The 141,559-nt window shown below is 41.4% G+C and overlaps 5 protein-coding genes across 6 annotated transcripts; 3 read left to right on the top strand and 2 right to left on the bottom strand.

Moving 5' to 3' along the window:
- The first annotated feature begins 10,729 nt into the window (after window positions 1–10,729).
- On the top strand, window positions 10,730–20,944 carry LOC103052429 (claudin-6). The gene is made up of 2 exons (XM_007424004.2): window positions 10,730–10,836; window positions 19,692–20,944. The coding sequence occupies exon 2, from the start codon at window positions 19,710–19,712 to the stop codon at window positions 20,352–20,354; it is 645 nt and encodes a 214-aa protein (XP_007424066.1). The 5' UTR covers window positions 10,730–10,836; window positions 19,692–19,709; the 3' UTR covers window positions 20,355–20,944.
- A 10,754-nt stretch (window positions 20,945–31,698) lies between these two features.
- On the bottom strand, window positions 31,699–33,238 carry LOC103052188 (claudin-9-like). The gene has a single exon (XM_007424003.3). The coding sequence runs from the start codon at window positions 32,879–32,881 to the stop codon at window positions 32,225–32,227; it is 657 nt and encodes a 218-aa protein (XP_007424065.1). The 5' UTR covers window positions 32,882–33,238; the 3' UTR covers window positions 31,699–32,224.
- Window positions 33,239–72,681: 39,443 nt separating this feature from the next.
- GREP1 (glycine rich extracellular protein 1) lies at window positions 72,682–101,531 on the top strand. Of its 2 annotated transcripts, XM_088142787.1 has the most exons (18): window positions 72,682–72,781; window positions 79,032–79,088; window positions 79,576–79,629; window positions 80,537–80,581; window positions 81,741–81,797; window positions 82,357–82,386; window positions 84,330–84,374; window positions 84,822–84,854; window positions 87,760–87,825; window positions 88,429–88,476; window positions 90,120–90,212; window positions 90,704–90,784; window positions 91,300–91,371; window positions 92,197–92,250; window positions 93,838–93,900; window positions 95,024–95,107; window positions 97,852–97,905; window positions 99,296–101,531. In XM_088142787.1, exons 1-18 carry the CDS (start codon window positions 72,715–72,717, stop codon window positions 99,319–99,321), a joined length of 1,029 nt encoding a protein of 342 aa, XP_087998913.1. In that variant the 5' UTR covers window positions 72,682–72,714; the 3' UTR covers window positions 99,322–101,531. The 2 variants fall into 2 exon arrangements, with proteins under 2 accessions (XP_087998913.1, XP_087998914.1); XM_088142788.1 differs by lacking the exon at window positions 92,197–92,250.
- Window positions 101,532–102,817: 1,286 nt separating this feature from the next.
- On the top strand, window positions 102,818–116,822 carry PKMYT1 (protein kinase, membrane associated tyrosine/threonine 1). Its single transcript, XM_007424001.4, has 8 exons — window positions 102,818–103,008; window positions 110,612–110,982; window positions 111,531–112,021; window positions 112,199–112,305; window positions 112,503–112,675; window positions 113,179–113,438; window positions 114,796–114,894; window positions 115,354–116,822. The coding sequence occupies exons 2-8, from the start codon at window positions 110,614–110,616 to the stop codon at window positions 115,598–115,600; spliced, it is 1,746 nt and encodes a 581-aa protein (XP_007424063.1). The 5' UTR covers window positions 102,818–103,008; window positions 110,612–110,613; the 3' UTR covers window positions 115,601–116,822.
- Window positions 116,823–118,479: 1,657 nt separating this feature from the next.
- On the bottom strand, window positions 118,480–138,678 carry PAQR4 (progestin and adipoQ receptor family member 4). Its single transcript, XM_007424000.4, has 3 exons — window positions 138,252–138,678; window positions 122,325–122,543; window positions 118,480–121,780 (listed from the first exon to the last, which is right to left on the bottom strand). Exons 1-3 carry the CDS (start codon window positions 138,415–138,417, stop codon window positions 121,347–121,349), a joined length of 819 nt encoding a protein of 272 aa, XP_007424062.1. The 5' UTR covers window positions 138,418–138,678; the 3' UTR covers window positions 118,480–121,346.
- Between the last annotated feature and the right edge of the window lie 2,881 nt (window positions 138,679–141,559).

Raw genomic sequence — 141,559 nt, 5'->3', positions numbered from 1 at the left:
AGCTGCCAAGTTTAAGTGATAGAAAGGGATCTTAGAAGATATATAATCCAATGAATGAAACTACAGTATGCCTTACACAGTGTTGTCCAAACTTGGCCACTTTAAGATGAGTGGACCAACTCCCAGAATTCCCCAGCCAGCCATGCTGGCTGGGGAATTCTGGGAGTTGAAGTCCACTCATCTTAAAGTGGCCAAGTTTGGACAACACTGGCCTAACAGATAGTCCTCCAACCTCTACCTCAATATGTCCAGGAAAGAAACACCCACCAGTTCTTGAGTTTGTCTGATCCTCTTTCAAAACTATTGATATAGTAAGGAAGTTTCCTGTAATAATTTTCTCCAAATTCTCTTTCCTGCAGTTTCAGTCCATCTTGGAACACAAGAGGATAAGTGGATTTGTCCCTTGTGGGGTGTGATTTTGGCTTAATGTGTTATACCAAACCAGCCACTGTAGTTTGTAATATTAATTGATGGCTTAATACATTGTGCAGATTCCAATCAACTGTGCCTTAATAAATCATGGTTATATAAACCTGGCTTAAACAATGTGTGAACTGAGCCAAGTATCCTGTTCTACCTTCGCTCAGATTGCCCCTTAATATGTTCCTTTACAACACTAAAGGAACAAGCAGTCAAGAAATACACTGCAGACTAGCACTTGGTAGAGTAGCCATGAAGACCTTGGAAAAGATATTCAGATACTGTGATGTGTCTATACCTACAAAGACCAGAATAGTGCAAACAATAGTATTCCCTGTGACACCTTATGGAAGTGAAAGTGAAGAAGCAGAATAGAAAAAGTATTGATGCTTTTGAACTTTGGTGTTGGAGAAGACTCCTGAGAATACTATGGACAAGCCAGTGAACTAAACAAATGAATAATCAAACAAATCCACCATAGTTCTCACTCAAGGCACAAATGACCAGGCTCAAATTATCCTACTCGATCAAGCTCTCTGGAGAAGGCTCTAATCCTGGGAAAGGTGGAAGGAAAGGGAAGAAGAGGACAACCAGCAGCAAGGTGGATGGACTCAGTTACAGTGGTGAGGGTGCACCTTTGAAAGACCTGAAGGATCAGATTAGGGACAGATCATCATGGAGAAAATCTATCTATGTGGTCACTAAGAGTCGACACTGACTAGATGACACATAATCAATCATGATTACTTCTCTGGACTACCATACAAATACCAGGTAATTCCACTATTACTCACAAAACAGAGTTTGCACATTTTATACCATCCTAGCTGGCCTCTTCTACAAATCCTAAGTTTTTCAACGTAATTCTTAGAATACAGTGTCAAGAGCAGGGCATCATACTCCTGGGCTGCATCTTCCATGGAGACTAAAGGGGAATGATGGCTGGTGTGGGTCTTCTGGGCTGTGTGGCCGTGGTCTTGAAACAAGACCACAGCCACACAGCCCGGAAGACCCACACCAGCCATCGTATGCCGGCCATGAAAGCCTTCGACAATACATTAAAGGGGAATGATTACTTCTTATGATACTATTACACTAATTAATCTTCAGCAGATGATAGCCACTACCAAACTTAAATGATTTCAAAAAATGCTAAGCAGAATTAGACTTGGCTAGTATTTGGATGGGAAACTACCAAGAAATCCCAGAACTGTAGACTAGAACAGGAAGTTGAAAAAAATATCCTGGGAGATAGCATTGGCAAACCACTTTCATATCATGCCAAGAAAACATCAATGTAGTCCCTCAACTCAAGGGAGACTTTATGTGACCAGCAAAAAAACACACACGCACCAGTGAATTTTGTTTATTTATTTATTTTTAATTTTTGATTACAAAAAGAAAAAAAATACATAAAAGTGGTTTAACAAAAAAGTGAAAAAATACAACAAAGAGATAAAAAAGTATTAATATATCATTATAACAATAAACAATTTCAATTCTATATATACTTATCTAATACAAATATTATTCAAGTACATATATATTTGTAATAGATTTATATGACTATCATGTTTTTTATAACCTACTGTATTTTGTATAAATGAGTCCCATATTTCATTATACTTGTCCATACAAATTCTACGTCTATAGGCAATCCGCTCATAAGTGGCAAGCGCAATCAGGTCTTCAAGCCATTGAGTAAATGGGGCCATACATTTATCTTTCCAGTGTTGCAATATCAGTCTTTTGGCCAAAGTAAGGGCACAAAAAATCCATTTACATCGTCCAGATGTCAAATTCCATGTACTAGGTATATAGTTCGAAATAATATTATCCTCTGAAAAACTTAGCTTTTGTCACACAATCCTATTTATATAGTCTACTACTTTCTCCCAAAACTTAGTAAGTATAGGACATTGTAAGAACATGTTTTAAAGAGGCATTGTCCTTATTACATCTCCAACAAAATACTGTTTTGGACAATCCTTATCTATACAGATATAGTAGAGTCCAATAAATTCTAAATGTGGTAGGTTAATTTTATTTTTAAAAGCCTCTATATCTTCATTCGTTACATCTTCTGGTTTACTATATAGTTCTGAATAAAATTTTTAAAATTGACAATTAATATCCATTGAAGTTTTATACATTTCATCTCTTTCACTTCTAATGATGGGAATCATTGCCCTATCTTTTTTTTTTTTTATTTAAATTATTAGCCAAGATCTTACCGGGTCTTTCACTGTTCTCCCAGTATCTCTGTCATAAACTTGTTAGCATAAATTCTGCCTGCTCTGATATTATAGTAGTGAATTCATATTTCTTCTTCTGTATTTCTCTGTACAAAACTGTAGATGGGCATCTAACCATCTATGCCCATAAATGTTTCAATTCATCTTTCAAATTATTTTCCCTTTTATTTTTAATCTTATTGTTGTGTGATGCATAAGCAATAATTCTACCTCAAATGTATGCTTTATATGCTTCCCATTCAAAAATTCAGGCACTTGATGTTTCTGAATTCAAATCAAAATATTGTAAGGTCTCTACCCACATTTGTTGTACAAATTCTTTATCATTCAATAGGAAACATTAACATACCAGTTTCTCAATACCTTGAACTGTTTCTGAAACACACATTTCAAGGTGGTTGCTTTATGATCAAATACATAACAAACATCAGTGTTACATTCTTGACTTTGATGATATAAAGTTGATGATATTAAGAAATAATCAAGCCTAAAAAAATTCTGATGCACTTTTGAATAAAATGTATATTCTCTTTTAGTTGGATACATCAAATGCCAGGGGTCTACTTAATTCAATTCTTCCATATAAGACTTAATTGTTTTCCTCACTAATGATTGTTTTTTCCATGCCAGTGTATTTCTATCAAACTCAGCCAGTTTTCAGAGTATCAAACTTCTAGTAACTGACTCAACCAACAGCAAGATTCTCACAGAGTCTTCTTTAACCAGATTTATTGAAAGGGAATGGGATAAGATTATAAAATTTTCAACAACTGAATTACTTTCACTTTAAGACTCAATTTATCGTTCTGTTAGTTAGAGCAGACATGTTTTCAGTTTCTTAGAAACTGCTTTTTTGTGAATTGGGGAGGTTGGGGGGGATAGGGAGGCTCACTGCTCTCTTCACACATATAACTCAGGAATTTGCAAACAGTTGTACTTTCTCAGTTGTCTCCACATCATTGTCAAGCTGGGAAAAGACCATTACTAAACACAGATTGACAGCTAGTTGAATCCTCTTCTAGGAATCGGTATTCCATTCCCAATCCTTCCTATTTCTCAGGTTTCCTACCTCCAACAGTCAGGCTGCTAGGGCAATATTAGTCTTTAGAAATCATTAGATTGAAAAACGTGGGCTTCCACCAGGCTCCCTCCTAACAGGCTCTTGGAGGCAGACCCTCTTGATCACTACCTCCCTTCTCTGGAATAGCATTGTTCTGGAGAGTCAACTTGTCCCGCTATTATGGGATTCAGAAAAGCAATTACAACCAGGTTATTTGAGCAGGCCTTTGAAGGGGAGATAAATTGAAATTTCTCCTCTCTATAAGTATTGATTATATTTGCTAAAGTCTCCTCAGCAAAGGTGTCTGAATCAGCCTTTCACACCATGCAGAATATTCTTGTATATTCATTCAGCTATGTCCATCCACATACAAAACGCAACTGTTTCAGTGAAGAAAGGTCTTGTTCCCAAGTGGTTGTTAGAAGAAAAAAAAGTACAGATCAATGATTTATTTAGCATTAATTATCAAATATCCTGAGGGTATGAATACACTGCAGTATGTGTTTCATACTGATGGGAGACAAGCAAAGTATGTTGGCTTGTAAAGTAGTCTCTGGATTAGAGATGCTAGCTTGCATAGAGTAGTGTGACCATGCATGAGCTGGGCTTTGATTAGATTTCTGGCATACTAGTCAAATGTTCCCAAATTTAGCAGTCCTTACTATTAACAGTAAATAATACATGTAGCATGGGTACAACTAAGCCTGATCATCAACTCTACTTCTTTTCTATCATACAGTACTAAAAACCATTATGAGAAACCCTTGAGTGACCAAAGCCATGATGGGCAGCTGAAGACAGTGTCTAGAGGCCCATCTGGAGACTGCAATGTGGAATACAAGATGAGGAAATATTAAAAGGCATGAATTAACATGTGAAATGAAAGAAAGGAAAATGGAACATACTCTGTGTGTCTGTGAAACCAGGAAGAAGAGGAAGGATGTAATTGGACTATATGAAGACGGTCTGCTTTTGTGGAAAAAAGTTGATGAGCTCAGACATGACTCATATTTCATTATGAATGAAAGAGCTAAAATAGTCATCTAGGTTGTTTTCAGTATTTATGAAAGTAGGTATTAATTGGTTGGTGATGGTTTCATGTTGTACTCTAGGGAATGGTGTTAACAGAATAATCAGGGATGAATTTGGGGAAGAAAATGTGCAACGTGAATGCTGGGGAGAAACCCTTCTGTTAGGTGACATGAATGGATGGGTGAGAAAGAGATGAAAGAGTACAGAAAATGCAACTGAGCCATCCAGAAAATGAACAAGAATGGTGATTGTTTGGAGGGTGACTATTTAGAAAAAGGTCTGTTTCAAATCCTTGATTTAAGCATGCGTCTAATAATGAGCATATGTGATAAATGAATCAAAAAGCATAATTAGATTGTCTGTGATGAGAGGTTCTGGATGAAAGACATGGCCATTTTTTTTTTTTGGTAGTATCCAGTGCAGATCTACAGAAAAAATAAACATGGAAATAAAGTGGGGATATACACAAAGTGAGAGCCAGTTTGGTGTAGTGGTTAAGGCACCAGACTAGAAACCAGGAGACTGTGAGCTCTAGTTCTGCGTTAGACACAAAGCCAGCTGGGTGACCTTGAGCCAGTCCCTCTGTCTCAGTCCTAGGCAGTGGCAAAGCACTTCTGAAATCTTGCTAAGAAAACTGCAAGGACTTGTCTGACTTGAAGGCACAAAAAACACTGACTTGAAGGCACCAGGAAAAATGCACAAAGTTGAAAACATGTTTTGTTTTGGACCTGAAATGAGCACATTGCTTTCTGGAAATTCTGACAAACCATTCCAGATAGGCTGCACTTTGGCAGAAAGGAGACATAACTCCCTCCCTCTGGTGCCCATCAAATGGCTTGATTCCTTTGTGATTTATGCGCCTATACGTTGGAGGATCATACAAATGCATTTAATTTTTAGGGATTATGGTATCACCCCTGGCTTGAGAAGCCCTGCCCCATGCAGTGGTTGCACATTTATTTATTTATATCAAATGTATATAGTCACCCATCTCAATATATAACTCTTATTTAATACATGTGCAAACATTGGTACCTGACAGTTAGAAGAATGCCATTATTGTTACCTTAAGCAGAGGGAAAGATAGTAAGAAGTGTTTAGGTTGTTAAGTTGCCCGGAAAGATACGTGACAGAATGTTGATTGGAAGGACATGAGAGGTGACAGTGAGGACATTTAGAAACTGCAGTATGAATTTATACCAAGCAGAGCTCGTAGAACAGACTTTTGGTCTTCAGCAGGTTGTGGAAAAATGTATGGAAGTGAAAAAGAAAATGTGTGTTTCTTGATTCATAGAAGGTATACAATACAAGTAGTCCTCGTTTAATGACCACAGTTGGGATTAGCAACTCGGTCGTTATGCAAAGCAGTCACTAAGTGAAACTGCAGTTGTGTTTACAACCTTACTTCAGCGTTCCTTTGCTTTACAGACCTGTAAAGGTCATAAATGCAAGGATCAGTCACAAAGTTACTTTTTCATCACTGCTGTAACTGCAGACAGTGACTAAATGAGGCAGTTGCTAAATGAGGACTACCTGTAAAGTGTACAGTATAGCCTCAAATTATGGAATGTTTTGTGCCATTATGGAGTTGAAGGTTGGTTTCCAAATGAGGTAAGAACAGTACATGTTGGAGCTAAAGCATGTGTGAGAATAAACTGATACTCAGGAAATGGTTCAAAATTGAGCAGGAACTAAGGCAAGTGTGTGCAATGTACCCTTGTTTACTTGTTTTCTTTATGGACAAATGAATGAGGACAAATCACAATACAGGTGTCCATGGGGAAGTCAAAATCTTCAAGCATCACCTTCTAAGCCCTGCCCCTTTTATATGTGCATGAATGATACATGTAGAAAAGGAGTGGGGCTTGGATTGTGACACCACACCCACAACCTTGCAGATTTTGACCCTCACCTGCAGATGCCACTTAATCACAAAACAAGGATATGAATGACTCAGGATGAAGGGGAAGACTGGGGGGAGAAAGTGGTTGGATGGAGTTTAAAGAACAAAGGCAGTGTACAAAGCAGCATATGGATGTGATGGAAGCAAAGATGGTTTGCAAGAATAGAAAGGCATGAGAAAGGCATGCTGGCTGGGGGATCCTGGGAGTTGAAGTCCACCCATCTTCAAGTTGCCAAGGTTGAGAAACATTGCTCTAGGCCCAGAAAATTGGCTGGGTTCGAGTGAACTTTTTCCCCCCCTTAGTTTCTCACAGAACCCATCAAGGTTTTGCAGCACCATTTTCAGTTCCTTGAAAACCAGTCTGAAAAATCCTGGGGTAGAAAGTCATTGTGGAGAAAGGAACTTGATCAGCATTTCATGACCACGGGGCCTGGTCAGTCTTCCTGGGATCCCCTCCGGAGGGATCATTAGGGCTTTGTGTGTGATGCAAACTCAGGAATTGCTATGGCAATTAATACAGCCACATTCCATGATGTTTTCTTCACAAACAGAAGTTTGATGTTCTAAAAAGTTGCCATAAAACAGAAAATAATCCCTGGGAAACTCAGGGAAAATATAAAAGCTAAGGTTAGCTATACCAGTCCATGAGAAAAACAAAGTGCATAGTTAAGGCAATAAACAGTTTAGGACTAACTAAACATTACAAAACAGCATAACCCTTGTGTCATCTTTCATCACTCTTGATGGTGAACTATGGAAAAATTGCAAGTTATTTCACTATTTTGAGGCATTTGGGTTAGTTCTAACTGACACATCGGTCAAACACAGGTGCTAGAGAAATCTCTCTTTGTTGATTTTCCCTAGGCTGCTGTTGTTAAACCACAGACATCCCACCCCTCATTTCTGCGGTCTCTGAACAGCTTCCACTTTTCTGTTCCGCTTCTTCTCCTTCTCCTTCTCCTTCTCCTTCTCCTTCTCCTTCTCCTTCTCCTTCTCCTTTTTCTGCTTCTCCCTTTTCGCATCCCAGGAATGAAAGCGCCGGATCTCCTAGCTGTATCCATTTGAAACATTCATTGTCATGCCCAGAAAGGGGACAGTTTTACACCCACCAGGGGGTTATTCAACCCCTGCACACACACCCACACACACTTACTTTCTTTTCTTTAGATATCTAATCCCAAGAAACTGACACACAGGCTTGCACCCTGATCAAAGCCACAATGCTACATTTATCTAACATAAGCTTACCATAAATAAATAAATTCATAAATAAATGATGCAGTGTTGAATCAACTTGACGCTCAGGCGGGATTTGCATGTTCATTCCCTGCTAAAGCCAAACAAACCACTTTGTGGTTTAGCCGGATGAGGAAATGCAGTCACAATTTGCACCCCTAAAGTCTTTAGCCTCATCTCAAATGAAGGATAACTGGTGTCACTCCCTAGTAAAGGAAAGGAGCTTCATACACACACACACTCAAAAGCATTTTGGTCAGCAGGTTTCCACGTGTGCTTTAACCTGTATATAACTCTTAGATCTGTTGTTTGTTCCTCCCAAAAAGGATTTGGACTCCCAGCCCCCAATCTTCTTATTCACTTCCTTGTTGTCCCAGAAACTCAGGAATGTAGATCTTCAGTGGTCTCCAAGTTAACTCTTCATTGTGTTCCTAAGCACACTTGGAGACTGAAGTCCCTTTACAGTCCAAAAGAGCAAACTGCTGGGGACACACCTTGAGGACTGCTCTCTTATTTTCAGAATTTGCTGCCTCAAACTGGGATGCCTACCTGCTCTGATGCCTTTTAAAGGGAAGGGGGGGGGATGGAGGGCGGCGGCTTCCAGCTATTTAAGGAAAACCTCCATGTTTGGAGGTGTATCTCTAAGCACCAGTCTTCTGGGAAGAACTGAGCCTTCTGGAAGTGCTTGATTGGCCACTGGGGCAAACAGAATGCTGGGTCAGACGGATTTTTGTCTGATTTGGCACAGGTTATTTTTATGTTCAAAAGAGAAGTAGGGAGGGAGCCTTTTTTTCTCCCAGGGAATGCATTCCTTTGTGCAAACCCATGGGGAATTACATGCCAATGGGAGGGAGGAGTTACTGACACACACCATTCACTTATACCTCCATACACCAACACACATACGCTCAAGATCTGCACAAGGTATTTTGCTGCCTGAAGCAAAAGAGAAAACACCCCCCACCCAATTCATGTACAAAGGCTGATACCAACAGTCAAATCTTACTTCAACATGACAAGCGGGCAACCCAGGAGAAATCAGCAGGCTACCTTAGGGGACATTTAGGGGGCACAGAGCAGGCTATATCAACCATGTGCCCCAGCCTCTTATTCCTGATCCCTGGACCCATTATCTGTCAGTAAAGACATTGCCCCACTTTGTCTAATGGTAAGTCTGGAATCGATGACTCTTATACACGCATTCTTACAACACAGGCTTAATCTGAAGCACAAATCTCCAGAGTTGATCCCCCAAACCTGTTATAAATATCTCTGTTCAACCCTGACATGTCTGAATAGCAGTGCGTCTGAGCACACGAAGAGGACAGGAAGCACTAGAACTGTTGAATTCCAAATCTTTTCTGTGCCATCAATTAACCTCAGACATGGCAACAGCAGTAATATAATGCCATTTGTGGGAATGGGGGTGTTGGTGCCTTCAAGTCAGTTTTTTTGACTCCTGATAACTGCCTGGACAAGTCCCTGCAGTTTTCTTGGCAAGGTTTTTCAGAAGTGATTTGCCATTGCCTCCTTCCTAGGACTGAGAATGAGTGACTGGCCCAAGGTCACCCAACTGGCTTTGTACCTAAGGCAGGACTAGAACTCACACTCCTATAGTACTTTTTTCTAAATGTTCTACCTGCATTATCAAGCAATTTTTTTTCACAACAATCCTGTAAGACAGGCCAATACTGCATTCATACTGCAGACTGAGGAAACTGAGGCTGAAACAGTGGCTTGCTTCTCTGCATATTCTGACTCTTTTGGGAGCCCAAATTTGAAACCTTCCCTCTGTTGGATGAGGGAGCAGGGGTTTTTCTCTCATCAGGTGAAGGCAGTTTACCAAAACTCAATCCAAGGTCCTCTGATTGAAGGTCTCTTTGGAGCTGGGAAAGATAGAACACTTTGCAAATAAATCAATGAAATAACAGGACAAAGACCTGAGTCCCTTTTACGGACCGAGTAGGAGAAGAACCATGTTAGTCTATAGTGGCAAAAAAAAAAAAAAAATCAGGAGGTGCCTGTAGCACCTTTTCCAGCTAACAAATTCCATTAAAAGAATCAAGTTCTTGTGAGCTGCAGCTCATGAAAACCTATGCCTTTTAATGAAATTTGCTAGTCAGAAAAGGTGCTACCAGACTCCTGATTTTATGGACAGAAAGACCCCTTCTGATTTTAGGGACAGAAAAACCCCTTCTGATTATACAGACAGAAGGACAGATTCCTCCTGATTTTATGGACCTAGAGTAATAAAAAGCTTATCATAATGAAGGCACAGCTCTTCCCTAAGACCTGAATAACAGCCAAAAACAAAAGCAGGAGTCAGCTCCAAGGAAGAGGAGCACCCCCAGCCATTTTTAAATGAGGGACATCAGACGTCCTATGGTTCCAGGGTGGCCATATTCACATAGTGCTTCCAGCTATGACTTACTTAACTTCGGCTTATAAATAAAGCACACTCGCTGAGTTCCTGAGAACGAAACCCAGGCTGTTCAGATTCAGCGTGAAACCAGTTCCTAGAGCTGTCCCTGCTGAATATTCACTTGTTCCTTCTAATCTCTTCCAGCAAGGTTTTGGCAAGCCCCACTTAAGCCCGAGATTCGTCCTTCGACCCCAGTCAAGGTGCGGGACCGCGATACTAGTCAAAGCGTGTTGGATCTGGTTTCTCTCCAAATAGCCGGTCTCCCCTCGGCCTCCTCCCCCCCCCCTCGCTTTGGGGTCTCGTTTCCCCTCCCGCTTCCTGTCGCAGGTCGCCAGTTTCACCTGTCGGTGACGTCACCGCGGGATGATAGGGGTGTGGTCTGGGGAGGGATGAGGGGGACGAGAGGGGTATATAGCCGGCCCCATATGGAAAGGTGCGTGCATTTATCCCGCCCAGCGTCCTATCCGGCTGTGGAAGCGAATTTGAGAGTTTATGTCCAACTGAACAGGTAAGAGTCCGAACTTGATGAGCATGACGGAATACTTGGCTTTTATGGTATAAAAATAAACATTCTGCGTGTGTGTGTGTTTAAACGCTCGCATATGTATATTACAACGCCCGGGATCATCTAGCTTTATGAAAGCTGAGTTTTGTCAGTCTTGAAAACTTGTGGATCCGGGTGCGGGGAGTGAGGAAGCGGCGCCAGGACGCTTCTGTTGTGTCCCCAAACTTAGGGGGCTTTAGAGCAGACGAGGGAGATTCGAACCCGGCTCCCGCTTTCCGTCCCCGCTCGGGAGAGCCTCGTGCTGCTGGCGGTGCGTTTGGAAAAAGCGGCTGCTTGGAGAGCTAGGGCGCTCGAGAAGAGCGCGCCGGTGCCTACTTGACCTGGCTTGGTTTTTACCGATTCCAAATTAATTTGCGGGCGGAGGGGGGGGGTTAACCCTAAGCTCTAATCAGCTGTATTGAATATAGTGATCGGCGTATGCAGGGGCGTTTATTTTATTTATTTATTTATTTTATTTCATTTCATTTATCTATTGGATTTTTATGGCCGCCCATCTCAAATTCATGACTCTGGGCGGCTATCGATAGTAAAGATCATAAACGCACATACAGCGTATGACCTAAAAAAGACACCGCCCCCGAGAGTCGGGTACTGAAACTCCAGCGCTGTTCCTCCTGTAGAAAAAACGGGTTTAATGCCAACCTGTCGGTTTCGGACAATAGATCTCGATTATTATTATTTTTTTCCGTCCTTGGGAGTTTTTCTTCTTCTGTTTTCTTTTAAGTCGTAACAAACGTCAGGTGCAAAATACCTTTTTCTTAGGAACTGGGTGGCGGGGAACTGCGTAAGGCTACGGGTCACCGCGCTCTCCTCTTTCGCCCGTGGAAAAGGGCCGCTCTTTCCCTGCCTGATCCGAGCGAGGGTTGGGTGGCGCCCTGAAGGTTTGATGGCGCGCGCTAGTTTTGCAGAAAACCCCCTTCACCCTGGAGATGGGGGGAGGGGGCGAGTTTCGGTTGAAGGGCGAGGAAAAAGCCCTCGGGGCGTCCCCGCCCTCTTGTCGTCGCCCCCAACTCGGCCCCGCCCGAGACATACGTGAATCACAGGGGGAAACCTTTGTTCTCTGGAGCGTAGCCATACGGTGACCGCGTGTCCCTTCGCCTGAAAAGTTGGGTAGATGAACTGGTGGGATTGGGGTGACGGTTGGCGAATATCCTCTTTGTAGATAATGACTTTCTTCCCACCCTATAAAATGATGCCTAAAGCTAAGGATGAAATCTTGAGTACTTCTTCAGCTGCCTGCACCAGACAGGCACAGGCATGCACTCACAATAAATAACTTATTCCTAGTCTGTGGGGATAAACAAAGGCCAGGGTCAATCGCTACTGGCTGTATTTGCACAATCTACAGGAAGCAATGTCGGGTAGTTTCAAAAAAATGGGTTTGAGTAAACTGAATTCTGGCTAAGTGCATCTTGCAAGGGCGCTCACTGTGCCTGTTTGTTTGAGGTGGACGGCAGACGTGGTTTGAGAAAGCAAATCTCTTTCAGAGTTAAGTTGAGGAGGAACAGAAAATAAAGTTCCAGGCAACAAATGCTTTGGTTCTCCTGAAATATTTCACACTCGTAAGGGAGGAATCCAGAGTTCTGTTTTGCAGTTTCTGTGTTGCCTGGAAATGGTGGAGGCTGGGATTAAAAAGGCGCCGAGGCATAAATTCTTACACTGAGCATTATACAGAATTCTTGCAACAGGTGAATTCCTATATACTTGTAGCATCAAGCAAAGAAATTATCCATCATGCCTCTGAACCCTAAACTAGATGGGAAACTTAGGGGCACGATGCTTGGCCCAGTGCCTCTGTATAGCGGTAAAGTTCTCCCCATCAGAAATATCATGGTCCCATAACTGAGCTAGACTTTCTTCTTGAACAAAGAAGGACCGTGACCATCTCTCTTTGTTACAAGCAATGGCTATGAAGATGATAATTGCTGGCTGTTCTGACCAGGACTAGTTAAGACCAAGAGAGATGGCTTAATCTGTTGAATGAGGTTTAATGCTGCCAGGGGAGTGAATGGCATCCCACTCTATCTACCCAATCTAAGAGCAAATATAAAATTGACCTCATACAAGAATAAGCAGAGAGATGTGATATGGAACTGATCCTGCCATCGTGATATAAAATGGTACAATCTTGTAGCCTTAACTGGATTTGTGCATTGACTATTAAGTTGTCTTCCTGAACTTAAGAGTCAATATGAGACAGTGTTTAAGAGACTGGACTTGGTCCATGGTTCAAGTCTACATTTAAACATTGAGTACTAGGTATAGCTGACTTTGGCTTACCAATTTACCACACAAAGGTGGTGTTGCAGAGAGGAAAATAAAGCAAGTCCCCTCACATACACCTCATTGAGCTCCCAAAGACAAGGCAGGGTCTAAATATAATACAATGGCAAAAGCAGTGGCTGTGTTTACACGACACACTGAGGCAGAAGCTAGCCAACCAGTTTGTAGCATAGCATGTTGTGCAAACTGACACCCACGTGATTAGTTTATGGTATTAGTTTATTATGGTTTATGTATCACATGAATCCAGAAATTAGATTAATTGCATAAATCAGTTAACTGTGGGTAAGCAGGTTGTGCGAACACAGCCAGTAAGGCCACAATAAAGGAAGCTGTCATCTTCTGTGTAGACAGTACTCAGTCTCTTTTCAGATTAAAAAAAAGGGCCCATTTTGAGCTCTATAACTTGATGTTTGCCTGCCTTTACACTTTTCTCTCACCTTTCCTCTTGGAAAGAATTTCTGAAAGATCAGGAGTCTCATGAAAGCTTATGCCTTTTAACAAAATGTGTTAGTCAGAAAAGGTGCTTCCAGATTCCTACTTTTTTGCTACCATGGTCTAACACATCTACTTTCCGCTTTTCTGGGATTAGATTTAAGGGGTTCAGTTTGCCAAGAAGCAACTTTGTAGAAGTTATTTCTTGAGAACAACTGCAAGTGGTCTAGGGGTGGAGGGATGGAGACTGTGATAATATAGTTCCATGGCTAAACCTGTGGTAGGTAACTATACACGTGCAAAATGCTTGTGAGTGATGATGATGATGATTTACAGTCACCCACTCTATTAGACCTTGGGTGGCTTACAAAATTCAGAAACAATAAAAATAAACACACATAAACACGCAGCCCAGACTAAAACAGCCAAAAAGATAAACTATATAGATATGACAGGGGCCCCACAAATACATCAATACACAAATACATAATCACTAGAAAGAACCACTTTAGTGTTTAAGTAGCCTCAATAGATAGCAGCCCTGATCTTGGAAGTTAAGCAGGGGCAGCTTTGATTAGGACTTGGATGGGGCTGTTGGGTAAACTAGGAAGACAAGAAAACCTCCTGAAAGAAAACAGAGGCAACCCCCTTTTGTATAGTTGCCAAGAAGTTGATCTTGACCCAAGGGAAATCTTGATGATACTTTAATATATAAGAAACTCCTCTCAGGCTTAGATTATTTTGCAGATTTAAAAAACTGCTTGCATACATAGTGGTCTAAAAACACTTTGGATAATGGTGTAGTCAGACCAAAGCAGACGCAGAGGTTGGGAGCAAGACTCCCCACCACTACCACTTCCGATGGGTTGCAAGACACTGTCTGGTAGATAACCACAGTGTTATTGGTCTGTGTCACTAAGGACTGAAGGGTTCAGTGGGAGTGAGAGCCTTCTATGAGGCAAACCAGTTGTGTTCTTACCCTTTCCCTCTCCACAAAAGCCCTGTGAACATGCACCAGTGACTTTCATCAATAAAATAGCTTAATTGCAAGCCTTTGGCAAGGGCTTTGAAGGAGGTGAAAGATGGCAGTGGAAACTGTTTACCTCACAGAGTCCCTCTGCTTCCATTCCCAATCTCAGCATTGAAGAGAAAGATTTAAAACCTGGGGCATGCAAAAAAAATTAGGCCTTCTGCCCATTGATTTGGGGCAGCCTGATCTTGGGGTGTTGCTTGTCATGTCCTGACTATGGGTTGCAAAATCTCGGAACAAGGAAAACAATTAGGAAAACACCCAAACTAGAAAAAAAAGGTGATTTTGCTTGAATAAGACATTGCAAATAGCCTGCCATAGGGGGATGAGACAGATGGAATTGGCAATGTAGACGTTTGTTGGTTTTAACATTCCAGGGTTCAAGGATGTCATATTCTTAGGCTTTCTTTAAATATGTGCCGTTTGCCCTCACACCGCAGTTTTTTTGAGTGGTCAGTTTTGTAAGAAAACAACGATAATAATAGGTGGACCTTTTAAGATAGCGTTATTGTTGTTTTCCAGCCTTTTTTTTTTTTTTTTCTGTTCTCTCTATCTCAGCTGATACAAATTTTGCTGTCAAGTGAAACAGAAGAACTGGCTTTTGTAGTTGGTCTTCATTTTATATTTGGAAAGTGTTTCAAGCCCAAGGTTTACTTGCTTGGATGGTGATGTACACCAGTCCCATCCTGATTTTTCTGCAGTTTTATTCTGATTCTAAGTGAAGATGGTGATAATTTTAAGCATATGAAGAGCGTACTGAGCCAGATACAGCTCAATATGGCAGTTTTAAAGTAAAATAAAAATCTCGAATGCTCGGCTTACAGGACTCCTAGTTTTGTGTACTTGGGACATATTTTTCTAGGGGTGCCATTTGCATAGGTTACCAGGATAAAGTTTCTTGTTATCTACCCCAATCCCAAAAAGTTCATCCAAAACATGGCTTTCAACCAATGTTATTTGTCTCTATGTATTGTTTTTATAAAATCTTGGGTTGGTGTTCTTGCACAGTAGCACAGGGATGGGCTGTTGACCTGCAGGATCTGTTTTCTTTTCCCTCAAGATCCCTGAGCTATAACCGCCTGATACTGACGTCAAAAAATAGTTCAGAGCAGCCAATATGGAAAAGCAGAACAAAAGAGTTCTGAGAACCTCAGAACACTTAATCAGGTTTCCCTTCACTTAGCATCATCCTGAAGTCTCAGCAACAAGGATCATCAGACTGCTGATCTTAAGTGTCACATCAAACACATCTTGAGGATGCCTGGCTAGAGGAACTCTTCCCTAAAAATTCATTTTTTGTATGAGAAAGGGAATTTGCAGGCAAACCTAGTTCTGTCTTTCTCTTGCCCTGCTGTGTGGTTTTTGTTTCAGCAGCCTGCTGTAGCACACTTTGCCTGGAATTGATGAGGTTGGGTTTACACATTGGGCTAATCCTTGGTTTGTTTAACATTGGTTTTTGAATAAACCACAGTTGGCTACATTCACAGAACCTGTTTAGCCAATGGCTGAGTTCGCTAATCCAGTACGCTAATCCCAAACCAAGTAAATTATATGAGTCCATTGTGTGAAAGAAGCTTTAGGGTTAAGGGGGTGGGTTGGAAGTCAAGGACCAAACTCAGGTTAAGCCGGGTTGACCATTTTCAAGAAAGGGAAAGGAGAAAGCCTCTGGCTAGGTATGTACCTCTTGCCTAATGGCCAGGTGAAAGGTTGATAAATACCTGTTATTTCCTCTACTTAATGTTGCCAACAAACTCCAGATGACTCCCATGCAGCCCTGGGGGCAAGGGATGATGCAGGATGCAGTTATTGAGACAGCACATCGTGCAACTATCTTTGACCTCTTGCGAGCAAAGCTGTGGGAGAGAAGAGCTAATTGCACAAGAGCCATTGATATTCTAGGTACCTGACTAATTGGAGGAAGATTTGAAAAGCTCCTATTCATGATGAGATAAAGAAAACAAAACAAAAAAACTAGTGGCTGAGTTTTACAGGGCCAGAGCTGGTCTTGGAACAATTGTATGAGTGATGAGTTGGGATCAACCTTGTATTGGAAGCAAAACCTCTTTTTACCTCCTCCCTTAGGCTGTTTCCTGAGTCAGATGGGAACAGGACTTACAAAAACCAATTTTCGTCTTTTCAGGAAAAAAAAAAAGGTTCACCCACTTGGCTACCTTTCCTACCCACTTATTAAACTGATTCCAAAGTTGGAAAGTTCAGGAACTTGCTTGGGGCGGGAGATGGGTAGAAGGTTGTGTTACGTTTAGGATTAAACTGTTGTTTTCAAAGCTTGCAAAAATCCAAGTCACTGGTTACGTTTATATTGCAGTATGCCATGGTGTGGTTTGTTTGGCTATAGCTTCCTATCATGTGTGACCCCTGCCGTGGCGATTTATATAATTAACCATGGTAAAAGAAATCATGACTTGTGTATAAACCCAGTGATCTCTCCATTTTCTTATGTTAACAGTTGCAGCAAGTGTTAACTGCTATTTCCCACTTGGCTGATGATGTTAGTAAAATACTCAAATGTCATACCTCAAATCTTTAATTCTCCATCTTTAGCAAACCTATAACCTACATAATCTGAGATCCTAATACTTCAGTGAACAAACATTCCTTCCTGAATTAAAACTGACAATAAGTTTGTGCTCTAGAACTTTGGAATTCTTATGACTGAAGAATTACAATTAATAAAGATGCTGGACTAGGAGCAGGGAAACCTGAGTTCTAGTCCTCCTGGAAGCATAAAACCAGCTGGGTGACTTTGGGCCAGTGACTCTTTTTGTGCCCTAGGAAGAAGGTCATGGCAAACCACTTCTTGGCCAAGAAAAAGTCATCAGGTGCCGGGCTGACTTGAAAGACCATAACAGCAACGATAACTATTAAGCTCAATCAAAATTATGCAAAGCTTTTTAGTTCTCCAAAAGAATTAATCAGCAGGATGTGTCGAAAACCAGGGGATAGGTCACACAGCCACAGAGATTATAAACTGTTGAAACTCTTATAGCTGATTTGGTAATTTGGACATGATTCTGAGGTGTGATTCATGGGGAAAGTGTGCAAGTATCGCCTTGAAGAATTTAACATATGCTTGGCAAAATGACAAAATTAGCATTTTAAGTCATCAGCTATAGGATCAGGTGGATATAATGCCAATCCAGAGAAATGAGAATGACACTTTGAGGGAGACCCTTGTGCTCACATACATACATCCCTATCTCCTTCCATGATCGGACTTTTAAACACTTTTTAGTTTGCAACTACAGCAGAAGTGGAAGATTCTGATTTATTCTGCATCTCTGAAAGAGAATTATAAACCCGATTTAAATGTTGGCTTGACTGGGTGGTGGTGGTGGTGGTGGAGGAGGAGAATAAGAAAAGCAACATTTGTGCCTGGGATGCAACTACAGATTCATTTGCAAACTAAAGAGAAGGCAAATTGCTGAATTGTGGAGCACAGGGTTTGCTCCAAGAATGGTAGAACAATGACTTTGCATGGCATGTGATCAAGCCCCCAAATTTTGCAGGTTACATTCTTACAGTGAAATGACTGAGCCTTAATTAGTGGTGTTTAAGATGTTGGCCTTTGATTGGGGAAACTAGGTCCAAATCCCTCTTGACTCAGCCATTTATCTCAGAATTGTCATTGTTAGATTTGTTTTCTGGATAGACTTGTATCTAGTGGTGTGCTGGAGCCAGCTTGCACAGGCTCACAAGAGTTGATTGTCCGCTCCCCCTAATATTTAAACCCCTATGATGGGTAGGCCATGGGATGAGTGATAGATTCTTAGTTTGCTTGGGAAACGGGTTATATAATGCAAGCAGCTAATCCTTAGCACTGGGGGGAGGGTGGCCAGGGAAAACTGGCTTTGCCTGCAACACCAGCACAATGGGCTCTGTAACTTCCACCATGGTCGGCTCAGATGATCTCTTCATTAACTTTCTATTTGTCTGAAATTTAGATTAGCGGTCTCCAGTTTTACTATGTTTCTCTAGGCTCTCAATTATTTGCCCTAGAGAGGCTTTACTCGGTTAGACTAGGGATTTCTCTTAACCTGGATTTAGGTCAGCCTCCCCAGCCTGTTGGTCTCCAGAAGTGTTGGAGTATGGTTTCAAAATATGTCTAGAAACCAAAGGCAGGATTCAAAAGCATTGACTAACCCCTGTTTCTCTCCACCAGCAGGAACTTGGTGAACGCAAAGCTTGGTCTTATCTCTTCCAGTTTATGGTAGCTGATGGACCTCTCCTGCCTTGGGTCTTCAGATGTGTGCATGGTAACTTGCACTACTCTGACCTTGGGCCATGCTGCTGGGGAGTAATGTGAGTTATACTCCAGTAATGTCTGTGGTGGGATCCTCTAGTCCAGTGTTTCTCAATCTTGGCAGCTTTGAAGATGTGTGGACTTCAACTCCCAGAATTCTGCTTGCTGGCTGGGGAATTCTGGGAGTTGAAGTCCACACATCTTCAAGCTGCCAAGGTTGAGAAACACTGGACTAGTCTAATCCCACTCTGAAACAGTAGCTAAACTAGTGTCCATCAGCAAAATTTGGGATTTTACACTAAATCAGAGGCTGTATAGGGAAAATTGTGGGTGCCAAATGGAACGTGGCCTGCTCCCTACAGCAGAACTGAACATCCTTTTATGGGGGCTAATACTTCAACAATATGCAGAAGAGAGGCTAAACTGCAAGGGGCAGTGATTGCAAACAGCAGCATCTGTGAGGTGGGGGTCCGTGACATCAAAAGGATAGATGTGACTGGGCAATTGAAACCCCGCCCCCCCATGCCCTGGATGCAAAGTAGGTAGGTTACATCATGAAAATAAATTTGACTGAATTTTCCTGGTTTTTTGGTTCTTTGTTTGTTTGTGTAAGGTTATTTTGGACTCCTGTTAATGGTTTTATGTGTTCCCTGTTTCAAAACGGTGGAAATCCAGTTGACAATTCAGGCTGCACATATTATTAAATATTCCCTGCCAAATATTAAATGTAGTTATCTGATGCACTGTGATATTAGACTAACATTTCATAAAATTCTTGTCCCCCTCCAGGACTGCCTACACTGAACCATGGTCTCGGCTGCTTTTCAAATCATGGGCATGGCCCTCTCTGTAGTGGGCTGGATTGGGGCCATCATCACGTGTGCCCTGCCTATGTGGAAGGTCACGGCTTTCATCGGTACTAACATTGTGACAGCTCAGATCACCTGGGAGGGGCTGTGGATGAGCTGCGTCGTGCAGAGCACCGGCCAGATGCAATGCAAGGTCTATGACTCCATGCTGGCTCTGCCTCAGGATATGCAAACCGCCCGGGCTCTCATGGTCATCTCCGTGCTTCTGGCCCTCTTCGCCCTGATGGTTGGCATTGTGGGCGCCAAATGCACCAACTGCGTGGAGGAGGAAGACGTCAAGGCACGGATCATCATTGTCTCCGGGGCCATCTTTGTGGTAGCGGGAGTCCTTTGCCTCATCCCCGTCTGCTGGTCAGCCAATACTATAATCCGGGAGTTCTACAGCCCCCTAGTTGTGGAGGCTCAGAAGAGAGAGCTGGGCTCCTCCCTCTACCTTGGCTGGGCAGCTGCGGCTTTGATGATCCTCGGAGGAGCGCTGCTCTGCTGCAGTTGCCCCAAGAAAGAGAGCAACAACTACAGCGCTCGATACACGGCTGCTGTCTCTCAGCCCCGCAGTGATTATCCCAGCAAGAACTATGTGTAAGAGCGTCACGTCGAGATGAAGCTGTTGCCATCCTGAAAGCTTGTTGCTGGTGGATTCCCTGGGAGCAGTAGAACTGCATAATGGATGTCCCTATGGAGAACAGACCATCCTGCTCCGCGACTTCCCAACATTTCTGGCCCATCAGTATTTCCCCCCTGCCCCACTGTTACCACTAGATAGATTTACTCCCACATGTCTCAGCTCTTGTTTTGAAGAGAATCCTTGATTCGTGATAGAAGAATTCAGTATAGGTAGATAGGTATTGAATCAAACTCCTATTTTCAAGTAGTTTGTGATAAAAGCATTTGTGTGTGCTTGCCCCCACCCCTCCATTACACAACCTGAAACAGCCTGTGATGGCTCAGAGACCAAATCCTGTTCCATAGGATCATGGGGGGAGGGGTGGAAATGGGTTACTCTAAGCCTATGTTTTTGAAGCTGTGATAATGTTGTACAGTATTTTGTGAAGAAAAGGGATGTGGCCTTTTAGCCCTCTTACTGTTTTTAACTTTTTGCAATTGCTCTTGCATGCATTTCATACTGGAAGCCAGTTTTTCCTCTTTTTTTTTTTTTTTTTAATATAACCGGAATAAAATTAAGGCTTTTGTATATAGCGGTTTGTCTTGTTCTTTGTGTGTGTGTGTGTGTGTGTAACTCTGATATTCACCTGGGAATCTACCTCTGGAAAAAGGTGTTTTTTTTTCCTGGTTCATGAAGTCAAAGCTTTCATCATCGGTGCTTTCCATTTCATTGAAACTGCACGTGAGGGTGGATGGTTTTTCACAATAGGGCATTCCCAAAGTAGAAACTCCTGCATTGCAGAAGGGCTAGATAGAAAGGCTGGGTTGGGGAGAATGCAGTGCGGGAGGAATACATTCAAGACAACTATATTTCTTTGTCCAACAGAGGGCAGGAAACCGTGATGATGAATGGCGACTGATGCTCCCCGCCACCACCCGTTGCTGTGGTTATTATTGCTGCGTTCACAGATAAGCCATAAGGTGATTTGCTTGGTTTTGATCTAGAGTGTTGTGTGAATTCAGATAGCTGAGGCTTATTCACTAGCCATCCCAGCCCAGTTAGGTGCAGCACCTAACCAACCTTGGCTTATCTCGAACTCTTTGAGATTGATTCCGGTCAGTATTTGGGTGGGATGCCGCCAGGAAATGGTAGAGCTGTACACTGGATTGGGAAGGATTTCAGTACTGTGGCCAAGAAAACCACTGGTTGTCTGTGAAGCCACCAGGAGCTCAAACTAATGTAGACTTTACAGTGCTTGCATTTGCCTAGTCTTCCCCAATCTGGGGTTATCTAGAGGTGTCGACTTGAACTCCCAGAATTCCTTAGGCAATATGGCCATTGCTGAGAATTATGGGAATTTTAAGTCCATACTATGGAGGGAGCTGAGACTGGAGATGGCTGCAGTATATCATGAGTAGGCAAGCTGTGGCTTTGTATTACATTTGAACCCAGATTGAATCTGAATGTTTGTATGTTAAACTATGGCTTGTTTAACTGTTTACTCAATAAACCACAACTGACTGGGTTCATACCTGCTGTCTTCTGTGGCGGAGTTTGCACAACACACTGCCACAAAACCAAATAAACCATCTCATCCAGCAATGTTCATAATAAATCACCATGATGCTGAAATACTGATACGGAATTATGTCAGTGAAAATGCTGCAGGTTACATATTTACATTAGATATCACACATGTCATTTGCACTTTGCTCCCCTGCAGTCACTCATGACCATGGGTGTCTACAAAGTGACATCACATTCATCATGATGTCACCCAAATTATTCAAATTAAGTAATTAGGATGGCATTGTGATATGCATGGCATTATCATGACTTCTACCAGTTGCCTGTGACTACAGTGTACCCATCTAGCATAACCATTGGACAAAATCTGGGGGTGATGGAAGCTATAAACCTATACCATGAATCTAAAATCATGGCATTTGCCAAAAGGCCCAAGAGCCACTCCTGGAGCACAGATGACTACAAGATTGAGCAGGTCTCCTGTTTCAAATATCTGGGGGTAGTTCTTCATACCACTGGCAGTAGGAAAGCCCATGGGGACTACGTTGCTGAAAATGCACAGAGGAGCTCATCTGCCATCCTTAAATTTCTCAAGACAAGAGGTGGCCACTATATTCCTGCAGCACTCAAATTATTCAAAGCCAAGCCAATAGCACAACTACTTTATACTGCCCAGCTGGGCCCCTTCCCCAATTTTGCACCATTAGAACTTGTACAATCCAAATTTCTAAGATCGGCCCTTCAAGTCCCAAAATGTGTCTTTAATGCCACCCTAAGACTAGAGACAGGCCTCATGAAAGTGAAGGCTAGAGTGTGGGTGACCATACTCAACTGTCAATTCAGACTCCCCTTTTTCCCTCTTGGCCTTGCCCCATTAACTATGAGGGACGATTTTCAGTCCACATGGAAACAGGTAGAAGCAACTAAAATCTCAACCTTGGGCTTCTCTCCACGTCTTCTACTCAGCATGGGATATGACCAGGCCAAAGCACTCATCAAATAGCATGTAGCAGACACAGAGCGCCAACCGGTTCTAGCCAGGTCCCCAACCTTTATTGCCAGTGAATCCAACAGGTACTCTGCCTCCTCTATGGCTTACGTAACTAAACTTGAAGTACCTAAACACCAGAGGGCCTTTACTCTAGCACGATGCCATGCCCTCCCCTCAGCTGTCCTTGAAGGACGATACAGGAAGATCCCTTACCCTGAGAGACAATGCCCGTGACTCTGGACACGCAGAAACAACAGAGCATGTGCTTCTCCGGTGCCTATATTACACAGACATTCATACTAGCCTCATCTCACCATTACTGCATAAATACCAGGGCGCACTCTACACCTCCCTGCTGCTTTCAGATACCAACCCTGCTACAACATATAATGTTGCCAGATTCTGCGCAGCAGCGATTAAAATTCGTCAGATGATGCCTGTGCCACAAACTAGTCTGAATCACCATCCAGTTCATCATACTAGAGCGCTCTGTAATTTGATAGATATAGTCTGCCACATACTAACCTTTATGTCCCCTTAGCCCCTCTAATGCTCCTACCCCTCCTTTCAGATTTTTTTAGACTCTTGTTTTTTATACATACTTTCTGTTTTACTATGTATATTTTTAATATCTTCTAGCTTTTCATAATTTTTCTTTTAGATCCCTTTTAGATATATATTTTCTATTTTATATCTTTAGCTTTTTATTATTATTTTTCTGAAGTATTTTCTATGCTTTTTAAACTGACTGTACCCCACCCTCCTTATGCTGGTATTTGACCGTAATAAAGATTTGATTTGATTTGATTTGATTTGATTAGACCATGAAGGCCGCTACATTGGGGAAAGACATTTGTAGGTTACGCTGTAACCCTCGCCAAAAGAAGGATGTCATTTTTATATTGCCTCCATCAAAGTAATATTGGGTTTCCAGAACTTTTTTACAGAACTTCTTCCAGAATAGTTAAGTATTATCTATTGGGGACATCTAAGAGAGCCCCACATTGAAGAAGGCTGATGGAGACTTCAAATGAGGCAAAATTCTCATGGTTCAATGCCAGGCCTCTGTTCTCTGCAAAAGAAATTGGATTAGCACAAATCATACTAAATTGTATAGCCTAGGATATCTGAAGATCATCAGGTTACAGGAGGCTGAATTAAAATATTTTTTTAGTTCCATCTACTGGTTTTAGCAGAAAGAGCTTGCAAATTAGTAGATTCAGAATGGATCCTAGGGCTGGGAATTGTCCAGAGTCAATTTCCTAGACAATTCTGGTTATCTAATAAACCATTATTAAACAATGATATAGTAGGACAGTGTGTTAACCCAAGAGAACCAGTTTGGTGTAGTGGTTAAGGCATCAGGTTAGAAACCGGGAGACTGTAAGTTCTAGTCCTGCCTTAGACACGAAGAGAACTGGGTGACCCTGGGCCAGTCACTCTCTCTGAGCCCTAGGAAGGAGGCAGTGGCAAACCTCTTCTGAAAATCTTGCCAAGAAAACTGCAGGGAATTGTCCAGGCTGTCACCAGGAGTCAACACTGACTTGAAGACACAAATAAAAAAAATGTTAACCCAATCATTGTGCACAAGCTTTTGACAGCAATGAGATGCGGAGTCAGTTACAAGAAAAGAAAAACTTTATTGAACTTGAGACATTCAAATTTAAGGTAATGATTCCACTTATCCTCCCATCTGCCTCAGATGAGAACTTGGAGAACAATTTCTGAAGCAGTAAACAAGGTCTTCAGACAAGAGAATGAGAGAAGGACAAATTTGGAAAAGGATATATAACAGTTGCATTAGCATACATCATCAACATGAAATCACCTGGCCCAATATTTTATTTTCCACCTCATATCTTCTAAACATTTTCTCTCAGATCCACAGACAAGGCATGGAGTTACAGGTCTTCCCTTCATCTTGCAAAACAACCCCACAGCATCAATACTAGGCTCCCCAAGGAGATCATTATTACTTCTTTAGCAGAAAGCCTTATTCTTTAAATCCTGAGCATGTGGCGATGGAGACAGTAAAGCCTTCTGCACACGTTCAAAAGTTCCAAGCAGATCTCAGCCAGATGTCTCATCCAATAAACCTTTCCCAGAGAGATAGTTCTACCAATTAGGACTTCAAAACTATAGTAGGGAGGAAGCAAGAGCGAAAGAAGATAAGCAATCACTTTGCCCCAAGGAAGTATGTACATTCCTGATGAAGATACTAGAATACAGTATGTACCAAAACCACAGGAATCTATAGCTCTGAGGCAAGGCTAGTTCCTTGGAGGAATTTCGGTTTTGCCCCAACATATCCTGCGAAAGTCACACTACTGTCCAGCACAAAGTGATGATAAGCACACATAGTGATAGAGCTAGTCTGCACAAAATATTTTGATTCTCAGGAGACTGCTGATCCTGAAAGTGCAAAGCAGATACAAAGAGCAAAGTCAAGCTGGGAAAACTAGGGATTGGCTAAAATTTTCTGAAGCAACTTGAAGGGAAGAAGTTGGCAACGGTGATGGGGTTGAACCAGGAACTTAACGTAAGTGTTGAAGGCTGGAGTTCTGCTATGGTTGATCTACCACTAAAGCAGCAGCCTTAAGCAACTGATTTTAGATACCATGAAAGGGCAGCACATGGTTAACTGTTTAACTAGTGGTTTGTTTTTATTGCCAAGGAAGTGAAGCACTTAAAGATTTTTTGCCTCAAATTCCACAATAACACAAGTGCTACACACTTGGATTAGCACACAGACTATCACAGAACTGGGTGATTGCTGGAAGAAGATGGGAGAAAGACTAAATAACCAGAAAAAGAAAATGAAAGTACAGTACAGAATTGGACAATTGGGGGGGGGGCTCATTAAGACATGGTAGATGAGGCTGAAAGAGAGATCTTCCCAGGAACCCCAGTAAATTGGGTGAAGATTCAGACTTAGAATTCTCCAATCCTTTGTTGCTGTTGTTGTTCTTTTGAGTCAGTCTTGACTCCTGGCAACTGCCTGGACAATTCTCTGCAGTTTTCTTGGGAAGATTTTCAGAAGTGGTTTGCCATTGCCTCCTTCCTAGGGCTGAGAGAGAGGGACTGTCCCAAGGTCACCCAGCTGGCTTCATCCTTAAGATAGGACTAGAACTCGCAGTCTCCCAGTTTCTAGCCTGCTCCCTTGACCACTACACCAAAGTGGCTCTCATGCTAACATTCATATCACGTTGCCTGTCATGAGAAACCTGGTTTGGGTTTCAGCGTGGAAATTTAGCGTGGTAAAGGTCTAAGTCCAGCATCCCCAACCTGAGCACCCTCCAGGTATGTGGACTTCAACTCCCAGAATTCTAAGCGGTGGCTGGGCTCCGCAAGATTTAGCCCTGGGATTTGGCAAGCATAGGAGGTTCTCAACCTGCTGCTACGTGCAGGCCTTAGCATAGCAGAGGCAGAATATGGAATTAGAGGCAGAAATCCAACCGCTGGTGTCTTGGGTGTAAACAGCTAAGATGACATGGGACGTGCACCCTCCCCGCCCCTCCCCCAATTGTTTCCTGCTAGCGTTCCTCCCTTGGCAGTACCTTGTGCCTCACAAACCTCATGCCAACATAGATGGAGGAAGCTATACTTCATGCCGGGGGTCTGGCTTCCTTGTCCCTATGCGCCTGACTGTGGAAGGCTCAGCCTGGCACTGGAATGTACTGGTACCTCTCCAAGAAGCCAGGCAGGGATCTCGTCTTACAGGGGTGGACTACTGGGCCCACATCCAAGAAACCTGGAGTATTTGAGGGGGGGGGCGAAAGTGTAGGTCTGCACTTCTGCGTGCTGGTTAAAAGAAAGTGAAGCCAGTTAGCCAGGTGTTCTCCTCATTGCCAGGTTCCTAGAATCTGAGTTTCTCTGAGAGAAAATACTCACAGTCCAGCTCCCCATCCTGGGGGACAGGTTTTGAGCAGAAGGATGTGAGGTAGAAAGGAAGCAACGGTCTGAATGATGGCATGACTGGATCTGGTTCTTCCTTGTTTGTTTCTATTATTTTCTGGACGCTGGCTTTTTCTCATTTTGCCAATGCAGCGGAGGAGGAAACGGATCCATCTTTACTTGTTTACTTCAGTAACCATTACCTCACTGGCTGTTTGTGTCGCCCCAAATAAATGATCCTCTGTCCTCCCTGAGAAAGGAAAGGGGAAGCGTGAAGCCAAGTGAGGGGTGGGCTCTTGCACTTCCTTTTCTTTTAGGGGATACTTCTCATCTCTCAGCCCTGAGAACGGAACCTGAAGAAAAAATTCTGTCCTGATTTGTGGGAAATGCAAACGTCCCTGTAATTTACCATACCTCTCTCCCTCAAGCATTGAGGCTGAGACAGGATTTAGCTCAGACTCTATTTAGGTTCACCTGTTTTGTGCTCTATAATCCAACTGCTCGCTTTGGTTTAGGGCAGGGTTCCTCAACCTTGGCGACTTGAAGATGTGTGGACCTCAACTCCCAGAATTCCCCAGCCAGCTGTGCTGGCTGGGGAATTCTGGGAATTGAAGTCCACACATCTTCAAGTCGCCAAGGTTGAGGAACCCTGGTTTAGGGCATATGAACTAGCCCATTGTGAATTATTAAACAAACCATGGCTAAGCATTATAAGTAAACCTGGCCACTCCCTATAAAGCAAACATCACATTCCTTCATGCACATCTCATTTCTGGTACTAGATTGAAATAATTATTCTAGGAAGAACAGCTTTAGTAGATATCCTCTCAATCGGGGAAGCTATAGGTGCATTCTCTTCCCTCTGCCACATATCAGAAAAATGCCTGGAATTCACCGGGGGGGGCCGGTAAAGAATAGGTGCCATTGATACTTATGCCCCTGCCGTTAAATGTATGAGGAAGCCATGTAGAGACCAAGAGATTTGTGCCCCTTGGGAATTTGTGGAGGGGGAGGAGGTCCATGAGGGTAGGAAATGGCAAGATAAACGCTTTGGTCTTCATTGCTATGCCTTAGAAGCAGCTTCAAATTTGAGCAAAATGCCTCTTGATGAGCTCTTTCCTCTGTTAACCTGTGCTAGCAACACAGCAAGCAGTATTGTGGTCTACACAATCCCATGTGGCTGTTCAGTGTGTCCCTGTGCATACGCACACACGTACACTCCACTTTAATTTTCTATAATTCAGAGCACCATCTTTTCAGAATTGTGGGGAATTAAAAGAGGTGGAAAAGAAAGTGAAACTTCCTAGGTAAATATTAATGGCCAGTCTTGCTTGAGGGGTCACTGCCGCCAACCATGACCTATTGAAGTGCTGTTATGAAGGCCCAACTGGGAACATCACACACTTTACGTTGTATATCTTTTGCCTCTATTTTACACTTGAACACACATGTAATTATAGCTGGGACTCAACCTCAGAAACTTGATATTTGCTTTGCTTTACCACCTTTTTCCTTTGATAGCAGGGCTTTGGCCCAAAATATGCAAAAGAATCAAAAGGAATGGAGTGTGCCTAAGTATGCCTGAAATGTGTACCTGCATTTTCCCCAAACTACCAGCCCCACCTTCTCTCTATGGAATTTAGTATGTCTGTCTCCCTTTGCACCTGGGCTTTTGGGGCAGTGGACCCTGGGTCCCCAAAGCACACGCCAGAAGAAATTAGTCTTCAGAAGCCAAGATTCTTCAGGTGCCACTCTGCCTGCTCTGTACTTTCCCTCCTATATGCCAAATGACAAATATATTATTTGTGCATTTCCGTGCTCTGTTTTGGACAAATTGCTGGCATGTTATTCTACACCACAGAGTGCAATGGTCTTAGCAGTTTGATATACTCTTGTTAGGATGAGGTTAATTTGAGGCTTGTTGCTTTCTCTCTCTCCCTCATGATCAAGGAGCGATTTTCTTCTTCTTTTATACTTTCACCTCGGCTGAAAAGAAGAGTGCTTCTGAGTACGTCCAGACTGCCTCCAATTCCACTGAACACCCTCCAACCAGTTTCAACAGATCAAGATTAAAAGTAGAGCCAGTTTCAAACCAGTTGTGAACTCCTGTAGCTCTGTTGTTTTTAAACACTTGGTGATTTTTACTTTCTATTACAATTGTGCAATCGCATTAGCATGTTAGCCTTACTGTACCTCGCTGTTTTATTTGAGTTTGAGGCTGTAGGACAGCTTAACCGGAGACCCACTTTAGAAGGACAAAGCAGACAGAAAGCAGTCAGGGCATCCCTGAGTGCATACAGAGTGCCATTCTTGAACTAGTTTACCCATGTGGAACTCAAGAGTAGGAGCTACTGGGTCAGACAAGATTTGCCATGAAATAGCGTTGTATTTTTAATATTCAGCATCAGTCCTGTGCAAAATGAAGCACTGGGGGAGAGACTTAACATTGCATGGCATGCTGCATTCTAATGACACATTAGGTCAGATATAGTCTTAAGGGTTTGTATTTGCCCAGCATGTCATACTTGGCTAAATTTAACCCTGGTTTGTTTTGTGGTAGCTGACTATTTTGTGCAACCCCGGCCCATTTGGTTCAATGTACTGTGTGAATCTTAACTATGGGTTAACTCCGTAACCAAGTCAAGTGCATTCTACAAAGCCTGCACTCCCATCCTTTGACTGTTAGACTTTCACATCAATACCGCTTCCGAAATTCTGTAACTCCCATTCCCCACTTCAAAAAAAGTCAGGCACAATTAAGTTACAAATTTTTTTTTTTAATTTATCTGAATAATATAGTTGCCAATTAATACTATGCAGAACTCTGGGTGGGAGAACCATGAAAAGGAAGCTCATGGTCTCTTCCAGCTTAAGGGAATTGCATTATTGCAGGACATCTCTGAAAAACAAAGCAAATAGAGCAAAACAAGAGAGAAGAAATAATCTTTTTGTTTTCCAGAGACTCTAACCCAAATCCAAACAGATTGCAAGCCAGAATATCTTTGTAAAGGGACGAGGCTTAATGCATTTGTTCGAAGTTCTATTTCTTTCTGATGCATTTCTTTCTATCACTGTCTGAGGCAGGTGGTTGTAGCGGGTAAAGATCAATGGTCAGGGGAAGAAATAGACCCCTTTGTTTATCCAGGCCCCTGAGAGTGGCCAAATCCTTGACAAATTATTAACCAGAGAGCAAACAGTACCAGTCCAAGGCAATTGTAGGGTCAGGGTCCTTTCCCACTCCCCCCCCCCCAACTGTTTCACTAAATCCAAACTAGCTTTTTTGCTCCCACTTCAGTCTTTTTCTCCCTGCATCCTCTTGCAGAGAATTCTGGCCTTCCTCCAACATTCACATCTTCCATGAATCATTTGTTATTTATGCAGATTTGGCTTGGTTACCTTTTCTCTTCACAACTCTTCTTAGAGTCATTAAGTCCCTGATTTTTTCAGTCAAACATGCATTTATTCCTCTTTGTTCCTTTCAAAATTAAATTCCACAGTTTTTCTTCAACTCTGTCTCTCATTCTCTTAGGTTCAGATCTTGACCAAAAAATGGCCTTTGTATCAGAGTAGTCAAGGGAGTTTATATCACAGCCCATTCTCAGTGCCATTTCCTGTTGTTCTCATTATTTAATTTGTCTGCTTCTTGGTCTATCCTCATGGTCTCATGGCCTGTTCTCTTTGTACATCTGCTTGGGCAGACCCAAAACAATCTGCTGATTGAGATAAAGGATATTTGTGTGTTTATTTATTTAAATGTAGGGGTCACCCAACTTCAGGTGATTCTGAGCAGCTTACACTTTAAAAAATAAGAAAACCATATAATAAGAAAAAAGAACCATGTACATTCAGAAAAAAATGAAACAACTGTCAGGGGCTCTACACCCACCCTACCCAAAGTCTTCAAAATCTTTTGGAATGTCATCAGGGTGGGAGCCTTACAGATTTCTGGAGGGGATGCTGTTCCAGAGGATAGGCACCACAACAGAGAAGACACACTCCCTAGGTTCCTGTTTAATTAAAGGGATCTGGAATGCACCCACTTTGCCTAATCTTACTGGGTGGGCAGAAACTATCAGAACAGGCAATCCGTCAAATAACCAGGCCCAATGCCATGAAGGGCTTTGTAGGTGATAATCAGCACCTTGAATCACACCTGGAATTACACCTGGAAGCAGACTGGGAACCAGTGCAGCTCGTGCAGCAGCAATGATAAATGGGTGTACCATAGCATGAACATCACTGCCTGCCCTGCTGCATTCTGGACCGTTGTAGATTCCAAGTGGTCTTCATGTGCAGCGCATTGCAATCGTCCATTCATAAGGTAACTAGGGCATAGGTGAGCATCTGAAGAGCTTCCCATTCTAGGAACTGGTACAAGTTGTGCACCAGACGGATCTGTGCAAAGACCCTCCTGCTCTTTGAGTAGGAACTATGAATCCAAGATGATCCTCAGGCTGCGTACCAGCCTCAAGTGAGGAAGCACTATCCCATATAAAACTAAAGATGAAAAGTCCCCAGATCTGGGGCAGGGGGGACAGTTAAATATACATCGCCCATTTGGTCTTGTCAGGATTGATCCAGTCTGTTCCTCCCCATCCAGACCCGAACACCTCCAGACACTGGGACAGAACATTGACAGCGTCACCTGTACTGTACTGTACTGTACTGTACAGCCTGAAACCCAACTTAAAAGGGTCCAGATAATTTGCTTCCTCCAAGATCCTCTGCAGTGATTGTCTGACCACTTTTCATTATGGCAGCACTCTATTCTATATACAAAAGACAATTGGTTTAGAAGTTGACTCACACTTCATCATCACTGACAGGCCAGCTTATGAGGACATCCAGCTAGTTTAGAAGCGCAGGGCACACCTTGTGGCTCACAGTTCAGTCTTCCAAGAGAAGGAACAGCCTGAAGTCTTTGGAAGAACAACAGGGAAAAGGAGAAGACCACTACTTTGGCCTAAGATAGCTACCTCATTCTACCAAATTGCACAGCCTTTGTTATCAGGATGTTTCTATTCTTCCTCATCTACCTCTTTATTTTTCACCTCCATGCACATTTTGTGTAGCTGTTAACTTATCCATATACTTGTCCTCTCAACCTGCCCTTGTTTGTTCAGCCACCCCACTTGTTTCTGCATTCCACTTGTGTTTGCTGATGTAGTCATCTCATTCAGAAATGTTTGTTCATTCTCTCACGTATTCCTTTATTTGTTCACATTTCCCCAGTCATCCACTCATTCACATCTCTCACTTATACTTATATACCCACGCATACGCACACCGACATTCCAGAATTGCCAGATATCACAGCTGAACCCAAACCGATTAGGTTGTCCCATCTTCTTATTCCAGAAGTCCTTGGGCCAATAATACCTGTCTTAGTTTGGGCCTCACAGTATCTGGCAGATTTCACCACCTCTACCACAGCTGCTCATACATAGTCCCGCTTGTCAATTGCACTGCCTGGTGGAGCAGTAGATCTGGCTGGGACAGAATATGCAATGCGGCCTGGGTAACGGTTCTCCCGTGGCGGGCAGGAGCAGCACAGGAGTGATCCTCCAAGGAGCAGTAAGGCGGAAGCTGCCCAGCCAACATAGAGAGCAGCCCCCAGTTCCCTTTTGAGAGGTTCAGCCACAATTGGATTGTAAAAGTCACGGATGATGGAGTTGGCTGACCAGCACACAGGAATGAGGGCGAGAAGTCCAGAGATGATGAAGAAGGCACCTGAGGTAATGACAATACGTGCCTTGGCACCTTCTTCCTCCACGCAGTTGGTACACTTGGCTCCAACAATGCTCACCAACAGTGCCAGGACAGCGAGCACCACAGAGACAACCATGAGGGCCCGGGCAGCTTGGATATCTTGAGGGAGGGCTAGCATGGAGTCATAGATCTTGCACTGCATCTGGCCAGTACTCTGTACAACACAATTCATCCACAGTCCCTCCCAGATTATCTGCGCCACAACAATGTTGTTTCCAATGAACGCTGAAACCTTCCACATGGGCAATGCACACGAAAGGATAGTCCCCAACCAGCCAAAGATGCACAGGGCCATAGCCATGATCTCTAGCCCTGCAGATGCCATTATGGGTATCCTTCACCTAGGCTATAAAATGCACACCTCTTTATTTTTTCTTCTGCTGCCCTCTAGGAGGGCCAAGAATGGTGGAGTATGGGCAGCAACACCAAGAGACAAGCTGTTCTGGATAGAAACCAATGAAGATGAGAATTCAAAAATGCAACCTCTAAATGGAGGGATGCAACATCAGAAGTCTATGTTTCCCCTCTGAAAGCAAACTTAGATAATAAATCCTAACAGAATATTGCACCAATGTGGCTGCCTAGGACAAAGAAACTTATGGAGCTTTTCTGCAAAATTAAGTCTCTTTAGTAGATTAGCGAGCAGTATCGTTACAGAAGAGGCCTTCTTGGGTTACCTGCAAAGCAAAGCAGCCTTGAAGATGGCAATCTATAGCTTCCAAGAGACGGTTTATGATGTGGGGTCATCCAGAAATAACTGTCTGTGAAGTGTCACTTTTGGAGCTGGGTTGGAGAAGGATGGACCGAAGTCTAAAAGATGAAGAACCCCTAAAGGAGAAATAAGGATAAATCCACTGCTTTCTTTTCTCGGTGGCTCCGACAAACTGTTTGTTATTGCATTGTTCTCCTTCACAGGTACCTGCTGTTGTCTAGAAGGATCCCAAGGGAGCCTGAGCTTAGGGACAGCGAGGGGCGGGTTATATGAACCCCCAACAGGTGGCTGGGAGGGGCAGCAGACCAAACTGCGAAGGGCATTGGGGGATCCATGGTAACCAAGGACTGGGTGGTGGTGTTATGGAGAGAGTTTGAATATTTCTTTATTTTCTGCTGGCTAGTTGGGAAGCTGCCCATTCCAGAGGAGAAAGAGGGGGGAGAGGAAGAGGCCGAGAAAAACAAGCAAGGGTGGAGGAGGGAGGAGGAAAGACAGAGAGACATACAGGGAGTTATTGTGGTCAAATTCTTCTAGAAGAGAGGCATAAAGAAGTGGAATGTATTAGATATTCATTATGCCAACCAGCCATAATTCCAGAGTTACACAGAAGCACTGCATGTACTATATAAATTAACTGAAAGCTTAGTACAGGTGTCCACATGCATGCACGCACGCACATCTACACACACACACATCCCATAATTTTCATTACACAAATGCAACTCCCTCTGGGGTGGAGCAAATTAATAACAATAGGTAGACATAATATTTGAAAGCTGGCGCAACAGGGTGGACAGACTGTCATAAAAACAACTTTTGTCACACTTTTATTGTCTAATAAATGTATAATAATAGAAGTTTTTGTGGACTTCAGTTCATAAGATGAAATGTTATCCTGAGTTGCATTTAAAGAATAGACAGTGCAACTATTGTTAACAGTGTTTATCACAAAGCATTTGTTGGGAGCAGCATAACCTGGCATTAGTATGCTAAGTTAATATCTATAATGTGAGTAAAACCACAACTTTATTCTAATTCAAACCAGAGAAATCAGAATTAAACTTTGTTCTTTTTTTTTTTTAATCTGCGCTCAGTCGTTACCGACTCTGCAGTGACTGCTTGGACGAGTCCTTGCAGTTTTCAAGGCAATTGTTTCGCCGTTGCTTCGCGCCCTTTTCGCGCACGGTTTTTTGCACTTACCAGCAACTGCTCCCGACTCCTTTTTGCAAGGCGCCGCCAGCATTTTTCCTCCCACCGGAGTGAGAGTACCCATTTACCTACTCACGTGAGTTTTCGAACTGTTGGGTTGACAGGAACTGGGGAGGAAACGAGCTCACCCTGCTAACGCGAAGGCTGGACTTGAACCACTGAAGCGTCGACCATTTCTGGCCAGCAACTTTCAGCGTCATTAAGCCGCTGCGCCACCGTGTCCCCTGTAAACTTTGTTCTGATTATCTGTAATTCAGTGGATTCAGTCCTATTCACTGTATAAGACTGAGTAAGTCACTTTTAGCTTAGCATGTTGGGAGAATCTAGTCTATTTTGGTTTACTTAGTAAGACATTGTAAAACATACTATGGCTTACTGTGATGTGCTAATCCAGTCACTGGAACTTGACTTACAGATGTGCTTGTCCATGTTTTGATTAGGGTTTAACACCCAAAGCCAGTTAAGGGTTGTGATTCTGGATGAGTTCCTTAACTGCAATGGGAAACTAGAATTTGCAGTTGATCTAAACCTTGGTCTGGCGTCATCCCATTTGTGTGTGTGTGTGTGTGTGTGTGTGTGTGTGTGAGAGAGAGAGAGAGAGAGAGAGAGAGAGAGAGAGAGAGAGAGAGAGAGAATCCATTTTAACTGTTCTTTCCATCCCCAGGATAGAGACAAGACACTAGAGTGGTCTCAAAGTGATGTCACTCCACCCGTGGTATCTCTATTGCCCCTGCCTCTTTTTCTTCTCCCCACAGGTTTGCAAGGAGGTGAAACAGAGACACCAATGAGACAGAAGGAGATTGAATTATACATCTGCATTCCTAGGAGAGAGGGTTTTTCTGCACTGCAGCCCTTAGCTGCTTGATTCCCGTGCCTAAACTGGCTAGAAAAGAAACCAGCATAGAAAGTCTCTTTCCAGATCTCAACCCTTCCTTCTCTTTGGCCTGGTATCCTACCCAGACTGGGGGATTCCTCTGCTTCTTTACCTTTTCTGCTTGTGCTGGGAAAACAAGCATTAATTGCTTTCCTTTCTGGGCAGGTCTCTCAGGACATGGAGATTTAATCCAGATCTCCCTCTGTTAACTCCCTCTCGTACATGACACTTTCCTATCCAATGAATCCATTGGTAAAAAAAAAAAAAAAAAGACCAGAACAGACTAGACCATTTTTCTATTCTTCCTGTCCCTTGGACGACAAGAAACTGGCAATATTCTTTAAAATAAGGAGCCTGGTAGCACCTTTTCTGACTAACACATTTTATTGAAAGACGTAAGCTTTCGAGAGCTGCAACTTACTTCATCAGATGGACTGAGTGCTAGACTGATGTAGGGTTTAAATTGGGATGAGGCATGGGGGGAGTGAGGCGAAAACAGGTTAGGTACGCAGATGCAGGTTACTTGTGAGACAGAGTACACATATCTTATCAATTAACAATTCCAATGTGTTAAAAACCCTTTGTGTTTGTTGAGATCTTCTGAGATTGTCTGAAAACTTTGAATCAGCAGTCTTTCGTGCACTAGTGCTGTTAAAGTCTCATTTTTCCAAGATGATCATTTTAAGGTCTGCCACAGAATATCTTGGGAAGTTGAAATGCTCTGGTATTACTTTATCCTTTTTTGATTCCTGATGTCAAACTTGTGTCCATTCATTCTTTTGCGAAAAGTGTGTCCCATTTGTCCTACACAGAATCAGAGGGGCACAGTTGACAGGTGATGGCATATATCATGTTAGAGGAAAAGCATGTGAAGGTGCTTCTAATCTTAAGTGTGCATTTGTTGGGGCCTGTGACAGCGCTGCTGGTATTGATGTGGGGGCGAAGTAGACATTTGGGTTTGTTGCAGGATCTGGTTTCCACGTTAGCATCACTGTTCTGTTGTTTCTTGTTCTTTGTGAGAATCTGCTTCAGGCTGGATGTTCGCCCATATGCCACCCAGTACCTGAGAAAGTGCAGTGTCATTGTCTAATATGGGCTGCAGCTTATTAATAATACATTTGAGTAGTTTGAGCTGTAAGCTGTAGGTGAGAACCTGCAGTATTCTGTGGTTCTGGCAGAACTCTCATCAATTTCACCTTGTTAAAAATATAAATCCACCATTTCATCTTTCCATCAGTGAACCTGGGGAGGAGGGAGGGGAAGGAATGCCCACTAGTAAACATTAAAAAAAAAAAAAAACTTCCAGCATTTCACTGGTCAAAATCCCTTCAGAGGAGGACACACAACCTAGCGGCACAGGACAAGATGGCTGTGAACGACAACAACCGGTGACCAGAGAGGAGGGGGTCTCCTTCCCACAGCATACAATGGTGGGTTGGAATGGAGAGAATGAAATGAAGTGCAGCAGGCAACCTGGGCAACATCACTTGTCTTGGCACAAATTAAAAAAAAACAACCCTACTTTTCATACATAGCAGGAAAAGATGGGCAGAGGTTAGCTCCTCATTGGGCTGGGGGGAGTAGAGGCCATGTACTCCTTCCCTTGCAGGGGCAACTGGTCATACAGATCAACCCTAATCCTAAATCTCATTGAACACAAAGGGCTTATTTCTGAATTAAGTATGTACCTGACTATGTGGTCTAAGGCAGCCTAAGACAGTCAAATAAAGTGACTGGGTAGTCTAACGGGATTTTTCTATCTCCAGTTCAAAATGAGTCATGTTGCCCAAGGCTGATAAGAAGCTGAACACATATAAGTTTGAAAAGGGTTGATAAGATGGCAACCGCAGTTGATAAACAAGAGATTATTTTTTTGCCTGACATAGCCGTAAAAGGAGTTGTCTTCTGACCCCCTGATGGCCCTTTTTTTTTTCCTTGTGGAACAAGTGGAAAAAATGGAGCTCCCTACAGCTAAGCTGTAGTACTTGTACATACAAAACAGCATGTGGATTTTTGGACTGAAAAATTCAAGAGCCATCAAAGTAATGCAGGAAATCTCAAGAGGGAGAGATCAACATTTCAAGCATTAAAACAATGATAAATATTTTTGTAACATCTTTACATCTAAAATCCTTAATAACTGTTATCACTCTCATTATTATTCATATTTGTATTCCCTCTCTCTGTTCACTGAATTTGAGATAATATACTTAACTCAGTTATTCTGATTTATTCTCATTACCACCTTGTGAGGTAGGTTAGATTAGAGAAAGTGACGACGTGAAGTCTTTACTGAACTTTATAGCTAAGAGGATGGGATTTTAATTTTGACCTGCCTTCCAAAGCTGATGGTCGCAATCTAGCCTTCACAATTTGCTAACTCCCATAATCCCTTAATCCCAACAAGAGCCATACTGGCTGGGAGATTATGGAGTTGTCCAACATTACATCTGGGCAGCACCAGGTTGCAGAAGTATTCTAAGCATAAATTACTACTGAAAGTCTCTTACTCTGTCATTTATTCAATGCGGCAAGCTGTTCTCTACCTCCTGCCTATCTACTGCACAGTTTTGTAGCAATAGCACAATATTATGTCTGGTACACTACCTCTTTCTGATAAATCCTCTCTTTTCATCATGCCTTACCATCTGAAGATGCCCAGTTGAAATGCCAATTTATTGCAGGTGCTAAAATTTAATCCTGTGGAACATCTGGATCAGGGCCTTCCCACCTGCTATTTGTAGTAGGGGGAAAACTGTCATGCCTGACAATAGAATAGCTTTTTTCCAATGCAATAGCAGTCTTCCATTAGGCCTGGGGCCAAGGGTAAAAGCATCTGTGCTTACTCTACTAGGGTTTGATCAGGAGTGCCTTCTCATCACCATGCACATGCTTATTTTCTCAGTTTGATCCTTGGATAACTGTAAAAAGAATTGTAATACATTCATCTAAGGCCCGTTGAGAGCTATTAAACACATTCTGCAAATGCATAGGCAATATGGTGCTGTGCAATGTTTTGGATTTTATCTCCGAAAGGTGTTTTGGAGTGTGTGTGTGTGATCCTGAGAAAAGACACAGCTTTTTGAAGATGACATCAAAAGTGCCCTAGTGCTGAGTAGCAGCTGCTGGTCAAGGAGTAACAGCAGGAGATTATTGCTGCTTTGATATTCTTCAGGAAATAACCAGCTGGGCACTGTGTGATCTAGCAGACTAAATGGCTTCCAAGTTTGACCTATGAAAGCTCTTTTATATATGTTAGGACAGAAGACATGCCATCTGATCTGCTAACCCAGTTATATGGGATTCGACTCTAGCTACTAGGTGTGAAGGAAATGTCACTTTGTGCATGCTTTAACTGGGGCTGGCAGTTTGTACTATCAAACCCCTTTTTATGGATCATGGAGCCCCCTCTTGCTGAAAATCATGCAAGTTCTACCATTTTTAGGCAGGAAGTATTAAAAAAGATACCATGTAAGCTAATCAGGCTTCATACAATTAAATGAACAAAGTCCTCAAAAAAAAAAAGTTTGCCCACTTTTATTTTATGCACTTTCTTCTTTGCAATAGATGCAGTTATAATCTTAGCTAGCTAATGACAACACTGGAAAATATGTCTTTCTGAACAATCTTGCTCAATTCCTCCTCAGCCACTGCTTAATTTCCTTTTAAAAATGTATTGTCAAGGATTTAATTTGCCTCATTTTGCACTCTGCTGCATTCTCAGCACATTTTGGTTGTCAGGGGTACCTAGGTAGCACTTTGCACATGCACATACTCTCTAGGAATATGCACGTATTAGCTCTTGAGCATTGGCATAACCTTCAACTTCACACATATGGCAACACAGACTATGACTTGATTTGTATAGCATAATGAACCACAAATGAGCCAATCACATATTAATTTAACATACTGTGTGACCTGTCCATCTAATTAATTTGAGATTCAATAGCTGAGTTTGCATAACATGCTCAAATAACACAAAGTAAAGTTGTGTATTTTTTGCGGTTCAACATGCTGTGGCAACCCAGCCATTGTGTTGGTATGTTGTGTGAGATGGAGCATCAGGTTAAGCCAGAATATGATTCTATTTCATTGGACACAGCTTATTATACAAGCATAGCAATTGTGTTTTGTTAGTGCTGATTTAAATTCACTAGCTTGCTTTTCCATAAATTGATATTTTGTGACCAACCACGTTTTCCACTGCAGCCATTTTGTCTACAGCAGCCATTTTGTGAGCGTGCCCACAACATGCTCTCAAAATTCCAGTGTTCCCATTATCCCTGTACAACAGCTGTGCAGCAGTGAGGTAAAATAGTTTATAGATGCACTGCTTTGAATTAGCATTTGGATCACTATTTCTCAGTCCAACCAACCTCACCGGGTTGTTGTTGTGGGGAAAAACTGGAGGAGGGAACACTATGTACATCACCTTGAGGGCCTAGAAATAATGTAGAATATAAATCAACAACAAACAAGTGCTATAATACAATATTCTGCCTAAAAAAGGGGGGGAAACCCCTCTCACACTGATTATAAAAAAACACATGGATGAATTGAATGCAGTTTACAGCAGTTTTATCTCACTCTTCCTTCTGTAAACTCATGGGATTATGATTCAAATTATAATCAGAGCATTAAGAGTAACAGTCATCATCATCACTCTCCAAGGAGTTCATGAAAGAGCGTGAGGTTTTCAACCGCTTCATTTGTCCGCACAACAATCCTGTGAGGTAGACAACCCAGAAAGAGAGCGCCAACCGCCCCAGTTCAGTTCGATTCAGTTCACTTCCCAGCTCAGCTGAGAAATCTGAGTTTAGGATTCCGTCCAACATCTCGGCCCAGCTGTTCTGCACAGCAGCCTCTCTGAGGCCTTGCCAAACCAAGACAGCAGTCCTGGGTGACTCACCCAGGCTGACATCGTCTCAGGGAGGCCGGGGTGACCCGGGTCAGTTCCCAGAGGAAGGCTACTTGAAACCATCACTGCTGAAAGGGACGAAAGGAGGAGGGCGCTGGGAGGCACGGCCCAGAGCTTGCTTTCTAGGTCACTGCTGCGTGCAACTAGTGCCCATGTTCCCGTTTTGCAGAAGATAGGATCGCGTTGCCAAGGGAGACGAACTGGCCCGGAGAACAAAGGCAGGCAGTGAAGGGAGACCAGGGCCAGCTCACCTGGGAGAGATCAAATGTCCCTCCATCTTGTTTCCCCGCCGCCCAGTCTCCAGGGGCGCCACCTGGCGGCCGGCACAGAGGGAGCGTCCCTTACACGTTGCGTTGTTCTCCGCCCTCCCCGCGGAGCGCGCGCGCGCGCGCGCGCCCTCGACGACCCGTTTTTTTGCCCCTGCCCGGAGCAAAGCGGTGGTCGCAATGGTTGAGCGCGCGCCTTAAGTGGAAAACGCTTTTCGCTCCTTCGGACAAAGGCACCTTGACTAAAAGAGCCGATCTGAGGCATAAGCTGGCCACGGCACCCAACGCGAGCGAGCAGGTGCTCCCGCCCGCCCCGGTTCTTTCCTTAGCCTTCCGCACGCCGATGAGTAACTTCCAGCCCGTGTCCAGCCGGGCAACTCTGGTTTGTGCCCGCCTGCAAAGCCGGATTGCCTGGGAGTCACACAGATTCTCCAACAGCCAACCCGAGGGAACGGAGGCAACTCTAGGGTCGAGAATTGCTCTGCACCTCTAGCCGTTATTTCACGCTGCTGGGAGCTCGCCTCCCTTGGCTGCGTTTTTTATTTTGCAGTTTGTTGTTCTCCGCCGATGTAAAAGCCAAGAGGGCTGAATTCCTTCGATTAAAAAAAAAGTTTCTCCTACAATACTTGAGCCACCGTTGGGGTGGTGCAAAGCTCTAATACAGAGGTGGAGCGCCGTTTTTAACCTGGAGTGCCTTTGGCATTTTGACAACAGGTGGTGGGCTCATTCACAAAATGGCTGCCAAGGGACACTTGGTTATCCAAAACGTGGCTGCTGCAGGGGGCAGTCAGTCATAAAATGCACATTAAGCAGCAACTGAACTAGTTCCCAAGATAATTTCTCCCATTGCAGCGAAAACATTATTGTAAATCGAAGGTTTGCATTCACAACATGGCAATTTCCTATTTATGTCTTTTTAATTTAAAACCTCTTTCAAAAAAACCTCAGAACCAAGGGAGGTGTCTTGAAGTCCTCTGCTGTGGCTGCTTACCTCTGCCCTGTTTATAATTTATGCCAGAACGAATGGGTTTGTTTTTAGATGCTGCCCACGTGCGTCTTAGGCAGGGGATAATGCTGAAACTGGAACAGTCCAGTTAGCGACAAATGAGGAAGATTTTAAGAGTTGAAACCCATCCAATATTAAACGTCGATTAACCCGCTGACACTCAGCAGCCATCAGGAGCAGAACGGAATGGCCCAGGCACACACGTCTGAATAAGCCAAGCTAAACAAATGGATTGTCACACACGACTAGATAATGGGCCATGCAAAAAGCACAACACTTAACAGAGAACCCACATTCCAGGGCCAATTCTGGCCAAGGAGTGTCACTCCCAAGGAAGCCGCCAGCTAGAGCAGAATATTCTGGGATCCGGGTGACACCTGGGCTGGGTTCGAGGGTACAGCCTCATGCTTAGTGGTAGATCTTGGCACACACGTTTTTCACATAACTGTTGCCTATTCTTAACCGTCTCCTGCACATAGCATGAGCTCTCTGTGCAGCATGGCATGCATGAAGAGTTTTACTTCCTCTTTGAAGTGAAGCTCCCCCAAATTAACGCTTCTGTTTCTTTCTGGATACTCGTACAGAAAAGGGGAAGGGGGATGGAAGGGCTACCAATATTTCCTCTAATTATTTGTAGATGTGGACCCAGTTCATCTATCATTATACCGAATGAGGCAACTGCCTCAGACAGCAGATATGGAAGGACCGAACTATTGTGAGTCATCAGCCAGCCTTTCACCACAAAACTAAGCTGCTGCCCTGAAGGGCAAGGAAGTTGTCCATTGCTAGATCTGGAAGAAAAATTCAACTGCTATTTCAAGTCAAGCTAACTGTCTTAATTCACCCATCACACCAAGCCCTAGTTTGCTTAACCATGATTTATTGCACAAACCATAGTGAACTGGATATGCACAAGACCTTAGCCTTAATTTATAAGCCAGGCCAGGGGTATATCCTTGCAGGCCCCTAATCCTGAGTTCACTCAGGACATTAAGCCAAAACCACGTTTATAGCTTAGCACACGGTGTGAACCAAGTGCGGTGGTGGTGAAAACAGTGAATCCTGTTTTTGGTCTTCAGTTCTCTTGAATGATTTTGTCCTTCTCTCCTTTTTAAAAGCATCTTATTTGAAGGAGAAGAATAACAACAAAAACTGGGTTTCCTTCCACAAAGAGACTTACACACCTATTGTGACAACTGGACGGAGGTATTACATTCTGATCAATTTGGAGAAAAGGTCAGATTAAGCTATAATTAAGAAAAATACTGTTTCCATTTTGAATGCGCCCCCCCCCATGCTCTGCTGCAGAGTTTTTTTTCTCTCTTTCTATCAATGGTTCAATCCTGTCTAGAAATCACACCCAGTAATCTGAAAACTCTCCCTTTCCAGTCCTAATGTTGCTTGCTGGTAAAGGTAAAAATTCCTTTAAATTAAGCTCAACTCCTAGTGATGTCCATGTGGTTTTCTTGGCAACAGTATGGATGTGGCTTGCCTTAGTCTTCTTGCCTGATATTTTTCGACAGTCCTGGGATTTCCTGTTACAAATTGGATCCAACCCTGCTTAATTTTTCAAGATGGATGGTTATTCTCAGTTATTAGGATTAGAACTGTAAGAATGGTTGGCCAACTTTTAGATGCCTTTACAATCACTCTCACAAAACATTTTAGGATCAGACCAATACAGCACACACAGATGGAAAGATTCGACATTACCCACTATGGAGGAACAGTTATTGAAATTGACAGATCTTGCTGAGATGGATAAACTAACTTCTTTGATTAGAGAAAAGACACTATCTGCATTTATTAGTGACTGGAGAGCTCTTATGGACTTTTTGCGTAAAAATGAAAAAAATGAACTTGTGATTTATAGTTTTGATGATTAGACAGGATTATAGAAAGAAGAGTATTATGATCTATTTTTAGAGAGAGAAGTTAAGATATCATTGTACTTATAACTGCTGTGAAGAATATCGGAAGCCACTGCTTTGTATCTTTTTTTCTTTCTTTTCTATTTTTCTTAAACTTTTTTTCTTACACTTTTTGCTTTCTCTTTGCTTTCTTTCTTTTTCTCTTTTCTCCTTTTCTATACATTAGTGTGTATTAGTTTTTATTTTCTTTTTTAAAGACTCAAACCAATATGGCTTAACAGAAAAAGTGGATCAGGTCTTACTGTGAACATTTTATCACGTTCTTAAAACTCCAAGAAGCCTTCCCTAGATGTTCACATGGACTGTTTGGGTAATCTTGAAACTGGTGCAGAGGACTGAGACGCTGTGGACCTGCTTAGAGGCTCACCAGGCTCTAAGCACTGAAAAGAGACGGGAGAGGCAGAGCCACAATGCTGGGTTCTGACTGCCCATCTCCACCCACCCAGCCCCCCTTTATTGCACACCACACACAAATCTGCCTGGTGTAAGGAAAGCCCCAGATGGGGAGCAAAACATGAAGATTTTTACATGAATTGGAAGGCAACCCAAGGTGGGTCAGAGTACCCCCCCATACTGATATGAAAGAGGGCAAACCTTCAAGATATGTGATGGTTGGGCTTCAGCTTGGGCTGAGAGCCAGCAGGGATGAGGAGCTGAAGCAGGTGGGAGCTAGACAGATTTTGCAAATGGAGATTTTAGGGACAGCAGCTGGTCTGTAAACCCTGGGCTTAGCTAATAGGGAGATCAATGCTGTCCTCCTTGGGTGAGCCTTTTTTGTAGCTGGAAAGGTAAATTGTTTTTGTCCCAGATATTTTCTCCAGAGTTTACGTAATTAATTCTGCTAGATCAGTGATTCTCAAAGAGTGGTTTGGGGACCCTTAGAGTCCCCAAGACATTTTCAAGGGGTCCACGAAGTCAAATAAATAAATATTTTGACATTTCTCAGTTTTAATTTCTAATACAATAAATATGGATAGATATAACCCACATAAGTCAAAGCTTTTTGGGGTCCTCAATCATTTTCAAGAATGTAAAGGTGTCCTGAGACCAAAATGTCTGAGAACTGCTAAACTAGATTATATTTGGAATCCTGTTGATATCTGGAACCAAAGTTTGACAGAAATAATCTAACTCTTATTTCAGGTTTCCTTCCTCTCCACTGTTTCTACTCTATTTCCTTCCATTTGTTTGCTTCCCCTTCACATATTTGAAGCTGTTATTGTTGTTATTAATTTAGTCATGGGTACTTTAATCCTATTGATTTCAGTAGGCCTATTCAAACATACGGTTAAATCTGGAACCAACTCAAATGAAAAAGATAAAATTGACATCAGTGGCAACAAAAGATCATTTGTGTAATTGGAAACCCCCATCAAACCATATATTTTTAAAAATTAAATAGGCCTTTTGTTCCAATAGAGGAAGACATACATAGCTCAGGGTTGAATTGTGGAGTCCTTGGTGCTCTCTGACCTTGGTTGCTTGCTTGCAGACTGATGATGTTACCTAGTTGGGTAATGAAACTGTAGTAAGCAACTACAGGCCTTTTGTAGTTGCTTACCTGAACAGGGCACCGTTTCCTAGTCTTCGGGCAGCTGCAGAAAAGGCCCTGCTTTATTGTTCCTTGAAAAGGTGACATATTTCTCCATGGAAATCAGTGAGCTTAACAAACCAGTCCAGAACACACAAGGTTATTTATTTATACAAGGAGAGAACTCTGACGAATTTACAGGCTTCACGCCATGAAGGGTTTTCAAGACTGGTGCCAATAAAAATGGGAAGCCAGTACTTGTTTTGCCAGACTGGTTGAACCCTATACCTGTCAGGAGGAAGGTAGTGGCTGTTCCTTGCTCCAGCTGTGATGTAACTAGACAGAGATACAATATTTAGTTTGGGACCCAACCACCTAAAACTTTGCTTTGCCTTGCCCTGCCTTGCCTTGCCCTTCTTTGTGCTTTGGCAAAACCCACAGATCTGGGAACAGGGCACGTCTTGGATTGAATCAGAGCCAGAAACACAGAGAAAGAAGAAATAGGGCAAGGAAGGGTTGGGGTGGATGGTTCTGGCACTTGACCTGCCACTAAACGGTAGGAAATGTAAAAACTTCAGACCTGTTCAGAAGTGTTTGCCAAAATGAGCTCATGTTCCCCTGTTCTGCCCTCACCATCGGGCAAAGAGTCTAATCCACTGGACAAAAATTTATTCTGTGCCTTCCAATATTTCACAGACAAAAATAGAAAGTTGCTTATAAACCCTTTATTTCTCACAAAGAAAATCCTTGAAATACGTGCTTTCCTCTTCCTCCATCATTTGCTATTTAGACAGTTTATTCTGGGGAGTAAATTCAGGAGTTTTAGACTAGGAATTTAACAGATCTGTCTTCAGATAATTACATTTGTGTTGTGTCTTCAGAGCATGGCAAACAGCCCTGCTGGGTCTGGGAACGCTACCGATGAGCATCTGGGGGAGGCGGGGTTGTTCATAAAAGGTCAAGATGGCAGCGCCACCCTTCATTCCTGTCCCTTTTTAAAGTGTGGCTTGGATTGCAGCTACCATCTTGACTTTTTTGACTCCCCAATTGGCCTCCCAGTTTCTGTAATGGAAGCTTCCACTGTTAACAGCAGGGAAGCAATGAATGAGGCTGGGAGAGGCATATGCCGTTTGTCAGCATCAGCTGTGTGGCCCTCAGATGATTCCAGGTTGGTGGGGTCAATATTTTTGGCTTTCTCTCTCTCTCTCTCTCTCTCCCCCTCCCTCTTTTTCTTTTTTTTCTTTTTGTATTAGTTTTGGGGAGTGATTCAAGGGCAATTTTTCATCCTTAAAACATCCTCAAAATTATTCTTAGTCTGCCCACTTTTAGTCTGCAGCAGCCCTTGAACAAATGAAATTGGCCCATCCTGGTTTATACCCTGCCTCAGCACTAAGAATTTCTTCAGCGATCCTTCATCTGATTTTAAAAGCAGGAAGGAGGTTGTTCTTTGTGTTAAAGATAAACTAGTAAAAAATGTCGTTATCCTACAATGAGTTATCAACAGTTCAACAAACATACCACAGCTCAATGGGCCATTCCATCTTGCAAAAATAAGCTGCACGTATTTCACATTCACAAGTATATAAACTGCAGTTAGATATAGAATGTAGACATATGTGCATTTACATACAAAACATTAAAATGTGCAGTGGTTAGTTAATGAATCAGCCAGAACTTTGATCAGTGATGTACCTTCATCTGGCTGAAATACATTATTTTCCTTATAAAACTGAAGATGGCAAGATCTATAGCTTGGGGTCAAAACAATATTGCAAATGCAAGAGGTCTAAGCTTAGTGTCTAGTAATATATAATTGTGGCAAAGGAATTATAAGAAATTGGAAAAGGGATATTATTCCAGATGTCAAGGAAAGGTTGTTGGAAATGTGTGATCTGTCTGTTTTGAAAAAGGCAGTGTCTTCTGCCAATCAAAGGATGTAGCAATATGTGTTACTATGGCAGAGATTCTGTGATATCTTACAATAATACCATGTATTGTTCATATTATAGTAGTGAATTCATTGGTTAACCAGTGACTATTGATAATTATAAATATAAGATTGGTTTTTTCTTTTTTTTTTCTTCTTAGTTTATATTTTTAGTTTGTACTTTTAATTTTTTTTAGTTTTTTTTTAAGATCAAAGACTGCTTTGTTACAAAAAATAAAGATATTAAATAAAAATAATAATAATTGGTCCTTTTCAACTAGCAAGGAATGAGCAACCTGTATTTCCAACCCCTTGAATCCTCCTCCATCCATTTGGAGGCAAGAAAGATGTTGACATTTTAATGAAAGCTGTAAAAAATCAAGCATCCCCAAACTCTCCTGAAAATGTAGGAGAGAATTCCTGGGGCTCTAACATGTATGACTCAGTCTCTCCTATTTTGCATCATCATCCCAAAACTGTCCTCCCCGTCCCTGAAATGTTAATGGGGGCTCCTAGCCAAAAGGTTGCCTGCTGCCTAATTTAGAAAGTATCTAATAATTCTTAGCTAAGGGGATATTTTTCCTTCTTTTTAAGAAAAATGCTGTAATTCACTGACTGGTTCACACCAGTTCTAAGCCACAGTTTGCTAAACATAGTCACTTGAATAAGCCACAGTCGGCTGCATTACAACTACACATCTAGATTTATGCCATAGTTTACAAACAGCAGTGGCTAGGTTTAGCCAATGCTAAATTGAAACCAAAGTACATTTTGGCTTAGCCCATTGTGTAAAACCTAGTCACTCACAAGGCATATGACTTGCCTTCTGGAGGCGACATGTGTTGTCTGTAGCATTTCATATCTGAAGAACTAGATAACAAATACTGGGGAAAAAAACATCTGCCAGAGATCCTGGGAAAATGTGTCATATGAATGGGTGATCCCAGGTAGCCTGTCTGCTGCACCTTCCGGTCTTTGGAACTAGAGTGGCCACCCTCTCTTGCCACTGATGGGAAAACATCTGGAGGATAGGTGGAAGCTCTCATGCAAAGATGATTCTCTACCTAGGACACAAGATCTAAACACAAAAGTATGATTATGGCTTCAACTGCCCAGAGGTATTTTACCCCTCTGCCAACATTTAAAAAATGTAATCCGCAGCTTGATCACTTAATTGACTACTACTACCACTATTCAAATGAGCAGGAATGAAATGACATCTGGTTTATCATGCTAAAAGATAAAGATTCCCCTATCTATCTATCTATCTATCTATCTATCTATCTATCTATCTATCTATCTATCTATCTACCTACCTACCTACCTACCTACCTACCTACCTACCTACCTACCTGTTGTATCTGTCTGTCTGTCTAGTTATCTGTCTATTTGCTGTGTTTGTATGCTGTTCATCCCCAAAGGGCTCTGAGTGGCTAGTTATAAAAGAAAGCCCCTCAATAAAAATAAACATATTGAAAAAAAAATAAGAATCTCAGTTTGAGGAGAAGTTGGATTGAGTCAGAAGCTTAATAGAGGCAGCATGAAGCTCATGATGGCCATGAAGCTTTCATTGGGGAAGCACAGAAACTTCTTTCTCAAAAGTGGTTGACAGATGGAATGAGAAACAAGCGCTCTTTGGTGTCTCTGGTAATATTGGGGTTTTGGGGGATTTCATGGCCACCCCAAGGATGTGATTGTGGGATCTGTATGGCTACATGACTGGAAGGGGAATGAGCTGCAAAGATGCATTTGCAAAAAGAAAATGGTGGGTGACTGAATGTTTGTTGAAGATTACCATAACCTGAACAAGAGAGTTAAGGGTTTGTACAAATGTTTCAACTGTGCAGGACTGCATCACTAAGAGCAGATTCCCTGTAACAGCATTTATCCCTAAAAACATGGTGCATTTCTGGAAAATATTCTTTAGTGGCCTTAATATTGTGCAGAAACTGATGGGTGTGTGAAGCTGTCCAAATGCCATCATCATCTTGTTCATTTTTCTGAATTATTTTCCACTTCCAATTATTTTTCTTCTTTCACTTCATTTATCAAAATATTCCCCTTAGAGATACCATTCAAACCTTTTTTTTTTTAATTTGTCATGTTATTATAATTGAAAGAGTGCAACAGTTTAAGGATGGGATAATTTTTAAATAGTTGTTTTTGCCAATCTGGTTAAAGAATAACTAGAAATAAGAGGTGCCATTTTTTTTTCCAAAGAAGAAATTGTTCAACAGTTTCATAAAGGATTTTTTTTTAAGTAAAAAATAAACACAAAGGAGGAAAGACACACTGTAGTCTGAATCTCCATAGGAAGAACTTCCAAAACATGGAGGCAGCAATAGAAAATACCTGTCTCATATGTCCCTTCATGTGGGATTTTTGGATAGATGGCACCTGGAGGAATTTGACCTGGTTCGATCTGATTGGATAGGAAAATGAATATGGGAAAAGGCCACCCCACAGATGGAGCCATGTAGGACCTTAAAATTGACAACAAGCACCTTGAATTGCACACAGAAGCTGACTGGCAACCAATGCAGCTTCTGAACAGTGGGATCCCATCTGAGCATTAGAAGAAATACCCATCACCATCTGGACCATCCCATTTTGTACCAGCTGTAGCTTCTGAATGTTTTCATTGGCAGAATGCATTGCAGTAATCCAAAAGGGGACTGACTAGGGCATGAGTGACTATGAGCAAGGCTTCCTGATCCAAGAATGTCACAGCTGGTGCCCAAGACGTAATTGTAAAAGCCTTCCTGACTACAGCTGCCACCTGCTCCTCAAGGGGGAGCTGTGAGCATGAGTTCTTACTAGCGACTGGCCAGATCTAAGGCAGGTCTTTTTCCAGGGCTCTTCTAGGTATCTCTGGTGCCACTTCATCTCTTTGGACCAAGCTAAATCCAAAAATGCAAAGGAATTCTTGGAAGCTTGGTATTCAGACAAGGCAGCAGTCAACAGACACATAGAGATAAACAGCATCTACACACTATTCCAAAGAGACAATAGAAAAGAAAACAAAAGACCAGAACATCTCCTCACCAGCAATCATCACCCAGATAAGCAGAGGTTACCACCAGGCACACAAGCAAGCAGTAAACAATACCCTAATCAAGGAACTACCAGAGGAACAAAACAAAACCCCCACCCCCACCAACACTGGCAGGGCATGCCACAGTATATAAACAGAAAGCAAACCCCATTCCAGCACTGAAGATGTTACTTAGCTGGGTAATGAAACATTTGCAAGAAAAGAACCAAGCTCAGAGAACCCCAAGGGCTCCACAGTTCAATCCTGAGCTACACAGATTCGCCTCTGTTGGTACTTGATCTCCATAAATGTCTCCGAGAACCAAGGAGCTGCAGTGGTTCTGTGTGAGAGAGAAGCAACTCTTGCACCCAGAAAAGGCTCCTGTGGACCAGATGTTGCAAATTAGATCCATGATGTGCCAATCTCCCCCCAGCCCCATTGTTCATCCTCACCTTTGGATTGGCCTTCATGCCACCAGCACTGCTCTCCAGCCAATTTCCACATTATGGCTGCTCCCTCGCTGGTTTCCCCTGCCTCATACAGATCCTGGGCTGGCCTTAACAGCATTGCACGGAAATGGATTCGCATTGCCTTCTGAAATGTCTTTTCAAGTTCCCATCCTAGCTAACAACAATGAGCTTTCCGGTGGTCTTCCATCCATGTACCCCTTAGACCCACCCCTGCTTAGCTTTTTCAAGATCAGCCAGGGTTGGCTTGGTGCTGCCAGTTTAGATTAAAAGAGAGCTGGTTGTTCATGTGTTGTAAGGACCCGCTTGCTTAGCATGGAGTGTGAACCAGGTCATATGTTAAGCTATAATTTGGTTGATTTGTTTGGGCATATGTTATACAAACATAACTATTATATTTTGTTAACCCAGATTTAGGGGTTAGCATGGGTGTGATCCTAGCCAAAGAGTAGTGCTAGGGATTGTTCCAGGTGTGTTCTAGCATGCCCAATTTCAACTTACTTAAAAAGAAATTGTTACCTCAAAGGGGAAAAAAAAGGTTTTGTTGCACAGAGCTGGCAGGTGCAATGACAGTGCCTGTCTTCCCTCTAGTGGTAGAATCTAGTATTGCCTTTTCAAGAAGATCAGCTGCCCAGCCTATAAATGGTGGAAGAGATCCCTGATTCAGAAAGTTTCCCTTCTTTAAAAGCAGTTGTGGGACACATTCCTGTGAATTAGGGTAGTAGGACCGAAGGAGAGACCTTAATATTTTCTCCTCTTGCTTGTTTCCCTGACTTAAGTCCCCACTTTCCAATATGCCATATGAGCAATGACGGTGCTTCTGTATCATAAAAGTTATCAGCTGTTTCCCTGCTTCTCTTTTGCCAGCTAATAGTCTCAGCAGCATTGAAAACGGGAAATTCATCTCATAAAATAATCTTTGCATCAACTCACCTGCATCTTATCTGTGACAAAGAAACCATAGTCCACCTTCCGCTCTCTCCAACACTGATGCAATATTTTTCCCTTTTGCTTTCTCTTCCATAAAGTATATGCAGATTTATATCACAACCTGGGAGGAAAGCTATGGCAAGCCTAGATAGCATATTAAAAAGCAGAGACGTCACCTTGCCGACAAAGATCCGCATAGTCAAAGCTATGGTTTTTCCAGTAGTAATGTATGGCTGTGAGAGCTGGACCATAAAAAAGGCCGAGCGCCGAAGAATTGATGCCTTTGAACTGTGGTGCTGGAGAAGACTCTTGAGAGTCCCCTGGACTGCTAGGAGGTCAAACCAGTCAATCTTAAAGGAAATCAACCCTGATTGCTCATTGGAAGGATCGATAATGAAGCTCAAGCTCAGATATTTTGGCCACCTAATGCGAAGAGAGATCTCTTTGGAGAAGACCCTGATGCTGGGAAAGATTGAGGGCAAAAGGAGAAGAGGACGGCAGAGGATGAGATGGTTAGATAGCATCACTGAAGCAATGAGCATGAAACTGAGCAAACTCAGGGAGGCAGTGAAGGACAGGAAGGCCTGGCGCAATATGGTTCATGGGGTCACGAAGAGTCGGACACGACTTAACGACTAAACAACAACAACAACATATCACAACCAGTGCTCTGGCTCTCTCAGATCTATTTCAGTGGGGTTTACCCCAACTACATGAATGTAAGATTGTAGCTCTGAATTAACCAATGAAATTACAGTGGTACCTCGGTTCACGAACTTAATTCGTTCCACGATTCTGGTTGCGAACCGAATTGGTCACGGACCGAATCAAATTTTCCCATAAGGTTCAATGTAAATAAGGTTAATCCGTTCTGAACCATATGTATTTTTTTTTAACCACAAAAATATGAAACAAAGTACAGTACAGTACAGTACAATATGAAGAGAGAGAACACTAACCTTGCTTGAGGTGACACCAAAAAGCTTCACAGCAAGTGTCTGTCTGTGACCACGATCTCGTCTAGAGGAAGCCACGACCACATGTCAGAGCAGGGAAGATGGCCACGGGTCATGTTCGTCACCCGACGTGGAGTTCGTGAACGGAAGCAAAAATTTGTGAACGCTGCTGTTCGCAAACCGAATTGTTCATGAACAGAAGTGTTCGTGAACCGAGGTATTACTGTAGTTAACTGGTAAAAGTCCCAAGTCATTAACTAAGATTTCTTCAATCAAGCAATAGTCTTAGCTTGTCCACATATGATAGTATTCATTTATTTGCTACATTTTAATCCTGCATTCCTTGTAAGAAACTCAAAACACATATACTTGAAATCACAACTCTTGACATACGCTAGACTGAAAGATACTGACTGCTCCAGAGTGGCCCAGAACTTGAATCTGGATCTCCCCAGTCTCTGTCCAGCACTGTAACCACTGCAACACGCTGGTTGAATTGAAAATGTCTACTTTTTTCTAGGCATAAACACACACACACACGTGCATGCATGCATGCATATGCATACATTTTTGTGTGGGTTGGTGTATCTATTCACCAGTTTAGGATGTTTTGGCATAGGAAGTAGTATTTAAAATATATTAAATAAATAAAGTGTGTGTGTGTATACGCACCTGGGATATGCTGCTGTGCATGCAATGTACTATATATATATATATATGTGTGTGTGTGTGTATGTATGTTTTGTACATAAAAGAAGAAAAAAGTATTTAAAAAGGACAAAAACCCATACAAAAACCCACATCATACACAAAAAGCACACACAAAAAGGAAAAAGAAAATAACAAAAATATATTACATACAGAAAAAGATTCAGCTCAGCTTTAAAATATATCATTAAGCCTTCAGTTTACAGGATCATGTTGGTAGTCTTTCCTTTGTATCACAAAAAGCCAGTTTATAAAGAGAAAGTGAACACATATTGACAATCCAAGACAGTAAATCTGAGGTTGTCATCTTTGAAATACTCAGGTATAATCTTTTTTGCCGCCTCCATGCTTAATAACCCCCTAATTCTTGATATAGTGATAACATTGCAAGTATTCAATATACAATTGAAGAGTGTATTCATATCTTTAATACTACATCTTCACCTGTTTTTTAGAAAAAACAGTCCCACCCATTTTGCATCATTGCCTCTTCTGCTGTAATTCTTGGACTACCAAAAAGTCTTAAACGTGGCTGCTGCCTCTGATTTAAAGCAGAAGACCACTAGTGGTCCAGTGCAGGCACTGGACTCCTCTTCCTCCTCCTCCTCCTTATCATCATCATCATCATCATCATCATCATCAGGCTACTAAATTTCGAAAGATGTTGGTTTTCTCATTCCAAGATTTCCTATGAGAACACCAACATCTATGAAGATTTGGCAATCTTGCAAAACTTTGTCCATTTTTAAAATTCAGTTTTGAGTTTCTTATGAAGCTTGTCGGCGTGGTGGTCCTCATAAAGGAAAAGGTTGGGAACTACTGATTTAGAAGACCACACATTCTCTACCCCCAGTTTGGAGGAACATGTAATGTGTTAATTGTAGCTAAAACCGGAATAACTGTATTGTGGAAGAATGGAAATCTATAGCATCCACATTTATAAAGCCTAAATGTATAAAGATTATAAAGTCTAAAAATCCACTACCTATCACATGTAGACAGCATGGCCTGAGGTGATGGGGGATGATGGAGATTCTACTCCAAGAAAAACTGGAGGGCTGTCCTCTGCCAGCACTGAGATTAATCAAGCAGTTGATCAGATCTTATATGGGACAAGCTGTATCAAATCCAAATGAAACCTGCTTAGAGAACTGGAAAAGTTTCTTATGGTTGTAATCATAGTTTGATCGCAGTGCTAATGTTTTACACATTGTGCGAAGTCATGTCTTTTTTAACATGCCAAGCCATAAAGCTTGATTTACAAACCATAGGGGGTAGTTTCCCACATCATATGGCTTAGCATTACACAGAACCCACCCAAGGAAATAGGCATTTTAATTTAGCTTTGCAACAATCATGCGCCCCCATGTGCACATTAATCATCCAGCACGGCATGTAAACATGTTTTTTAAGCAGAAGTCTAAAACTTAGCTGATGTTTATCACATAGCTCATTTTGTTTGTAGAGGTATACTTTTTTTTTTCCCATTCAGTCCAGAGTTAATAGTAGTAACAGTAGTTCTTCAAGGCATTTGGATGATACCAGATTGGCTAGATTTGGGGGTGGGGTCCTTTCCTGTCCTCTCCTGTCCTCTCCTCTCCTGTCCTCCTCTCCTCCCCTCCCCTCCCCTCCTCCCCTACTTTCCTCTCCCCTCCCCTCCTCTCCACCCCTCCCCTCATCGCCCCCTTCCCCTCCCCTCCCTTCCCCTCCCCTCCTCTTCTCATATGCAGTTCTTTTGCTTTGCCTTCCCAAGAATGAAAACAAAAGATGAAGGCAAGACATCAAAGAGAAAGGCAAAAAAATCCAAATATTATTCACACCCTTTCATGTCATACCAACCCCTCCCTGCCCACACATACACTTTTCTTCCTGGCTAGCTCTTCCTGAGCAGCTGTGGGGTGGCAAACCGGGTGCAGCCATTGTGCAAAGGGAAAGCACGGTTCCAGGCACAAGGCAGCAATTACATCGGCCACTCCCAAGTTCCCAAGATCACATATTATCTATATGTTCATATAGATATACAAGATCACACATTATCATATATTATCTATATATACAGTATATTAGCTATATATTATTTATATAACTTATATATTAACACACAGCATCACCCAACGCTCTAGAGTTTAGCCTGGATAGAAGTCGACTTCTACAGACAGAAAAGCAAAGTTTGGGGCCAAAAATAGGGCCTCTTTTGGCCCTCACAGGAGGAGTGGAATAGAGATGAAGAATAAGCCAAAAGCTGGCTACATTCCTACAACATGTTGAAATACAAATTATCTAACCCTGTTTTAATCTCGTCTAATATGTTGTGTGAACCCAGTTATGCTTGCAAGACAATTTGAGGCTCGTTCTGGCCTGTACTCATGTTCATACAATGCACTAAATCCATACTATATAGATTGTTATATATCTGATAAATATATGGAATGAAATATATAGCCATGGGTAGATTTATTTTCAATATACTGTATATAATTGTTGGGATGTCTGGTCAAAATTCTACTACTGTGAATAGCTTCAATTATCATTCTTTTAGGTATGGGTACCCACCTGTGTTCACACAATACTCATGGGTTATGGCAGTGTTTCTCAACCTTGGCAACATGAAGATGTGTGGACTTGAAGATGTGTGGACTTCAACTTCCTCTGAGAGTTGAAGTCTACACAGCTTCAAGATGCCAAGGTTGAGAAACACTGGGTAATGGTGTGCCTAGCCATGATTTGCTGAATGAACTACAGAGGAGTAGTAAGTTGGCTTCAGAGGAGATGCTAAGTTATTTCATTTATTTTTATTGTTAATGTTTAATTCCTTTTAAAGGCTTTTTTCCCATTAAATGTTGCCATTAGCAAGTAAGTCGATGTAAATGATTTGATAGCTGAAAATGAACACTGTGGGTATTGCTAGTGCTCAACATGAGGCTGCCCTTGAAGAGTGTCTGGAGGCCTCAGCTGGTGCAGAATGTGGTGACGCGGGCAGTTATGTGTGCCCCTAGAATGGCACATGTTATATCTCTGCTCCGCAAGCTGCATTGCCTGCCAGTTTGCTTCCGGGTCCAATTCATGGTGCTGGTTTTGACCTGTAAGCTCTTCATGGCATGGGGCCAGGCTATTTGAGGGACTGCCTCTCCCCAATTACATCTACCTGTCCCATCAGGTCTGGCAGAAGGGGCATGCTGTGGGTCCCAATTAGCCAACAAGCTTTGTTTGGTGGGACCCAGGAAGAGATCCTTTTCTGTCGTGGCACCCACCCTTTGGAACATCATCCCTGCCAAGGTAAGATTGATCCCATCTCTGGAAACTTCCAGAAGTCCCTCAAAACCCGGTTGTATCAACAGGCTTGGGGGTCGCAAGGGAATGGTGATCTGGTGAGGTGGCTCCATTGTTTGTAATAGCTGACACTCTCTCCTAGCCTTTTAATAATCATATTAATTTTTGTACTTGTTGAATGTTTTTTTGTTTTTTATGGTTTGATGGTACACTGCCCAGAGTCACGTTTTGTGAGATGGGTGACCATATAAATGTCATACATACATACATACATACATACATACATACATACATACATACATATCTGAGTAAATAGGGAACTGGCCTAAAATCCTACAGATTCCTTTTGCATCACTGATCATTTCTTGCTTTATAGTAGCCTCTAACCTCCTTCCTTGGGTGTTTGGTGATTAGGAATTGTAAAAAGGTGACTGCACCTATTGGGGCTGTGTAATAATTGTATCTATCCAACAGAACTAAAATGTGCTTATAGAGGCAGGGAAGTTGGAGAACAGGCTCAGCCAGAAATAAAAAGCAGAAAGTATGTTATGCAAGGAGCGCTGTGGAAGAGACTGTTTAGGAGTCACATTTTGGCAAGGGAAGAAAAGAACCTAGAGGGGGTCAGGAAGCAAACTCCCATCACAGTTTTTTTTTTTTCTTGCCAGAAAGCTGTAGCATTTTTGTTTTTCTTTTTCTTTTCAAAGTAAACTCCCCTCCAACATTCCTAAATGCCTAGACAATTCAGAACCTGGAAAGCAAGAACTGCAACCATGGGAATGTGGGACAAACGAGACATTACGCCATTCTTGCAATTTGTAATTGCATGAATAAATTTTAAAAATAGTAATAATAAGGAGCAAACTGCCCTTAAGGAAGGGTTCAAATTAGGACTTTGTAATAAGGGTGATGTTACATTTTTCTTCCCCCTCCCAACTATAACCCTAATCTAGAACCTGTTACAAACTACTTATATCTGGAGGAAAAGTCCACCTGAAGCTCGTGGGAGTTTTCACACAGTTTAACTCCAAAGTCTGCACTCTTGTAACTCCCGACTTAAATTTGATGAGGTCTGATTTAAAGGATCTTCTACTCCCATGCCAGCATTTTGATCTGCATCCTATAGTTTCTCCTTTAAAAAACATTAATTCACTTGACAATAACCTCCAGAGGGCACTGTGAAACTCATACATAAGAAGCTGTCCTTGCCAGAACCAGGCCATTTGTCCATCCAGCTCAATGTTTTCAGCACTGACTGACAGCATCTCTCCAAGTTTTCAGGCAGGAGTTTTTCCAGCTGTACCTGGAAATCCTGAGGACTGAAACTAGAACCTTTTGCATACAGGCCATTGAGCTAGGATGGGTCTCTTTATGAGGGAGGCAGCAGAGCTACCAGATATGGACTGCAAAGATAAAGACAATCACTAGATGGCAGTAAAGACAGAGAGAACCCTTTTTCCTACCATCTGGTGGTCATTTCGGGTTTTCCAGTCCAAGTTTGTAGGCCTAAGAAGGAATGAGGAGGATATAGAGGTTTTTAGAGTAGATCTATAGATGAGAGGTAACGGAAGGCGCATTGCTAGCATTCTAGTTTTGCCCTCAGAGGATTAAGGCTGGTCTTCAAAAGTGCCAGACTGAATCTCTAGAATCCAGGTAGACCATGGAGAGAGAGGGTAGCAAAGTAGAGGGTAGCTAAGCTGGACAAACTAAAGGTCTAACTTAGCATAAGGTAGTGGAACTAATCACAATAAGGAAAGCTTAAATTGGAATTTTTTTTTTCTGTGATAGCCTAGTTTTCAACTTCAAATGTAGGTAAACATAAGAGAACCTTAAATCAAAGTTGACTACTGGTAGACACATCAGTGCAGGATGGGGTTTATTTTACACTCTAGCCTAAACTATAGCTGTAGGATCTAAATAGCTAAGATCAGCCACATGCAGCTACCTGCTGAGATTAAATGTACCTATATGTCATACTTAAGATGATCCTTCCCTCCATCCCCAAATGATGTATAGCTTAAAAAAAACCTGCTTCTCTTATCATATTCTCAGCAAATCGAAAGTAACTTGCCCATTTTAAACACAAAGCATTTGAGGAAAAAGCCTTATTTTTAGGCAAAGCAATATGTCTGTATTTAACATTATGATAACTTTAAAACATGAACCCCCACTTGCTGAACAGGTAGTTCCTGGGTTAAGAATGCCTGGTTTATGGACAATCCATAGGTAAGACTGGAGCCTATTGTAGCAAAATTCAAGTTAAATATATAATGATTCAAGTTAAATACACAATGGTTTGAGTTAATTACACAATACTACCTATACAGTATTATACAATAATACTGTTCTGACTTACATACAAATTCAACTTATGGACAGACCTTGGGAACGGAACTCATTCTTAAACTGGGGACTACCTGTACATGGAAGGGGGTCCATTCTATCCTTTTCTTTTATTGGTTGCAGGCTACAACTCCCTTTGTCCCCAACCAGCATGTCTAGCTGAACATTTCTGCCCCCCAATACTTTTTGCTGATTGAAACATCCCTATTTCCTACCAGTTTAAATCCTCTGCTAGTAACTCTTTGCAAATTATTCTCATCCAATTCTATTTTGACACATGGAAATATCTTTTCCAGAGCTGTCTCCCATATTTCTGTATCAGTTTTGGAACCTAGAGAATTCACATTTCTATAGCAGCCATCTTACTTTTTCATAACCTGAATTCAAATGATGGTTGATGCTTTAAAGGGAAAGATTAATCACATCTTGCAGTTCTTATATGTGTAAGGGGGTTGTAATCACACAGACAGCTGAAATATATGCCCATGTGCCTGGATTCCTAATTTCTATTTTGTGACAAATGTAAAACAAATGGCAGACAACTGATCCAGCTCACCAGTGGCTTTGAAAAAAACTGCGAAGACAAATATTATTTCTCTTGCCTAGAGAAAACTTGTGGCGCAAGCTTTACTTTCCCCTCCAATAACAATCTTGCTTAAAAATTTACAGGACTGATTGAAGTCCCTTCATTTCTTTTAGCTCCCTATTCTCCATGTTTTTTCCAACTGCCTGGTTTATATCAAACATGACAGTACATGTATGTTGACAGATCTACAGACCTGAATTTATGTTGTGTGTTCTACAATTAATATTTTTGCACAGTAGCCCAATAAGCTCTCTTTGACTGGATTTACACATTGCACCATGTCATGACGTGGCTTGCTTCATTTTGGCTTAGGGTATTGTATGAAGCCAGTTGTTACTGTTCGTAGACCATGCTTTATGATTTAGTGTGAACTCAGCTACCAAAAAAAAGTTAAGAAAAACATGGCTTGGTATGGAATGTGAACCTGGTTTTTTTATTGTTTTTTTTTTTTATTTTGATCCTCTCTGTTTCTTACTTTCTGCTGCTCTGATCAGTGTGGTTTTTAACCATACTGTTTTTAGTCTGGCAATATTGTTTTGAATAGTATGTTAGCAGCCTGAGACATTTTTTAGTTAGAGATTACGTGCATCTACTAGATAAAGGACAGTACTTATTTGATAGGCCACCAGGGAGTGTCCTTTATTGGAAGATCTTTCTCTCTTTTTAAAATGTTATACTCTACGCCTAACTTCAATACCAAGAGCTATAAGAAGGGGGGTTGAGGTGCCCATCAACAGCCATCTGAAAACCATTTGATCACCATATGCATTGCCCTTCTATTTAACAATCACAGTCACTTCAAGGTTTGCAAATGCGAATGTCCTATAGCATCCTGTTTTGGGGGAGGAGAGGAGTGGTGCTTTTCCACTTATGGGCAATGCATAAATAGGCACGCTACAGAGTAAGACCCTCAGAACCAAGCCCATCATTCTCAGCGTCCCCTCTATTTGAAAGCAATTTTGCTATTGGACATTTTGTGCCACCTCTTCCAACTTGGCACCTTCCAGATGGGATGGGAGTACCAATGCCCAGCCAGTACAACTAGGGGATGCCAGCCTCGGGAACAGCTGTGCCATGCTCTGGATTCTAAATGCCAATACTATTGGTTGTTTTTCTTTCTCCAAGGCCAAGTAGTGGTTTCAGCAGGAGGCATATCTGAAAGCCCAGAAGTTGGTGTTGATTACCAACAAGAAAGAATGCAAGGCGTGCATGTGTGGTTGCATTCATGAAGTATCGGGTGTGGGGAGGTTCTACTATTTATTCCTTTGACACACAGGATGGAACATTAGGACTCACTTAGCAGGGCAAACACAACCATGTTTGTTTGAACAATAGGTCTGGTTTATTCCACTGACCTAAAGTCGCCCTCGCAATTTCTCTTCCTTTCTCTGTTCTTACACTTCTATAGGATTCTTTATTTCTTGATTGATGTCAGAACTCGAGCCTTATTGCTAAGAAAAAAATCAAGGAACACATATAATCTTATAATTATGGTTTTTTTCCCTTGTTCACAATTCTGTTCTAAATTTCCCTTGCGGGTCTTAATGAGCAACAGGAAAATGTATGTTGGCCCCACCTTCAGCTTTCCTGTGGCTCCACCTACTTCTGTGCATCCAAACAAGGTTTTAAAGGGCTGTCAAAGCTGATGATATTTGGGGGGGGGGGTTGATTGTGTGGTCTTTGGAAAGTGAAAGAAGAAATAGCAACTTTTGGGCAAGACCCAGTAAAGGGAATTGTACATCCTCCTGCATGCATTCATGCAAATATGGAAGAGAATTTCAAAGGGTAAGATAAATCTATAGGGGGCAAGCTTTGAAGAAAAAAAAAAACTGCAGCAGTTTCAAAATGTTACTGTAGGGGCAGCCTTCCCCATTTAAATATCCTCTATGGCATTTGTATTTAACTACAATTCCCATAATTTCCTTTTTGATACTGACTGGCAGCCAAGGGAGGGCTAAGCTAACATATGTAGAAGGTATCATGTTGGGGAATATACGTCTGGGTTAATGTCAAGGGCTGCTATATGGTAGCACTAAGGAATTCTCTCCTGGTTGGTTTTATTCATCAGCCCACAATGAACCTGTTTGGGACATGTGTCTGGGTGGCTGAGTTACTCCCTTTCTTATTTTTGTTGCCTCTGATCAATTAGTTGCTGCTAATTGGCATTTTCCTATCCTAATTGGCTTTCTCATCATATAGCCATCTAGGATGCATTTTAATACTCACCCATACTACTTTACAGGAGACTGTTGTAGGACCGTTCATGGGGGAAGTGAAATATAGTGGTTGCAGCCATGCAACTGAAGCCTGGCCCTTTTTTTTTTTTTTACATGTGTTGCTTATGTCACACATGTAAAAAGGGGACAGGACATCGATCATGCAGCCACCTTAACCTTTTTGATCCTCCCTTTGATGATGCCCCTAGACAAGTGTTTCTCAACCTTAGCAGCTTTAAGATGAGTGGACTTCAATTCCCAGAATTCCCCAGCCAGCATGGCTGGCTGGGGAATTCTGGGAGTTGAAGTCCACTCATCTTAAAGCTGCTAAGGTTGAGAAACACTGCCCTAGACAGTTGTCTTCTTTGAAGAGCTGGTAGAAGCCAACTCTTGCTCTGAAAGCTTTCTCAGTTTGAATGACTGTCCAAGCTGAATTCTGGTTTAAGATAGATAGATAGATAGATAGATAGATAGATAGATAGATAGATAGATAGATAGATAGATAGATAGATAGATGGATAGATGGATAGATGGATAGATGGATAGATGGATAGATGGATAGATGGATAGATAATTTAAGAAAGGAGACTCTTGAAGATGCCCGTCAGTACTTGGGATTTAGGTAGCATATTTGGCAGGAACAGAAGCAACCTGTTCACGGGCTTCCATGTTATGAAAAGCTTTCATATAAAGTAGAATCATTATTTTTAAACTTGCATGTGCATATGTACCCAGACCTCTATCCTCCTTTTTCTTCTTTGTAATACATTTTCCTTTCCAAGATAGGACACGCTTTTGTTGAATAAGCCCTTGCCTATATTTTGCTGGGGCCTCCCAGCAAGTGAATGCCTTTGCACTGGCTCACATCTGTTCTTCTTAACTCTCTTATTTCTCTGTTCTCTTCCCTGCATTAAATGTCATATTAAATAAAGCCCAGGTATAAATCTAATCAAAAGACAAATATTCCAAGGCCCAGATTTCCTAGGGGATGTTGCTATAATTTTGGAGCCGATAACTAGAATCGGATAGCCAGTGGGGAGCTGGCAATGCTGCTCTTTCTTTCTCTTCCCACCGCTGGTCACTCACGTGCTGGTGTTCTTTGGAGTAACAAGAAAGAGAGGACAAAAAGCAAAGACAGCAAAAACAATGCCAGGTCACAGCATCAACTAACAAAGCCAGGCATCCAGAGCAATTTGGGAAACGTAAAATGGCCACCACAACGTCGTCACGCACCAACAGATTCCCTCTGAAATCTGCAAATGCACAATTGCATTTGCACATTGTACAGACTGCCCAGTGAGGGGACCATGCTGCCAGTTCTTTCCGTCTCTCCAAGATGGTATCTTACTTGATCTTGTTCTGCCTCAAAAGAGCCTTTGTGTCTTCCTCTGGAAACACCCCTCTCTTTTTCTGTCTGCAGCCAGGCAATGTGTGCTTGCCCATCCACGTCATCTTGTCGTGGGCTATACTTCCTTCCCCAGATTTCCAAACATTTCACCTGCTTGCTACATTCCTTTCCTGGAATGTACCTGCTGTTTGACTTTCCCACGAGAATAGTCAGGTTCTGATGGAGCTGCAGAGGAACCTCATATCTTAGGGGCGAAGCAGGGTGACCACTGATCCCACCCACTTTGGTAATTCAAAGGCTTTCTCCCACAAGCCTGTGCAGAGAAACTGCAGAATAAAGGGTCGCGCAAAAGAAAAAGTTTGGCATGCTGAACAATTAGGTTTTATAAGGGGTTGTTTATGGATTAGTTTCTGAGAACCATAAAGGATGGGGTGACCACTCCTTTGCTTGCTTATTTGGGCCTAAAGACTTTGGAAGTTAGAGGGGTTTATTTCTGAGTAATCCATATAACGCAAGAGCAGCATCCGTGATCTGCATTCAGAAAATGCCAGCTGCAGATCCTCCAAGCACAAAAGTGCATATTTTGTGGCCCATCAATCCCTAAAACTCACTAGGGGTTCTCTTTATTTTAATTTTAGAGAGGAACATTTGTTAGACTTTTGTGGTCACTTCAGGAGCACTAGGTAAAGTGGATGCAGGAAACGCATCTGTGAGCAGATGCACACTGAGGCCGAGAATATTCTGAGGCATCCTGGCTCGGGATAATGGAAGTTTCAGTCCAGCACTTTTGAAAGGCACTGAGTTGGGAAAGACTCTTCTTTTAAAGCATTATATGTAATGCTCTAAAACTTCTCCTTCTCCTTCTCCTTCTCCTTCTCCTTCTCCTTCTCCTTCTCCTTCTCCTTCTCCTTCTCCTTCTCCTTCTCCTTCTCCTTCTCCTTCTCCTTCTCCTTCTCCTTCTCCTTCTCCTTCTCCTTCTTCTCCTTTCATTTATGAATGGATTGCCAGGAGACAAGATGCTAAGTAAGGTTTTCTGGACAAGTCACCAGAGATTTTGCTGTGTTCTTTTCCAGAGAACCCAGAAACCTTAGTTATCATTTTGCACCGAATACTTGGGTCAACACCTCTCAAAATATCTGACAAAACTGGCTCCCAAGACCTAGCTTTTTTTCCCCCTCAGACTATCTCAGCTACAATATACACACATGCACTCATAATTCAGAGGTATCAGAGGTTCATGTTTTCATCTCCTTCAGTCCACTTTCTGGCTGCATGCCAGTCTTGCTGTATCTTTCCATTCTGCTCCTCAGGTGGACTAGAAATGGGATTCATTGGTGGTTTCTGGCATCTTCTCCTTTCAGGATAACCTGTCTTTCAAATGTGTCCTGGAGTCACCTCAGTTTTGACTCAGGGAGCAGAGATATTTTAAGCAAGATAAATTCTCAACAGCAGTTAACAAAAACAGCCATAGAAGAACTGCTGGAAGAAGTAAATGACCAAGAAGCAACAACAGACTGATTTTCCATCTGTTTGAGCAAATAGACTCCGTACAGTGAGAGGTGCAAAATCAGAGCCAACTGTAACAGGCTGGAAAGGACAGGAGAAGAAACAGAATTGGGAAGCGGGACACAATACTCTTGGGAACAATAGCAGAGCTGGCTAGAAAATTAGGAAAACAGATGTATGATACTTCCCCGTGCCAGGCTTAGAGACTTAGACAGATTTTATTCTACTCTGTAAACCAGGAACAAGTAATAATTTGGTAACGTGTTTCTTTGTTAAAAGAAAACAAAAAATCTTATGGCCGGCCTATTTCATCCTATTTCCTACTTAAAAATAGCGGGGAATCATGCTGGAGATTTCAACAGTTGTAATCAGGAGGCAGCAAAAATAGGTATGGGGGCCTCACGTGTCCTGGCATCACAGCATCTGCAAACACAGGGATTTGTTTTTAGCCCTTCATTGAAAAAAAGAGAAAAAAGGAAGCTAAGTCACAATCACGGGCAATGAGTGTAGCCATATGAAGATATTTCAGGGAGGGGAATATCTCTGCAGTCTTCTGTGTCCTGTCAATTCTTTTTTCTGACCCTGCTATAGGCCTGAACTAAGGCATTGATGGAGTTCAAGTACTTGTGGCCAGTATCTCAGCCTCTAATTAGGCAAACTGCAAACTTATTAATTATTCCTTTTATATCTCCCCTTCCTGTGGATGGCATTTATTCACGGCTCTTCCTGCCTCTCATTTTATCCTGCAGCAACGCTCCAAAATAGATGAAGCTGAGAGAGAATAAGTCCAGTCATTGACTGGTCTTACAGGCTGACTGGGAATCTGTAGTACAACACTGGAACTGCTATTCCCCTACAAACACTGGTTCTCTATTTCTCACAGTTGTAGCAGGTTGCTGAAGAATTAAGTCCACCGTTATCGTATGACAGCCATCACTTTAAAAGAGAAGGCCTAGGTATTTATTCCTTTCATAAAAAGTTAACCATTACCGTTTCAAACTGTTTAAAATATTTGAGTGAAGCCCATATAAGCACCTCTCTCAGAATATATTATCAATCTCAAAGCCATGTTAATTTTTTCTACATTTATTCTTCTCAACAAACTCACTGCTATTTTCATCCAGCTTACAATATCTTTTTTTACTTGAGTAATGTCATTTGAAATACTCATATCTATTAAACAAGGTATTTTCCTAGGAATTATAATAACCAAGTATTTAATATAATATGAACAAGAAACAAAACCTTTTACCTATTTCCATAGGTTCCTTATTAGCAATCGCAATAAAATTAGATTTACTCCCATTTCTGATGTATCTAGAGTATTTACCATATTGCTGTACCATTTCAACAAATCTAGGTAAAGAACTTTGATAATCATTAAAAAGACCCAAAATGTCATCTGCATACAACAGCAATTTATATCCACTTTCTGCTCCACACACAGCATGAATATTACCAGACCATCTTATTAAACACACCTAAAGCTCAACACAAAATTAAATATTAGAAGAGAGATGGGTATCTTTAGCACGTTCCACGTCTCTCACTGACTGCAGAAAAAATAATCCCATTACCTATTTACCTGAGCAGAAGAATTAGAGTACATTTTTATCCGAGATATAAATTTTACTAGAATCCATTTTCTTCATAACTTGCTCCAAACACTTAATTTGCACCATATCAAATGCTTTTTCTAGATCTAATAAAGCCAAAATAGCAGTTTCATTTTTAAAATTAGTATGCAATGCTAATACATCTACCAGCAATCTAATACAATCAGAAACTTGTCCTTTCATAAAAACAGATACTGCTAATACATTATTGGAGACAATTCCTTCTATAAATTACATTCCAAATGAGCTGTTAAAATCTTGGCATCAAAATTTGGCAGAGATCTCAGGTGATAATTTGCACAATTTATAGAGTCATTTCCCTTTGCACAATAATAATTGTGTAAGCCTCATAGTATGACTGCAGCAGGCATCCTTTTTGAAAATATTCTTTATGTCTCTCTAACAAAATAGAAGTCCAGCACTACATAGTTTTTATATCACTGTGTGGATATTCCATTATGCCCAGGGGGCTTTTCAGATTTCATTTTTTCAACAACATGAAAAATTTCCTGTACAGTCAAGTTAAAAGTGTAACTAAATCCCTTGAATGGTCATCCAACATTTCTAAAAGATCATTTCCATTTTAAAAAGCATCCATCTGCTCAATAAGTATTTCAATGTTTGTAGAATGAAGCTCGTCTAAAACTCCACAGAATGGGAATTAATTTTGTTATAATCAGCATGAATTATCTCAAAGATAATTTCTTTTTGTAGGTATATTGCTTTATTTCAGCTTTGTTTCAGCTTCAACAAGAAGCCGATAGTTTACAGTACTATATTTTTCTCCCTATTCTCACTGTGTCTGTTTAATACTCTGTTGATAACTATTCAGTATTCAAAGTAAATAACTGATTAAACTTCAATTTCATCAATCTAAAAGCATAATACACTTCCAAAGAGTAATTGCTAGCATATGCTTCCAAAACGTCTTTCACGTTCTGTTTGGACTTTCTACACTGAATATTTTTACTCCAAGAGGACTAAGCTATTATCATGCTATGCATAAATGTTTTTAATTAATCCCAAACTATTCTCACATTACTGTAGTCAATCTTCTATTTGTTTGAAAAAAAACCTGTATCTTTTTATTTGTTCGTTCGTTTGACAAACAAAAGGTCATACAGCAATTCAGTATTAAAATACCCTCTAACTAGAGCTTGTTTTCTTAAAACCAATGACATTACAACTCGTGCATGATCAGAAATAGTAATTAAACCAGTTTAACAAATCTCAACTAAATCAACAATTAATCAAAACAATTTTTAAAAATATTTATTTATTTGTTTATTTTATCACATTTGTATAGCTGGCCATCTCACATAGTGGGATAATAAAACAAAACAAAATACATAAAAACCATTAAAAACACAATTTAAATTAAAATTAAAAACAAGAAAAATGACAGAATGGCAGCAGAGCGTACAGAGAGTGCATCAGTTAACTAACCATCTAACAGGCTCCACTCTGTCATGGGATCCCCAAGCCCATTGGCAAACCCATGTTTTGAGGGCCTTCCAGAAGGCCAACAGTTGTTAGCTTTGAACATGTAACATGTAGATTGATTTAAAAAAGTATACTCCTGCTGATTTGAATTTAACGGTCTCAATGTACCTTTAAATAAAATTCCTAGGTGTTTGCATAGAGGGCTTTCCAACTCTGGGAACTAATTTTTTCCTTGAAATTTTATTTTGATCCATGCCTGAACCCCAAATTAAACTAAAATCCCTGGTTACCGTTATTTGGTCTACCTGTAAACCAAAAAGATTTTTTTATTTATTTTATACATACATACATACGTTTGTGTGTGTGTGTGTGTCTTTGTGTGTGTGTATATGCTTGTCTTTAGTTGGACCATTAAAAAGTGTCTAAGTCAACTGACAATCCCCATTATTAACTACCAAAATTATGCAATACTCCTTTGTGCAGTATCCAAAATCTCTTGTTCTACTATAACATTAGGAGGTTCTTTAATTAAAATTAAATTATCCTGTGTTATAATTTCTGTTTCATGTTTGTTTTTAAGATTATATAATCAATCATGTAAATCTATTAGAAGGAAGGAATTCCTGAATAATGGGAGCTTACTGTATGGGATAACTAGCTTTTATCCAGCTTTGACCCAGAGAAAGTTACTTGTAGTTATCTCACTCTGCAATCATTGTGGTAAATTATAGTGTTGCTATCTTATATTGAGGCAGTTTCTTTAACCCGGGATGACCTACTTTGTCTGGAAATACGCTCTAGGATTTAACTTGGAAATCTCTCCTAATATATTTGCTGAGACTCACCTTGCTATAGGTGCAAGAAAGTTAACTTGAAGTCTCTCAAGTGCATGTCTTCAATGACCACATATGTATCTTATTCCATTTATTAAAAACTTTAAAATACCACTAATGTCAGACTTAAGTCTGGAGAGGGCTGTATTGCTGGGAAAGGTGGAAGGAGAGAGAAGAAGAGGACAACCAGCAGCAAAGAGCATGGACTCAGTTATAGCAGTGATGAGTGCACCATTGGAAGACCTGAAGGACCAGGTTAGGAATAAGTTGTCATGGAGAAAATCTATCTATGTAGTTGCTAAGAATTGACACTGACTTGATCACACATGATCAATAAATCAAACAAACAAAACAAGATATAAAGTCCTGTCATACTACAACAATTTGCAAACTGTTCCCAACAGAAGATAACCCCTGCCCTTTTTTCCACCACAAGGATCACACCAAATGTGATTTTTTAAACTCAGTTTTAGACGTTTGCTGGGATGCAAAGGACATGATAGAGGTTTCCCTCTCCAATCCCAGCCAAAGGTCAAGAGACATCCCCTTCTATGCATTCCTCCTGATATAAAGACACATGAGGGGGAAAATATTTCCAAGTGGTTGCAAAGAAGTTGGAAATTTTTGGTTGATCACGTTGGGCCACCACTATTGCAGGCAGGATCATGAGAATGCCAAAGTGTCTCTAGCAATAAGTACAAGGTTTTCTCCATATCTGGACTGAGGTCTGTAACATTTCTCTGTCAGACATGGGCTGGATAACTTTTTGACTCTGATACCTCATTCCAAATTAGTACCTTTAACATCTGTGAATGCCCCTTAATTCAGACTTTACAGTACCAATTGTCTTGGGTTGTACCCTAATCTACTGCACAATCTAATGCATCCTCCTAATGTGTTGGACTAGAAGTCCCATTATTCCCAGGGAAAATACCTGCATGCTTTATAACAAACCCCACTTACTGAGTCATCTAGCTCAGTATCTCCTCTAGTGGAATGATAGCAGTTCCCCAGGATTTCAGGAGAACGGAGTATCAATATTCTTTGCTCTACTTGAAATTGTGAGGATTGAAACTGACACATTTAGCCAAGGGTGTCGTTTTAGAAACTGGACTTAAATATGCTCTGGGTTCACCCCAAACAGTCCCAAGATGTTCAATTGTATGACTTCTTTAATTGCAAATTATGTTAACCCACATTGCCCCTTAGACTTTTCTGAAGATTGTGCTGTGTAGTGGGGTCCTGGACCTTGTCCCAAATCCAACACCGGCAGCATAATTTTTGCATGCAGAGCGCATGGCCTGCTGTGGAACTGCCTTCCTTCCACTAAGGTTGTCTTGTCTTTTGCTACATTTACAGTGGAGATACTATACTGTATATGAATGAATCCACCGACTTTGCTTGCAGGCCTTAGCTTCTGGGAGGGCTGTTACAGCCTAAAACCGCCTTGTCTACCTGGTGGCTTCTAGATGTCATGGACTACAATTCCCATCTTCCTAACTCGGTATAGGTAGAATTGTGTAGATAGTAAGGAAGGTGACCTTGACGGAGATATGCAAGCTCCGTTACCAAAGCATCAAGGGGAAAAACATACAGTATCTTAAGTCCACAACAGGCAGATAGTGTTCATAAGTGGTTCAGACAGACACCTCTCTAATTCACAAGAGTATAAGAAAGGGCAAGAGATACAGCACAGTCAGACTCGCAGGATAGCCAATCTCAATAAAAGTAGTTTTAGCCTTCCTGCGGAGTTGATTTCTTGATCTGATCTTCCTAGAGGGCAGACAAGATGATAGGACGTGTAACTCAATACATCTGGAGGCTACAAGGCTAAGATGTTGCTGCCTTGTAAAATCTATCTACTTATTAACCCAATTGTGTCTTCCTAGTAAAAAGCTGGTTCAGTTTTTTTACAACACAATCTTGTTGAATAGAGAAGAAGTATGGGAAGGATTTCTCCTCCCTCCCTTTCTCTCTGTCTCCCCTTCCCTTCCCTTCCCTTCCCTTCCCTTCCCTTCCCTTCCCTTCCCTTCCCTTCCCTTCCCTTCCCTTCCCTTCCCTTCCCTTCCCTTCCCTTCCCTTCCCTTCCCTTCCCCCCCCCTCCCCCCAGATCTCTGTCTATGAAGCATTCCCAGACAGTGATCTCTGGTACTTAAACACTGCAAGAAGAGAAGAAGTGGATATGTTTATGCACCCAGCCAACTGACCTTCCAGCCTCAATTTGCCATCTGTGTTTGCTGTAAAGCACCCCATTCTTGTGGCAATTGTTCCTCCTTCCATACATCAAGACCTTTTGGATCAAATCCCCTGTGGTTGCCCTGAAGATAGAACAGGTCATGGACCAAGAATGTAGATGTGTTTTCCAAGAGTGAGGAAAGCAGGAAAAGGCTATGTATGTGTTGGCCCCAAAATCAATAGGGAGGTCATACTTATGGGGGGTGGGTGGGTACACACTGTGGCAGGAACTGAGCGTTAGCAAACACCAGAAAGATCCAAAAGGAGAAAAACAGGAAGAGAGCCAATTCCAGGTGCCTCTGGCTGAATCTTAAAACCTGAAGACCACTGATATAACCTATCCCAAGGGTACCCATACCTTTCATATACATGCCAGTGGTACATGCAACCAACTTGTATAGTTGGCCAGTATTATTCCTATGTTGCAGATAGAAGTTTCCAGATCGTTAACAACTGTTTAATAAGAACATGACTCATAATGCAACCAAGTGGAAATGACACTCAGAAAAGATCATCAGCTAATATGCGGCTAAGTAGTTTAGTCCACATTAAACATTTTTGCAAAGGCTGCACCTCCTGAACTTTCAGCACGAGAGCTGGAGGCATCTTTGGGGAACAAGACCTGGCAGGAAACCTAATGTTCAACAGCCGAGACTGTGTCCATCCCAGACAGTTTAAACACGGCTAGCAGGGAGAAGTGAGGAGGAAGAAAAAAGGGGGGCTCGGGGGGAACATTACACAGCTGGCTGGATGCAAAAGTTTATGAAACATCCAGGCGGATATGTAATAATTTCAGGGAGGGAAACCAACCCAAGTATTTATCTTGGATGAGGAGGGCCGATTTTGCAAATGACTTTACAGAGCTGTTTTGAAGAAGAAAGAACAGGTAGAGTTTACCCCATATTCCCTTTCTGAAAGCAACAGAGGGTCTGTGCCTTCCGCAGATGCAGCATTCCAAGCATGAAGGTGCATTGCAGGAGAGGAGAGATTAGTTTCCCCTTATTATTGCTCCTGAACTATTCCTCCCACCAACCTAGCCATTCCCCTCCCTTAAAGGACATCTGTTCCATGCAGTCTTCCCTGTTTCTGCTACGCTCGCCTGCTGCCTTTGCACAATGGAAGATGCTGTCAGCAGTAACGAATAGCCAAATGCCAGCTCAGATGACTTCTGTATATGAAACCGAGAAGTGCCATTTTCATAGTCTCACAGAATTGTGGAGTGGAGGGAAAGGACCACAAGGATAATCTCATCTACTTTTCTCATCATCTAGAGAAAAACCAATTAAACCATCCTCAAGAGGTGGCTGTTCAGCCTCTTCTTAAAAGCCTCCTGAGATGGAGAACCCATAATCTCCATAGGTAGACTGTGCCACTGATGGAAAGATCTTACCATCAGGAAGTTTTTCCTTATAGTTAAATCTAGGTAGCTGCAACTTATCACCCATTATTTCTGGTCCTAGTTTCTGTGGCAGTGGAAAATAGTCTCTGACCATCTTCTTTATGGCATTACTTTATGCTCCTGATCACTATTATTATGTGTCCTCTTAGTCTTCTTTTCTTCAGACTGAACTTCCCAAGTTCCTTCAGCCTGTCCTTACAGGGCATGTACCAGCTTTGTCACCCTTTTCTGAATCTATTCTAACCTGTCAGTATCCTGGAAATCGGATGCCCAGAACTATATGCGGTACTCTGAGGAGATATATCCTTTGCTCAGCCTGGCTCTGTAGCCATTGTGAAGCATTGTGTGTTTATTCATAGATATCTAAGGTACCTTTCAACACATTTTCAAAGCAGTTTACAAAATTAAAAGCCCATCAAATTACGATTGAGCCGTTACCATGAAATTAATTAAAAGCAGCCTTAAAAAAAAGTTCAGATCATTTGAACATTTATGCTTTTTAGTTTCTATTCTGCAAAAACAACCACCACCAACTCGATCTATTTAATGAGTCCAAAATACAGTGAAGCAGTGGTACTCATATTTCTGTGAGCATGGTCCTCACAGGTTGCGTGGACAGAACTGTGATAGCTTGTGTCCGGCAGCATTTGCAGAAATTGTTGTTGCAAATCTATGTTAGATAGCTGAGTAGGTAGGACTGTAGTACGCTGTTTATACCCCATAACACTTTTTTGAATTCTGTTCAAAACCAAAAGGAATATCGTCTGAGTACTGAATGAGGAAGGAAGGTGTGAGGTGGGTGGAGTGAGAAGAGGAGATAAAAGCAGCTGTTCCTTCCCCACTCAACATTGTGTGGCACCCAGAGGCTTTGCGAAGTGACTGCAGCGTTTCACAATGGCCAGGTTGAATCTCTGCCTTATGCTTCTGCTCTTGTGCTTGACCAGGGGCAGCCTGCAGGGAGGTAAGTAAGACCGATGGGGGTGAAAAGGGGGGTTATGTATCAGGCAGGGAGCAATGGAGAATCCAATTTTTTGTTTTTATCACAAACATGGACCCCCTTTCCTATGAGGAAAATAAGACATAATTGGAATTTAAAAACAAATGAAAAAAGATGAATGCAAGAGACATGATGCAAGTTTATAAAGTTACAAACAGAATCAGAATTCACGGTTGTCCTATTTTTCTTTCTATATATGCTTCTTGACCTATTCATCTGATGTGATTTTTGCCTATAGTAGTTTTATTCACTGCAATGCATGTAGTTGACACACTTCATATTTGTTGGATTTTTTTTAAAGGAAACGGTAAGGCCCTGTATATAATAAAACAAAATATTTTGGTTATGAGAACTCAGTGAGGTGGCTAGAAAGCCTGCAGGAACCAGGTCATTAAAATGAATGGTTTATCTCTCATTTATCACTGGATTTGCACATGATCAGTGCAAGTTTGCTGTTAAATTTCAACGTGCGTCCATTTCCGCTAAACAGCCCAAGGGAAAGGAAGAAATGGAAATGGTAAAGGTGGTGAGATGATGAGGTGAGTTATAAGAGAACAGTTGTTCACATAGCAATCCTGGGATCAGGGCAAGATTTGCAGTTTGGGGGAGGCAGAATCTGAGGTTCTGTTCAACAAAATGATGCTTCTGAACAGAGCAGAACTGGCTTACCAAACTGAAGAAATTAGGTTAATCCACCTTGCCAACTAAAGCTTGGCAGGAGAAGGGCTTGCTTAAATCCTTACTCGAAATGTAAAATTGTCTAAACATACCACTAAGTGGACATTTCATGTCTTAATAGAATTTTTTAGTTGTTGCAAAATTTACCAAACCCTGTCATATATTTGAGCACAAGCCCATAGGAGTAGTTTCAGCCAAAATCTGCTTGTGGCTCCAAATTAAATGAAATCTACCTCATGATTATACATTGTGAGAATGATGTGTGTGGTATATTTATTTCCAGCTTGGTACAATGGAAGAATAAAGTTCCTTAGAGTCTACCTCCCGCCCCCCCAGTCTTAATTTTAACCACAGTTTTCTTTTAATAAATTCAGTGAAGAAGAAAAGCATCAAGAACCAAGATGGGAAAACCCCCAATTGCTATCTGAAACGATATTTTAAGATGAAGCTCAGCGTGTTTCTAACAAGGCTTTTCAAACACTCTTACTTTTATAAAGTCTCTCACAAGGAAAGTAGGTACAGACTATATAGGTGCTTTTCCTAAAAGAGTAGCCTGAATAAAGTAAAAGGTTTTGAAGAAGGACAAAGTCCAAAATACATTAAGTTTCGTTCTAATATACGAAGAGAGAGAGAGAGATTGCTTGCTTGACTGGCTGACTGACTGAAGGTTTCCCTCCCCCCCTTTTTTCTTTGGTGAATACTTTTTCTTTTGTAAATACATTTATCATTTGAATGTAATACACTGTTTTCAGCTCTTGTTCCTTCCTTGCCCACCATTCATAATAAAACCGTATGTCCAAAAAGGTTTCGGGGCTGCCTAAAAAGAAACAAGAGCCCTATTTTCATTGGCTGTAAATGACAGTGAACCAAAACGGCAGATGCTTTTGTTACCTATTCGAAAAAGAAAGAAAATCCAAAAGTAACATTATGATAACAATTTTGTTAACACCAGTTAAATAAAGGTTTTTTTTGTTTTTTGTTTTTTAGTTTCTCAGCACTCTAAATCAGGCCAAATTAACATTAAGAGTAAATGGATGCAAATGTCAAGGAAAACAAAGGTGACTTGTTGAGAGAATTTTTAAAATTTTAGCCTGCAGATTAAAGTCTAATAAAGCAATTTTAATCAGCAGACCTTTTTTCTGAATATGTTGGGAATACAGTGCCCAGAATATTCAGCAAGTATGGTCAACAGCCAGCTGTGTTGCTATTTCTGGGAGTTATATTGCCAGCACATCTGGATAAGCTGTTATACTCCATTTATCTTGCAGGTGCAATACTGGAGCAATTAACATCCCGTCTTACAACTGCTCAGCTTTTGTATCTTACAAGTTTGTCCTCTGCTTTGTCATTCTAGAGAACCAAGGGATGTGCCTTCAGTCTGAATGGCAAGAGATTTCAGACAGATTAAAAAAAAGCATTTCTTCACATCACACCTAAGATTTTTAGGAATGGCAGAGAGCATAGGGCCTCCAAATCCTATTGTTCCCAGACTCTGGCCAATGGGAGTTAAAGTCCAACAATATCAAGAGGGCTTCAGTTCCTAAGCTCAAACTTACAAAATTCAACATTGTAGATTGTGGTGAGGATAGGAGGCTTGATGTGCTGACGTTCTTTTTTTTTCTTTTTTGCCATTTCATATTTAATTTTAATACTTTGTTTCATTTTAAAGTATGTGTTTATTCCCTTTTTTTAATATAATTTGTATTAAGAATTTTAATTACAATAGTAAAAACTAATACAAACTAAACTTAGAGAAAGAAAAGAGAATGGAAAGAAGGAATAAAAAGTGCAGGAAAAAAGAAAAAGAAGAAAAAGAAAGCATATAATAAAGAAAAAGAAAAAAATATATAAAGAAGTGACTTCCAACCTTCATCAGAAGTATAAACAAATTTAATAATTCTTTACCCCCTAGCAGGTTAAACAGATATATTTTCATCCCATATCCCATCCCTTATCTCTAAGCAAATCCATAAAACATCAACTTTTCAATCCTGGTGTCAGCAAAAAGTCCATAAAGGTTTGCAAGACATTGCAAAAAATGTCATTTTAACCTTGATTAAATAAAACAACTTTATATTCCTTCCTTTTACTTCTAACTGTTTTGATCTTTAATTCAATCAAATATTGTCATAGAATTTGATTTCTCTTCAATTCTTCTTTATCCCATCGCACAGATTTCTTCAAGGCTTTAGCAAGCCTCTTTTGTCGATCCAATAAGAAAACATTTTCCAGGTCATTCTCTCAGTTTATCATTTGTATTTCCCTTTTAATTTTAAAACTTCAGCCAATTTCTTTTGTATATCCAATAAAGCGTCCTTTTCCAAATTATTCTCTTGACCTGACATTTGTAGTTCCACATTCTGTACTTTCTCTGTCTTGTCAGATAAAATTTGTTCCACATCTGCAATTCCTTCATTAACACCTTTTAGACATAGTCTATCCATAGGAGCAGACATCTTTACTGACAGTGTTAATATTGTAGTGACTAATTTCTGGCTCTATCCTTCAAAGATCTTTAATATTTCCAATATTATGTTTTGTGTCATTTTGTAAGTCCCTGTATTAACCGACATCAAAAACAGGCTTGTATTTTTTTTCTTGTGCTTAAAATCTGTAGACACCTCTAGTGTCTAGTTTCTAAAATCATCACTTCTCTTTTGTTATGACTTGCAACGGCCAAGATAACCAAAATAAATCTGTTTCCCATGAGAAGTTATTTATTTTTTGTAGTTAATTCCAAAATCTTATCGTAAAAGTCAATATTCCAAATTTATCTGGACCCTTAACCCTTAATATATATACGTTTTAAGAGAAATAATAAGAACTAATACAAACTAAATTAGAACAGAGAAATGAAAAAGAAAGAGAGAAATAACAGAAAAAGCTAAAAGTGCAATAAGAAAAAAAATAGAAGAAAGTAGGAAAAAAAGGGAAAGATATGAAGAATGATATAAAGGTATAAAGAAGTAGCTTCCTATATTCTTCACAGCAGTTATAAATATAATTATATTTCAGCTTCTCTCTCTAATTTTTTTATTTCAAATTATTTAAGTTCTTAAGCTTGTAATTAATTTTTCCTTTGTTCAGAGATGAAGATAAACTCACCCAATGAAGACTTTTCAAATTTGTCATTCTGAAGGTCTCTAATAGCTTTAAGATGATTAATAGGCAATTTTTTGAAAGTGATTAGAAAGTGAGGTTTGCGAATTTAGTGTCTTTTAAAAGTCTCTGCTGCAGTTGTAAGTAAGATGGCCAATCCTTCATGAGGAGCAGCCATCCGGAGCACTTGTGAACGATCTCCCATCCTCTCCTTATCCGGAGAGGTTCCAAGAAACCGGTCTACTCACCAGTTCCTTGGCCTTTGCCATGGTCATCGGCTCCATTTCGCAGAGACATCTTCAGTTCACCATACTTCCCCTGAAAGTGATGTACTGGCATTCTCAAGAAGACTGATAAGGAGAAGTGCATCTTAACAGAGGAGCTAGTTAAATAGCTTTGCCCCCAGATGATGTCTAGAAACTTCTTAGATGACTTTAAAAGGAGGCAGATTCATAGGACATAAGGGGATCAAGATTTCCTAATCATGGTGGTTATATATTCCTGCAGGTATCTTAGACAATTGGCCTTAACACCAGTTAGGCTAGATAAACCTTTGGACTGATCTAATAAGAACCAGGAACGCTACTCTATATTAAACATCAGGTGTGCAGTTTTAGTAACTTTTAGCTGCTCACTTTCTGACCTCCTTCCCATTCCTTTTTTCCCCCATTTTGCATTCTGTGTTTTTGGTTGTAAAACTGACTGATGGGACTGTCTTATTTTTTAAAAACTATCTCAGTAAACAGTACTTAGAAAAAATTAGCTATCATTATTATTTAACAGTTGCACATATGATTACAAGAAGGGTTGAGGAATTTGTTGTCAATTGCAGGCTAGTTAAAACCATATGTTGCTACTGAGGAGAATCTTGTAGTGTGGAGAGAACAGAAGGCTATAAGCTAAGCACCTTGGAATTTTTTTTCTCCAGCAATGGGAGTAGAGTGTTTCAACACAGCTGGCCTTCCATATTTCCCACTCCCCAACCAAACTTTCTGTGCCTCCAATCTATCCCAAAGGACCACTCTGGTGGGAATAGGAAAGGAATAGGAATTTGCACACTACATCCTATGCCACATAGCTGTCTGGCACAAAGATGCCAAATTCCTCTAGCACTCTTGTCCACCTTCTGCACACAAAGGCCTGCTTAGTGCCCTCAGTAGGGGACGGGGGGGGAGACACTGACACACCCTCGCAGAGCCATAAAGGCAGGCTGGCCAACTCTCTATGCCAGAAGCCAGTGCAGTTCTAGGTGGATTAGAAGTCCTAAATGTCTCCCCACAGCGATTAAATAATCCTTTGGCATCAGAGACTCAGGCTCTGAAAGGAGCTTTGTGGAAAGGCCCAGACTTGACCCCATCAGACTTGTCACAAAAAAACGATGGATGGTTTCCACCAGATGCGACAGAAAAACTGCTCTCTCAGCAACAAAAACAGCCAAGGGTTATAGCAGCTTGAAGTGCTGCATTATACAGCCCCAGCTGAGGATAAGCATACATGTGCTATACACAGTGGGCCTGCTGCTCCATCGCCTCCAGGGAGCAGGTCCACAGTCTGGGACAATGGGAGCAGGCGCTTAGGACCTGAGGGTAGGACAGGATGTTGTGTGGGGTTGGATGATAATGACGATTAATTCAACCATCTGATGTATTGCAAAATTCTCTCTCCACAAGACATACTGGAAGTCAGGACATAAAGAAAGCCAGATTAAACCAGCCTCGCTCATAGTTCATTGACTTATCTTTGTCTGGACCTAAACCCGTATCTAGGATGAGCGTATACATTTCTTGATGTAAGAGGAGATACTGTAAGCAATACCCAGCCACCATGAACTGAGAAGTATGTATGAACCCAGGCATTATGGCTCAGAAAACATCAGTAGCAAAAAGAACCTGACCCCTGATGATTTGTGGATGTGTCCATATAATTTTCCTAGGTATATAAAAAAGTTTCCCACTACTTTTTTTTTTAGATTTTTTAAAAAATCCTGCCTTTATTATTTTTATAATAACTCAAGGCAGTGATCATACCTAATACTCCTTCCTCCTCCTATTTTCCCCGCAACAACCCCGTGAAGTGAGCTGGGCTGAGAGAGAAGGACTGGCCCAAAGTCACCCAGCCGGCTTTCATGCCTAAACCAGGACTAGAACTCACAATCTCCTGGTTTCTAGCCTGGGGCCTTAACCACTAGACCAAACTGGCTCATCTTATGTGATTTTTTTTTCCCTTTCAGATTTACTGCTTCAGCCCTGATGTTTTTGGTGGTCTCTCATCCAAGTACTACCAGGTTCTGTGCTGCTTAGAACAGCCAAGGCTGGCTAGATGCTATCACCTAGCTGGGCTAGTCAACAAATCATGTTTAAATCTTGTGACTTAACTTGACGTATGAACCAATGTGTGACTCCAGTCTCATTCCCTAATTCTTTTGGACTTATTTTAGGAGTGAAACCTCAAGTAAGTGGCCAGGGAGGAGTTTACCTTCCATCTCTAATAAGAGGTAAGTATTTTGTGTCATTCCCTCCCCTCAGCCTTCTTAGAAATATAGTGGGGTGCTACTTGATTGACGCGATTCCTCTTTCTCAAAGCCTATTTCAGTGAGTGATTTAAATTTGTATACGTGGAAATCGAGTTAATTTCCATGCATTCATAGCACCATATAGTTCTCTCGGGAGAAGTAATCATCTAGAGAAACCAACCTACCCTGTTTGTTTCTTCCTGTTTCAAGGATTTCACTCATTTCCCCCAGCCTGTTTTATAGCTCAGTTGAACTTTGAAACTAAACTAAGGAGGAATGGGTGTCTGTGGATGGATTTAAAAAGTCCACAGAGTGGCTATGACAGCATGCTTGAAGCCCCCTCCCTGTTTACATGCATTGTGCATATGATGCTTCAGTCATGGAGCTGCAGCTGCCATCCTGACATTTTGGACCCATCCCCATGGATGTCCCTGACTTCAGCTTTCCTTGTTTGTGTCCTATCTTTCAGGTGCAGGAGGCATACAGCCAGGAGCTGGATTGGGGCCAACTGGAGCCAAAGCTGGTAAGTTGGGTAGCAATGACAGGTTGGGGAGGAGGTTCACTTTATTTCAAAAGAGGAATAAAATTAAATAATTACCCCCCACTGTTACCAGTTATTATGCAATATCTTTGATGCAGTACCAAAGATATTTTGCCTCTTGTTATATCAGGTCAGTGGAATATTAGGTAACTGCAACTTGGGGTTTTATGTTGCTCTGAAATGTGTCCACCTACCAGATGAAAAAAGCCATAGATGTGAAGGAGGCATGGCAAATACCTCCTTGGTTTCAGTGATGGCATGATGAGCTTTTAACCACATATGTTCTCTCTCTCTCATTCTGGTTAGAATATAACTCCCAGAATTCTTAGCCAGCATGGGGATTATGGGAATTATCAACAGAGAGAATAAAAGAATCTTTTGTTGGTTTATTTTATTTTTCAAGCCAGTCTTGGCTTCTGGCCAGGACAAGTCTCTGCAGTTTTATTAGCAGGATTTTGGAAGTGGTTTGCCCTTGCCTTCTTCCTAGGGCTGAGAGAAGATCACCCAGCTGGTTTTGTGTGTAAAGCAGGACTAGAATTCTTGGTCTCCCAGTTTCTAGCTCAGTGTCTTTAACCTCTGCATCAAACTGGCTCTCTTATTTGATATTATCCTACCATTAAGGAGCTAAAAGCATTAAGCAGGGTGAACTCTCCCAAATTATCGCCATAACAGCCCTTTAAGTTAAACTGAGAAGTAGTTGTTAACTGGTCCGTAGAGCCAGTGAGTTTCACAGATGAGGGGGCATGTGAACCCAGTTTTTCCCCCGATCCATATTATATTTAGCATATGGTAACAGTTCAACAGCAATATGGGTCATAATTTGTAGTACAGACTGACCTGTAATTATCCTTCTGTTTACATTTTCCATCTTTGTCTTTTATAATCATAGGAAAATATTCTGCCTATGGGCCCCAAGGGCTGCCTGCAGGACTAGGTAAGTTTAGCCACATAAGTAGAATAAATCTAAGCAGCTTTGTGCTTCTTTGTGTGTGTTTTTTTTGTATTTGTGGGCTAGAGTTTGACTGAAACAGAAACACTTGTATTTGCCTTCTTAAAACTTGAAAGGACCGAAGGTTCCCCTACATCTGGTGGCACAGAGAAGGAGGAAGGAGTTGGCAGAACCCAGAGTCACCCTTGAATGCTTCCCTGTGTGATAAGCACCATACAGACGGAAAGCAAAAAGGGTGGTGGAAAGGACTACATTTGCCAGATGTGCTTGAATACATTTTAGTTATTTACAGGGCGGTGTTTATGTATTAGTTATGAAGCTTTCAGAGGATGTTCTTCCACAGATGTTGAGTAGTCAGCAATAGTCTAATCTGCAAGATGGCGGTGTTATGCATGAAGCCCTGCCCCTTTTGTACCCACATACATGTATACAAAAGGGGAGGGGCTTCTATTGTGATGCAGCACCCTCCACCTTGCAGATCTTGACCCTCCCTGCAGAAGCCTGTAAGTCTAGTCCGCTTCTTCATTTACACAAATTGTAGAGCCAGGCATTCCTAGCACCACAGAGGTGTGAGAAAATCTGAACCTTAGGATGTTCCGTTTTGATTCATTCTGAGGGTTCTGAGTAACCTGAGAATGGCTGTTTGGGGATGGACCATTTCCAGAATGCTTGAAGCACTCAGATTAGGTTGGAATGGTCTGTACCAAGTTCAAGCCACTTACGGACCACTCAGAGCAGCCCATTCCAATCTTCAAACGTTCTAAGACAGAAGACTTTGCACACGCCTACTAAGGAGTTCACAAATGTGGACCTCTTGATTTTAAAGTAATTGTTCCATTTTTTCATGCCACTCTTCCACCAGTTAAAGAGGGGCTTATAAATGCTTTCTCTCAATCAATACTCTTATCTTATTAGCAACCCTTGTAGGATTTCTAGCCCAGCACAGTAACGGTGGCTGATTCTCTGGTTTCTCTGCTTGTGCACACATCACAACCAATCTAGTCTGAAAGAATTGATGCAAGATTTGGACTCCTTTTCCTTGTCAATACTAAGCAAAATTTATGGTTTGAGGGAAAAACACCTTAAGTCTGCCTGTAGTCATCCCATCCCCAAATTTTAGCTTTCCTTGTTTCTATCCTTGCAGGAGTTCAAAATGGATTTGGGGCTCCACGAGGCTTTGGGGGCAAACCAGGGAAGCCAGGTAGGCAATGCTCATGTTGACAGCCAGATTCCAACCTGGCAGGACAAAATCTTGCACCGACAGTCTCTTTGCTAAATATGCATCAGGGACTATGATGCCTATTCAATATAGACAGAGCAGTTGATTTCTTCTGCTCAGTGTAATGCACCCAACTCTGAGCATACCTACTCCAGAATGGTTGGAAAGACATTAGCAATCAGGTTCTTAACCAGATATTTGTGATGAGAAGATTTAAAAGAGTATTTAGCAGGGATGTATAGTCTCTCTGGAGCTGAGGACCACCTCTGCCTTTTCAGTGGCTTCAGCCCAAAAAGGGGACAGGGCTAGGAGATTACTACCTATTTTTTTAATAATTGTCCCTTTCTGTGACTAACTTAGGAAGATGCTTGGGGAAGCAGACTTGGAGGAGCATGTGGCCCTGAGGTCACAGGTTGGCACACTATGTAAAAAACTATTATTTCAGGACTTTTCAGCAATCCCCTTTTTCCATTTTTTTTTCTGAATTGATTAATGTTCCTATCTAATACTTCTCTGTCGGATTCTTTCTGTCTCTTCACAGGTTACAGAATCCCAGCTGGATATGGAACCGGTACGATGGGCCTTTCTTGCTCAGTTTCAATGCATGCAATGTTCCATCTTCAAAATAGATATTCTGAGCTCTCCAAGTACAGTAGTCCTACATTAAAAAAGGCCTATTCTGAACATTCCATGTTGTATCACTTTTGGAACATCTAGAGCAGCCAAGGCCACAATGTGATGTTATGGCACATTCTGCGCAACCCTACTTAAAACCTTCTCAGCATTTCTCAACATCATGGGAAGGGCGAGGCATAAGGACTAGATTTAGGAACTTTTCTCACCAGAGTTGAAGTTCTCTCCACTCATCCTTGAGTCAGCAGAGGACTACATTGGTGTACAATTTGCTACCCCACTGTTGATTCAAGTCCTGCCTTGATTGGCTTTGTTTCCAGTTAACACACCTTAAGTCTGTCCTTGGATACTGTCCAAAGGGGGGGGGGAGCTATTTTAACACTGGAACCATTTAAGCCTGTCTTGCTTGTTGCATGAGGACACAGTAGGAAAAAGATCTTCCCAGGGTGTGTTTGTGCTGTAATTAAATGCAAGTGGGGCAAGGCCCATAGAAATTCCTTTGGTTGTTGGCAGGTTTAGCACAAAATGGGGGGGGGGTAATTTTTCCACCCTCTGTTAACAAGTGAGGGTTTCTCCTGTAGGAGAAATGAATGATGGAAAATGGATTAGTTTATTAAGCCCAACTCCTCTTGCACTATTACTTACAAATTATTGTGCTCCAAATGACTGGTTTCTGTGCAAAAATTAGAAAGGCTGTGCCTTCAGACTTGACATGACCCATTGGAAAGAAAAGGGTTAAAGCAGATGGAAAGGAAAGTGAATTGGACAAAGCAGAGTGAATCGCCATGATAACAGGTCCACCCGGAGCAAGGGCTGGTGGTAGAGGAGGAAGTTATCAGTTGGACTCTGCAAATTAAAAAGAAGACTGTTGAAAGATCAATCTGTCTGATGCCTTCTCTAGACCCTTAATAGTAGAAGATACATTTTAAGAATTTATATGTATTTTTTCCCGATGGCTGAACAAAACATTTTTAAGATCAGAATCTAAAAAAAACCAGACAGCAGAACTAAGTCTTGAGTATTGACACATGAATAAGAAAACACCAAGGAAAATAACAATATATTTGCCTGCACAAAGATTAGAAATGGTTGGCCTTTTAAAAAATTCTCTTCAAAATTAAGGATTTGTTCAAGTTTTATGATATTCCATGCCAGCAGTTGGAGTCAGCTGCCTCAGTTTGTTTAATGGTAGGATAGACCAGCCATGGACAATTCACTGATTACATTTGATTATAGCAGTACTTCTGATGAGACGTGAAGAAGATTTGATTTGGCCTAGACATAGAGCTCTGCCCATCTTTATAGATATGGGAACCAAGCCACCTGATTTGTGTTTGGTGAAGTTCACAGATCCCCTTTTTAAACCATCTTGCAGTATTAGATGTTTACTGAAGACTAGTAAACAAAAACTATGTTTGATTAAGTGCAGAGAGACACATCAGGAACTATTTCCTGATGTTATGAGGGACAGCTGTTGAATATTTAAGCCAAACAGGTTGTCTTAAGCAAATGCTTCTAATGTCAAATTTCTAGCATTTTTTTTTAAGATTCTGAAATAGTATGCATTGCTGTGGAACTTGTTTCACTTAGCACAAACTTCCCAGACTGCTGCTGGCTAGGAATTTGGAAAGTCATCTGAGATATTTTATGTTGGGCAAGCATAACTTTCTCAACTCAGGGCTCTCATGATGCTCTAGCATACAAAAATATCTGGAGGGTATCAGATTAGGAAAAGTTGCTTTGGCATGATTGTTTAAAAATGCTTTGTATGTCGTTCACATAGAAATGAAATATAACCACTTTTAATTTAAATCCCAATTTAAAAACAAACAAGTGATGTTCGAACTAGGATGTAGCTCATGATGCATCTTTGCTTTCCAGGTTACAGAGGTGTTGGTTACCCCCGTCCTGATCTCCACTTGGGAGGTAAGGATCTATTTCTTCTTCATTTTATTTCTCCTGTTCTCCGTTGAAGAAGCACTTCTTTTTTAAAAAGTTAATTTATTTTAAAAGAAAAAGGAAAGAAAAAAGAAAGATACATAAACCTTACAAAATACAGATATTACATGGAACATTTTTACAGAATAATGTATGATAACATTAGAACAAAGTACAAAGTACAAACTATTCTGCTGGAAAAAGCATCTCTCACATTTATCTTTATATATCAACTTGAATTAAAACAAATGCAAAGTCAGCCTAATTATTCCATTATCTCTATTTATTGAGGCAGATCTTTTTTTTAAAGTGTTTTCTTATGTAAATCATGGTCTCAATTTCTCCCTTTGGAACGTATGTGTATATATACATGTGTATATCCAAAAGCACTGCAGAATATATAGAGGTCTGACTTCTCACTCTGTCATCCCACAGGTCTTGGAGCAAGAGGCAAGCCTTCCAAAGCAGGTAATAGTATCTCAGCTTCTCCAGTGGATTTCTTTTGGGACACCTGAAGGTTCTAGCTCCTTCCAACACAAAAGGGCTAGGCTAACCCTGCAATTCACATACTTACATACATTGATCAAGCTGATGCTCTCTGCTTTTACTTAAAAGCAAGCACAAGTTCACATATGGGTTCTATACTGTTGAACCCATACAGAATGTTCCAGAGCCATTTTTAGCATTCAGCCTGAAAAACCAGGATCTTTACAGTAAAGCTGGGGCTTTTTCTTCCCACAATTCTCCTCTGTTCTGACCTCTACAAAAGTAGCATCTATGGTTTTGTTCTTCTCTCTTTCTCTCAGCATCATCTTAAACTTCTTTCAAGGGAAATTGCTTGGCATTGTTCAGCCTGTATGGTCTTTAGCACTCTTTTTTAGGAAATGCCAAATTGGTGGGAGTAAAATTCTATCTTGTGTTTATTTTGGATTCATAGTCAAATCTTGTCTGTGCAGGCCCATCATAACCAGGGTTCTTGGCTCACAGCATCTCCAGAAATAGGCTCTGAGCCAAGCCTTTGGAGAAGTGTTATGACTCACTTGTAAGTCTTGGTCCTGTCCAGATTGAAACCCTTGGAGCCCATAGCTACCTGCCCCTTCTATTACTTCTTGGAAGACAGCCTTTTTAGTGCTTATTAGATTAGCCAGAAGTGCCAGCAAACTCTGTGTCTGTTGTTGAGATGAGCTTTATTACTTTTCCATAGGATAAAGTCATCCTTTATTCAGGTCCTGTTTCCTGCCAGCTGCAGTTTCTGACTTTCATTTATTCTATGAGGTGATCCTCCTTATCTTTTTCTAACTCCAAAGGCCACTTACAATGGACTTTATATGCACTTCATGTTCAACATGCAGTTTATTTTTATTCATTTATTCCTTCATCCATCCATTGCTGCAATTGCAAGACTCTCAGCAGATATAAATGCAATAAATAAATAAATAAGTTTGACAAGCAAATGAGATAAATAGATAGCATGCCACTGCATTTTTCTCTTTGCTGAATTGTTTCCTTTAAGAAGGATCTGCAATTATGGATTTTGGAAAGGCACTCCTATATCATCCCAACATCTTGCCAGTGGGTCACAGCAACAATTACACTTCATTATGATTTGGCAGGAAACCCACATCCTATTAGAGTCCACAGCTATTCAATGATAGCCATACTGTAGCTTCAACAGCCGCCTTTTCTCAGGGTTATATTTTTATCTTGTAGGTTGCCATGTGGTTGCACTTTTCCAGTTCATCAGACATTACAGATTGTGCCTTTGGTCTCAATAAGATGCGGATTTGGCAAGGCAATGTTATCCTTGTTTTGATCTCTTGCCCATCTCCACATACGGTAACTTGTGACTCTCCTTTATATGTTGAATCACAAAGACCATGAGGAAAAAGAACTGGTTACTTACCAGTAACTATGATTCTTCAAGGAGACATCTATGAATTCACACGACCAACCTGTCCTTGTCATGTGAGTCCAGAAATAACACACTTCATCTCTGAGGCATTGTGTCTGTCTTTGGAAGTGAGGGAGTGGTGGGAACCCTACCATTATAAGCTGTGCATGGCAAAAGAAGATAAGGCTTCAAACAAACGCTAGGCTCTGGGAAAATTCTGAATAGGCTACAGTGGAGATGCAGAACCGATCTGCAGGAATTCACAGAGAATTACCCAGGGACCACAATTGTGTAAGTAAGCTCTTCTTCCTAGTTTAGGACATTGATCTGCTATATTTGAGCCCTTCATTTTATAATATCCTCTTGCTCTTGTCTAAGACACTTTTTTGCAAGCTGACTCTCCTTTTCTAATTTTTATTTTTGCTGCATCCCTGCAGAGATTTTCCCAAGGCCATTTTTTTTCTTCTGTGTCATGTATCTCCACAGAGATTCTCCTCTTTGACATTTCCTTCCCCCTACTCATAAACATGAATTTTACAAACATGAACACAATGAACAAGTAAATAACATCTTTAAATGTCACATAAGATATTTAAATGTGTGATCAGAAACTTCACCCTATGATCTTGCTCAGGAGGATGGAATTTTGAAATTTAAAAAATTGTCATCTTTAGACCAGATGGAATTGCCTATGTCACATATATTTTATTAATAGCATTCTCAACACTTTTGCTTCCTGGCACCTTGAGTACTGAAACAGCAGTGTCCCCGTTTCTTTGGATCTTGAGCAATATAGTATCAACCACAGGGAAAACCATATTGCAGTGCTCTTGTGCTTGGAATGCTGATGTATCCTTGCTCATCAGATACCTGATGTCATAAGGACATGGGAGTCATGGGAAATTACATATACTAGGCTCTCTAGCATACAGTGTGAGACATTGCTGTTGCAGGACTCAAGGGGTTAAGAAAGGAACAAAGGATTGCTCTCAGGGATAGGTGCCAGGGCAATGAAGAACAGCGACAAGGCAAGGAACAGAGAAGATTATGAAGGGAAGCATTCAGAACAGTCTTAGCTTCTGATTACTGTGAGCAGGATACAAACAGGGCTCATTTCTGACGGCTACCCACCAGGTAGAACGCAGCTTGATAACCTAGAAGAAAGAATTAGTCCACAGGGGGTCTAGCTGCAAAACTGTGGGTACAAAGTCACTGGCGGTTTTCTTAAACATTTATCTCTCCAAAGAGAAATACATAGGTCCAATTCTCTTTTTAAAACACGTCCTCTAGCTTAGAGACTCTGTCCCCGATGTCTCCTCACTTGAACAAGAAAGATACTCTACACATGTTCAGAAGTAATTTCCAGTTTTCCGTGTCAGCTCTGCTATCTGAGCTTTATTGTGAGGGCCGAGCAAAAGATAAGGAAGAAGAGGAAAAGAGCGTCCATCTGTTTGTGTCTTGGTTTTATACTTTCTTCAATAGGATATTTGGGTGGTGGTGGAGCCGGAAGCTACCCAAGCAATGGACTGCAGAATGGATATGGCAATGGTAAGAAAGCTACACGTGTTCTCACACAGGCGACACCTGTAAGTATCATGCAAGTAGGCCTTTTCACAGAGTTGTACTAACAATACCCTATTGCTAATGTACAGAAATTCAGCACTTGCCATCTGCTAGTCAAGGAACATTTTGGTAGGCAGGTCAGAGTGACCAGTACTGAGCTAGTGGGTCAATAAACTGGGTAGAAAGCAGCTTCTTTTGGCTGCACTGTTACGTACAGATTGCCCCTTCATTTTCTTCTTTGTTCCCATTTCTGCCATCTCATTTTGGGATGCCTGATACACAGGATTTTCACAAAGCAGGTCCAAATCATGGTTGCATTATTTATTACATGCAAATTGTTCATGGTTTTCCGTGGCATCACTAATTCAGAAGCACAGACAGCTGTATATATGAAGCAGCCAGAAAATATTGTTACACACCACTTGCTGTAATACATAGGTATGTCCAGAATGCGGAGCTGTTGACCAATATATTAGGAAATAAGTGCTGTCTTTTTAGCTGAATTCATCGGCTTTAGAATAAGACAGTAGATAATTCAAGATTGATGGTTTGAAGCTAGGAAAATCACATTTTCTTTTTCTTTTTCAGGCTATGGAGCTGGAGGCAATGGATTTCCTCTTGCTGGAGCTCAGCCAGGTGGAAATAGGGATGGGTGGTATTAATTTCTCACATTTGTTTTTCTCCTTTCCTCCAAAGAGTTTAGAGAGCCATTTTAACGGAACAACTGGTAAAGGGGGAGTGGGGGTGGCTAAAAGGATGGCAATATGCTTAAGCCTTCCGATGAACTTGATGACAAAGGCCATATTTGAACATTGGTTGTTCATGTTCAAATTCAGCAGCCGCCGCTGCCACTGCATCATATTGGTAGTGATGGGCAAATTCACTTGGAACTGAGATGGTATGGGAGAAGCCGAAGAGTAAGAAAGAAACGGGGTACAAAATTTGTTATCAACCATGGATCTCTAGCTCAGTGTGAGAGCTTATTTTGGCTATTGTGTGCTTCAGCTAAGAAAGTGTGACAGGGAGCAAGTCATTTGAGCAGATGAAAGTGTCAGGAACATTAGTTTAAGGTGCAAGGCAATTTACATGAGACCCAGACAACGTCCTATCTCCCTTCAGTGAAGTTCAAGGTTCATGGCAATTGAAATGCTCTTTTGAGTATGGGGATAGCTCATGGCTGGAATCCCATACTGCTAATTAAAAGCATCAAGTAGCAGATCAGTTTCCCATGTTTTCTTGGAATTCTGGCAATTGTAGTCCCAGCCCATCTAGAAGGCACAAGTTGCCAAGGCAGGAATATCTAACATTTGGCTTAAAAAGATGGCTACTGAACTGCAATGCTTCCTCTGTTCCAGTGAGATTCATAATTAGATGGATCAGCATTTTTGAAGAGCAAACATGTAGATTTCACACATTGTGCTAAGCCACGATTCCTTTCAATCATGGTTTCTTGAAGCCACATTGTGCTAAGCCATAAACCACTGATTGCAAACGTCTGTGGCTTTTACCTCATGCTAAGCCATAACCACGGTGTGCAAACTACACTAGCTGAGTTTATGTATATTGCAATTACCTCCAAATCAACTAGACTATGGCTTAAGATGCTGTGCAAACCCAGTCAGTCTGTCTGTGAATTTTGATCAGGGCTATCATGGGATTAGGCTTTTCTTGCCATTTTTTATCATACCAATTTCTTGTCTGAAATTATCCCAGTACTGTATAGCTCCTATTTATCTTGTGAGGCAATGTGTAGCTCCAAAAGGAGAAATTTGGATCAGAAAATGACATAAATTATTATTTTATTATTTATTTGAATTTTTAGCATCAAAGGCATCCTTATCACTATTATGGCCTCAGGCTGAAACAAGCCTCCTTCCCTATAGATATATTTGCTTTAAAATGCAGAAGGCCTTATTCCGGATCTTCCACTCTTGCAGCTAGTGTTCCCAGCCTCCCCTTCCATTTACAGCTGTGGATCTGGGGAATGAACTATCAGTTTGGAGAAAGTAGATTTCAGGAAAGATGCTTACTTTGTAAGACATTAATCACAACAGGTCTTGAATCTGTGGGGTAGGAATGCTGAAGTGCAGGCTGCGTTTGCAGAAAGTTGCTAACCACATTTTAGCCTCACTTTTTGTGCCAATTCAGCCCATACGGCTTGTTTAAAGTCCAGCGTGTTATGCAAACCCAGGAAATTAGGTTAATTGAGCAAACCATAGTTATGTTGATGGATTAAATGTGTCATGTGAACACAGTCTTTTGGTTTGTTTCATTTGCAGGTGCCCAGATTCCATATGGCAGTCAGCTAGGGGGCCCAGCTGGGGCTGCTGCTGCCGCTGCTGCTGCTGCCGCAGCCACCACCAAATATGGAGGTAAGTCTTCAAGCTGTTATAGAATGAAGAGCAGCATTCCTCTGCCAGGCATTGGCAACCCAACAAATCTTTGTACAGTTTGAAGTTAGCTGAGTGGACTTTGCTAAGTGCTTAACAAGCTTTGAGCACCTTCTGTCATGGCTTCCTCCAAAAAAAATGATGTCATTTGAGGAAGGCAATGAGAAATTCTTATGGAAGAACCACAGATCTCCTCAAGCTTCTTTCTCTAGAGTAGTATCCTTCAAAGGTATTGGACAGAAAGTGGCTGTGGATGATAGAAGTTGTAATCTATTATCCAAGTACCACATTGGGGAAAGCTGTCCTAGAGCTTCAGATCCCTGGAGTGAGGGAATGCCTGTTCCATTTACTTGAAATTCAAGGTTGTGGGAGAGCTTGCAGATTTGTCTCAAGATGTGGGATGTGTGGGTGGCTACAGAGGGAAGGGATTCTCTCTGTTCCAGTTAATTTTCTGACTGCCATCTCTGTTACAGGGGCTGGGCAACTTCCGTACAGAGGGCAACCACAGCAACCAGAAGTTACTGGTTTGGGAGATTATGGTGCTGGCAGATATGGTGTGTTGTAGAGCAGAATGATTTGTGATGGGGTTGTTTATACACTGCTTAAGAGCAGAAATATAGCATAAATTTAAATCTAATGCTAACTAACTCAAGGTAGCTTTTAAAGAATCCCAATGTTTAGACTTGTTAGAAAGTTGCTATACCTGTAAACAGATTAGGAAATTTGTAGGTAGAGATATTTTCCCCCACTAGACAATGCTTCTAAGAACTGAAACGATCATTCCAAATAGGTCATACATGCAAGTAGAATTATATTTTTCATCATCAGTATTGGAAGGAAGTCCAATACGTAAGGAGGAAAAGGGTTATACCAACTGAATTCCTCTTCTGGTTAAAGAAAACAATAGAGTGGTATTCCTAGAAGGGGCATTAAAGAGGGGCAGCTTTCAGGGGTAGCCAGTTGTCTTCTTGGAAAGCTAGACTGAAGTTCAGGAGTAGACTCAGGTAGGACATTCATTTTTGTAAACCATATCTCTTGCACACTGGAGCTAAAATTTTCTTTCTTCTAGGAGAACCTAGCCAGCTGCCATATGGTGTTCAACCTGCTGGTCTTGGAGTGGAAGGTAAACCAGGACCATTTGGTAAGACTATTATGGAATTTTTTTCCTACACTCCTCTAGTTGTTTCGTGATTTTTTTCCTGAGTTCTAGATTATCTTTCATGGATCTCCTGCCCTTGGTTTTCATTTTGTTTCAGATAGAGACCTGAACCAACTTCTGGTCTAGTTGCTTTCAATTTGGCATGGTGGGACACTGCAGCTTTCTTTTTTTACCAGTAAAATTGATTAGTACAAGAGTGGTTAGGGCCTCATGTCACCCCACCCCCAGCACTTGCCCCCCAGCACTTCTTTTTTTCTTATTTTCCAAAATTAAATAAGGGAATGGAAGCAGAAGGTTCTAGAAGGCAAACTACTCCTTAAATTCCTCCAAAACACATGAAATGAGCCTCCAGATGACAATTAGAAACTGTTTGGGTGGATTTTAAGGATAAAAATAGGAGTAATTTGCCTCTCAGAGGCTCCTTCTCTCACCTGCTCCTTTAAAAAACAGGGAAAAAATAACAAAAAAAGAACAGCCCTTCTGGTGACTTCACCAGATGGCTCCCTATAGTCCCCTGGAAAGTGCAGAGGCCATGTTGCAGCCCCTGTCTCCTTCAACTTGCTCACTCCAGGATTAGGTGGTATGATTACTGATTGCCAGTATGGGCTTGGGAAGAAAGAAGCTCATCTTCCCAATAAGTAGGAAGATAATATAGCAGGCCAATCTGCTGTGTTGCAAGGACCTTGTGGATCTGACACCAGCCTCAAAATCCTTAGATTACAGCTTGGAGAGTCCTACAAGATATGAAAACTGTTGTATCTGTTGATTTTAAAATTCACCTTCCTGCTTTTGGTCTCTTTCACCCAGGTGGGCCACAAGTAGGATATGAATCCCAGCCTGCCCAGGCAATAGGGCTGGATGGTAAGAAATTGAATCTCCCAGAAGTTGGGATGGAAATAGGAATTGAGCAATAGTTCATCTCAAAAAAGCAAAAGTAATTATTCATGTCTTCCTGAGAATCCCAAAGTCTGGGTGGCCAAGTTGTAGGTAAATGGAAAACACTTAGCACATGATTGAGGTAATAAAGGAGCACCAATTTTACTCCTGCATCTTCCTTTCCTTTCCTTTCCTTTCCTTTCCTTTCCTTTCCTTTCCTTTCCTTTCCTTTCCTTTCCTTTCCTTTCCTTTCCTTTCCTTTCCTTTCCTTTCCTTTCCTTCCCTTCCCTTCCCTTCCCTTCCCTTCCCTTCCCTTCCCTTCCCTTCCCTTCCCTTCTTTCTCTCTGCTCCTCCCTCCCTCCCTTCATCCCTCCCTTCCTTCCTTATCCCAGGGCAACTTCCTCAAATTTCTGAGGAGTTGTTAGGTTAGCCTATTAAAACAAGTCCAGAGAGACTATTCTGCCTTTAATGATCCATTGACTGGGTTTTTATTGTACTAAGACATGGTTTAATTATGGTTTCTTGAATAAACTGCAATCACCTAAGTTGACACACCACACTGCTATAAATCCTGATTTGCAAACCAAAGAGGTTGAGTTTATTAAGCCAGGGATGAACCCCTAGCTGATAGAAGGTATCAACCCCAAGCATTGGATGTCCAAATTTAGCAGCAAATTGGCAACTTTTGACATCACCTTTGTTAAAATACAATTCACGTTTTTTTTTATCCTGCCTTTATTATTCTAATAACTCAAGGCAGCGAACATACACCTTCCTTCTTCCATTTTCCCCACAACAACCACTCTGCGAGGTGAGTTGGGCTGAGAGAGAGTGATCGGCCCAAAGTCACCCAGCCAGCTTTCATACCTAAGGCAGGACTAGAACTCATAGTCTCCTGGTTTCTAGCCTGGTGCCTTTAACCACTAGATCAAACAATTTAAATAGCGAAATGATTGTGTTAAGCTTAATGTGCCCATTTTCTGTTAAAAGAAATAAACTCTCCCACCCAAAAGGGCTGCAAATTTTACCAGTCATTGCATCATTGCCATTCTCCACCCCCACCCCCATTGCAGCTCTTGAAGGCCAGAAATGTTAAAATATATATATATATTTACACACACACCAGTATACCTTCGTATCTACATAAAGGTTTCCCTCAGCAGACCATCCTGTTTTACTCTTAGATGACTAGCTGTTGTTGACAGCACGACCAGACCATTCAGAGAGGACGGTTTGTTCACCACTCATTAAGTGTTGTATTGTACATGGAAACATATTGCCTGAACAGGATGCAGTTGAATAATAGCTCTCAGATTGCCAGCAGAGTATCCTGGGAGACTGAAATATACTTCCCCTGGATTTTCCATGTTCCTATTTTAGATTTAAAACACAGGTTCTTTTATAGATGGCAGAAGGTCATTATTGGCAAGTACTGATCAACAGTGCTTCTTAGATCGCATTCTAAGGATCAAAATTTACAGAGTGAGGAGAAGATAGTGACAGGCATTTGATGTGGTTTTTTTATGTTGCATATTTTCCTCTTTCCATCTTTTACTTCTCCCTCCTGTGCAGGCAATGGAAATGGACTAGGATATTTGAACAGTAGAAACCTTCAAGCTAATGGACTGGGGGCAGGTAAGGTTAAGTGTGAGCCTTCACCCCACCCTCCAGAAAAGACTCTTAGTCTCCATCCTGCTAACAGTTATATAATTAGCATTAGAATGTTCTGACCCTTCTAATCTTAATCTTCTCCCTTCATCACATGATACTAGCCTTATCTCATCCTAACCCATGATTTAAACATGCTGATTTTAACACTAACTCTGCTAAAGCCAACACAGAGCCATTGTGTGTAATACATCTTTTTGCACTACCCTCCCCCGTTTTAGATGGGTGTGTTTATATGACCAGAACAGCTTTGATCAATCATTCCCTGGATTTGTCGAAGGTTTTCACGGCCAGAATACGATGACTGGTGTGGGTCTTCCGGGCTGTGTGGCCGTGTTCTGGAAGTTTTGTTTCCTAACATTTCGCCAGCATCTGTGACCGGCATCTTCAGAGGGCAGGAGCACAGACAGGAGCAGTTCTCTCTGTGCCCAGGATGAGGTGACCCTTTTGTGGGTATTTATAGAGATCTGAGGGGGAGATGGGGGTGTGTGGGGGATGGGGGGTTAGGGGGGTTGGGTTAACGAGTGGATGCTTGTTTTGGTGTCAGAGTCTGCGTGTAAGATTCTGACACCAAAACAAGCAGCCACTCAGTAACCCCCACACACACACCCAATCCCCCTTCCCCCCCTCAGACCTCTATAAATACCCACAAAAGGGTCACATCACCCTGGGCACAGAGAGAACTGCTCGTCTGTGCTCCTGCCCTCTGAAGATGCCGGTCACAGGTGCTGGCGAAACGAAACGTTAGGAAACAAAACTTCCAGAACATGGCCACACAGCCCGGAAGACCCACACCAGTCATTCCCTGGATTCTCTGGAGAGGTCCCTGTATTGTAGGTGAGATTCCGTTGGCTGTTCATCAGCCAGTCAGCAAATATTCTCAGTATTATCAATAAGGACATTTTAATAGCTTATCAGGGCAGTAATAAGAACCAGAATAGCACATCAATATCTCAGCAGGACATTGATATAAAGAGAGCAGCGGCCAAACTAGGCTAAGGATCACTGCGGAGAAAAGGTTCATAGCACCACCAGAGACTATACTGCCTCTTCATTGTGAGTAAATTCTGTCTCTTCTTTTGTCTGGCAGGTGCATATGGCCCTCTTGCTGCAGGGCAAGCACCAGGAGGATACGGCGGTCTGCTAGGCCCTGGACAGCCATTAGGAGGATATAGTAAGTGGCACCACATTTTTGTTCTCCCATCTTTTTTACTCACTTGTTAATATCCTGAAACTGTAATTGGTCTGAAAAATAGAACATCCAGATCTTTGGAATAAGCAATAATTTTTCAAACTCTGTTCTGGGTAATTTCCGAGTCTTTCAATATAAGATGCTTCAGGACTATGTTCTTTAGCATTTTTATACCTCTTTGAAGCAGAAGGAACCACCAGGTAATTTAACAAAAAAAATCATAACAACCAATAACACAATATTAAAGAAAGTATTGTACTTTAAAGTTTTAGGGTAACCACATAAGGGAAGCTCCATGATTATCAGTATGAATCCCCTCTGGAAAAAGCAAGTGTTTGCCACCTAAAGAGAAGCATAAGTATTTATTCAGTGGTATTTCTTAATCCAAGCACTATTGTTGAGAAGACCTGTTTTTTATAGCTATCTTCCACATTTCAGAGCACATGGGCTAAGCCTCTGGTGCTTACCTTAGTTCTTAAGATATCCTATTCTAACCATGTAGGTTCCTACAGATTCAGGCATAATAAGTAAGTAAGTCTATCTAGCCATCCTGGACTCTGCAACCAACTAAAGCCGGTGAAACTGAATGCAAAATCAGAGCACCATGCTCTATTTTTTTTCCTGGATTAAAAGTGTGGGTAGATAGTTCAGAAATAATTGGCTTCCAAACAGTCTTTCAAATGCAGCCTTAAATAGAGCACTTCACAATCAGCTAATCTGGATGTTGCCAAAGTGTGAGTGATAGGACCCAGATCTGATGGCGGACAAGCTACCATTAAAAGCACCTCACTCTTCTGTGACTGGAAAAGATTTGAAATTGTTCTTGGCATGTCACTGGGAGTTCTGTGTGGCCAGGAGATTGAACTAGTACCCAATACAAACCTTGTGTGCTCCAGAACATGGGACAGACATCTCTGTAAATGCCCTGGGCTTTTCTGGAAGGCAAATCCAGAGGGAACAGCTTTCTGAAGACAGGTTCTCTTCCTTGAAGGCTTTCCTACTATTATTGGCTCTCCACAAGATGATACTATTCCACATTATAAGCAGTTTTAGCTAGTTATAACTGCTATAAGGATCCTTTTTTCCTTTCAAGTATTATTTTTAACTGAACAAAAAATAGGATTTCAGGAGTCACAGTGACTTAGCCCTGCTCTTAGCACAACAAAGCATCCATCTTAAGCTTCATGCCTTGGACTGCAGTCCATCATAATTAGCTGTACTTTTATCAGAAAAAAAATCTTGTTCATTCCTACAGTCCAATTATATTTACATTCCACTGCTCAGTCATAATTTCTGATGTAGATCATACCTTTAAGAAAGTACGCAAAAGCAACCATAGTAAATTTTTAAAAAGACAGTATGAGAAATATAACAAAAACCAGTACACTCTGTTGAAATAGTTACAAGGCTTACAGGGCCTTTCTAAAATTTGTTAGAAAGTTTTTCAGTGAGTAAGCCTCACTGAACACAAGAAACTTATGTTGGATTACACTGCACAGGAGGATTTTTGTAATCATAAGCTTATTTTAACATGTTATTTTGGGGAAATTAAAAAATAATGAGGAATTCAAATTTTGTAATCAATGGATCTATTTTAAGTGTAACAGGGTATCTAGGGCATTTCCACATAGCACAGTTTCCATTCAGCAATCTCACCAAATTGCTCTGAATATGGCTATGCAAACTGTCTTCGCAGATTCAGACCTTGAAATGCAATCAGGGCCCTACCCCAAATTACTGTGGGTCCTAGAAGAACTCCCTGCCTCATTTCTATTGCACTGAAAACCATATTGCGATGGTAAAAAGACAGCATATCGGCAAAGTCTCCCAGCATCTGTATCTATGGATGAACATTGCTATAGAGGCAGTTGTTGGGAGGAAAAATACATTCTTAACAAAACAGTACCTGCTGACAGGCACTATGAACAGATCCCTGAAGATTGCCTGTGGGATGGAAGAAAGACCATCCTGCAGCAACAAAATCCCCTCATCATTCCACACAAAAGAGAGAAAGAAATTGCTGGCATAGCCTTGCGCCCCCATTCAGCAAACAGTGGCTTTAAACAACAAATAAAGAAAACACCAGGTTGCTTAGCTGGTAGATCATCTGATGAAGAGTAGGGAAAACAGGCAGACCTCTTATCAGTTCTAATGGACTTTTCCCAAGATAAATTGAAAAGCTGTCTACCCATCCAGGGGTTGGCAGAAAACTATTCTGGCATCCTGCCAATCTCTATCATGTTTCTTGTTCCCAGACACCACCAGTCCTCTGACTTCCCTCCATGGGAATTAGTGGCAAAGTTTAATATATTTGGTACACCTTGAGGCTACCCTTGGACGGAAGCAGAAAATACTTTAACCCTGTTACAGCTAAAGATGGCTTCAGTTTATCATGGGTTGGGGGATGAGATGATGGCAACTTTACAGAGACATAACAGAAAAAAAGATGCTTCCAGGACATGTTTCTGCTATGATCAGATACATGTTGGGAAAGGCTATCAGTATGATTAGGTTGTCTGGATTCATCTTTTGGAGTTCTGTAGTTTGCACACATGCAGATATGAAACAATGGTAAAATTTGTTCACATTAAAGTTTATTAAATGGTAAAATTTTTGCTTAAGATTATATAAAAAAGTGTTGTCAAACAAGAATATGATGTAAGAGGAACAGAAGAATGCATTGTCCAGAGTTAACTCTTTTGGTATCTTTTTTTCTTTGGCTTTAGGAGGGAAAGAATCAAAGTATGGAATGAATGGATACCTGGGAAATGGCTATAGAGGTAAGATAAAAAAGGTGAAATACAGGTAGTCCTTGCTTAAGGACCATTCATTTAGCGATGGTTCAAATTTATGACAGCCTCAGAAGGAGTGCTTTATGGCCTGTAAAGCACTTCTGACCATCGTAAAATGTTGCACCGCCCCCACCCACCCCCACAGTCACGTGGCCGCATTTTGGGTGCTTGGCAATTGGTTCACATTTACGACCTGATGCCAAGCACCCCGTGATCATGTGATGCCATTTGCAGTCTTCTCTGCCAGCTTCCCCAGAAAGTCAATGGAGAAGGTAGCAGAGAAGCCTGCAAGCGGAGGGGATGGAGGGGAGCTGAAATCATTCTGCAGTCTGCAGGAACAAAGCTCAAATCCTGAAGATCTGAGCTCCATTCCTCCAGCCCTGCAAAGGATTTCCCCTCTGTGCGCAGAGGGGAGGGCAAACCCTTTGATGGGCTGCAGGAATGTTTGAGAGTGAAAAGGCTGCCTGCTGGGAGGATTTCAGCTCCATGTGGAGCTGAAATCCTTCAGCAGGCAGCCCTTTCACTCCGTCTGCTTTATGACCCAGGAGATCACTTAACAACCACAACCGGGAGTGTCTGGATTGCAATTGTTGAGCGAAGCAGTCACATGGGCATCTCACTTAATGACCACTTCCCTCAACAATTGAGATTCCACTCCCAGTTGTGGTCATTAAGTGAGGACTGCCTGTACATATCTTCTGTTATGCTGATTTTCTGCTCACCTTCATACCTGCATCAACCAGAACATGTATATTTGTCCACATTTCTAGGCATTTCTGTAAAATTAAAAGTTCCACAAAATTATCAGTAGTTATATCTAAACATTTGCTAGGTTCACAAGCCATGTTTTTTTTTATTTATCTTGTGGGTGAACTGTTGTGGCTTGCAGACCATGTGTGAACCTAGCCACTGTGACATAATCAACAAACCATGGTTAAAACAAACCATAACAGCATATTGTGTTAACCCAATCATTGTCTTTCATGAAGGCTCTGGGATTTCAGCTTATATGAAAAGGATTAGAGATCCCTAACAGAAATCTGAACATACTTACAGTTATAGGTTTCAGCATCATTTGAAGGAAGTAATGACAAATATATTATTACCTACCTACCTGTTTAAAACAATATTGTATTTGTGCTTTTGGCTATTTTGGTTTTTTAAAAAAAACTGTGCTGGGTTATTATGTGGTTTGAGGAAGATATACAAGGAAGGTGAATAATTTTTGAATGTTGGGAAAGTGGCTTCCTAGCTAATCATTTGGGGAATGGGACAGACATTTCCAAAACCATCTCATGCTGTCTTGCAGTCAGTCTCTGTAAATGGCAATGCTGGAATATGAAATAATGGCTGCCTTTATCTTCACTCTCCTTTCTAGTTCGCTGCCCTTCTGGAAAATGCTGAAAGACAATACTGCTCTATGGAACTTCTTATAGCAAGATCTGGCATCTGGACAATCTTTGGTGCTAATTTTGAAGACCAACAACTAAGTTTTCCCATATAAATGATTGTGTCTTTTTCCTTCTGTGTAGTTTATTTTGTCATTAGAAATGTTTCATTTTAAAAAAGAATGAAGAACATTGCATGTTAGTTTTTAAAGCTTTGGACAACCATATTTTCCAAGAGCTCATAGTATGTCTGTGACCAGTACTACATAAAGAATGTGAGAAGCTAGAAAATGCTTTTGTTTTTTTTCCCCAAGACATACCTTATGAATTCAACAAATTAGGAAGCTGTCTAGAGATGTTTTTCATTTAATTATGTTTCTGGAGGCCCAGACACCAATGTCTTTTCACGTAAAAATAAATCCACCATTCTCAATGTCTTGCATATTTGTGGTATCCTTGATCACAAAAACTAGCCTTGTATTATTTATGTACAGTATTTCTCAAAAATCCCATTTAAATATCCTTCCATTGCTGTGAGTTTCCATAAATATATAAATATATCTTATCAGACTAAAAGCTTACTGCTTAATTTCCCCAACATCTTCTAGATGATAGATGTGATATAGTATATTATTTCTGAACATGGCATTTTGATCCTTTTTCTCATGCTAAATTGATGCTATAGGATAATCTAGACATTGATTTAGAAAATAAGTTGTTATACTGAAAATATGGATGGATGTTGGGATCTTTACTTAAGATCAATTATTATATAAGTTTGTATCATTTCTTACATTAAAGGATAAATATTATTTGCCTGTTGCTGGCCACTGGCAATATTTATATCTATTGCCATCTTGGACCATTAGCATCTTCAGCTTCAGAGACACCTAAATGATTAGAAGTGATCACTGAATCTTATGAGATCAACAAACCCATAATTAGTCTTTGTTATGGATAAATCAATTTGATATGCAAATTTTAACAAGGGATTGGAGACCCTACTTCATCTAAACAATAGGAAACTGTCTTAACCTCTGTATCAAAAATTTCAATAGATCTAGATTACAGCTTATTCACAAAAATAATATTTCGTACTTATTGTACCCCGCTGTATTTGTATAGGAAAGGAATCAGTAAATCATCGTGTTTTTGGAGATGCAATGAAAGTAATACTTCATTAAAACAGGTTTTTGTAATGTCCTAAAACTGTTATTGAGTCTGAGACAGGGTTTAATATTTTCAGACAGCTATATTCTTTTGATCAATATTCCTATTATATGGCAATTGATGGCTTGACAACACAAATAGATATCCCATGCCTTTCTTCTTGCTAGGAGACTTGTCATTCAACACTGGAAAGATACATTTATATACACATTTATATTGCTTACACCAACTCAGTTTATCACTATGAGCCACCCCGCACAAAAGGAAAGATTTTGCAGACAACTGACATAACAACTGAGATAATTATGGAAGAGAACAATCTAGAAAAATAAAATTTTGAAGTGAAATAGTATAGTAAATGTTTGCAGCTACTTTAGTCCACTAGGTTGCAAACTTTTAATATTTTTTTCAAAAGTTTTGTAGGACTTTTTGCAGACTGTGTTTTATTAATATTTTATTGAAATTTTAAAATTACAAAGTTAAAAGTTAGAAATCAAAAAGAAAATGGAAAATACAAATTATAAAGAAAAGAAAAAGAAAACGTGAGATAAAGTAAAAGAAAAAGAAGAAAGATATGAAAAATAGATAGCTTCCAATCTATCTCTGGTCTTAATAATAATAAGAGTGTCATAGGTGCTAGTTTTTAATGCATTAAGTAGGAATAATTCTTTTGTCAAAACATATCCCATTACATTTATAATCTAATCTTCAAATCCCCATGTAAGCTTTGCCCCGCCTGCATTTTGCAAATAGTCCATCAATGGTTTCCATTCCTTAAGGTAATTATTTGATTTTTCTTTTAATAAACAAGTCAGTTTATCATTTTCTGCCACAGACTGTGTTTTATGATATCAAACTTGGGTGGAGTAAGATTAGAAGAAATGGTAAAATTTCCTGATCTGAAATATCATTTCAGATTTTTTCTGAATTACTGATATAGGACACGATCTTACAAGTTTGTAAGATCTTCTTTATCTTCCAAAATAAGTGTTCAGATCGTAGTGTGAAAATAAATTATTTCTGAAAAGCAAAGAATAGGTGACAAAAAAGCATGTCTAGCTGCCTAAACTAGAGTAACTCAGATTGAGATGGGCTATAGAAATAACATAAATAAAATAAATAAAAAGTAAAAAAAAAACTGGGACAGGTGGTTTTTATATTATATGTTATATATCCTTTATTCTGTACAACACAAAGGGGTGTGTGCTCCTGCCTACTATTTTCCCCACAACAACTACCCTGCGAGGTGGATTGGACTGAGGGAGAGCAACTAGTCCAAAGTCACCCAGCTGGCTTTCATGTTGAAGAGAGGATTTGAGCTCACTGTTTCTAATCCAGCACCTTAATCTCAAACTTTACTTAGTTTGCAAACTATCTTAAAAATGCCAAAAGAGGCATAGGATATTCTCTAGGTTTCTTTTTATTATTCTTAATTTCTATACCCTGTGCTATAATATATGTTAATTTTGTATCAGCTGCTTAGCAGCTGTCAACTGCTGTTTCTTTTTCATTCATATAAACTGTTATCAATCCAAGAGTGTCTGCTATACTGTAGACAATATATTTTAGAAATAAATAATAGCGATTTTAAAAATTAATAGCACAATCCTAAATCCCACTGATACGAATGGATCTTTTTTTCCCAGTGACAACAGATTTCATGGTGCCATAGCATAAAGACTGTGGAGACTTCTAGATTTTTTTCATTATATTCTTTATAGATGAAATAAAAGCTCTAATGAAACAAAAATGGAAGGAACAGAGGAGCCTAAAGCTTCACTTTTCAAACTGACTTTGAGCAAGGAACTCATAAACATTTTATTAAAGTTTCTCCATAGACCACAGTTTGAGGATGACAAACATTTATCTCTCACCTAAGGCTACTGTATTTAGGCCACAAAAGTACGCATGATACATAACCTCCAGCTTTTTGCTGCCATTCTATGATCGTCCTGAGTTTTCCAGCCGAGATGTTAGAGCTCCGATTTGCGCGACAGATGATACACAATACAGTACCAGAATAATGGCGCTGAGGTAAAACAACCGTCTTTTAAGGAGATGCGGGAGGGAAATGAAACAAGGAAATTGAATCTCAAGACTCTTTCTACATTCCGCCTCCTGTAAGCTTTTTGTCAGGTCTTGATTACTTTTAAGTACGTGACGCGACCCACGACGGGTGGCGTTGGAAATGGGAGAGAAAAGCGGAATTCGGTCGCCAAGCGCGCGGGCGGGCAAGGGCGCTCGCTGCACGCCCCCGAGTCTTTTTGTTGGTGCTTTTTCGAGCGCGGTGTGTGGGTGTGCGCGCCCGTCGCGATTATGACGTAGAAGGCGGAAGTGGGCGAGGCCGTTTGGAATTTTGGCGCGAGCGCGGAGCGTTAGGTGTCTTCTAGGAGGCTTGGCGCGCCTCAGAGGAGGGGCAGGAGGTGGCCGGACTGAGGGAAACTGGGTTCCTGCCTCTGGGAACTCACGGAGAACCCGAGCTTTCTTGTCTCGCGACTCAGAGGGGATTGGGACGGAGAAAGATTTGGAAGAGGTAGGAGAATCCTCGAAGTCTTTCCACGGGGGAAGGGAACCGGTTCGTAGAGCTGACTACGCCCGTGCCAACCTCTGATGGGGAAAGGTGCACACACTCTGCCAAATGCTCTGGGGAGAAAGTATAGCCCGTGGCTGTGATAGTGAAGGGGAAGGGGGCAGGTTGGTGAAGGGGCTGGTGTCGTGCTGTGGTTAAATTAGGACGACCCAGGTTCACGTCTCTCCTCAGCCAAGGAAACTCAGTGAGTGGCTTTGGGACAGTTATTCTCTCAGCTTAACCTACCTCTCAGGTTTGTTGTGGGAAAGAATTGGTGGAAGTTATCCTTGAGTTCCTGGAAGAAAAAAGGACAAAATAAATAGGGAGTGCAGCTTGTCCACCCTACGTATGCAGATAATGCCACTCCAACAATATAATTTCTGTGCCCCTCTAATTAGGTGTGGGTTCCAGTTCCCATTGTCTCTTTCAAGTAGAGCCATAGCCAAGCTGGCTCCAGATGGCAGGAACTGGAGGCTACCCTAGCTTTAGGAATTCAGCTCTGTTATGTAAGTCACATTATCTATGTTCCTCCCTGTATGTTAGCCTTTTTCAACTTGGTGTCATCCAGACCTCCAGATGACACCTTTCACCATCCCTGGCTAATTGTCTAAATAGCTAGGATGTAGAGATTTTTGTCCAATACTTTAACAAAAAGAGGCCAGAATGGTGAAAGTTACTATTGGGGTATTATACCTAGCAGGATTTCTCTCTATGTTTTGGCAGATGGCAGCACTTGCCTGACCTTGTCAAGGCTTGGAAACTAAGCAGCAGTGGCCCTAGTTAGTGTTTAGATGCGAGGCTACTAGGTAGTACTAGAGTTGTTGGTTAGATTGGATAATCATCATCCTGGAAAGAGGCAATGGAAAACCACTTTGAACTATTACTAAAAAAACAAAAAACTGCATGGATGAATCCATGTAGTCATCAAGAGTTTTGCTCAGCTCAAGGGTAATTTTGCCTTTGTGTACCACCACAAATTGTAAGAGTGCAGTTGCCTTCCCAAAGATGTTTATAATCTAGAAATAAGTACAAGAGGAACATTAGAAGAAGGAAAGGCAAATTAAGAATGGGTGGTGGAGAATATGCATATTTCAGTTATGCTTACTTACCTTTAGTTATATTAGAGTTTGGGATTAAAGGAGATTACGGTTTCGTGGAAAATAGTTTTGAGAAGTGACTTGCAGAAAAAGGTGACTTAAGAGTCTAAAGGTTCACATAATACACTGAGCCACAAATTAGCCAACCATATTTTAGGCTAGTGTGTTTTGTGAATCAAGCCAGTGTTGCTAGTTTTGATTGTGTTATGTAAACCCAGGCAGTTGAATTTGTTCAATAAATCAGAATTAACCATGGGGTAGCATGTTGTGTGAATATAGCTGGAGGCATTGGGAAGAATTAGTTCCAAGCATATTGGCAGTAACTGATGGAAGGTATCTACGAAGTGGGGGATGATGTGGTGGATTGCAATATGGAGCAAGGTTATCAGGAAGGAGGAGGTGCATTGCAGGAAGGGCAGGGAGACAAAAGACAACACAGGCTAGAACTGGAGTGTGGGAAGTGTAAGAGGTTCAGGATAGCTACTCCCTAGAATCTCCCAGGGTATATCCATTAGGTGCAGTAGTATAGATTTAGTCTGGCAAGATAAGCAATAAAAGAACTGATTTTGGATGAACTGTTTCCTTGCTGTTCTTGGACTGAGCCTGACAGTAAAGGAGATGGGTAGAATCATGTAGGAAAGCAGAAAAGCTTCAAATGCTTAAGGCTGTACTATATTAGGATTGGAGAAACAAATGTTCCCTTTTCACCTGATGTGTTATCGGTGAGGAAGTAGATTCTTTCTCTGTGGGTGTGTTGGATACAATGTTTTTTCAAAGGGGAATAAATTATTTATTGAATGAATAATTTGCTAGTTACACTTTTATTTAACTCTTTCAAGAAGTTTGTTCTTTTCCCTATACATAGGCATTCAGTTTTATGTGCATTAGAACTCTGTAAAATAATTGAGGCTTAAATATCATAGGCTTGACCTATGATCAGAGAATAAGTTAATGTTCTGGAAAAATCTATAGACCAGACCCCATTATCTCTACGTGAGTTAGTCACGTGGGCCAAAGTATAAGGAAAGCCACATAACTAACTTTAGTGTAGGTGGAATCCAGTAATCACTGCACTTTTATTGCCCAATAAACTTACTGTTAGAACCTCTAATATTTTGGGGAGATTTCCACCACAGTTTCTTGGCATAGTTGGCAGGACAGGAAGTCCAAGGATCAGGAGTGGAACTTTGGAGACAGGTGCTGCTGCATTAAGTGTGCAGTTTTCTTAGTTTTTTCACAGCAGTCCAAGATACTCCTGTCTACACCTGATTAGAAATAGCCAAGGAGACTGGCTCAGCAGAGAACCCAGCATAGTTCCAAGATGTTGGAATAGGAAAATATTTATTTAATTGTCTTTAATCTGGCTGCATTTGCTTTGTTGAATTTTGTGAAAGTTTATTCCCTGTGTTTTAAGTACTGCTTCCAACCTTGGCTGTCTGTTTAACGTTCCAGTCTGCCTGCCAGATAGAGTTGAAAAGCAAGGTGGCTGACTGCAAAATGTGCTCAGTGGGCTGCATGAGGTTAATGAATAAGGTTGAGAGGCAAGATAGGCCAAAAGGGTTCAGTTGAAAAGAACTGAAAAATGACCAGTAAAGTTTATGCTTGATAAACATGGAAAACAGTCTGTTAAATACCTCTTTAAATGGCATTCTTGGACCAAGTCAGAATCGGAAGTGTAATTTCCAAAAATCAATTCTTTGGACATGGATACAATCTTCCATCTTAGAGGTCATAAAAATACTTAGAGGGAAAAATGAAGTCTATGATTCTTATGGTCTGTCGGAAGGAGAAGCATATCAAAGAAAGGATTCTCATTTTAGAAGTCTGAGAAGCTGTTTATGTAAGTGCAAGAATGAAGAAAACTAAGGGGAAAGTTAAAAGTAAAAAAGGAATCAAGAGTGGGATCAAATTATATCCCCAACTTAAAGCTGGTATTACATAGGCTCTGCCTTTGGAGATTTAGCCCAAAGATATTTCAGGTATGTGCACTGTCTTTTCCCCTTGTATGAGGTTGAGGGAATGACAGTAGGACGACGTCAGGGAAAAGGCAGAGCAAATGAAGAATTGCTGCAAGAGGAGGAATTTAGAGCATGGAGATTGATCGGGGAGGCTAGCTAAAAGGTTTAGTGATGAGAAGCATGATGGAGGCATGTACAGTACTCTTAGGTATCCTTTGTGCCAAATCCCAAATCTAGCTGGTGGAACATGCACATTCACATACCAAGAAAATTTACTGATCTGGGAAGCTTCGCTCTTTCCATCACTTCATACAGACCCAGGAAATTCAGGATAAAATTACATGTAACATTTCAGGTATATACAGTGGTGCTTAAAGGTTTGCAAACCCTTTTGAATTTCTGCAGAAATATGACCTAAAATGTGATCTATTTTCCACACAAGTCCTAAAAGTAGATAAAATCAATTAAATGAATGTATCAAAATCATTATACTTGTTCATTTATTTATTGAGGAAGATTATCCAAAGCTACATGTTATGTGTGTCAAAAATATTGAATGGAGTCTTGAAGAATGGGTTGGTTAAAATCACTCAGGATACTCATGGCCAAATGTTTTACTTCCAGCTCTAATGATCTTGAGGAATACACCCAGATGGTCATTAGGGTTGATTCCTCATGAAATCATAAAAGGAAGGCCTACGAAGACATCATTAAATGTGGCACAAAAGAAGGGTAATCCTCATCTGGAAAATGAATCTGTGATATCCTCTTTAAAAGGTTTGATCACTGTTTTTCAGGCCCAAAACAAGCAATAGCAATTGTGCATTACCATTTGGGTTGAAATACTCCAAGTTGAATCTGTGGGCTGGATTCTTGTTGCACTACACCAAAGACATTCCTGAGTCTGAGGTGGAAGGATCCATATCAAGTACAGTACCTATTAATACCTACCTATGGATGCCAAGAGCCAGGGCCTGTCCCACTGGGTTAATCAATCTCATCTTAAGAAAGCACCTGCTCCGTCTGCTAGTGTAAGCCTTAAGCCACCTAATGAAAAACTTGCAGCCATGCAACTGGGTAATCAGCAGCAGAAATGAGAAATAACAGCACTGTCTGCTACTTTGCTTAGTGTGTTTTTGATTGTGGCAGGAACTACCTTTTTAAAAATATAGTTACAATATGCAATCTGGGTAAATGCTGCTAACTGCTGGCTTTGTTCACACATGCCAGTCTACTCTCTTGGAGGGAGTTCCAAGCTTGTTTATCCCTTAGAACCTAGTGAAATGTTAGATCTCTCCAGCTCTCAGAAAACAATACCTGGGAAAAGTAGGAGGCAATGCCTCAAAGTTTAACTGCACAATATCTTTCCCTATATTGGTATGTGTAATGGAGTGAAACGTTTTACGGGAAACTTCATCTGTAATGTTACTGTCATAAAGATTGGGGTCCATCTAATAAATGGCGCAATCTTGGAGGTAAAATCCCTTCTGACAATGGAATCCTGGAATATTATCAACATATTATGCTTATGCCCACTTGTGTAAATGTGGTTTCACTGTAGTAGCAGACCATTATTTTATATTTGGATACCATACCTGCACTTTTAGCGTTTCCTTTTATTTCTCCCTTTCCCTTTCTTCTTTCTCATCCTACAGGTAGTCCTTGCTTAACAACCATTTGTTCAGCGACCATTTGAAATTACAATGGCACTGAAAAAATGGATTTACAACCTGTGCCCGAAATTACGACCATTGCAGTGCCCCCACAGCCACATGATCAAAATTCAGGTGCTTGGTAGCTGCCCGCACTTAAAACCACAGGGGCACTTCAACTCCCGCCACCCACCTATCTCACCCCTCATATCTGCCCTTTTGGCCCCCTGCCGCCCTGCGCTCTGTCACCCCAGCTAACCTTCACTTCTGTCTTGCTCCTGCTGCTGACGAGGCATACCTGGCCTAGCTGCTGGGCCCTATGGGGCTGGCTTTGCGCTGGGAAGAAGGGAAAGAGAGCTGAAAGCAGCCTTTTTTTCCCCCTTCTTCCCACTGCTCTCTCTAGTTCCTGGGGGCTGGCTGAAAAAGCTCCATGCCAAAATCCAAGCAGGATTTTGGCACGGAGCTTTTTTAACCAGCCCCCAATTGAGAGGAAGTCCTCTCAGCAGTAGCCTGTGACCTTCCCTGCTGGCTTCCCCACTGACTTTCTGGGGAAGCTGGCAGAGAAGATTGAAAATAGTGATCACAGGGCACTTGGCAGTTGCAAGCCCCTGCTGCCTGCCAAGAGGACTCCCTCTCATCTCTGAGGGCTGGCTGAAAAAGCTCCGTGCTGAAATCCAAGCAGGATTTTCAGCCAGAGTGGAGAGGCTTCAGAAGCCCCTCGACTCTGGGGTTGAAAATCAAAGCAATTCTGAGGCCTTTGCAGACCCGACCCACAGCGTACCCCTGTACCCCCTCACCAACTCTCCCACTTACGCTCTCCCTCCCTCCCTCCCCCACCCAGCTGTTCCTGGGTCTTGCAACTTCCTGCTGGCTTCCCCACTGACTTGATTGTGGGAAGCTGGCAGGAAGTTGCCTCGCCTAACAACTGGTGCATTTACTTAATGGTGGCAACCTGGACTGCCAGGATTGCAGTCACTAAGCGGAGCAGTCACATGATAATTCACTTAACCACATTGCTTAGCAACCTAAATCCCAGTCCCAGTTGTGGTCATTAAGGAAGGACTACCTGTACTTCAGTTTGTATTCATTCTTACTGTTGTTAAGACTTTCCGTTAAAAAAAAGTTTGAAAAGAAGAGAAGAGGGATGGGTATAATGTGGAAAATCTATAGACCAGACCCATTATCTCTAAGCGAGTGAGTAACATAGGCTGGATTACAAAGTAAGATGCAGAACTAGTACAGACTAGTTTTGAGGGAGAGCTGAGCATTCAGGAACTGAAATGACCCCCCCCCCAATCTGTAATTCTGTTATAAAAGTATTTCTTCTAACTCAGTTGCTTCTTGCAAATGCCTATTTTAATGTCTATAAAAGCTTTGTAACATTTTACTTTACTCTGGGTGGAGTCCAGTGATCACTTTCTTGCCTAAAAATGATCATTGGACCCTGCTGGTTACAATATTTTGGTGAGATTTACTCCACAATATGCAGAACAGAACCAGCTTCGTAACCACATTTGAAGTCGTCCTACTCTTAGTCTGATGCTCTGAACATTGTAGAGATATAGTTTGTGTCCTTTAAATAAAGCATTATACAAAATTATAGTTGCCATATTGAACAAGCGGCCATACAGTGCATCCTATAATCTTTATTCTGAAGTAATCCCTACTATTTTCAGTATAGTTTACTCCCAGAGAAGCAATCTTATATTTGCATATAACAAAAGCATATATAAGATTGCTTCTGTGTTGTTTTTTAAATTCAAGTGCCTTATGATGGATTATGTAAGCAAGGAACTGCTGGCATAGATCAATACTTTGAAACTCTTTATATTTTCCAACTGGTGCTCCATTTACTGTTTGTTCAGTTTGTGCTTCTGCTGACAGTTGTGTTTACTTTAATTTGAGTGCCTCTAGAGAATCAGATTCCAGATTTGTCAGTTTCATTTGAATGTCACGTGGCTTATCAGGAATCACTAAGAAACTTCATCACTGTTATTGATGGATCCTGGGCAACTGCAGCAGATAGATGAAATGCGTCTTCCCTGAAATACTCCTCAAATGGCCAGGGTTTGGAGACAGCTGACCACGGGGCATTGATTTTCTCAGATGGAAATCTAGTGCTGATTGGAAAGCATGGGTGTTACTAAAGCTTTTGATTGATAAGGTTTTTTTTTAAGGACAAACATAAAGAGAACCTTACTGTAAAAAGAACTGAAAAATATAGAAATGATTAACATCAAATTAAAGGTTTTTTGTTTCCAGAATTGTAAGCTAGAAATAAAGAAGCGTTTGTTTCTGCCATAAGATCACTAGAGGTCTTTCAGGCTGTAATGTTTCTGAATATGCTACTGCTTACCTTATTCCTTCTATTTAGCCTTTTAAGTGCATCTAACCAAACATTGTAAAGAAGTAAACAAAGCAGATACCTAGCTAATAGGCGTTATAAGTTTAGTTATTTATATTAGCTCTATGGGGTTTATAATTTTATGTTAAATATATTTACTTACCTACATTCATATGAGTTAAAGTTATAAACTTAAGGATGCTTATTACATTTTATTGTTTTTTGTTGTTGTTTTCTTTTCAGTAATGGTCACTGACTATAATAAAGTATATCTCTTTAATATGCTATTGCATTGTATGAAAAGACGGTTTAAACTCAATGTATGTCATGATCTGTGTTATTTCAGTTAGGTTAAATATGGGGAAAAGTATCTAACCACAGCTTATATCCAGTTTTTATGACTGATGAACCTGAAGGAAAGTCCTCTATAGCCTAGCACCAAAACTTGCTGCTTTATGATTTAGGCTGTAAAGGAAGCTATTGCATAATCTTAGTGATTATACTTTCTGCTTTCAGATATGCCGGTACCTCTTGACTGTTCAGGGGCTGAATCTCAATTGAGCCATACTCCTCTGCCAGTGCCTGCCTTCTTCAGGGAAGCAGAATGCAGTTTTTCAATCAAAAGGGCCCGCCAACCACTCAGTTATACCCTTCCTCCACGGCCACGCCACAAGAGCACATTAACTGTGAGCCGAATTTTCTCTGACCGCCGTCTGCAGCCTTGGACCAAGCTCCAGCCACGCAGTGTTTCCTTCCATGGCTCACACAAGCAGCAATCACCTCTACATAGTCATCTGTATGATGCCTCTAAAAGAGAGCTGTTTTTCAGGCAGTGTTTCCAGAAACTCAGCTGTTTGGGACGAGGATCTTTTGGGGAAGTATACAAGGTAAGGCATCATCAGGTAGTGATGATTAATAGCTTAAAATAAGATTACAGAAATTAATGGAGACTATATTTATCACTGGGATTTAGTTGGGACAGTTAAATGGAAATTCCATATTCTGCAGTGCTATGTGGAGTCTGGAATAAATGTATTGGCATCATACTCAACTTGTAAAACTCCTTGAAGCATGTAGCAGACAACTCAAAGAAACAAATTGAACTTTTGGTTAGGCACAGCAGATAATTTCCTATATTTTAGTGTAATTTGTATAGTAGTTTGTTTAAAATGTTCTTGTAAAATTTTTTGCATTTCAAACTACAGTATTTTAAATACTTGTGGTTTAACTTTGGCTGCCTTAGCAATTAGAACAAACAGTACACATATTTGCAGCCTACTTACATGATATAAACATTACTTACTTGTCACAAAAATTGATATTCTTGGGAGAGAACAGTACCACTCCTCACTTGGATGTTAGGATTATTAGGTAGGATTCTTAAGTTGAAGCACTTCCATGGACTGGCCAGGATCCTCCCCATTCTCTCTTATAGGTACGGTCTCGTGAAGATGGTCAGTTGTATGCAGTAAAGCGCTCTGTGGAGCCTTTCCGGGGTGAGGGTGACAGGCAGCGCAAATTGGCTGAGGTGCGCAAGCATGAACATGTGGGGCACCATCCCAACTGTGTGAGCTTTGTACAGGCCTGGGAGGAGCGTGGACAACTGTACATCCAGACAGAGTTGTGCCCTGGCACCCTGTTGCAGTACTGTGAGGAGTATGGGCCCCTGTCCGAATGGCAAGTTCAGGCCTTCCTCTGGGATTTGCTTCAAGGACTGCGCCATTTACATGATCATAACCTTCTACACATGGATGTCAAGCCAGCTAACATCTTCCTATCATCTACCAATGTCTGTAAGCTGGGAGACTTTGGCCTAATGCTGGAGTTGGACTCTGGGGATCTGAATGATGCTCAAGAAGGGGATCCACGCTACATGGCCCCGGAGTTGCTCCGTGGAGAATATACCAAGGCTGCTGATGTCTTCAGGTGTGGAGTGTGATGGGAAGGTGGGGAGCTAGGTTTCCTAGTGCCAGGAATGGCCACTATCATAGTTTTTGCTCCTCTGCCTCAAAGGTAGCTAACAATGGGTGTTAAAAATCAATGATGTGGTTTAATAGTGCTGCTTGCTTCAGTTACTTGATCTATGTCTTTCTGTCCTCCCAGCCTTGGCATAACTATCCTAGAAATTGCCTGTAATATGGAGCTCCCCAATGGAGGTGAAGGCTGGCAGCAGCTTCGACAGGGTTATCTGCCCCCTGAATTCACTGCAGGTGAGCAGCAGCAAAGGGGACATCTCTGCATGTAATATCTACAGTGCAAGGATTCTGCTGGCAATCTTTTTGGGAAGCAGGCAAATTGAAAAGCATCTATCAAAGCCAGAATGGTCAAGTGAAGAAGCTAGTGATGTGAAAAATTCAATATGCCACACAATTAAAGGTAGGCGACTGACCCTTTCTATCCATTTCAGGTCTCTCTGTCGAGCTGCGAAAACTTCTGGTTGCCATGTTGGAACCTAATCATCTTCTCCGGCCCTCAGTGGAGATGCTGCTTAATTCTAGTCTCATGCAGAAAACTGAGAGGTGGCGAAAACTGATGTTGTTAGCACAATCTGGGATCCAGCAGGGAGTCTCCATGTACAAGGTGAACATGAATTTAGCCAAATATCATTATAGTCCTAATTCTAAAGCAACCTTTAAGCACATACTCTGCTGATTGTTCATTTTTATGTATTTTTGTTTCAAAATGGATTGATAAACCTTATTAGTAAAATACATACATACATACATACATACACCACAGTGCTGTCAGAGCACTCTTTTTCTTATAACTATAGCCATCCCTTTCATTTCTTTTCTGTTCTTTTAACCCAAGGGTCTTAATAAATTGTTAGGTACCTTTGCTTGTGATTGAATGAGACTGAACTAGCTCTATATATTTCTCCCTGAGTCCTTGGAATTCTTTGACACCTATTACTACAAAATTGTCACTGATTTATATCAAATGTTCATTGTCATTTAATGCTAGAACCCTTTCCTAGTCTCAGTTTTATTGTCAAATTTAGGATATAATTCACAGTTGTTTTCTGTATATTCTGCTTGCTGATCTCTCTCAAGTGTTTGATTCTTTCCTCCTGCTCATTCCAGACTCTCCTCAGGTTCATGCAGTGGCTCTGGGGAGCTCTGTGCAGTCCAGCTCATTGGTTGCTCTTTTGGCATCAGACTGTTCCAGTCACACCACCACATTCACCCTTCCTCCTTCCACTAGAAAACAGCAGTCTCTCTAGTGACTGGGGCGAAGAAGATGAGGGTGATGAAGAGACCCTTGGTGAGGATGTATTTGAGCTCTCAGAGATAAGTGAACGACATAACCACACTTGCCCTGTGGAGCTGCAGTCCTCAGATAAGTAAGTTGGAGGGAGAGAGGCACATTCCCTCTTCCATCATCTACCTAGCTCAAAACATGGTAGAAGTAGAAAGTGAACACAAGCAAGTGCCCTGTCTCAGAATTTGCTGTTTAACATTAAAAATTGTGGTAGGTGAATCCCAGTGTTTGAGGTCAGTGAACTGCTTGTCTAGTTTGAAAGACAAATAAGCTTCTCAAGAATCCACTGGAAAAGTTCCTTTCTGACACTGGAATTGATGAATTAGTAACATGAAGCAAATTCCATTGACCAGTCCTTTTTTAGAACTTTTTAATCCCCTAATACTTCAACCACATGCAGTTACCTTGTCTCTGGTTTTAGCAATCTCTAAAACCCAAAATAGGGGACAGTGATTAGGATTGTGCAAAGTGTTTGAAGAAGCACTTTGTGAAGTGCCCTTCCAAACTTGCTGCCCGGAGCATAATTGGCAACCAAGGAAGAGCTTCAAATTGATTGCACCAAGTCTTTGAGAAACTGCCTCAATACAGGTAGTCCCCAGTTTAAGAACAAGTTCCATTCCCAAGGTCTGTCCTTAAGTCAAATCTGTATGTCAGCTGGAACAGTATTATTGTATAATGCTGTATAAATAGTAGTGTAATTAACGCAAACCATTATATATTTAACTTGAATTTGGCTACAATAGACTCCATTCTTAACTATGGGTCGTCCTTAAACTGGGCGTTCTTAACCCGGGGACTACCTGTACTCCAAGCAGCAGTATTCTCCAAATGCTTTTTACAGCTGTTGTAATGATTCTCTAGAACACCTACCACAAACCTGAAGCCAACTTATGGCATTAGTAAACTTATCCAATTGTTTTTCATATGAGAATTTGTATCACTCCTTCTTTGATATTTTCTCTAATTATTAAGAAATGTTTCTGTAGCTTATGAAAAGTGCTGTCAGTTGTCAATTATTGTCTAACCATTAAGAAAATCTGATTCAGTTTAAAGTACTCATCCCGTTTTTTCTCTAACAAAATTATTCTCATCTTTTTTAATTGTTAAGGGTGGCCAACTGCTCTATCAAAAAAGAATTATCAACCCCCGATAATTCAAATTATTTCTGGCTTGGAATCCACCTTTTGGAGGTGAATGACTAACAGTCTTTGTTTTTTCCTTGAAGGACAGAAAGAACAGGTCTGTTATATGTATAGAGGTTATATGATGAACTGAAAGGGAGAAGAGGGAGCAAATGACTAACCCAACCTACTTGTTCAAACATGTTGTGCATTCATTTGTTCTATGTGTTGGTCTGGATTCCCCACCCATTCTTCAACATACCTTTGTCAGGTTTCTGCTAGGCCTGATAGTAAAACCTCCTATTTGCTTTTCTTTAGACAACCTGGTTCCCCTCTGCTGACCATATGCCCATGTACAGGAAGCACCTCCACACCACGGCATCCCTCACCTCAACAGACTAGTTGCAGGAAAAACAGGTGAGCTGTTATTGAAGTGATACTATAAGGAAATAGTTGTGTTCATACAACTCGCTAAGCTATAATGTGGTTTGTTTTGGTTTAGTGGATTGTGCAAATCCAGCAAATGTAATGTATTCAGTAAACTCCTGTTAATTAAACTAAGGCTTATTGTATGTAAAACCAGCCAGTAACTAAACTTCTAGAGGTTTTTGCAGAGTTGCCTGCAAACTGAAGATACAAAATAATGTTCAGAATGCTTGATGACTCAGCCAGGGAGCAACTATATAGCACTGGGCTAACACTTCTATTACATGCTTTCACCTCTACAGTAAAAGATAAAGTACAGTATTTTGAACCTTGAGGCTTTCTCAAGCGCTTAGATTGTGAAGAAGCCAAATGTCTTAGTTTCTTCCTTGCTAAGTTGTGAGGTTTCCGTAACTACTTCCTTGTTTATTTGTTTATTTTGGTTGTTTGCAGGTCTTTTGCACTCCCGGGAAGTCCCAACCTTAGTTGCGTTAGTCTGGAGTCCCCATACAACAGCCCCACTTCATCAGACTTGTTACCTGTGAATAGCTTGCAGCACACACTAGCATATGATGATGCAGAAGATGAATGGGAATCAGTTTTACCTCAATGCTCAAATCATTGCTCCACTTTTGAGCCAAAAAATTTGTTAAGCTTATTCGAGGACTCTCTGGCATCTGAGCAAAAGTGTCAGAGCTGATGGGGGAACTGTATTTATTTGCTGGTTTGTTTAGGCCCTTTTTTGGTACTGAAGGGGTTCCTGCCATTAGCATTATGCTAGAGGTCAGTATGCTCAGAGGCACTGGGTTATGACCAAGCTCAGTCTAGCAAAGGAGAGGCAAGATTTGTATGGATGCTTCGCTGTGCGTACGTTTTGTCTGCTTGAGTCATATATAATGCTGTTTTTGAGATACCAGTTCTTGCCTTCAGGACTTAAGAATAGTATTTGCTGGCAATCAGTAGAAAGCAGATCATACTGTCTCACCATTTAAGAGAAAAGGCATCCTACTTTTATATGAATTTGATTAAATACATTCTGTACACATTGCTTTTTTAAGTTTTGTCCCCTTCTGTTTGTGTCCCAGAGATTTGCTGCCATTTGTGGGCTTGGGAATCGGGACTGAATAATCTTTCATTCTGGGGTTTTACAAAGGTGGCAGCTGTAAGTCATGACAATAAAAGCATTCAGAATTTCCACTTATTGGTCTGTTTCTTTTTTAAAAACATGACTTGACTATAAAGTACAACTCCATAAAGAAAAAAAAAAAGACCGAAAGGAGATACGTTATTTAAACCCAAGCCAAATAGACAAGGAAAGCCATTTCAGTTTTGTTTAACTGAAGGAAATCTTGAAAATACAGATCTTCAGAGAAGTGACTGTAAACTGAGCACACGCCTTTGATAAATTCTAAAGCTTATTAGCTGCCCATATCTACTGTGTCTCACTTGTTTTCAGGACTTTGCAGTCAGGTTACATGAGATGCCCTGTTCTTACTGGGTAGAGAAAAAGGTGACTGGTGATTGATAAAAATGTGCTTTTCTGGAAGCTTGTTCAGTCTACTTTACTGAGCTTCAATTAGGATATGATTAGCATGCATGTGTCCTCTTAGACTAACATACTCAGCTGAGAGCCTACTGATGAGTTAACATGCTATCTACTCATCTTTCAGTCAGCAAAAAAACCCTGTACCAGCATGAAATTTGCTGCCACCATTGCCAATCATTGTCCTGCCTCTATGGCATCTGTTCTGGCTCACTGAATGGCACCATTTTGATTTTATGTATGCAACGCATGACAACCAAAGCAGTCAGCTGATTTTTCTGGCTTTACTGTTTTTCCTCTTCTGCATATCAGCAGCTAGTAGGAAAAACATCCACCAGTCATGGTACAAGAGGAAGTAGGGGTTTGGGGGGACAATCTGGTTACAGGATAGTGTCCCTCATCTGTAGGCTTCCTCCTCCTGTACTCTTATGCTATAACCCAAGCTGAAGTTAAAAAGTCGCTGAGGAAGCTGAGTTACAAGCAGCATTTTTATCTAGGATTGTCCATTGCTCTCTTTCCTTTTCCTTAAATAGGCAATAAATGCTGTTTGACCAGATTCCTCTATGCTGTTTGACTAGCAAAGGGGCAAAAAGTACATTGATCCCATCATTCTGTTATTAGGTGATTTCATCCTTGTGCTAACCTGGTAAAAATCATAAAGTTAAAGCCCAGCATTGCCAGCTTAGTACTACTGCATAATTCTGACAAATCACTAGCAGAGTGCTGCTGTGTCCAGCTTTTTCGGGAGACAGCAACAGAATGGCAGCAGGCACGGTTGACCAGAGAAGAGGACACGCCCAAACAGTATGAAACAGGCAATATGTGCCTTGCTGTTTCTACCAGTACTGACCACCTGATTTTTGCCTCCAAAATAATAGGTGACAAAGTATAATAGGTTTTATACTTTGTGGCTCCTATTAGGAAATCCCTATTTGTTTTACATAAAGACAAAATGAACGTGTGCTAAAACCATTCCATTTATCAGCATACTTAATAGGTGTAGTTTAGTTCCAGTGCTGAACTTAAATTTCAGTAGCAAGAGTTCTGGGCTTCACAGATAAGGTGAGAATAATGAAGTTTAAGGCAAAATTATCTTAAGTACCAGTCACAACTCTCTTAACCAGCATGTCCTGGGATTGGTTTTGTTTAACTGTGTTATGTTAATCTTTTTACCTGATGAAGAGATCTTAGAAATTCCAAAGCTAGCACCCCATTTTGTAAAATTTAAATTGGTCTAATAAAGGTCCTTCTACATGTTTTTTTTTTTCCTTTTAGCCAATACAGCTGTTTCATAGCTGATCTAATCCTTATTCTCTCTAGCCTAGGTTGTAACAGGAATGAGGTGCTAAATTTTTGTCCAGGCATTGAATTTCAGAGTCTGAATTGTAAGTGTATGTGGGTATTTTTAAAATATAAGGGTATATCATGTAATTCTAGTTGAAAAGCCAGAAATCAGATTTCTAAAACATCAAGAGAATACAGGGTACAAACTCTTATTCACTTTCAGGTGAATGTGATGAAACTTTTAGAATGTAGAGCCAATTATTTAACTTTTCAGTTAAATTAATTTCTTTCAATAAATAAGCTACTAGCACTGAGCTGAACTCTGTCTCGCTAAACATTTTTTTGCAGTTATGTTTTTTTTATAAAACATGCAGTTATTTTATGAAAATATAGAGAAAGCTTGTAGTATTAGAATCTTCAACTATGATTTCCAGGAGAAACGTGCGATTCTTCACTTGTGAAACGTTCCAGCTAGCTCCAGCCAGCACGGTAATTTTCGCTGAACCACAGTTCAAGGTTATAGCTCTTACCCTTAGCAGTAATTTGTTCAATTTTAGAGACACAGTAAAAACTGTCAGTGTGAAAGTTTTAAAGACCCCATTTCCATTGCATCAGAATGAAATCAGATGGTTACCCTAGTGCAGTGTTGTCCAAACTTGGCCACTTTAAGATGAGTGGACTTCAACTCCCAGAATTCCCCAGCCAGCATGGCTGGCTGGAGAATTCTGGGAGTTGAAGTCCACTCATCTTAAAGTGGCCAAGTTTGGACAACACTGCCCTAGTGGCTATATGAAGGAGCCACCTGGCACTGGAGATGGTCTAGCCATCATGGGGGAAGCTTCTGAAGAATTTCAACAGATTTGAAGTAGCAGTTCATTTCTTATTATAGGCCCCATTTTTAGATATTCTTTATTAAAAGCACAAATCTGCCACTGCCCAGCTTTAATTTTTTTCAGCCTTTTTTAAGGTTCTGGACCATAAGCACTTAAAATCCCCATCTCTCCCTCCCTCTCCCATGAAGTGCATTTTTGGATGTGGTGCCTTGCTCTTTTATTTTAAAGATATGTGTAGCTTCAACTTCAGAAGCTGTGAACATCAGCAATGTCCATCTACCCTGAGATAACAAGAGACAAGACTTGATTAGCAGCAGATTAAACCCTCTTCCAAAATAGCTGTATGACACAAAATTCACATTCTAACATGGAAGGTTTAGGTCAATCCTTCCCTTTTCATAACACAGATCTACTTACAACCTAACACGCAGAAATTCTTTAACTTTCACCCTGTTCCTGCAAGAACTCATCTGACTCACTTTCCTACTTCAGCTTCTTGTTAAGTTACATCAGATACTTCCATGTTTTATCCAAGTTTAGTTACTTTCTCTAAAGAGGATACATCCAAGCTAACATACACACTAATATAAGTTTTTTCTGATTCTTTTAAATATCAAAATTGGCTTCCATGCCTATAAATCTACATTGTTCCTTTTCAGTCTGTCTGTTTTTAACAAGGTGGATTTCCAGGTGCTGGAGGCCAATTTTGATCTTTAAAAGAATCAGAAATAAGTTTATTTGATATGTTAGTCACAATATCATCCTCTGCCCTCTCCCAGTTTCTTTCCTTGGAGGAAGGAGTTTCCACTGCCACTTATATTCTTAGAAAGATACAAGGATTTTTTTTTTCTTATTTGGCCCTAAAGTAGATTAAAATCCAAATAGGTTTGGTTTACTATACATTGAAAACTAGTTTTCAGTAAAGGTCACATAACAGATTTTAACTATTTTCTTAAATACTCTGTGGCTCATTCACTAATACAATATAGAGTAATTCAGTGCTGCATAGAAAATAGAGAATCCCCCATTTCAAGGAGAGGAACATCTACACATAGCTTTTTAAAAGCCAAATTACTGTGATCTACATAAATGCAAAATATAAAGGGCTACCAAATATTGATTGGGTTGCTTGATTTAGATGTATTTTTGAAGCTAAACCAAAAAATGTGATATTAAGATCTGCCATAAAACACTAAAACAAATTCCACTTGAAGATCCATTTTACATTGAAAATAACATTATGCACAAGTTTCTGAGTGTTCAGATGTGGAAGAGCACCAGGGCCTATAAGATCACACATACTTCACCCCTATTTAGACAATGGTCTTACACGTATCAGTACCTAATATGGTTCAGCAGCTAAGGACTATGAGCCAAATTTAGGCACCTACAATTAAGCTCCCAGTTCTTAATTTTGAGCCAAGAGAAGTCTTCAAAGGGATTTAAAAATATTTGCTAGAATGCTGTTTTGAACCTCAACCTGCCACTTCTGATTAGGTTCTCAAAATGCTCCCCTCCCCCAAAAATTCTGATCATGGACCAGCAGTTAAAAACGTAATTCTTCAGAGGAAGAATCAATTCAGGATTCTATTTGTACCAAAACAAGTCAAATTAAAAAGTGAACTTTTCAGAATGGACCAATTCCAGAAGCTAGTGAAAGAAGTGAACTGAAATGTAGAAGCCTACTGTAGTAAATGGACCAGTCAGGACAGTAATAAAGGGGAGAAGACAGCAGCATCTCACTTGCCTATCACTGATTACTGCAACTGCAGCAGCCATATCAATGGAGTAGAAAGAGTTCTTCCAAATTCATACAAAACTATAAAGCTTTGAAAAGCACTGCTCTGGTCAGGGTAAAATTGGGATGTGGTAGCAGAAAAAGAACTCCAATCTGACCATAAACTTTTGCATACTCTGCCAAGAGAGAAATAGGAAACTGAGGTATGCTGCAAAGGAGTCATGGCCCTAAAGTTGATGACAGTACCCAGAACTTGAAATCTGGGCTCCTGAACTTCAATCCAAATCCAATTTCAAGGCTCCTAATTATCCTTCTGGCAGGTAAAGAAAAACTATGCAGCAGATTTTAATATTCTGGTGTCTGACAAGCCCTTTTAAAAATAAGAAAGTATTGCATGGTGTCTGAAAGATACCTGGATAAAAAGTATTTAAGTAACTGTCTCTAAAAAGCAGAGAAGCTGCACACAGCTCCAACATCTTCTACTAAGAACAAGCATATATTTTTTTCCCAGTGCCCATTTCATCTTCAATGCAGATGAAAAAGAGATCCAAGTAAATAGGGTTCTTCCAACTACCATCAAAGCTACCTGAAGACTAGCTCTGATGACAAAAAGTCCTACAGTGAACAAGAATAAGAGTTGGGGGGATGGGAATCTTCACTAGTACAGTTAATTATTTCCCACATGTTATTAGAGATCAATTTTTTAACCAAATTATGTTTGCCTGTTGTAATTTGGGAAGAATAGTTGAACAGCACAAACTGATCTAAACCTCAAGCAGTGGAAATCCATTACTTTAGACTCAGAAGTATATAAATCCTATACAAGTTGATCCATGAATAATCAACCAATAGGAAATTACTGTATAACCCCCACAGAAAAAAATGCAGCCTGTTTTAAATAAATTATATCCAGAAGATGTCCTTTCTTATGCACTTCAGCCCTTGTAGAAGATCTTGAACAATGAGAACAATGGCTCACACCTTAGAAGTTGCCCACTTCTCAATCAGCAGATTTTCTGTGGAAGGGATGAGTCCAAACATGATGCAGTCATTCCGTTGGACAGGCATAGTTGGCGATCCAATGAAGATCAGCCACTACTCCCCAGTGGAGATAGAGTATACTGACCACCACCAGCACGTGCATAATCTGATGGCTGTTGAACCAGTAGTCAAAACAGCCTGGCTTCCAGCGCTCAGGCACCCGCGAGATGTTGATGACGCCCCCAAGAAAGGCCAGGCCGTCCATAATGAGGTATGAACGCAGAGAGGTGGGATTGCCAGTGCCTAGTCCCACCCACCGCAAGTAGAAGAAGAAGAAGCGGAACAGAGCCTGCCAGGCAAAGGCTCGTAAGCGCCGGACACTGGAGCGAGCAGTCACTGCACAAAAGATACCATAACTTGACAAGCCTGTGTAGGCCAGCAGGGCAATAGTACGAGGAAGTGGAGAGCAGGCCAGCGTGCAGTAGATGATTGGCAGAGCACCTGTATGGAAAGAGACAGTCAGTCCACCAAGAAATTAAGGATAAAAATAGTGCCAATCAGCTTACATGACCAGTCACTAGCACTCTTGAAATATTTCAGCTGCCCCTCAGACCCTCTCAGAACAAACACTATTGTATTTACAGGAATGAAAAGCTCTTTTTTCCCCAAATAATTTACCTTTACAATGCAAAGATCATTCACTGAAAATATGAGATTTTTCATTGTTTTAAATTCAGTTTCTTTCAAGTCAGTATGAGTATTTCCTTTCTAAGCATAATCAGAACTGCTCAATTCTACATCCATCCTACCTCTTCTTCATTCTTGATCTTTTACCCAAAATGGCTTCTGTCATCACATAAAGATTGGCTCTTCAGTACCCAAATCCAAAACAATTTAACTCATATACCCTCCAGATTGCAACCTGCTCCCAGCTCAAAAAGCAGTTTCAGTCCTCCTGTGTTCTCAGTACAAATAGTGACTTTATTCTTTTGCTCCTCCATCCCAGTAAGTCATCCAAGTATAACAGGGGAGCACTTTAACTCACCCAAAGTGTTGACCATGCATACCCCACACATATCAAGGGTGAGCAACGTATGGTAAACAGCAGGGCCTCCCTCATGATTCATGAAGAGGTGGTAAAGCACACTGCCCAGCTGTGGAAAAATGCAAGCCAAATAGTGCACTATTCCCAGCCATGATTCTGAAAGTCGAGCCCATGGAATGGTCAATGGCAGCACGAAGAGACAGCCCAGCAGAGGGATACCTGAAAGAAGAGGGAAGAAAGAACAGAGAGAGTGGATTACTATTCAGATTCCAACTAGGGGTAGTACCAGAGATCCCTTCCTCTCTTTGCAATCCAGTCAGCATTTCCTGCATTTTATCCCACCCATAACATTCGTTTGCCCGCAGCAGCATTCTTTGTTCATCAGCTATCACAGAACAGAGATGAAAGAAATTTCATGGACCACAGAAACCAAAGCATTTTTTGTGTAGGGACACTCAACCTGTTGGCCCTCCTCTCAAGAGGTGCATTTTCTTTAATACAGACTTTGCTGAGTCTTCCCCAGCTTGGTGGCTTTCAAATGTGTTGGGATTGCATGCAGACTGGGAATTCGGGGTATTGAAATCCCAACATATCTGAAAGATACCAGACTGGGGAAAGCTGGTTTATTCATTTCCTCTTGTTCACTTCAAGCGAGGAAAATATTAGGGGGTGGTGGATTAAACAAAGGGCATCCTTCTGCCAGTCCTTATAAAATGTTTACTTTGGATGATATTGAGAATTCCTCAGAAGAAAGCACAAATACAAAGAGAAAATGTTTGAATTAAAAACTGCTTGCAGATTCCCAACTTTGTGATCTATTTAATCTACACTATTAAAACTCCTCTTAAGTTCTCGGAGCAGATAAATACAGATGTACCATTCTGTCATGTCCCTATGTATGGGGTTTTACATGATTTCCACACCTCCTTTTTTGGGAGGGGGTATTATATATCCTTTGTAGTATTTTCGGTTACTTTGACCACCAGGAGATACCACCTGCCTAGTTTTGTCCTTATTGGGACTCCTTACATGCAGGTAGCCAGATGTTACTCTACGGGGTTCAAATTCTAGAAGCGCTATCAGAATGGCATATTCAGTCCACCTTCCCTTAAGCTCCCAGAGCAGAGAGATACAGATGTTACATTATTTCATGCCCCCTTGTACAGAGTTTTACATGACTTCCCCATTCTGAAAGCGTTTCTAGATACTCTTTCCTACAACCATTGAGTGCCAGGACTTCAATAGCTCTTAAAGTTAATGCACTGCAGATAGTCATCTAAGATACAAAGGTCCATGAGTTCAATTCCTGGTAGAGGGTTTGAACCCTACAGAAAAGCATCTTGCTACCTGCAATAAGGATGGAACTGTTCATACAGTGCTTTTTGCTGGTCAACGTAACTATTAGAACTTGTATGGCATTGTTTGATTTTTCTCCTCAAAGAAAAAAACTTGCAGATATGAGGTATCTTCACCCTTTCAAAATGTTGTTTGATCCCAACTCCATCATTCTCAGGGATATGATATGATATGATCTGTCATCCAGCCCTGCTGATTCCTAAAAATTATTTCAGGGGAAAGAAATGGCATGCGCCTATTACTATAACCTGGAGTAGGTTTCCTTTTCACTCCAAATCCAAACTACTTCATCCATTCTGATTTGCACATCCTGCTGTCTATGCTTGACCTTATCCTCCTGTTTCCCCAGTGGTTGCAGCTTTACACAAACAGATTAGGTCTCTTTGAGCCCAATTACTGTGCTAATTGAGGCTGCCTGAAGCCAGATCTCAATTAGGAAGGTGATAAACACCCCCCTTGGAGTTCATTAAGAGGCCAGCAATTCTACTTGTGTCAGGCCCAAGAGACAATTCTACAAGTGATTGAGTCAACAAGTAAGACTCAGGAGGCCGCCACTAGGCCAAAGGCAGAGCCACAAACTGAGGTGTCGCTGCTAGCATGCAGAAGGCTTGCAGTCAACTTGTTTTGCTAACAGGGTTCCTGGGTCTTTAACAATGGTATGAAAAACAGAATGTTAATTGGTAAATCACTCCCCCCCCATTATTCTATCCCTTGCAAAAAAAAAAAAAAAGCACACACGTCAAGAGCACTAGGCAGTAGTCAGAAGATAAAAATACAAAACAAAGATGGGGATACACTTCTAGAAAGAAAACCTTGAGCCCCTTAAAACACCCCAGGATTGCTACTTCCTTACTTCTTGAAAAGGCTCACCAAGAGCTTGATAACTTTGGTAGATTGCTTTATCTTGATGATGCAAAGAGAAAATTCCACTTTTTAAATCATGCATCAGGCACAGACACAAAGCCCCAGCCATAAAAGGAGAGGCAGAGCTTTCCTCTAAGTTCAGCACTGTCTAAACCAGTGTTTCCCAACCTTGGCAACTTTAAGATATGTGGACTTCAACTCCCAGAATTCCCCAGCCAGCATATCTTAAAGTTGCCAAGGTTGAGAAACGCTGGTCTAAACCAACAGTTCCCCAATCCTGGGCTCTCCAGATGCGTTAGCCTACAACCCCCGTAATACAAAGCAGCACATCCTTGATTGTGACAATGGGAATTGCAGGCAATCCCAACTTCCAGTCTGAGGAAAACTGACATAACTTTTCCTGCCTGACCTAAAATTGGAACGTGGATGTTTTGCACCCAAAGCATGTATCTTCCTACCAAGCTATGGTCCCACTGTCTTCAAGAACATTCCACTGATAGTGAGGGTCATGGGCTTGGAATCTAAAATGTTGGGCTTGGGGATCCAAGAAATAGCCTCTCCCCAGGATACAAGGTGAGGGCAGCTGCCTTAACCAAGCCGCTGAAGCCAGTAGCTGGTGTTTCAATGAAGAGATACATGAGCATTTTCCCACCTTAGCTCTGACTGGTCCCCAGAAACTCCACCGGATGGGATGACAGCCCCAAGGACAACAGGGATAGCGTGTCAGCAGATAACTTGCAACTACTTGCTGACAGCAGGAATTTGGTACCCAAGCTCTAGCTATACAACAGCGAATGCCTCCAAAATGCAGCCAAACCAATTAAGCAAGCTATGCAGCAGCTTAGTTCCTGGAGGAGGATGTTTTTACTTTAGGGGGAAATATACTGAGTTGCAGTCATTTCTCTCACATCCCACCCTCAGAGCACTGAGGAATGTGCTTGATATCCAAGCTCGAGAAGAAAAGTAGTAAGACCTGAATTGAAACACCCCAAAAGGATGCTAACCAACCTGAAAGCAGCTGGAAATCAATTTTAGAAATTGGGTGGGTGTGGGTCTATGTAGATAATAATTGTTGAAATTGTAGGTGGATGCCACAACTACACTACAGATTTAGGCTGAGGGTGCAAATTCAGTGCACTTAAAATGGGAAGGTTCTAGCTCTTCAGTCTGAAATTGCAGGTCTGCAGGCAACGTATGGGAAATGGGAGAGGCAGGGATTAGCCATAAAGCACAGTGGCGGCCTTGGGAAAGTCATTGTGTACAGTATTAGGCTTTCATGTATGCAGGCCTAATCTCTCTAACGAGGGGCACAAAAGAGATCTAGCAACTTGAAAGACTGTACAAAATGTCAAAGGCTAAGAAAGAAGTGGCCTTCAACTCCATTCAGCCTCCAGGCTTAAGAGACAGCAGCTGACTGGGGACTTCCAACTGTATCTCATCTTTCCTTTCAAAACTCTTCTCCTATGCCTCTCTCGCCGTTTCTGTTCCTTACTGCACACCTGTCATAACCCAGGCTTTGCTTGCCTCCCCCAAGGTTGTGCCACAGATGGGCAATGGACTCAGGCATTGTGGCAATATCATACTAATCAAGAATGATGATACGCCTCAAGCCATACAATCTTGGGCAAGGGAAAATATAACTGCATCGGGCTACCTTTTGAAATTCCTGGAAGGGGATGGGGGATAGTTCCACTGCTTGTGCACCCACTGTCACCCACTCTCATGAACCAATACACCACTCCCTTTGCTCTTCACACCAAATCTTGTTCTGGGTATTAGGACAAATCTCGCTTATCATTTCTGCAGGTTGTCATTCATATACTCGCCGCCCAGAGACACTTGGATTGAGATGGGCTATAGAAATTGCACAAAGAAACAAATACTCAACACACACAGCACTTCTACAGCACGGATGAGCCCGCCGAGCATGCCTGCTGGGGTGGATGGGCTGGGGTGTACTGGTCATTCCGAAAACCCTTCAGGGGCTAAACAGGACAGTGCTAACTGCTCTCTTGTGAGTACTAGGAGAGAAGAAAAGTAAAACTTTCATCCCTCCTCCAGCAAACCTGTAAGCAAGACTAGATTTCCCAAAGCTGAGGGAAAACAGTATGGTTGTTCCATAATACAGGTCGAATGCAGACTGAACAACTGAGGGCTTTGTGCAAGATGTACAGGTCTCTGCTCTGAGCCAGTGACAATCCAGGCTCTGACTGACAGAGTAGCAGGAAGAAGAGACGACGAAAGCAAGGATAAACGGGATGTGGGTGGATTTGGGCGCACATGTACATACATAAGCACATGCAAAAGGCATTACACAAGGCCAAACACTTCTGTGCTTAAACGCCCAAAGCACCTATGCAAGAGTTCAAATCGGGTTCTCCTTGCCACCTACGTGCTCAGCTGCTAAAGTGTAAGCCACTTACATCAGAAACTGCTATTTCAGCATATCTGGGATAGGAGGTGCCCTCCTTCCCACGGGACCTGTGAGACTGGGCCCTCTGCTGGAGAGAAGTGGGAGGGAGGAAGAAAGAAAGGAGCTGAGCCTATAATAGGATCGCCATCAGCTATCTGGAAGGAAGATAAATAGAAGGTGGATGACTGTTTCCTATCTTGCAGTGTTTCAAGATTTGCTCCGGAGAGGAGCAGATGGCTTAGTGTTAAGGCCAAACCTTCCATGTGGCAGGAGAAAGTTAAAATAAGAGTAATTGTGGCTCCGAAGTTACAAAAGGATGGCGAATAATTATCATAATTTGGGATTCTCAAAGATTTAGAGGCTTGAGACTGAAATCTGGTGAGCAGTTTCTGCAAGCTGCAAAAAAGGATGTGAGGAAAAAGGATTGCCTGCCCCAGTTGAATTGAAAGAAAAAAAAAAAAAGGACATTGCACAAATCTATACTGAATAAATCTATCAATGGTTTTAGCTACCCCCAAACTGGCGTCCTCCAGAACTATCAGGGATTTCTAGCGCAAAAGATCTGGCGCACCCCAGATTGGTTATTACAAACCTGAGCCTCCATGCTCAGCTTCAAATAGGAATGGATGTCCCCTCCCTCCACCATCCTTTTTCAGGCTGCTCCTCTTAACTCCTTGAAGATCCACTGTCACAGGCAAATTGCAGAACTTTGGCGGGACCTAGCAAGGCAATTCAGTCTGCGTTTTGCAGTCTCCTGCTTCCGGTGGCTAGCAGGTGACTTCTCCTGAGAAGGCCTTCTCTGTGACAGCACCACAATTATGAAACCCCTTCGGTAAGCATATTTGCCAGGCGCAATCGCCTTTCAGATACCAGGCACAGTTTATCCTGTTCATTTCAGCCTTAAACAGCAATTAATATTGATCTTCTTTTTCTTTTTTTTTAGCTACTGTTGACCCATTTATTTGTTCTTAGAATGTATTATTTAATTTTCCAGCCTGATTGAATCCATCTTATTCAAACTGGATGTTTTTAAAATGTTTGTGAGCCATCAAAAGGCAGGTTTAAAACTTTTAAGTAAATATGAATTAAGCCCTTACCATTCCCACCCCCATGAAGTCCTGGCTGAATCTCAAGCTGTCTGCCTCAGTTTCCTATCTGTGAAAGGAGAGTCAAAACTCTTCACTACACGAAGGATTCAGAACTGTACCAGACTGCAATGGAAGTATAACTTCTCTCATGCTATTTGAACAGCATCTTCCAAGTCAAAGAGAAGGAAGGATGAGTAGGTACAATCTTCTTTTAGCCACGGGGAGAAGCATTTAAGAGAGGGGGAAGCCCAGGTCAACGTCCTCTTCCTACCTCATGGCCACACAATGTCACTCAGGTCAAAAGAATCTGGAATAGCTCAGACTGCACACGTAGCTGCCCCACAGCAGAGTGTGGGGATTCCTATCATATCCCCTTAAGCAATACAAAACGTCTCCAAGTGCCCAGTTCAAAACACAACACTTTGTTTCCAGCTGATGCTATACACTATATCAGGAGTCCGAGAGCATCTAGGGAGCCAGCTACCAGAAGCAATCTCAAATCCAAGGTATACATGTAACAAAAAAATCTGCAACCCTCCCTTTCCTCCTCCTATTTTACAAAGTTTTGATGACCATATACAGTATTAGTAAAACCATAGTGTAGCGGACTGGTTAGACTGCAATGTTTCTCAACCGTGACAACTTTAAGATGGGTGGACCTCAACTCCCAGAATTCCGCAGCCAGCATGGCTGGCTGGGGAATTCTGGGAGTTGAGGTCCACCCATCTTAAAGTTGTCAAGGTTGAAAAACACTGGGTTAGAGGGTTCCATTAAGATCAGAGAGATCTGGGCTAGTTGTTAAGCCTGATTTTGCATGTCCTACTAAGCCAGGATTTGTAAATCATAGACTGTTGAACCACTGTAGACTGGTTCACACATATTCCTTTGGCATAAAGGCTGGAGGTACACTAAGTCTAAAATAAACTTAGGACTTCACTAACCAGTGCAATGCAAGAACCCAGCTAGATTTTAGTTTAACTTCCTGAAAAAAGCTGTTATGAGGATAACATGAAAAGGGGAGGTGCCCTATCTTTTATGCCAACATCTCACAATCTGGTGACCTTCAATTATCCTGCATTACAATTCCAATAACTTCCAAACAGCTGTGCTGGCTGGAAATAATGAGAGTTGCAATCCATATCTTGAGGGCAGCAGATTGGAGAAGGCTGATTTTGGCCATCCAGTGCTGCCTGGAAGAATATTGTAATAGAAACGTCAGATATACCCCCCTCAAAAAATTCTGGAACTGTAATTTCTTTATTGTTTGGTTTGGTTTTATTTTAAATTTATAAACAGGATGTTAGCCCTTTTGGCTAGAAGAGATAAGCCTAAAAGACAAGGGATGCAGACTTTAATAAACCCAAGCAGAGGTCTAAAAGATGCAGAACAAGACTGTAAGAGAGAAAAGGGTTTAAGGGTTGCATTTGTCTTAGTGGGTATCTTCTTTCCAGCAACCAAACTGTCTCTCACATACACACAAAAAACTGCTCATGTGTAGCAGACAGGTGTATCTGCAGGGATGGTCAAAAAAGTCAAGATGGCAGCCACGAAGGTGATATCAAAGTTTTGCCTTGTTTGTGTGTGTTGCATGCATAAAACTGATCGTGCTGGCCCAGCTGCCCTTTTGACTTTTTTGAACATACCCTGCAGACAGCTTTGATAGCAGGAGGAGGAGGATAAAACAGGAAAGTGAATGTATTTCTTTAAACAATTCTACCTGTTGTTTTGTACCTTCAGGCTTGATTTACTTTCTCCCCTGTGTTTCCCCATCCCACATGCCTCCAAAACAACATTGCACAAAAAGTGAGACCTGCCAAACTGAAAGCTGGGATGAGAAAGATACTGTGGGAAATTAATGTCAAATGCATTTCTTATCTAATTGCTTAGAGCTAGGAAAACTTTCATAAGCTTTTCAAAGTGTACATAAAATGTAAATTTATAGTGCCTGGACTTAAATTCAGAAATCCCATCTTTGGGACTCCCCATCATTTTGCCCCCCCAAAACTGCATCCACTTTTGGAGCCTAGAAAAGAAAATGATAGAAGCACTACATAAAAATCTGGTTTGATGCTGGAATGAATTCTACACCAAAGCTGTAATGTTTGGACAAATAGATACAACAAAATGTTTGTTTTATAATTTTGTAAAATTATTTCTAGCAGAAACACTCATGACCTTTTTTAAAGTCTCTGACAGATGAGTGGGTACAATATTCATCTGATTCCCCACATATGCTTTCTTCTCCTTGCGTATCAGTGTAATTTCTTTGTAGTCAATGGCCCAGTAAATGAGTCTGTTGAAACAATTCTCAGGATTTTAATTAATTAGTTTTGTTACTCTGAATTAAAAGTACCAAGCTTTTGACCATTTGGATTCCCTCCTGCTTTCCTCCGTCACAAAAGGCCCTGTAAATACTGATCAAAATACAGCTGATAAGCCCAAGGGTATGAGGGGGAGGGGGTCAGGACAGTCAAGATGGTGGCTACACCTGTATAAGTGAAGTACCACTCCTTTGTAAAAAAAAAAAAAAAAAATGCTGAGGCTTTGCACAGGCACAGCCACCATCTTGACTTTACCAATGGACAACCTCTTGGCTGGGAAAGGGAGAATATTTCTTGTGTAGGAGCTGCTACAACATAAGAACACATGAAATTTAAGCAAGACATACAGCAATATGGAAGCTAGAAATTCTCAAAGGTGTAACCCCATCCCCTTGAACAACAAAGTCAGCAAGGGCTGGCATAGAATTCTTTTCTTTCCTTTAAAATTGGGTACAAAATATCTAGGCATCAACTCCTATCATTCCTCAGCCCTGGTAATGCTGGCTGGAGCTGACAGGCTCGTGGTTCTCCACCTGATTCAGAACTGCCAGCCTTTCAAGGTAGGGCAGATCAAGAAGCAGATATTGTTAAGATTCCAGGAATGACACTTGATTGTTGTAGGGTATAATAACAGAAACTTGGAAGCCTGCCAGTTTCTCTCTGCTCCCTCTTACACCAAACAGAATCAAGGCAGGATTATCTTGGGTTTCTTCCTCATGCTTCCCATTCCCCAGGATGGAGTAGTTGTATTTCCTTCTTTAATGGATCATCCATTCCTTCATCAAGGTTATTTTTACAATCCCTTACAACAGCTCTTGTTGTCTGGTCCTCCCTTCCCCAGATAGAGTTGTGATGTGACCTCAATTGTCCATTCAATTTTAAATTCTTCAACTAAGGTTTCTTGCACCAGGAGGCAAGATCAATTTTAAAAGAAAGAAACACACAGTAGATGGAAAAAGACATGCTAATTTTCTCCAAGCATGGACTCATAAATCTTGAGGCACATCCAGCCTCTGTTTCTGATCCCTGGCTTCAAAAATCAATGTGAGCCCATGGAATAACTGACATGACAGGGTTGGTATGAGAGATGAATGTTTACAGAATTAGACCCTACATCCACCTGACTCTGCAGAACCCCTACACTAACCTTCCCAAACTTGGATGTCCTCCAGATGTGTGCATTTCAATTCCCAGAATTCTTAGCAATGCTAAGCGACCTGGGGAATTCTGGAAGTTGGCCCACTCATCCAAAGGGAGCCCAAGCTGAGCAGTACTGCTCTACTTTGACCAGAGATTTTGTTGCTCCTGACTAGAGAAGCAAACAAAGGATTGAATCTGGGTCTTTTAACATGCAAAACATGCTCTGATACTTTGGGCAATGGGTTTTATGGGGGAGCTACCTCTTAAGGTGGTTATTGGAGGTGTTATTTCACTTACTTCCAGGTGCATAAGTCATGTCACCTGCCTCATGCCACACACATACCCAGGTGCCTACACCTGTGTCTCAGCCCTTTGTTTCACAGATCTTAGAAGTCAACGTTTTTAGCAAACAAGTATGGCTAACAAGAGAGTCAAGACTAGTAGTATCTGTAACTCTTTGCTTCTCATAAAGTATTTGGCCTGTGGAAATCTGTATGACCTGTAGATGACAGTAAAGAGATACAAAAAGGGCTGCCTCTTTGCTGTATCTCTTGATCATCTTGATTTTTGCAGCTCAAATATGGTAACCATACCCTGTCCTTATCCTTCAGTATTGGGTAGAGAACATGAAATGCTTAAACAGGGTTTCTTGGCCAATGCAGAAGCATGGCTGGCTGGGGAATTCTGGGAGGTGAAGTCCACCGGTCTTAAAGTTGCCAAGGTTGAGAAACACTGCTCTAAACCATGATTCCTTCTCATCTCCCAGCAGGACTCCTCAATTCTGCAAGAGACAAAAACTAAGCTAGACTGAACTTGGAGAGAAACGTCTCCATGGACAGATTAAACTCCTGTATACTGAGCTGCACAACAAGCCAATTAGAGGATTTGATAACTGGCACAAGCAAGGCCCAGAGATCATCTAGTCCAATCTGCTCCTTGGGGTAGGAGCTACAGCACAGCACAGGAAAAAAAATCAAAACAAAACAAACCACAGTGGTCTAAGAATAGCATGGTTTATTCTAACTGCCAGTGGCTTTATAAAGCGTCAAAGAGAATTACTCCTGCTCATTATATTCCATTCTTTAACCAAGAATAACAATTGTGCAGGCTGCAGTACTGGTCAAAGTCAAGCAAAAGTCTCCCACAACCAACGGCTAATAGTTAGAAAACCTAGTAGACCCTCCATGTGCAAAGGCAGTGTAGCTCAGAGAATTGCCTAAGGGCAAATAATAGATGAGTAACATTCACATGTCCTACTTCAAAGTTTCTCAGAAGTTTTTGGCACCAGAAAAAGAATGCTAGATCAGATCAATCTTTTAGCTTAAGTAATGTTTTGACCCCACCCTGGCTTCTTCCTTTGACATTCTTGGGCCACAACCCTAAGAAGTGGCGTTGCCAAACCAACCCCAGGCATCTGGTGCAGGCCGCTCCCTAGAGATCTCCTTCCTTGCAACACTAAGATAATCAATAGCATCGGTAAGGTAATTTCCCTGGGAAGTCAGTACAAGCAAATAAGCAGACACACCCACCCGCAGTTCCACCTGACTAAAGAGCTTTCATGGCTCAGGGATTCTTCCGAACGCACTTCTTTGAGGGATGAATTAGATTTGCACATAAACATTACAGCAGACGCGTTTCTAACTTTGCACCGGCACTGCTCCCCCCCCCACCTTCTTTAGAATCATCTTCCCTAACCTGGAACCCTCCAGCTGCAATGGGACTACAACTCCCAGAATTCTCAGCCCCCTTTTGGCCAAGCTGGCTGAAATTCTGGGAGCAGGCCGTCCCAACAAATCCGGAGATGCAGACGGTTTCAGAAGGATGGAATAAGCTGGATGAGAAAGCTGCATGTCCACCATTATCCAGCGCCCCTGACAGCTTCCCCCTCCCAGGATCCTTTGCAACGTGCAGGGATTCCTTGGCAGACATGCTGGTGTTGCCTTGACAAAGAAAACAACGTGGAAGGAAGTCTCTCCATTTAGGAACTCGGACTCTATTGTAATAAGCCAGGGCAGTCCTTTCTTCTTAGCAGAGGGAAGAAAACTAAATGTTTGTCTTCTCTTAGGACAGTGATTCATTAAACAACACCCTCAGGGCTCCATATCAGTGTTTCTCAACCTTAGCAGCTTTACGATGGGTGGACTTCAACTCCCAGAATTCTGGAAGTTGAAGCCCACCCATCTTAAAGTTGCTAAGGTTGAAAAATACTGCTCCAGAGGCCACTGCTCAGGCTGTTTTCTGAGAACCTTGGAAGTTGCTACATAAATTGTTCAAAGCCAAGCAAATGTTTACTGCTGAGTTCCTCCCGCTGCCATTCAACACACTTTGGCAACTATAACTGCTTCTCTGTTTTCTTCTTGTTCTTCCCTGGCCTCGTTTGACATCAGCGGACTGAGAACAATGCCCTTTCTCATTGTAATGCTCTTGTTGACCAGCACGGGAACATCGAGGAAAAGCTTAATATTCAAGGAGGACACTATGAGAGTCATTGATATGCCATGTTTCCAGAAGAGTGCATGTTGATCAACTTGTAACATTCTGGTTTGCTGAACATTTCTAGTCCTTCTGATAATCAAGATACACTTGAAAAATACACTTGGGGGTTGCGGGGGGGATACCATGGACTCCAGTACATTGAAATGGATCCACTTTAACTAAGTGTATATAGGAAGGGAAAGGACAATTCTGGAAACAGTTTCAGAGAGGATTCATCCTCAACCCATGATTGTTTCTTGGTGTAAAACAATATACACTAACTAGGTTGTAGACACGATAGGAGAGCTGGTTAGTCTACGGTGGCAAAAAAAATCAGGAGCCCAGTAACACCTTTTCCAATTAACAAGTTTTTTTAAAAAAAATGTGTTGCAGCTCACAAAAGCTTATGCCTTTTAATACATTTTGTTAGGTAGAAAAGGTGCTACCACACTCCTGATTTTTTTGCCACAAGTAGATTGGAATCTTTTGCAATCCCAATCTTGTAAAATACCCAAGAGGAATTATGGTGGCCATAGAAGTCAAACATCTCTTAATCCATCAATTAATTCAACAAATGAATGAACCCCTACCATACTTATAAAGATGGAGAACCTCTAAACCAACTTTCCCAAAGCTGGCACCCTTTAAGTCAGTGTCTCTCAACCTCAGCAACTTTAAGATGTATAGACCTGAATTCCCAGAACTGAAGTCCACACACCTTAAAGTTGATGAGGTTGAGAAACCCTGCTCCAAGCGATCTGGTTGGGTGGGGAGGACAAAGGAACCATAGTCTCCATGTTGGGAGGGAGCCAGAATGGAGAAAGCCATTCCCTCAAAAAAGTCACTTGAGGCAGGAAGTGTTTTGCTTCCTCCCTCGCCCATGATGAGCAACAGTAAGCAGTAGCTTTGCACAATGTTGCTAAGCACCTCCCTTGGTTAGGCATAAGAGGCCAGGAAGGGCTGCCCTTACATGGAAGACCAGCTCATCTGTTGACTTACAAGAACAGCTAGCAAAAGGAAATTTGCAAGGCCCTGGGGCAATTTGTTCCATTACCCAACTAGTCTTACTCCCTTTTCACTCCTTTATTATTCCAGACTAATGTACTTGCCCATGGTGGAAACACAGTCTTTCTCATTTTCTCACAGGAAATAATTAAACAACAGAAAGGCATTAGTTTCCTAAAGAGGTGTAACATAGTCTTAGCTCACTGGCTGCTGTTTAAGGAAGACTGCAAAGTTCAGTTCTTGAAGGCACTTGCCTTAATTTATTTTATTCATTTATTATGAATAACAAATATATCCAACTCCCTGCCTTTCCCCAAGGGGTTTAAGGTGGTGTACACAACAGTCCATCCTCCAATGTTTCTCGCAGCAAACTTGTGGAGCTAAGTTGGGCTGAGAGATAGTGACTGGTTTTAAGTGACCTGGGGGGCTTCTGTCTTTGCGGGAGGACTAGAACCTGGTCCCCCAAGTCCAACAGTTTAGGTACTGCACTGCATAAATGCAGTATATTGACAGTCTGCCTCTTTTCCATAATGAAAAGCAAAGTCACATATACAAGTTGACCAAACGATTCCTGAAGCATAGTAGCTGCCTCCACTTGGGATACAGATATTTCTTCACATGGCTGGCTGGGGAATTCTGGGAGTTGAAGTCCACTCATCTTAAAGTGGCCAAGGTTGAGAAACACTGCTCTAGAGGGGTCTCAATTTAAAAGGTGGGTTCTGAAATCAGACTACAACTTTTATAGTAAGAAGGACCAAGTGTTTGAAGATAACAAGAGAATATATCTACAAACAGCTTACACAAATCTTTTAAGATACACTGATTTTATTCTTTATAGAATTAGCTGTAGACTTCTGCCTGCATGGTTTTCTTTCTAACATTAGAACCTTTTTTAAAAATGAAAGTTAGACAGTAAAACCTTGATTTTATGGACATATCATTCAGTGTACTTTGGACACAGCAGACAAAATCTGAATATGCATTCATTTCTTAAACAATAGATAAAGTCTGTGTAAAGTTTGTGCAGTTTTTTACATAAATTACATAATTTACATTAAAAATGTGTACAAATTATGTAGTTAAATACATTCAAATCTAACAGGCACCCTTTTTCCCAATTGGTTCATAAAATCAAGGCTTTATAGTACAGTATATACTTTCAGGAAGAAGCACCAACATTTCCTTGAAGAGAACGAGGACTCCAGCACTTGACTAAGCCCTAAGATAAATTATAAATAAATAAATATCTTGCAAACCATGGTTTTCCTTTCACAATTAATTAGTGCAATGGAATAACTAAAATCTGAGCAGGGACCATAGTCAAGCACTCACAAGAGTCTCCAAAAACATCAGGAATATGGGGATGAAGCATTAGGGTAGTTTACAAAGTTGTTACAAGAATTAATGAAACATTCACCACAAAGTCCTTTGAATGCTCAAATAATGCTGTATATATGCATGCCTATTTTTCTCCCACTCTTCAGTCCAAAACAGATTTCTTTAATTTGTGATCCACCAACCCAAATCAGTCCTCTCTGCTCACAAGGATCTCTGCTTTTACAATTGCAACTTGGCAGCAAGCATAGGAAATGTCCCAAAGCAGTGGTACAAGGGATCCCATTAGAATACGGGTAGAAACACAGTCTTGACTCGAGTGAATGAGCAGGAGAGTTCCAGATATAACAGAGTTGTTTCCTCAATTTGAAATAAATTAAATAAAACGTATTACCATTTGAGTTCTCCCCTTCCCCATACATTTTAATTACAGTATTTCAACTTACAACAGATTGCAAAGTTGTACAGGCTATTGAACAGATGTTACTTTTTGCAGAGTCAGAATTTTTCATTGCCAATCTTTATTCATTTATTTATCTGACTTCCCGAGCATTCTCCTATTCTGGCACAGCCAGGCCAGGCCAGTTTTCCTTTAGTATCATCAATATGCCACAAAACAATTCAGGTAGCTATGTAGTATAAAAAAAAAAATGAGGAGGACTAATCACCTTTGTGGATGTCTTTGTAAGGCTCCCAGCTCTCGGTGGAGCATTTAGCCTAACATCTGTACCCCCTAGCAAAGCCAGGAAAAAAAATTCAGAGAAATCAGTGATGATTTCATTGCTTCCTTGAACTGAGGGGAAATTCTAAAACAACCCATTCCTATTCACTTTTCCATGAATGGGGATCCTTCAGCCCTCCAGATACTGCTTAATTACAACTCATAGCAACTTTATCGTTGACCAGAGTTATGGTTTAGCAACATTTGAACAGTGCAGGCTCCTCACTCCGGCTCTTTTGTCATGGATGAAAGCTACGGAATTAAATCCAGGACAGGGTGCACACTGACATGCCATGGACCAAGGGGCAGGAAGGCAAAGGAGCCGATAACGAATCCACCCAAAGATGCCTGGGACTGAACCTGAGGCCTCCAGCATGCCAAGTAGGAGCTTAGCCCTTCTCAGCTGTTTGCTCAGGGAAGCCCATGGAGTCCAAAGTTCAAGGCTCCCCCAGAAACCTTGCCGGGAGGAGACAGGGCGCTGCTACAACAACACAGAACTCCACCATCACGCCTCCCTGCACAACTCTGCCCCAAGTCTGGCAAACTTTCCTCCTTTGCCATTGGTAGGAGGAATCCCTCGCTTGTCCACAAGGCAGGGAGGGGCACAATCCGAAGTTTGGGGAGACTGGAGAAAAACATGCCTGTGTGCAGAGAAGAGGCAGGTACCTTAACTCCTCAAGGGGGGCTGGCTGGCAGTGGGGCTGCCGTATGCCTGAGGATGCGGGGGCAGGAAAGCTAAGCCAGCAGTCTAGTGACTCGGTGGCTACTAGTACTGCGCTCCACTGGGCGGCCAAATATAGTGGAGTTCAATATCCCGCTGAGCGGAACTACAGATCTGAGGAGGATGGCGGGGGGGGGGGCAGAACGTGGGGATGGTTCCTAGTCTTTTGCGGGTGGGGAACAACCTATCCGGGCCCTGAAAGAGGGAGATCGGATACTGGCTCTGTGGGATGGCCGGCGTAGGAACACACGAGCCGTGCAAGGATGCGGGACCGGCTAAAGCGGCGGGACGGGCGGGGAAGCCTCCCGATGCCCCGGGCACTTCCCGGGTTCTCTGGGTGGGCAGAAGCGCGGGTGGCGGCCGGGGCCATCGCGGGGACGGCCCTGCCGGGCGGGCATGGAGATCGGGGCACACCGGAGCCCGGAAGCGGCGGGGAGAGAAGGCAGGGGGAGGAAGAATGGATCGCCGGAGCGTCTGCCGCATCTCACCGTGGGTATAGATGTTGCCCAGCTCGTTGTGCAAGTAGAAGAGGCTGCGGAGACAACCGGACCCGGAGCTGACCGGCCGGTAGCCCGTTAGCACGAAGCGGTTGAATTGCAAATGAGGGGGGGAGCTGGCCCAGTCCAGGAGCCGGGCTCCCCCCAGGAAGGCCATGGCCGGGCTCCCCCCCCAGGGTCAGCTTCTCCCCGGGTTCTGCATCCTTCCAGCTCTCCTTCCTCCTGCTTCTGCCGTTGCTGATGGGGCCGCTGCAGGCGGGGACTCCTCCTTGGGCTTCCCCCCGCTCTCTTTCCCCTCCGCAGCCTGAGCTCACAATTCTGCCCCGCCCACCGACCTCATTAGCATAATAGATACGGGTGTCGGCCGCCGCCTTTGCCCGCGCCTCTTGCAGGCAACGCGCCCTGCCCTTCCCGATTTGCATACGCTCACGCAAACCCCGCCCACAGCCCTGGTCTCATTTGCATAATCTCTGCACCGCAGTTCGGTGTGCACAGGACTTGTCCAAACCAGGATTCTGTGCGCTGCTTAATACTAGGATGTAGATATGCAAACCACACCTATTCTATTTTGAGAGCCTATCAACCGCCCGGGACAAAACTATAGCGCTCTATTATTAGCATAACCGTAGGCCCTCCTCCCATCAGTGCCCGCTGTTAATAAGCGTCAGCTTTTTGCATAAGCATTGAGACACGCCCTTAGTCTCCTCCCAGAGAGGTCTGTGATTGGGTAGCGCGGCGCGCGCGGCAGATGGCCCGAAGCAGGCAAAAGACGCCCCCCAAAGGCTGAAGGGTGTGTAAGGCTAACACCTTTTGACTCTGAATCCTAATTAATCGGAAAATACCGTAGTCGGTTAATCGCAGGCGCCTCAAGAGCAGCCCTACAACCTTCTTGAAAGAAGATTTCTCTCATTGATCTATTTTACATCATATTTCTATTACAACGTAAAAGGAGGTGCATTACTATGATGACTCTTCCTCGTCTTTATATGATAAACTGTATTTAATTTTTAAAGTGGTTGTATAACACCTTTTCTCCTGTAGATTTTCCCCAAACCCATTTTAAAATAATGCCATAAACAAGCCAGTTCGAGATGACAAAAGCACCTGCAAGTTTCCAAATGGTTCATCATAATGAAACTGCTCGAGTTTCACAGCCTGCAGACTATCTGGGGGACTGAGTGACTCTATAAAAGGGTTCCTCAGTATAGGTGAATAGAACTTTCCCCCTAGCTTAGGTTTATTTTTGCTTTTAAAAATGCCAAAATATGTTAAGAGCTGAGCTAAACTCAGACAGGCAGTTTTCTTTGCAACAAGATGGAACCGGTGTGATACTGCTTTCTTCTGCGATGTCACAGCCCTGCAATTCCAAATCCTAACCATCTTGCTTAGCTATCAAACTCAGAAAAGGTCAGGCCTCAATAATCTTCACAACAGCCCTGTGTGTTAGTCTAGCTGCATATTATTTTCCCCCAATTGCTGACTGCTTGAGAGTGGTTCCTCTGACACCAGAGCGGGTGTGTGGCCGAAATGCACTTTGAACAAGAAACATCCAGTCTGTAAGTTGTTTTGCCCTTATGGAGAGAGGGAATTCAAATCATATAGAAGATTCTCCTCATATACGGAAGACAGGATGGGGATACTGATACAAGATTGATGCAGTTTGGAATTGCGTTCCTTCACTTTCTCTTGATGGGTAACAATTTATGAAACAAGGTCCAGATTCTTTCTCCATTCACCCAGAAAATGTCCACATTCATGAGGAATGCGCTATATTACTCCTATCTGTGTGAAACAATTTATTTCTTTATTCTTTATTGTATCCGTTTTGAATCCTGCCCAATGGAGTGTACGCTGCCCCAGTCATAAGTCTGGGCCATAAGTATCTGCTCACCCCAAAAACGATGAAGTATGCATTATGCAAACCCTGGCCTTTTGTACCTCTGTCTCAGCATCCAATCCAAATACACAAGTAACCCAAGTACACATCCAATCCAAATACACAAGTAATCCGTACACATATATCATAATTGGTCCTCTATTCCACCCCCTTTCCCCCCACCAGATTTTTATGCTCTGGGTGGTGCACAACAAGGTAGTGCAGAACAAATAAAAGTGTAATGTAGCATTAATATTAGAAATAATCATGGAAACCATCAGTGGTTGCCTACAACCAAATTATGGTTCAAAGGCCCACTGAAATAAAATAGGCTTCGGGGCCATTCTAAATGAGAGGCGAGCCAAGCAGAGGCACACTTCAGACACAACCTGTTGGGCTATTACTGAGAAAGTCTGAGGTAACTAAGAGAAAGGCATAACTGCAATATATTCACTACTGTTAGCATTCCATTAATCCAATATATGCAATTCTGCTTTCTTCTGGTATAACCTCTGTGTGCATAAGAATATGGAATTGAGGGATTGGCAGGCTATGAAACTTGCTAAACCCAAATTTGTTGGTTTTGCAAGCGATTCTCAGTGGAGGGTAAATCAAGTCCTCTTTTCCTCTCTATTGATCGCACTAAATGGGGTTTGTAAACAGCTTTCAGGAACTTGCAGGGGATGTAAAGGGGCATCAGCTTCTCCACTCCCTGGCCAAAGGTCAAAGAAGGTCAAATGGCTGTTCCTCCAATTGCACACCGGATAATGTCTTTCTGGGACTTCTGGGATTCTTCAGCTGCTTGTGTTACTGTACACTATCACCCAATCGCTGGTATCAGCAAGATGACTGTTTTCCTTGTGTGTGGTAGACTCTATCCTCCTCCAGGAAAGAAGACAATTTTAATTTCAGTAGGAACATTTTTAAAAAATGTACTGTCTTATACACAGCTCGCTTCTGAATGTGTTTCATTAAATAAACCAATCTATACTTTCAAACTATGTCTGTATCTGGGTACATGCAATTAATTTTAATGGATACTTGCTTTCCCTTAATATACACGAGGCACAATTATTTCATAATAAATAATTGATCTTAAACAAATGTCAATTATGTATACAGTAGGATGGAAGAGAGGTTGGCCTGATAAGGTTTCAGATATGGGCTCAATTCATTGAAAAGACAGAACAAATACCAAATATATGTGAATGTAGGCTCTGTAGTAAATGTTTCTAAAATAAGGGCCTGGAGATCCAGCAAAACCTAAAAAAAAGCTTACGGAGAAGTAATGGGGTATTTAACCCAGGTCCCATTTGTGGAAACAGGCCCCTTCCCGGCACGGTTCGGTATTTGAAACGGTCAGATGGGCTGATATCAACATTTCCTAGAATGCCCAGTCCAGCATCCTTCCAGGAAATTTGAA

This window comes from Python bivittatus, unplaced genomic scaffold, assembly GCF_059951505.1.
Source record: "Python bivittatus isolate LINGU-HERP-01145 unplaced genomic scaffold, Pbiv_v1 ctg000440_np1212, whole genome shotgun sequence".
Taxonomy (NCBI): domain Eukaryota; kingdom Metazoa; phylum Chordata; class Lepidosauria; order Squamata; family Pythonidae; genus Python; species Python bivittatus.
This window is presented reverse-complemented; position numbering and strand designations above follow the sequence as displayed.

Bases quoted from the DNA above. Each gene is read 5' to 3' on its own strand.
- LOC103052429 (XM_007424004.2), top strand. From the start codon at position 19,710: ATGGTCTCGGCTGCTTTTCAAATCATGGGCATGGCCCTCTCTGTAGTG.
- LOC103052188 (XM_007424003.3), bottom strand. From the start codon at position 32,881: ATGGCATCTGCAGGGCTAGAGATCATGGCTATGGCCCTGTGCATCTTT.
- GREP1 (XM_088142787.1), top strand. From the start codon at position 72,715: ATGGCCAGGTTGAATCTCTGCCTTATGCTTCTGCTCTTGTGCTTGACC. The intron at 80,582-81,740 runs GTAAGTTTAGCC...CTATCCTTGCAG, and splicing joins AGGGCTGCCTGCAGGACTAG to GAGTTCAAAATGGATTTGGG. The intron at 87,826-88,428 runs GTAAGAAAGCTA...TTTCTTTTTCAG, and splicing joins GCAGAATGGATATGGCAATG to GCTATGGAGCTGGAGGCAAT.
- PKMYT1 (XM_007424001.4), top strand. From the start codon at position 110,614: ATGCCGGTACCTCTTGACTGTTCAGGGGCTGAATCTCAATTGAGCCAT. The intron at 112,676-113,178 runs GTGAACATGAAT...TGCTCATTCCAG, and splicing joins AGGGAGTCTCCATGTACAAG to ACTCTCCTCAGGTTCATGCA. The intron at 113,439-114,795 runs GTAAGTTGGAGG...GCTTTTCTTTAG, and splicing joins GAGCTGCAGTCCTCAGATAA to ACAACCTGGTTCCCCTCTGC.
- PAQR4 (XM_007424000.4), bottom strand. From the start codon at position 138,417: ATGGCCTTCCTGGGGGGAGCCCGGCTCCTGGACTGGGCCAGCTCCCCC. The intron at 122,544-138,251 runs GTGAGATGCGGC...CTCTTCTTTCAG, and splicing joins GGGCAACATCTATACCCACG to GTATCCCTCTGCTGGGCTGT. The intron at 121,781-122,324 runs GTGAGTTAAAGT...CTTTCCATACAG, and splicing joins ATGCATGGTCAACACTTTGG to GTGCTCTGCCAATCATCTAC.